The 144179-nt window shown below is 40.3% G+C and overlaps 2 protein-coding genes across 4 annotated transcripts in view; both read right to left on the reverse strand.

The window, feature by feature from the left end:
• aqr (aquarius intron-binding spliceosomal factor) overlaps nt 1-5601 on the reverse strand; it is a 50773-nt gene extending 45172 nt beyond the window's left edge. For all 3 annotated transcript variants that reach the window (XM_084914252.1, XM_084914250.1, XM_084914251.1), the window contains exons 1-10: nt 5487-5601; nt 5003-5099; nt 4672-4728; nt 4225-4265; nt 4085-4120; nt 3847-3967; nt 3557-3697; nt 1724-1792; nt 1465-1565; nt 1299-1375 (exon numbers count right to left, since the gene is read on the reverse strand). In XM_084914252.1, coding sequence (XP_084770378.1) covers nt 1299-1375; nt 1465-1565; nt 1724-1792; nt 3557-3697; nt 3847-3967; nt 4085-4120; nt 4225-4265; nt 4672-4728; nt 5003-5086 — 727 coding nt within the window. In that variant the 5' untranslated portion in view covers nt 5087-5099; nt 5487-5601. The remainder of the gene's footprint in view (nt 1-1298; nt 1376-1464; nt 1566-1723; nt 1793-3556; nt 3698-3846; nt 3968-4084; nt 4121-4224; nt 4266-4671; nt 4729-5002; nt 5100-5486) is intronic.
• A 7180-nt stretch (nt 5602-12781) lies between these two features.
• dph6 (diphthamine biosynthesis 6) lies at nt 12782-71599 on the reverse strand. The gene is made up of 15 exons (XM_084914741.1): nt 71465-71599; nt 71030-71121; nt 68913-69097; nt 56897-56970; nt 55859-55977; nt 48248-48309; nt 47668-47762; nt 47479-47572; nt 45506-45656; nt 45001-45126; nt 40707-40836; nt 40406-40580; nt 24558-24806; nt 18089-18476; nt 12782-14285 (listed from the first exon to the last, which is right to left on the reverse strand). Exons 1-15 carry the CDS (start codon nt 71485-71487, stop codon nt 14167-14169), a joined length of 2082 nt encoding a protein of 693 aa, XP_084770867.1. The 5' UTR covers nt 71488-71599; the 3' UTR covers nt 12782-14166.
• Between the last annotated feature and the right edge of the window lie 72580 nt (nt 71600-144179).

Consider the following 144179-nt stretch of genomic DNA (forward strand, 5'->3'; position numbering starts at 1 on the left):
AGCAGGTATGGAGGAGATCAAGACTCCAGACATCCAGAGGCCCCCAGAACACAAGAGACCAAGGAAGACCAACAGAGGGGCAGAATCGCATTTTCTTTGTGGCAACATTGTATTAACACCAAATTTTCAATATTTTATTAAATGAATTAAAACACTCTGGGAATGCTACAAACAAAAGGGCTCATCTCATGCACCACCATCTTGAGTTAGCTTAGCAAACTTAATTAAATCAGCTCAACTGAAAAACCATCCAACACTGGTCACGTCCTAGATTGTCAAAGGTTTTTAAATAATTGCTATTTAGTTGATAAATGTAGACAAATCAGCTTGATACTGCCAGTCTTAATGAGTTTTTGTCAGTGAGCACAACTCAAGGGAACTCAGCTCAACTGGCTGCAAGCTGGTTGTATTCTGGTTATGCTGCTAATAGAGCAAAAGGTTTCGTAAGCACAAAAGTAACAGTCAAATGGGAATTATGTCGATGCAAAAAGCAACAGATATGAGATTTGTGTTTTTCCAGTTACATGCAGTAACTGACAAGTTACTGCATGTAACTGACAAATTGACCCCCATTCAACTGCAGACCGACTCCAACTTTGGCAACATTTATGGAAGGTTTTAGTGACAGTGTCGGCATGCTTGACAATTTCATTTTGCAACAAAAATAACAAAAATATCATGAGTAATGAATTGTGACAATATCGTACCATGGGCTGTCTCGTATTTATAAAGAAATGTAATTTTTTCACGTTTTTCATATTTGTATAGCAAATCAAGTCCACTTTTTCATCTGGCTTGCATTTCTCAGTTCAGCAGTTTTACTTTAAACCATGATTCAATAAACAGAACACATTTCTTTTTCTCCAACATCTCCGTCTCTTAGTTACACTTACAGTGAAACAGCACTTCTGTTTGCTGTGGAATTCACTGCTGTGTCTAATACCTCGAGGTGCAAACAGCATTTAATTATGCAAATGATTAAGTAAAGGAGTGTATATTTATGGATAAATACCAGAGTGGAAATAAAGCTTGTGTATGTGAGTACAATCTTACTATGACTAAGATGTATAAAAGAGGGCCATGCACACAGATGTATCTGTTAATTTTACAAAGAGAATGCTTAAACACATTTATGTTTTTGAGATTTATGGATCTGACCAATTATTTATGGTGAAAGTCCAAGAGATAGTCACCTAGACTCTATAAAAACCTTTTAAAAACTATTAGGACGTAAAGAAAGTCCCTATTAAATTGTTGTGTAGAGCTATTTCCCAAGAGATATGCAAGCATTTTTTTACCTGTTGGTGGAATTGACGCAAGAACTCCGTGAAACTTTTTAATAAGAGCCGAGAGGAAGGTCCTCTCCTTCTTTGCCCTGAGGAAACACGAAGAAAGTAATTCAGAACAACCTAGAAACAGATTCTCTAAATCTGCATAGATTTCTTTGAACACAAATATCATTACTGCTCAGCTGTGTCAGCATCCATTTTATCAGATTTCTTTTTGATTAGATTCCAGAACTTCTGCAGCTTTGGAACTTTCTTCAGCTCGTGCTGGAGTCTGGACTGCAAAAATCACAGAAACAAATGAGTAACAAATAAGTGTAAAGAGGAATTAGTCTCATAGCAAGGAAGCAATTCATTCCTTTAGAATTATCAAACATTACTTGGTGTGCCAATAAACACCACAGCTTCTTAATTAAGATAATAGTTTGACATCTTACTGGTAAGAGGCACATCCACATTGGCAGAGAGATGAGCTGCTGCACCTGCTCTCTGATCAAATCTACCTCCTGGGAGGAAAGTGCAGAGAGAGAGAAAGAAAAAAAACGAGGGAAGATTAAGTGTGAGAGGTGGGGGTTGTCAAAATGCTTTGTACATTATACTTAAAAAAAATATATTATACTTCAATCCCTAATAGGAGTCTCCAACTAAAATATTTAGAGGCCTTTATGGGATACAATCAAAGGGCAGCAGGCTATCACAGCACATTTTAAGTGAAACATCTGCAGTGCTTGCCTGTGGTTTAATGCAACTGCAGAGGATACAGATGGAGATCACCCAAATTGACCTGTCCTGTCTATTATTGCCATCTAGTGGACAGTAAAGATAATTGCATTAATTCTTACTTCTCTTGCCAGTACCAGTACATCAGGCATAACATCATGACCACCTGCCTAATATTGTGTTGGTACCCCTTTTGCTGCCAAAACAGACCTGACCTGTCGAGGCATGGACTCCACTAGACCCCTGAAGGTGTGCTGTGGTATTTTGGACCAAGATGTTAGTAACAGACTCTTTAGGTCCTGTGGGTATGAGGTGGGGCCTCCATGGATTGGACATGATTCTCAACTGGACTGAGATCTAGGGAATATGGAGGCCAAGCCAACACCTCAAACCATTCTTAAACCATTTTTGCTTTGTGACAGAGCACATTATCCTGCTGAAAGAGGCCACACGCATCAGAGAAGATAGTTTTCATGAATGGACCTAAATGTCAAAGAAGCATCTACACAGATAGCAGAGCCCAAGGTTTCCCAACAGAGCATCGCCCAAAGTATCACACTTCCTTTGCTGGCATGCCTTCTTCCCATAGTGCATCCTGATACTCAGTGTTCCTCAGGTAAGCAACGCACCCACCCATGCATGTAATGTAAAAGAAAATGTGATTCGTGAGACCAGGCCACCTTATTCCATTGCTCCGTTGTCCAGTTGATGAGCCCAAACACAATAAACTGCGATGGACTGTGTATTCTCACACGTTTCTATCAGAACCAGCTACAGTAGCTCGACTGTTGGATCAGATCACACGATGCCTTCACTCCCCACATGCATCAGTGAACCCTGGCTGCTCATGACCCTGTCACTGGCTCACCATCGTTCCTTCCTCGGACCACTTTTAATAGATACTGACGACTGCAGACTGAGAACATCCCACAAGAGCTGCAGTTTTGGAGATGCGCTGCCAGAGTTGTCTAGCCAGCACAATTTGGCCCTTGTCAAACTTGCTCAAATCCTTATGCTTGCCCAATTTTCCTGCTTCTAACACATCAACTATAAGGACAAAATGTTCACTTGCTCACTAACATATCACTCTCACTAACAGGTGCCATGATGAAGAGATAATCAGTGATGTTTACCTGACCTGTCAGTCCGAGAGATAGTCACCTGGGCTCTATAAAAACCTTTTAAAAACTATTAGGACATGAAGAAAGTCCATATTAAAATGTTGTGTAGAGCTATTTCCCAAGAGATATACAAACATTTTTTTTTCCTTGTACCTCTTCAGTGTATGCTGACATTGCTTCCATTATGGTGTAAGAAAGTGTCTTAATTTGTATTATTTAAATCGTCATGTAATTGGCTTTACATTTTAAGACACTAACCTGGCTTAAATAGACAAGTCATGTCATTTTATAATATATAAATACTGTCTTTAAAATATAAACCGACGACTCACAATAACACAGACACAAAAACAGACATCACTGTGGTAGTAGAATAACTCTAACTTCTCTGAATGTTTACTTATAAGATATCAGTGTAGTGGTACACACCAGACTGTTGAAACAGTGGTCCATAAAGACCAGAAGCACAGTTTGTTCCTTCAGAGTAAGACCAGCCTGCTCATCTGCCAGAACGGCTTCCATCACACATTTGAAGAAAAATGGAAAATGACTTGGTTCCTTCTTGAACACCTGAAACACAGCAAACAATAGAAAATGTAAAAAGCTGAGCTCCTGCATTAGCTGTGGCAAACACAATCAAATATAGACAACATTTAATGATAATTAAGCTAAACTTCAACAAATTACTGCTTTTTTTAATTTAATTTAATTTTTTTTACCTCCCAGGCTGGAACATTTTCTCTGAACTTCTCATTGACAATGCAACAAATGGACATAATGTAGGCATTGCTGGAAACCTCTGGAGTGTAGTTCACCCACAGGTAGTTTTCAAGGTATTGGCTGAAATATTAGAAATAATAAATTAATATCCATGCAGCAAGTAGTGTTGTCAAATCACTGTTTTTCCAGTGATTGTTTAAATGATAACATAAAGAAAATCCAGTAAAAATAACTTACCTGAATTCAAGCAGCATAATTTTCCTAATGGCAAATCTGAAAATATAATGGGCATAACTCAAAAACAATGAATGCTGAAATATGTCCTTTATATTTTTTTAAAGTGTTTCATAGGGGAAGAAAGTTCAAAATTCACTTACTTGGAGTTGAGAATCTCCTTCTCGTAAACATCTTCCATCACCTAACCCCCCCACAAAGAACATTCAAAGCATTATAAAAGCACAGAAATTTAGTGTTAACAAACATGTGCTTGGTAGTTTGCTGACTTGACTTACTATCTGAAACTATATGATAAATGATAAATCAATCTCTATTAGATACATGAACAAATCTTTACAGTGCTCCCACTCTGGGCTGATACCAAGGATTAAAATAACAATTAGGCCAATAAGCAGTTCCAATATCAACCTTTACTTTATTTTTGTTTGAACTTGATCCAAATTATAAGCACTGCATTATAACGGAGCACAAACTGTGGCAATTTTCATCACTGAATATTACACTGTTTGCCAAAAGCCCTGGTGACTGGTTATCACTAATAAAAGTTATACCAACACCTCTAAATTGCAAAAGTGCAAATAACTCACCTTAGGGTCAAAAGGTAGTTTATTCTTTGCATGAGGCGCCCAATATTTGTTAGACAACTGAAAAGGGGAAATGTGAAAATCACACATAGTATTAAATATAAACATGGAAGATCCAACAAATTGTTAATTGAACATATACCATAGTTACAGCCATTTGTCCTATCCTATCTCCTTAGCCCATGCAAAGCTGTCTTTATGTTTTTAGCATGACAAAGAATGCAACAAAAGAAAATCAGGACACTTTTTTTTTATCTTCAGCATACCAGCATCATGGAAAAACTTCACAACACAGTACAGAACCACATATGCAGAAAATAAATGCTGTGATTACCTGCGTGACATATTCCGCATTTATCTGGGATACAGACGGAGTAGCAGCCTTTTTAGCAGGGGTTTCTTTCTCCATGGTGGCCATAATAAAATGACGACTGTGAGAAGAAGAAGAAAAAGCGCAGAAATCATTTGTTTTAAAGTATCGACTGATACAAGTATCTGTTTTCAACTTGAGGCTTTGTAAATATACGATAGCTGGACGAATACAAGGTAATTTATTGTTGAGAAAGTTCACAACCTCGGTTAAAAAGTAAACTAGGATGTGCAGTTATAACCACGAACTAACTGACTTTCCTGTACTTTAATTAACATCAAATTAAGAGTTACGAGTTCAGAAAGTAGTAACATGACATTAGTAACTGTTAGCATTCTCAATGAGGTGATATAGCTAATTAGTAGCATTTAGACACAACTGACTCGTTAATCGTTCAGTATTAACTCCAGTTCAGTGGTATAACGTTACCAGAATTTAGCTCACTAACCTTTTTTATTATTATTATTATTTCAGCATGAATGTAACTGCCGTCGGACTGCTGGTTATGTACCTCCACAATCAAACGCGCTGCGTGCGACTAACTTCCTGAAAAGGTACGTCCCTCAAACCGTCCCCTAATTACGAAAGCTTGCAATCCGTTCCGTTCCCCCCGGTTTCGTATTTGTTGCGTGTGGAAACTGCTGGGAAAATTAAATCAGCTTTTTATTTTGGCGACAACGCAAGAAAAAATAATTGGTTAAAAAAAGTGATGGAACACGTAACAAAACAGACTATTTTCAAGTGAATGTGCATGCGCAAAGAAGATATTTTGATCAAAGGATGTTGAATAAAGCAAGGGTGTAGATTTGGTTGTGGCATTGGTGGGGACGGATGATTCAACCATCAAACCCTGCCTTGTTTCTTATTTTTTCCCTTTTTGTCTTTGCTTCTTGATAAAAGGAGAAATATACTTGCCTACATATGCTATTCTACCTGCTTTTAAACCATTTAAAATTACAATTCATAGTTTTATATGTGAATTATATAATGTTAAATTACTATTAAACAAATGACTAAGTATTTTAGACTTTAGTTTACTTCAGCCATATTCCATATAAATCAGGTATCATACAAAAGTAAAAATAGCTTCAAATACAGTCATGACAATAAAAGAATATGACTTTAAGGACTTAACAACATTACTTCAGTTACACCAACATCTCTGACACATTAGCACTAAGGGAACACTGAATGACCTGGTGGGTTTTGTCCATAAAACTACTCATCTAAGATTACCACAAAGTAAAAGATCTCTCAGCAACATTATGCAACATTTTAGGCACTACTGCCCCGATCAGATCAGTGAGCTGGGATGTTTTATTCTACATACATTTATTCTACATACATGTACATATATATACAAAAAAATTGAATCTTACAGTGTTTATTTATCGGATAAAATAAGTTAAATGTCACCGTTATTATTGTCCGGCCGGAAACAGGCCGGGGGTGTCCAAATTCAGAGGCTGCGTCCACCTGAGGACCCGGCCTTTGTGGTCTAAGTGGGCCGGGTCCTCCGAAAGCCGGGTAGACCGGAAATGAGCGACTGTGAAATTGGACGGTCTAGCCTTCAGAATTACGTCACCTGCCGTCTGCTCCTTGCTGTCTAAAATATAACCGGACGCTGGCGTAGATGGTCGAATAAACTACTGTTTTCACACAGCAGTTTATTCAGCTGTGTGAGAACCCGGAGGAATCCTCCCGAGGGATTAATAAAGTTTTATTTAATCTAATTTAATCTAATAATTTTAATCTCAGCCATACTCACCAACAAATAAAACACAACTAAAGCACTGAAAAAGGCCAAACAATAACGTGTTTAAGTTATTTGACGTTTACACAGTTACATTCTCGCCTGAAAATGTGTTAAAAGTTTATTTTGCGACCCAGAAAGAGAAATAAGAGTAATATTAAAACTAAGTAGCTGCAGTAATAGTAGCCATTGTTGGAAATTGGAATTGGTTAGGCCAGTCTGGGATATGGTTTTCAGTTTTGTTGTCCGGGTGGAAAATTGGGAGAAATTGGGGAGAATGGTGGCCCCGGGAGATTTTCGGGAGGGGCACTGAAATTCGGGATTCCCCCGAAAAATCGGGAGTGTTGGCATGTATGGCCTAGCATAGCCTGTAACGTTATTGTGACGGACACATTATATGAGTGAACTTGACTTTAAGTGACTTACAGGTTTCTTTGAAAAACAATTTCTTATATCCAGGTTCTTCCTTTTTGCTGCCATCCTCCTCCTCGCAGCGCAGGCTTGCCGCTGCTGAAACTAAACAGAGCTCCCTGAAAGGCTCAGCCAATCACATTGGCCATATTTGTCACATGACGTAGGACTCCAGTAGAGAACGTAATTTAACTCTTTCTGCTCCGCTCGCTGAATGAGACGCTGACAGATCGTTTTTTTTCTTACTATCGGGTTTGTTTTTCTTTACTTGAAGAGATCAAATTATTGGTGGGGACAATTCAATAATCGCTGGATATTGGTGGGGACATGTCCCTTCCGTCCATGCCAAATCTACGCCCTTGGAATAAAGTGCTGCCAAGCAGGAGGGGGACAGGAAGACCACAAATGCCACACCTAAGTGGCCTCTGTCCTGTGTGGACAGCATAATGCTTTGCAAGTTTAGAAAGAGACGCAAACTTTTTGAAGCAAATGCCACAATAATGGTCTGTCATTTGAATATTATTTGAACAATTGTGCCGCTTAAGATCCTTTTCATTTAGAAAACTCGCAGTGCACCTGTCTCATTCAGAAACACAGTGGTGCACACCAATCATTTTCTTGTTGGATCTGATTCTCAGCCACTGAACTTACCAATTCATCACTAAGCAGCTTGTCGCTACCTGAAACAGTTCTAACTCCTTTAGTCATTATTCTCATGCTTAACACTTGAGTTGGAATTTTTGATTCTCTACTTCAACAACTAGTTCAGTGGGAAATAAATTGCTAAAATTGTATGTAGCCTCTCTTTGCTTTATTCCCGATTCGTTACCCTCCGTTCAAGGCTACCGCTGGATCTGCCAGCCAATCAGCATCCGCAGCCTCCAAGCCCTGAACTACCTCTTTATTAGCAAATGACTGGTAACAAGCACTAGCATACAGTGACTTTGGTTTGATTTGGCATCCAAATCTGTACAATGAATACATGTTTGAATACACTTATCTGGAGGCTGGCATTTTTCATTATACTTTGGATACCGTTTGGAAGTGCCTACATGTTTGCTCATGAGGTATCAGGTTACCCTTCTGTGGGAATATTTTGCTACATAAAACACATCTGTATGACCTAATCCCACAATGAGTGACCAAGTTTGTAGAGCATATTCTGCATAATTGAAGCTTCTCTTTTTTTACATGACACAACACCTTCTGAGTTAGTCTTAACAAGGCTACTTACTTTAATGATGGATTTTGCACGTGTGCTGCAGGGTACTTCATTCATTCCATTACGGACAACTTCAAAATCTGATAGTGTATCATGGGTGTTTGCAGACTTTTTCTGTGATGGCATATGATCAGTGATTCCTGAGAAAAAAATGTGTCACTTTCAGTTTTCTGATGTTCTCCTGCTGGTTGAGTGGCTTGGTTGAGTTCCCTTTCAGTGAGTTCTTTTGTGGGTATTCAGATGAGAAGCTTGTCTGAATGCTTTTCCACATATAGGACAATGAAATGGCTTCCTGCTTGCGTGCACTATCTCATGCCTTTGTAATTTAGAGGCACTCGGAAAACACTTAAAACAGTGGAAGCAGTTGTGCTGTACACCACCTGGGTTTTGTGTTGATTTAGGACTTTATTTCTTTTTCACAGTCACTCTGGAAACCTTTCTCACAGGTTCACCTTATTAATATTACACATCTGTGGTAACATTTGTGTCATTCTCTGTCTTTAGGCTTTAAACGTATCACAGCAGTGTTCTGTGAGCTGGGAAATCTGCCCCCACCTTTGTATTTAAACTCGCTAACTCGCCAGTGTGGTCAGTTGATATCACGCGATTGCCATGTGTGGTATTTAGACCACATATGAGTGCGGCAGTGGAACCTCAAGTGGCTTTTCTGATGAAATCTCTTTCCACATATCTCACAACCAAAGGGCCTTTGTCCTGTATGAATTATCTGAAGCTTGGATGTAGAAGGAAAACATTTTCTACAAATTCAGCACTGATGTAGAGCGTTAATTCGCTGCTTGCTGGTAGCACGGCAGGTTTCCCTCTGCTCCTTTCCCCTGATGTGATTAAGGCAACATCCTGAGGGAGAGAGCCATTGTAATCGCTGCAAAACTCACTGCACCCTTCTGGTTTCACAGTCATAATCTGGGAAATTGAGTCTGCATTACTGGGCTCAATTAAATGTTTTATTGTTTCTGAATTGGGTATTTTCACAGCATTGCTGTTTTGCACAGGGGGAAGACTTTCTAATTCTTTTTGACTCCTATGAATTTTGTGATGGCGTATCGAATTAACTTCCAACTGAAATGATCTTCTACAGATCCCACACCAGAATCGTTTCAAGCCTTCGTGTTTTATGTACTGCTGCTCTTGTTGATATAAATTATTAAGTTATAGTCTTAATAATTAGTTATAAAGGCTTTCCTGCAGACTGCACAGGAGAAGGGTTTCTTTCAAGTATAAATAAGAAAATGTCTGTAATTTGGATAGCGAGCAGAAGGTTTGAGACATTTATGACATTGGTGTTTCAAAGTTATTTTGCAGTCCCAAGTGCATTCTCATATTTGCCATTGCAGGAAAGATCTGAGTTGACTCACTGCCTCTTTCTAACTGTTTTGGTCTGTTATGAGTGTGTAAGTGAATCCAAAGGTTATTAAATAATAAGCAGTCATTATGGGTAGTGCTTGCAGATGTCCACATTTGGACAATCAGCTTGCTCCCACAGTACTCGACCCACAACATTAGAAATGTTTCCCTGAGTCACTGGGCAATCATTTGCATGAGGCATATTTTTCGGAGGAGGCCCCATATATGACTGCTAATGCCACAGTCGGGCCTGTGTAAAAGCCCTCTCCAGACTTTACAGATGAAGGGGTGTCTGATTGGATGAGATGATGTTGCTTCAGTGTGTATGGCAATGAAAAAGCTTTTGGCCATACAGGACACACCAATGCATTTTCAGTTCCCAACTTTTGGGATTTTCCGCCAGATATCACGTGGTCTCACTGTACCTAAAGATTAAAATAGAGAATGATGAATGAACTCAAACTAGATCAGTCAATCAATACATGTGGCAAAATCAAACTAAAAAGAATCAAAATTACAAATAACTGGGACACTGTTTTACATGTGACATGACTTATGCGTGGCACTTTCCTGTGTGTATGAAATTGAAAATATACCAACAACGTCAAATTTCGCAAAAGACGCCAACAGCAGGGACATGTACACAAACTAACAACTGAGCTGTGTAAAAGCGTAACTCAACAGTACTCCATATAGACGTCTGAAGCCCCAAAGACAAAAGCATTTACTTATTTATTTTTTAGCGTCTTAGCCTTCCTGCTAAAGATCTGAAAAGCGCAAGGACGCATGTTCACTCCTTAAAACATACCGTAGGAAACAAAGATTTTTCGTTCCTATCAGTCAGTCCGAAGATTGCGAGGACAACTCGTGGCTTGAGTGTTGTCAATAATAATAATAATAATAATAATAATAATAATAATAATTTATTCTTTCTGGTTGTTTGGTATGTCTCAGCTGCTTTATTTTATTTGGCCATGGCTAAAGTTTGTTTAGTTATTAATACTTTTTCAGCCTAATTATGGCCTCCCTTACTTGAACTGGAATCTCTCTGGGTCTCATATTTAAAATTACAGTGGTAATTATGAAATACAAAGTCAATATTTCTGCTTTATTTATATTATAACTGCTTGATTTACCATGGAATAACAAGGGAACAGGCCTTGCCTAGCCATGAAACTGCTTGTCAGTTAATTGTCCAATTATTTCTGAGCTACTAAAATCAATTTCTTAAATTCCTAAATAGTTAATATAATCTTTGCAAACAAACAAATATTGAATTAAAGCTGGAATCCTGTGCTTCAGTGACATATTCTTCAATTTAAAATCCACTGTGGTGGTGTACAACTATGAAAACAGTGTCTAACATTCATCTTCAGTCTTCTAGTATTTTGTTTATCTAACAAAGAACTGATAAATATGACATATTTAAGACACGAATGAATATAATCAACAGGCATAGCCTTACTGACAGGCGTAACTAGATTGTTATTAACTGCATCCTGTTCAGGGGTTCTAGTGTTACAGCTTTGGTATGTTGTTTGATATTTTCAGGCTGGCTCATTATTACAATGACCAGAATGAACCAGTTGTAAGCGCATTACTTTCACAAGTGCTTTTTCTGCTATTGTATATTGAAATACCTATCGACTGGGCATGAGCGTAAATAAATTTCTGCAGAAGCTGGTGCACAAACAAAGAAAATATAGGAAAATGTTCAATATTAACAAATTCACCTTCGTTTTTCAGAACATACAGTTAAATACTTTTAAAATAACATACAAACCCTTCATTGGTTTTAGTCAATGAAAACACAAAAGTATGGAAAGAGCGATACTCAATTCCGTACTGTTTAGATATGGATTCAGCATTTCAGTACCTTCATATGATGTGAATGTGGGGGGAAAGAAAGAAATATTTCAGTGATCTTGCAAATAAGATGTAAATGTAAACAAATTCTGTCTGTATTCCTGCTTGGCTAAATTCACACATGATTTCACTGAGGATATAATAGGAAAAGAGTGAAACTGGTTGCTCTTACTCGTTTAAATTGCAGTCTATACGCTGACCACATGAGGGCAGCAAACACCACTTAATAACAAGTCTCAGCTTCCCAGTTCAGGAGCATGAGGAAAGTTTCATGAAGTCCGAGCTGTGACCATAAAGACATCCTTTCACAATGCGTCAGGGGACGAAAACAATGCATTACGAAAGGAAAAGGATTCAAACATGAAAACAAACAAAACCACAGTCACTGAGGCAAGCAGACCACAATACGAGGAGGAGGCGTCTCACGCAGAGAGGCCGCTCCCGAGCTGGGCTCTGTAGCCCACTGCTATGGGGAAAGAGAGTCAAACACATCAGCGGGGTTTGCCTAGAGGAAGAAACACACAGTTAAAGTCCATGTGCAAGGCCACAATGACAAGGGCCTGAGGCTGGTACACTGCGCACAAAGGACAATATTAGCCACAACAGCCAGTTTGTTTGTAGAGTGGTTGCAGGTCAGCTTGGTAGAAAATGTACATTTGACAAAACACTCTTGAAAAATAAATGTCACCCTGTCTGTATTCATTTTGTGAGGCACCACAGTGGTAAGGACACAAAGAAGTGCGTCTGCCATAGGCCATCGCATCGGCTTGTGATGATATACTTGCCGCTTCGTCTGTGTCTCTGTGAGAACATTCCCACTGAAAGACGAAATGTAATGCTTGGCGCGTGATTGACAAGTTGTAGCCGTGCAAAGAATTTCAGTGGCTCTGCTCCTCTGTATTTACTGAGAAGCTGACTCTTGAATTTTAACAGTTTGTTTCATGGGAATTCCTTGTACTGTTGCTGTTTCACAATCAAAAAGAGGATTCAAAGTACAATAAAATTACATTTCTCAATATCCTTTGTAAAGCAATAAACAGAAAACTGCTGAGCATGCAAGTTTGTTTAGCACAGATTTGGTAGCATGTTGCTTGGAATTCACATATTTAAAAAAAGGAAAATGACATAGGAAAGACTCTGTTTTATTCAGATTTTTATATTTAAAGATTTATGGACAACATTAAAATACAGCCAAAAATTTGTGGATGACATTTACAGCTATTTACTTGACTCACAAAAATCAGCGTACAAAAAAAACAACACTGATACACATTTGACAGGTAAAAAAATTCCCTGACGTTGGGCCCTTTAAAAACCAGGTGAAAGTTAAATGCTCTGTATTTATGGGGGATTGGCTCGCTCGCTCTCATGAATAATTGCTTGTTTGTGTTTTTTCAACCTTCAATAAAATTCTTCAGGCTCTATTGGCCACCTCTGTTGTTCAATTTTTGATAACAACAATCAAAACAGCGCCGTGGTGGGTTGGGTGAAGATCGATAAGCCCACTCAACTCCACCGCCATCACATGTGCGATGAAGAGAATAGCTGGAGTGAAGATGTATTCCAACTCAAATTATCAATACAGTTCATGATCTTTGAGAAAAGAAAAGCTCCAGGAGCAATGGTTAATAGTGTTATTTTCTTTGCGCATTGTCACACTGTGTCCACTGACAACCCCCTGCACCCCAAATACACACACTTTTACGTTCACAGGACACACACATGCCCTGCAGCTGTGTGTGGTAGCGTCTTTCTCCTATTAACCAGGCAGCCTTAGAATCAATAGAAAACATAAAGAGGCCTAATCTTTTCAGGTGCTTGGTGCTGATTGCCTATTACACAATAATAACACACCTTGAATCTCACAGAGCACGAGAGACAGAGAAAAACTCTCACCTCATTCTAATGCACTTAAAACAGCCACAAGCCAGTCGCACAGTAAATCTATAGGTTTGCAGTGGAGCAGATGGTTTCAGCTGTGGCCTTTATGAGGGCTGTTAGCTAGCGTGCTTAAAGAAATTCTACCAGAAGCAATGACATATCAGAGGATACAGTTTATCGCTACATGGAATGAGACACTACCAGTGTCTCCTTTTGCAAACTCCAGTCTCTTGTTGTTTGGCACGCAGCTTTAGGTTGTGGAAGTTCCATACGCTTTGTCTCAGAGGTAGAATAACAGCTGTTGCAGTCTATGCCTCCAGTGGAGGACAAAGGGGATTACCGGCCTTCATTCTGGGGTCTGAAGTGGACTAAACACATCCTCAAAACCACACTGTTAAAACCACTTGCAGGCGCATACGGCTTTGCTTTTCAACAACGAGCTGTAAAACAAACAAAAAAAAAACAGTCAAACATTAATGAGCAGTTACGCCGTTTTTCTTTTTCCACATTCACTGATGTCCTGTTGTAAGTCATTAGGTGTTAGTCTGTCAGTGTCTTCCTCCAGAAAAGCTCCACTAAATTCCAGAGCTGTGTATGGCTTCAGTCTGGCTGTTGACTCTGGCTGAGATTCTATAAACTGAGCCAGCAGGACAGGTGGAAGATCTGGGAGTCAGGCAAGTCCAGGACTGGAACCAGTGCTATGGATGGACTGGACTCTGCTACTGAGCTTCTTAAAGTTTCCTCAAGTCCTGAAAAGTAGATTTGGGGAGGTGGGTAAAAGGGTGAGGACAAGAAAAGCATTAGTTTCATTAAAACTTTCGCAGGAGTTGAACATTATGTTCTCATGTAGATGTCCCACTGGGGGTGTCCCAGGACAGAGGCTACATTTACCCTTCGACCAGGGAACACGGCCCATTTACAAATTATTGGCATTCTTAAATACTTGGCAGATTGCAGCTGCCCACGCCCACTTCATTCATCTTCCTGCAGTGCAAACATATGGTCAAGCAAGGACTGATCTCTAGGCTACCCCTCCCACATTTTGAGACACATATGACCAAACACATACACAGACACATGCGGCCTACAGGGGGCTAAAGGGGTCTCAATTTGCCCTTTTGGACAATTGAGCAGCTTGTTGGGGGTATCTAGTGGACTGCATCCTTTACTCTTGTTGAGTGGGGATATTAGGAAACTGTGTTGGGGCTGTCACTCAGCTTCGCTGGAGCTGAGACATGTTGTTAGAGCATGTGTATGTGCACGCGAGTTTGTGTGTGGCTACAGATGAACAGTGGACATGTGAGAATTCTTTGAGTGTCTCAGAGGCTGTTCTTGATGACAGCCTGTCTATGTAGCAGTAGCCAGCTGGGATTTTGGGCCTTCCCTCATCTGCTCTGTGCACTAATTGATCACAAGTGTTCCTGTCTCATGGTTGACTGTCCTGCCTTATTTCTTCTGATTTAGCAGCACGTCGGATGAGTCTTGGGTGTGGTCACTACAATCCAGCAAGGTCGTAGAATTAAACATCTGGGAAACACGCTGTCGTAAGTGTAGCATCACAGACCTCACTTATGTTACATTAGCAATTATATTTGGCAAAAATAAATTCCTGATGATTTACCTTCAATCTGAGTGGTCAAAAACAAACTAGTGCTCTTTTAATAACATCTACTAGTACTATATAGTACTCTGTGACATCTGTATGAACTTCTAAAAAGAGAAATCAGGACACAGAGGTTACAAGAGTAGTTCTGCACTATTTAATAATTCCCATTCTCTTTCATTTGAAACACACACAGCATGTCAGACATCCTTACAAAGAGCCCACACACCCTAATTAGCTAATATGCACTACAGCTTAAAATGCCCCCACTGAACATAGGCCTTTTGTGTGTGGGGGCATTAAAAGCCTAAATATGTGTTATCAGAGCATGTGGCACACCCTGGGAAGCGGGATCCTCTAGAGATGGCAAGCTGACAACTGAATGAGCTATGGCGATCACAGACAGGGGATGGTTTTATTAAGAGAAGAAACATACCCTTCATCACACCTTGTGCGCTAAGCCTGTTTTATGTCAGGATGTTTTAATCTTTGTACCAATGGATAGGAAATAATTGTGCTCTCTCTTTGAGAGTCACTTTCAGTGTCTGTGTGCACAGACATGCATGGATGGAAGGCAGGAGGGGGGTGAAGGTGACATGAATGACCACGCAATTTTTGTGGGGATTTTTTTTTGGTCTTTTTAGATAAAAAGTGAGCAAAGAGAGAGTGCCTCTTTCCTCCTGTCCCTATAAATGCTTCTGTAAAATTCACACAAAGTCCGATGAGTACTTCCCATCATATACCCAATCCCCTTCCCCTGGTCTCTTAGCCCCCCGCCCCCCTTTTGGGGGCTACATGGGGAGCCTCATTGTGAGGCTCAGTGGACAGAAGCTGTAAGATTCAAAAAGCCATCAAATTAGCATAAGATGAGACTAAACCATCTACCCAAGAGGACCAGTCATTATTCTGCTTCACGGCAAACACACAGGGAGCTGAAAAGGCTGTTTTCAAAACCAAAACATTACAAATGCCCACAACACCCTTTTATGCTAAACATTAACAGCCATTTTGTTTGAAGCGATTAATACATAAATATTGTAAGCCTAAGTGAATAGAAGGAGGGGTGTCAGTGAAGGCTGTGGTGGGGAGGAAAGAAAAGGGGTCTTCCTGTGTGGAATGGATAATGCCTGCTGGGGTTGTGGGGCTTTTAAGCCGTGGCTAAGGCCCAGAGCCAGTGGTTTTTAGTTGTGCTACACTGACTTCCAAACTGGTCAAATTAACCGGTAAACGAGGTGGTAATTAGCAAGTGTTGGCTCATGAAAATTGTTTATTTAGTCCGAAGAGAATAAAGAGAGAAGCCGAGGAACCGGAGGAGCACAAGGCTTGCATACCTCTCTTTAGCAATCTTTCTATGCTAACGCCAAACCACATGACTTCTTGTAATGTGAAAGTTTTCTTGTAAAAATGAACCCACAGAGAATTACTGCGCCCAGCTGTAGCTCTTGTCAGTTCTGCTGAGGCTTATATTGTTAAATTACCTACATTTTATTTTATTCAATTTCTGTTACTCATTATGCAAAATAATGATTTTGTTTCTAATTATATATATTTTTCTTTTATTGTAAAATAAGACTATTTAGGTCCATCAAAAAAAAGATTTATTTTCTTGAGTTGTGAGGTTCTATCTTTGAAGGAACCTTTCTATCGTAAGTAACAAGTTGAGACAAGATGTTTAAAGGTTTCATTCGAACCATATGTCATGTCTATCAACTGTGAATCCTAACGCAACCAAAGAAAGGAGGGGGTGTGCAGTCACATTTTGCTCCAGTGGTGTCTGTCTGCCCGCTGTCAGCGGCAGTTGCAGCACTGTGACTGCTTGCGCCAGAGGTGTTACTTTTCCTCCTTTGACTTTTTGGATTCATCACCCAATGAGCACAGGCTGTGACCCATAAAAAAGCCCATGGGTAAGCTTCCAGGGCTTAGTTGTGCATGTGCTGTACGGGAGCAAATTCTACCTCAGTGATGAGTCAGTAAATGGTTTGAGGAAAGCAGTGTGTGCGGTCCATAATCAAAGAAACAAACATGTCAAGGGTAAATATCTAGGTTGAGCTTGCTCCAGTTCACAAATGACCCGGTAACACGGCTAACAGTTTCTATTAAAACAACAAAATCTGGAAAAACAAGCTTTTCCTTTTGTTGTGGATGACACAAGAAACAAATGGAAAGAGTTGTATATCATGAAACAATGTTCAGTAGCAATTATATAATTAGGTAAAAAAACAAATAGCTCTGTTTGGCTGGCACACATATATCAAGACGTATTCTCAACAGAGCAACCTTTTTCTCATTCATTTCTGGTAACTGTAATTTCACATCCTCAAAGTGATGAGTTATGTCAAAGCTAAAAGTGACAGTAAGATGGCTGGTTTGGCACAAACTCAAAAATGTTAATTAACTGCTTCAGAGATGACTTGACAACTGAGCCTATGTGATCGATGTGCTCATCGCCCTTTTTCCCTCCGAGAGAACATCTCTCAGGATTAAACAAATACCGCGCCGCGTTTGTCTTGACAAGAACCTAGAATCCTGGGACGACGATATGGCGGCGTATGAAAGTGTAATGATGACAAAAGACTGCCAGCTGCTTGGGTTACTGTACACAGTGCAGACACAACAAATGAGTTATAATAATTAAACACAGGAAGGAGTTGAGATCCTCAGGAGAGACTGTTTCCTTCAATACTTTATGTTGACTTAACCAGTGTCAGCTCAAACTTTCTTTGAAACAAGAGCGCAGAGAGAGAGAGAGAGAGAGAGACAGCGAGTCACTTTGTTTTCATTAATACAGTGATGTGCAGCTTAACTCAGAAGAGCAGTATATCTCACACGTGTTCCTTCTAACAAAGCAGCCTATTTAGGATAAATCCTCTTAATGGGCACAAATATTGGATCACTTTAAATGCACGTATGTGTGTGTGTGTAGTGTTACAAGTGAAGCCCGTGACATACCTTTAACAATCTGCTGTGCCAGTGAGTGGCTGCACTTGAAGAACACCCTAGCACACTGTGGCACCAGCTTAGCATCCATCTTCATTGTGGCTTTCCTGAATGCAGTGCCAACTTCTTCTGTTACATGCTTTACATCAGTGGCCTCCAAGTTATCACCATGGACAGCCAGGGAAAGTGAAAGTGAAGCACTATGGCTGTCAGCAGACAGTAGAGTGTAATACTCTATAGATCCACAGGCTATCTTTGTAGTCATGTGACAGGAAGTCCTTTGGGTGGGATCGTCACGAACTGCAGTTGCATGAAGCTCAACGGCTGCACCCTTGGGCAAGGCAGGTACCACAACGACCAATAACGGCACACGTCTGATCGCAGAGTCCCACAACAAGTCCTGCAATGTAGACAGATGGTACTGAAATGAATTGGGTGGCAAATTATATACTATGTTGTGTTACGCACTACAATCAAATGTATGGCCCTCCTGCTGAGTTTCACGCTGCGTCTTCGGAACAAAAACACTACTCCATCAGCATTATCCCAAATGCTACCACACGGCAGTAGGACAGGCTTTTTACTTGAAAGACTGACAGACTATCAATTAATGTGAGACTGGGAGGTGACCCTTGGTAATGACAGTGTACAAACAATTCAGAAAGAATCCATCGTGCTTGCAGCCACCATGAATAAAACACATAAATGCATTCATTTGAGCTTCATGCACTGACATGGCAGGTCCTATCAAAATGACTTCTCACCTTTCTAAGAAGATCATCCACAACATGTGACGGCAGTTTCACCGCACGCATTTAGAGAGAAATGGCCTCGAATTTAACTACAGGGCCAAAATTTCTCCTTTTTTTTCTCCTCTGGACTGAGGGCCATTAGCACTAACAAAATGTCTTGGAGCAGTGCTACAATGTGGCCCTCTAATAATACTTGGCTGTGGCTTCATCTGCTAATGGGAGAGAAATGAGTGTTTTATATAACCGTCATTTCAGTCAGAGTCGATAGGGCAAAAACACTTAACCCCCCCCCCTTTCAATTTGCTGGATCAATTTTCATCCACTTACACCCCACTTCGTAAGTGCAGAATAATAACAGGTTACTTACATTTTATTTTGATATTCACTCACAAAAAGAAGAAATCATTGACAAGCCACATGGCGGCCTCTTTGTCCCTTCAGCAGACAAACCTGTCATGACCCAAACCGCCAGATTCACTGAAGCAGCACTTACCTTCAGATTAAACTTCAGCAAATGCTTAATTGTGTATCAACAGCTAACCTCTTGACTTGGAGAGTTAGAAAAAGAAGAAAAAAAACATGAAAAATGCAGGTGTCCACAATGAGTGTGTGTAAAGAGGTTAGGTTAAGATTTCGTTACTCTTTACTGATTTTGAAGAGCGCTAGCTTGCAGTGATCAACAATAACAATCTCAGAAGGAGAAGCAGAACAATTCCCATGTGATCTCAAGCCTCTTAGCATGTCAGACAAAGTGACAGCACACATACGTGTCCTATGCTTTGATAAATGTTATATTAGCACTTCTGGCTCAGGCTAGGTATTCTCCTAGAGGGAACTGGTTCTCCACTTGTCAATAGTGATTGAACATAGGACTGAGAGCTGAAACTGAAGAGAAGAATGACAGGACAGAGGGGTCTTGCTCAGCCAGGCTTAAAGGCCACCCTGCGGGGCCTTGAATGCTAAGATGCTATACCCCACCGACTGTCTACAAGGAGATCGGAGGGACTTCAGCGCAGTGCTCTAGCCTCTGGCAGGACATTATTGTCGCAGCAGAGTTGCTGACTTTCTGTTAGAGCTGTCTGTTAATGTTACATCTACTTCATTTTGCCTTTTTGTAATCGATGTACCACAATGTTATAATTCATGGGATGTTTATTCAGCGGTTCTGTAAATGTGTTTAAATCGCAAAATTGTGTATGTTTCTGGATTTGTGTGTATGATCTGTGGATGCAGAGCATGCTTCTCTTGCAGTGGACTGAGAGGGGAAGAACTCACGTCTACCTGGGGAGAGGTTATTAATTACATTAAACTAATAAAAAATCTAATTTGATATATGGTGGAGCTGAGTGCTGGAGAGGCAAGTGGGGCAGGCTGACAGGTGGCTGCGTGTAGATGGTTCAATTCTGCTATACGCAAGCCACTTAGCACGCTCATTACTTCATGCCAATTCATTTCCAGGGCAGGCAAACACTCCCCCTGTGCTCTCTCTGTAGGCAGCAGGCAAAAGCATATAGTCTGAATCTGCTGCGCTCAGCTCTCCACGCTGATGGGGTGTGACCTGCTTCTCCTTATGTTTGTTTTCTTTCTCCCCACTTTCCTCCCTCTAACTCATGTCCATGTGCCTGGAGCGTGTGCAGGGTTGAAGGGCCAAGAGGCGTGAAAGCCGAACGGTAAACACGGTAATAAGGAAGTGGTGTAAAGGCGGGGAACAGCAGGGAGCTGATGGGACTTGCTCTGCTTAGCCAGTTCCCCTACATTTCCTGCCCAGCAGGATGCCTTCAGCATGTGGTTCTATGCCTCAGCACTTACTGTAGTGCTGTCAGTCTGCTATAATATCCCTTCCCATTCACTCCCTCATTCACTCTTCTTTTCTCAAGATTCCACTCTGAAGCTCATCAGACTGTTTTTGTAAATGAAACACACAGGGCCATGTCAGTGAGGTGAAAAGTGGAAGAATATGAGGGTATTTCAAAATCACAGCAGAGGCCACAGTTCCTTAAATCTCCCGTAGTAAGCATGTTTACTGTGGTGTACAAAAAAGAAACTTTGTACACTGCAAATTCAGCGTTTTATTTCCAAATTTCAAAACCAAACATTTCTTTAAGAACGTTTCGTCTTTTGCAAAATAACTCGACGTTTGTGCATGTGCAAATAAAGTTCCATTTAAACCTTAATAGACAAAAAAAGAGAAAAAAACAACAATTGAAAGCTGCCATGCTTTCAGAAGCTATTGCTGCTAAACAAAGGGATGTCTAACATTTATTGACTTATCACATCAACATCTCCCTGTTCATCAACCCTTCTGCACACACATGCACACAGACAAACAGGCTCTTTGTGGTTTAATGCACCGTAAATACAATTTCACACTTGTAGCGACTCCAGTATGCTCCCAATTAACCCTGCAAGCTTCTTCATCCACCTGATTAGAGAAATTATCAACGCACAACAACAACATGGCCCTTTAGCTTCACAAACACACTAGGCACTGGTGTTTCTTAATATTATAAAATTGCACTTCACAGGTCTGCTAGGCCTTTATATCTTTGCATATAAAAGAATAAGACCACATAATCCAACACGTTTTTCTGACTATTTTTTAAGTGTAATATCTTAACATTCAGTATACAGTTTTTAATCTCACACAGCATGTTGTTATTATTTTTTTGCTAATGAGATGCATATATTTACACATCATCTGTATCTTTTCCCCCTAAAACTATTTTGAGCTTTGTTTTGAAAAGGCTTTATAAATTTGGTTTAATAAGTCACTAACTTATAGCTACTCATAATTTAAGCACTTGTCTTTGTTCTTTCATGTGTGTTCCCTGTATTTCTTCTGCTGTGTGTTATAAATCTACAGCACAGAGAGCAAAGTGTGAGGGTCAAGGGAAGATGACATGTCAAAAGCTAGACCAAATACAAAAGGTAATAAAGCACAGAGTTAGGCTAGTAACCCAGCACCCTGCTTATAGGTGAGGCACCCTGATCTGTCAAGTAGTGCTGTTTAATTTGGAGTCAGTTGAAATTAAAATGTGGTCTCCTGGTAGCAATCCCAGGTCAGCTGAATGAATATTTTCATTGTTCTGACACATTGCTTGGAAGGAGACCAGATGGATGGAGTTGTACATCTTCAGTGACCTCTGATATGAACCTACAGGGAGTGCAGAATTATTAGGCAAATGAGTATTTTGTCCACATCATCCTCTTCATGCATGTTGTCTTACTCCAAGCTGTATAGGCTCGAAAGCCTACTACCAATTAAGCATATTAGGTGATGTGCATCTCTGTAATGAGAAGGGGTGTGGTCTAATGACATCAACACCCTATATCAGGTGTGCATAATTATTAGGCAACTTCCTTTCCTTTGGAAAAATGGGTCAAAAGAAGGACTTGACAGGCACAGAAAAGTCAAAAATAGTGAGATATCTTGCAGAGGGAGGCAGCAGTCTCAAAATTGCAAAGCTTCTGAAGCGTGATCATCGAACAATCAAGCGTTTCATTCAAAATAGTCAACAGGGTCGCAAGAAGCGTGTGGAAAAACCAAGGCGCAAAATAACTGCCCATGAACTGAGAAAAGTCAAGCGTGCAGCTGCCAAGATGCCACTTGCCACCAGTTTGGCCATATTTCAGAGCTGCAACATCACTGGAGTGCCCAAAAGCACAAAGTGTGCAATACTCAGACATGGCCAAGGTAAGAAAGGCTGAAAGACGACCACCACTGAACAAGACACACAAGCTGAAACGTCAAGACTGGGCCAAGAAATATCTCAAGACTGATTTCTCTAAGGTTTTATGGACTGATGAAATGAGAGTGAGTCTTGATGGGCCAGATGGATGGGCCCGTGGCTGGATTGGTAAAGGGCAGAGAGCTCCAGTCCGACTCAGACGCCAGCAAGGTGGAGGTGGAGTACTGGTTTGGGCTGGTATCATCAAAGATGAGCTTGTGGGGCCTTTTCGGGTTGAGGATGGAGTCAAGCTCAACTCCCAGTCCTACTGCCAGTTTCTGGAAGACACCTTCTTCAAGCAGTGGTACAGGAAGAAGTCTGCATCCTTCAAGAAAAACATGATTTTCATGCAGGACAATGCTCCATCACACGCGTCCAAGTACTCCACAGCGTGGCTGGCAAGAAAGGATATAAAAGAAGAAAAACTAATGACATGGCCTCCTTGTTCACCTGATCTGAACCCCATTGAGAACCTGTGGTCCATCATCAAATGTGAGATTTACAAGGAGGGAAAACAGTACACCTCTCTGAACAGTGTCTGGGAGGCTGTGGTTGCTGCTGCACGCAATGTTGATGGTGAACAGATCAAAACACTGACAGAATCCATGGATGGCAGGCTTTTGAGTGTCCTTGCAAAGAAAGGTGGCTATATTGGTCGCTGATTTGTTTTTGTTTTGTTTTTGAATGTCAGAAATGTATATTTGTGAATGTGGAGATGTTATATTGGTTTCACTGGTAAAAATAAATAATTGAAATGGGTACATATTTGTTTTTTGTTAAGTTGCCTAATAATTATGCACAGTAATAGTCACCTGCACACACAGATATCCCCCTAAAATAGCTAAAACTAAAAACAAACTAAAAACTACTTCCAAAAACATTCAGCTTTGATATTAATGAGTTTTTTGGGTTCATTGAGAACATGGTTGTTGTTCAATAATAACATTATTCCTCAAAAATACAACTTGCCTAATAATTCTGCACTCCCTGTAGTCCGGTTGCCCCCCAAAGCTTTGTCCTCAGTTAGCCCTGCTATCGGAATGACTCACTCAGTACGTCAAATTTCCACTACACTGTCAATGCTTTTAAAATTTCTATTCCAATGTGAGTTACAAGGACAAGCAGAACAACACTAACCTAATCACTACACTAGACTTATCTATATGACATGCTTATATTTTAGAATTCAGAAATTTCTAGTTTTATATATACGACTGCAGGATTTAAATAATATTTGGAATTTTATATTCTGGTATACTACTAAATACTGTTAACTGACATGATGTTGACATTCTCTATCCACTCTTTCACACTGTTCGCCACTCCACCAAGCCACATGTTGGAGGTGGGCTCCTGCATTTCTCCCTAAGGTCCTATTCCCATGGCTAGAGAGATTACTGTGGGAGGAGAAGGGCTGCCAAGGGAGACTGGAGCCCCTATTAGATGTATGGAGCGGCGTTGTAAGCCTTGGCGGTAGAATGAAGGTAAGGATGGAGGGAGGTGGCAGGAAAGAGGGGTAAGGAGGGAGATAAGCTGCTCTGAGAGTTGAACGGAGCTCCAAAATGGTGTGTGGGGGCAAAGGATTAGGGAGGCTCTGAGGAAGACATCTGCTTCTGTGCCAAGCTCCACATTATCAAAGACACCAGCGTTTCCCACATCATCAACTTTTCATGAGTGCACTCACTGGTAAATATCACTAGCAGCGGCTTGGGTCTCAAGGGGGCAAAGAGAGCGAGAAATCTTGCCTTATTTCACAACTATAAACCACAATTCTGAAAGGCCTCTCTGAAAAACTTGGATACCAAATCAAGTTTCTCTTCTTTTACTTATTCATTGATGCATGGATCCCACTGTCTTGTAATCCATTAAACATGTGTTCATCTTATGTGGGTGTAACATTTTATAAGTATGATCAATATTTCCTCTGCATCCATGATAAAACAGTCAGACATTGCTCTGCATAAATTTTACAAATAAAAATCTCACTCCAGAGTGACTGACCTTCTCTCCTTCTGTGGCTCTCAGCATGCTCTCCCAGACGGCACGGATGATCTGGATGTCTCGGTGCCTTGTAGTGTAGCAATGGGCCTGGACAACATGAGCCAGAGTCAAGCTGCCAATCACAGCTTCCAGAACCTTCTTCATATGGCTGAAGGACAAGTGAGCCTGGGTGTAGGTGGCAGCTTTTACCAACTCCATTTTACAGGGCACCAAAGCAATTTGGCCAGAACAGAACACCACGTCATTGATCTGGAGAAGAAATATAAGGAAAAATGTTACATGGTAGTATGGTAAAAACCCAGACTAAGCATTAACAACCCACTATGTTAGCTGGGCATATTGAAGGCTGTGTGTGGACAGATATTATCTATAGGTGGAGTGATGCAGATAAATTTAAGCATACTGAGAAATCAGCAGGGTGCATGCTAGAATCTGATGGAACATTAGCCACAAAATGTGATATCCATGGATTAAAAAGAAAATAAATCTTGGGATTGGTTCAATAGATACAGTTGCATTTTTAGAAGTTTTAATAACTGTAGCATATTATCTTTCTGTGGGTTTAGTATCTTGATCTCACATATAAAAACTAAGAAGGAGCAGAGCATTTCTAGCACCAGCCACCTGACAGGAGTCACTGCTGAGCACCAGAAACAGTGGGGATATATGGTGTCAGAGTTTGCTTCAAATTAACTGATAACAATATCTATTTTATTAGCAAAATTGTAATAAAAGACAAAAAAATGTAAAAAATTCTCCTGCTGCTTGGTAGGAGGAGCTAAAACTGCTCTTTTGAAGTTGAAGGTTGCCGATGCCTGCCATAGTCTAACCTAGCAATCCACTGGATCCATCTATCTTGTACAGTTAATCTGGGTCCAGGTAATGGAGGAGCAGACCAAGCAGAAATGCACTTTTCTCTGGTCCCTGCCTCTAGCTCCTCTGCTGAGATAATTTGGCATTCTTAAATCAGCCAAGAAACATAATCTCAGAATACCCAGCGTGTCCTTGATCCATCGTCTGAGTCTCCTCTTGATTGAACATGCCCAAAACACCTCACCTAAATGCTGTCCAGGTAGCATCCTAGATGCCAGAACCCCCTTCATATGGAAGAACAGTGATAGACACCCTTTTAAGGAAGCCTTTTTTTAACTATTAGCAGAGAGAATGAATGTAAAGTGACCAGTAAATTCCCTGCCTTAACATACAGACTCACTTGTCTTTTTCCAAAACGGTACAGCAATTGCAGAAATTGAGACAATTCATCCATCTCTCCATTCACTTTGTGTCCAAGACAATTGAACTCCACAACTTGAGGTTCATCCCAAAACTCAACAAGGCACTTTACTCTTTTCAGATGAGAACCATGTCCCTGTTAGTTCTCATTCAAACCACTTGGCAAACCCAGAGGTCACTGCTCGATGAAACCTAAGGCATTTAATGGGGTTAACTACATGCCCATAGGTGTGAATGAGAGTGTAAATGGTTGTCTGTCTCTCTGTATTAGCCCTGTGAGAGACTGGTAATCTGCACATGGTGTACCCTGCATGGATGGATGGACGGATGGATGGATGGATGAAATCATCATCAACATGTATGGAGGAGGTCAGTAAAGAGGTACAACATCTGGAAAGCATCTAATTGGCAATTAGATCCACGCAATGAACGTGGATAGAAAAACACAGAATGGAACAGCATCAGTCATGGATTGACCTCCCCAGACCCCGAATCTAAACATAATCGAAGCAGTATGGGTTCATCCTAACAAGAATTCATGACTAGCGGAGCCCCAACGACTATAGAGGCCCCTGGGATGGATTTGAACCCACGATTGCTGTGAGGTGCTAGTGCTACCCACAACACAACTATGATTCATGATCTCAAAATCAAAATCCCAGCAGAGACAATGGAAACATTGTTTAAGACGTGCAATCAGTCCAATTCAAAAAGTTGTTTTATTTCTCTAAAAAAGTACAATACTAAAAAAGGTGCTATAATCAGATTAACATTAATTATAAGCATGTTTGATTAGCAGTGAATTAATTAACAAGTTATGCCCCCATTTTCAGCATCTTATCACCAACCATTCTCATTTCACAGTTCTTAAACAAGCTGTTTTTTAGTGAGAGGTCTGCCAATATATCTCAGTGGCACCAGTGTTATTTATAAGCATAATTAACTTAATAAGCTCAATTTTCTTTTAATACCTCTGTTAGAAATAAGCTCCTTGCATAATGAAACCTGAAAAAAATCTATCTGTTTAATGCAGAGAGACGAATAGGGTTGAGGAGCGGCATTAAGGAGGTCAGGTCTTTAGAGACCTTGTAGCTCACCAGTGCTCGAGACTGGATGGCATTAGTGCTGGACACTGGCTGATGGTCAATGCAAATAAATGCCGATGATAAGATGAAAATAGCATTACTCTGAAGGATCCGGATCTCCAGGGAGTAGCAGCCCAAGACAAGGTATTCTACTAATTTGCAAAGACCTAGTTGGGGGTCATGTATTTAACTGCAAGATTATCAGGGTAAGCATGAACTAAAAGTCATATTTAAAGGCCTTCATTCACGCTTTCGGTGGCTGCTTTAGTGTGTTATGTTACTATCTTCCAAATGAAAACACTGTTGAACTGCTGGATTGGTGTTAGTTATCTACATCACATGTACAGATGGTTGCCAGCTCACATGCTTTTGGGTAGCGAGACATGTTTTTACGGTTGGTCTCATGCTCTCACACCACCCAAACACATCTCAAATGAAGTCTCACAGGTCAATTTGATCAAACTCACAGACAAAGAAGCTTTTAGTTTGGGGTTTTAAAGAATAATCTGTGTTACTATTATGTTGAGGAACTGTTGAAGAACGAGCAGTTGCATTGCAGCCATCCGCAGCATAGGAGAGAGGGTTTTTTTTACGATGAAGCATGTAAATCAGCTATAGTGTAGTACAGTAGACATCCCTAATGAAAAACGAACCTGTAATTTGTCTACTAAGGGCTCTTTGAGACTGGACAACCCCTAAGGTTCTTCTCCTCCACACTCACTGCAATTCAAACTAAACTTTTTCTTGTAGGATTCAATTCTAATTGGTCCGCACAGATGGCACTTTATTTAATCTTGAAAACCTGAATGCAGGCCGTGTACCATTTAGAAATTCCATTTAAAACACTAACAGGAAAACATGCTACATAGCCATTTAGAGGTCAGACGCAATCGTGGCTATTTCCATAATCAAATGTGCCTTCCATGAATCACAACTCCTGGCCTCACTTTTCAGCTCTGATGAATCTTTTGCTTCCATCTCTGCTGCTGCAAATTACTGGAACAGTGACAAGAGATGGAGAGAAGACAAATGCAAGCAATGTGAGCGAGTGAGGGGGCAAAGAGAGGGGAGATAAGGCCTCCAGTGCTTTCAAGCATTTGGATCAATCACCGGATCACTTACCTGCTACAATGATCTACCCAAGAGCCAGCGTTACTGTGACTGGCTAACATAAAAGCCAGATTCCCACACATCAACAACAAATTGTCATTGGCATTCCATTTATGAGCCATCAAATGCCATCATATCCACTCCAACAAAGAAGAGCTCCATCAGGTTGGATGGGTGGCCAGAATCTTTTAACAAGCTCATCCCCTATGAAAAGACCTCACTTCTTTCTAAATTCATAAAGGCCAGCTACAATTTGTCAATTTGAATATCAAAAGGGTCTAGCATGGGGTCCCTTGGCTGTTAAAGGCAGACTCCCATAGCTGCTACCAAGCAGGTGTGTGATGATCAATTATTAAGGATCCCACTCTGGTTACTCTTAGTGGGAGGTGAAACTGGGGATCTGGGGGGTTTGTGGTGGTGGGGGAACATATTTCTGTGTTGAACCTGGATGGGAGAGAGACAGCAGAGAAGGGAGAGCGAATACTATTTACATAAAATTAACAGTTCAAAAGAATGAGTTCACACACCAATCAAACCTGTTAATTGACTGTCAATGGTGTGTCCCTGAATATACAACACAACTACATTATTCATCTTAGGCCTTGACAGGAAGACAGTCCAATTTGCATGGGTGTTCTAAACGTGATCAACAACCACAATGCCACATGCATTTTTAATAGGCCAGAGATGGGATCCTTTAATATTCATAAGGGTCAAACAATTGCATATGACATTAAACTTTCTATAACAAGTTAAGTATTTTTCAAATGCTAGCCTTAGTGATCTAAATGGCCCGCAGAGAAAAGGGAGAAAGTGCTATCTTCCAGTCTTCACAGTGAATCAATGCTATATGTCCATGTTGGTTCATTTTATTTAAATATCAAATAATATTAGCTATGTATTGCCAAAATACGGTTGACTGAAAGTTGATTTAATATTAGTCAGTTGGTTCCGAGCTGGTTTTATTTATTTCTTCATTTACCAATGTTTGAGAATAACACGCATCATTAGTTTAAACAACCATGTTGAGACATTTTTCATTATGTAACAATAACTGAGATTTACACAGCTATAATAACAAAACATCAAACTTAAAAAAAAAACCCTTCTTGAACGATCTCTAAGCCGTGCTTCCAATTTACCGAACAACTGAGAAGATAAAACATTTTCCAACTAATTTGTGTTTTTGTGCTGTACTTTATTGACCTTTATTCCACGGTAAAAACAATGTGATTCTTCTAATGAACCCAATGACACATCCAAAGGTCACCAAATTCAAAGACATTTTTTCCCTCTCTGAGAGGCGCAGACAGTAGAACGTATGTAAATGTACTCAGGAAGCGCCTGGCTGTGTCCACTCTCAGTCCTTAGCAGTGTCTCGTTTCAGACTGGTGTGTCTGAGGTGTTTCTAATTGCAGTTTGTGTCAAAGGGTTTCCAGAGATGACCAGACAGTGCTAGACTATATTCACATCGGTGTCGAAGCCCTCTGGGCCCCCATCCCGTTGAAGACATCTCCAAGTGTCATTAGCAGAGCCTTGGAATGGTATAGATGAACTAGGCAGGCCTGGATAAAATGACCTGGTATTGATGAACAGTCAGGCTTTTCTGCCTGGTTCCAAGGACAGAGAGGTGGAAAACTGCTCCACCACTCCTATCAGATATGCTAATGGTCACATTTCTCCCCATTGAGACCTCATGCATAATTTAACTAGGAAAATGATAATACAAAATGTGTAAAATAGGTTAGATTAATATGGTGTAACTTTTCCTTTATCCAAGGACATATAACAAAGCGAATGGGGCAATGGCAGTACAATATCAGCTACACTGTCAGTAATTAAATGCAAAATGTAACTAATATTTGGGAAATTTAATTTGTTTAAATGCTGTTGCATGTTTTTTATATAGTGAAGACTAAGCACGGAGTAAGAGTCAGTAAAAGGCAACTTGTTCATTGTTGAAGCTTTACATTGCAAAGGACTGATGACGATTTTTGAAAGCTGGAAAATGGAACAGAATAAAATGGTAAAATTGTATGATGTGTAAGAAGCACTAGACTACATGTAAACCCACAATACTGCAATTAAATGTTATTTGAAACCGTAAATTGATGTATAAGTTATAAAAAACACTTTTATTGGAAAATTCTTTGGTTTACTTTTAATCCCATATGGAGCATTTTTAATGTGACAAATTTTTCTTTGGTAATTTTCTTCTTTTCTTGAATACTTTAGGGTTGGCAAATAGCTCAAAATAGTTCAAAATCTGGGGATCAAAAACTGAGGTTGAAGTTTTGTTGAATGTATTTAAGTGCATATATTATTCCTGCTTGTTGGAGCGGATTTGATATGCAACAACCGTTTAATCCTTGTGTGGTGGATGGCAGTTTGTCAGGGATGTGTGCTGTGATTTCATCTCAAACTGGCTTCAAGTCAGTGGGGTTCTTTCAGCATTAGTGAATTCAAAGCAGATCACGTCTGGGAGTGGGAAATGATAAGAAATGGGCTCGTGTTGTGCCGCGCCCTGAGGAAATCCTGCCTCTTCTGACACCTCATTTCGAAAATACAAACCTTTCAGGAGAACCACAACCTTTCTCCCTTCTCCCAAACCTTTCACCATGTTAGTCTTCTCATTTAAGGCTTCATGGGAAGGGGAAAAGATATTTGCCTTTTTTTTTATTCCCTCCTCTTTTTTCCACTCTCTTTATTTTTGTCATCCTGTTTGTGTTCCAGTTTGAGCCTAACCCCTGTATGCTCAACTGTCAGACGACATCAGTGTTACTTAAACTGCGACATAAATAGCCATATAAACTGCACAAAGAAGAGGCATTTCTGAATGCGTTCTCTCAGGTCTAAAATGGAACATTTATTTTGAAAGCAATCCATAAACATATGTTGAAGACACAGTGACAATTTTAGCAAAATATGCAATATTATGCAAGTATAATGACCCATTGTTGAAGCAATGTGTGGTCAGTCTGAGGGGCACTGGCTATTCCCCAGCCCCCCACCCTCACTAAGCTCATCTGTATTTTTATTTTCTGTCTGTTATGTCTGCCCTCGACATGCCTACTCCATACACAATGAACCTTGTGGAAGAGTAACACTGCCATGCCAGCTCTAGTCAACTTAATGCTGGTCAGGAGCTGCCAGTCAGTACTATAACCAAGGTCAGAGGAGCTTGACTGCTGGATGCCAAGGGACACACACTGGAACGTCAACAGACATAAACAAAAGACAAAACAAAAAAAGTAAATGCATCTTTCCCCATCATAAAAAATGTAAACTTAAAAAAATAAAATAAAATATGTGTTGTGTTGTGTTTTGCTGGACACATTTATTGCTGCTAAAATGATGTTAAACTTAAGAAATACGATCAAATAAACATAACAAATACCTCAAACTGATGTAATATAATTGTCTGCTGCTTCAGACTACTGTGCCACACCAGAGTTGGGTTGAAAATGAAGAGTGATGGAGGGGCATGGGTTTTCATTGCGTTAGGCAAAATGCCCTGCTGCCTTCAACTGTCCCGACCTCACATTTTTTGACAAATTGGTTGTGAGGCTTTTACGACTGATGCACATATCGCAAAAATCATTTCTGCCAAGCTTCCTCTATGACCTGCCCGTGGGACATGACAAGCCTCTCCATGCATCGCTCTATCAAGCCGAATCTTTCCAGGACAATGCAAATTATGACAAATTCCATCATCCTGCATTATGCGCTTTCCCGCTAATCTCCCTAATTCGAGAGAATCGGGGAGGGTCTCGCTGTTTCAGCTGAGGGGCATGTTGTCTGACTGAATGATGCTGAAACTACAACCCTCATCCCCCGTTCTTTTTCCCTCCCCAGCTGCGACCACCTCGTCTCTTCTGTCTTTTCATATTTTTCTTTTCCGTGAAGCAACATTTCTTAGTCTGGCTGGTAAGAGAAGCGTCAACTTAACCTGGCCACAGAAGAATTATGTCAAAATAAAATGCTATAGCCGTTAAAGTGTAACTGTCAGGAGTGGTGAAGTTAAACAAGTCTGTGTGTGAGTGTATATGAGGTATAACCAGAACAGGACCACGGTGTGAAATGTCTATTCTGCATGACACAGGCTGAATCAATCATTCTGTGTCGCAGCAACATGAAGCTGCTAATCGAGCGAGAAAAGTCCATACACATACACACATCCTGTCTTGTCTATCCTCTTGAAAATTATTTTTTTGCAGTGGACACAATGTGTAGCTTAGTGTGGAAAAATAAATAACAAATTAAACATTTAAAATAAGACAGACTAGCTGACAGAAATATGATGGAGAAACTGCAGCGCAGAGCAAACGAAATGTATTCCTTCTTCATCTCAACAGATGGCAGTATGACTGCATTAAAAAGGCAGCTGGCACATCAGCCATGGTGCAGATGCTGCATAAAGTCCAGTCAAAGCATGGACATTCTGACCAGACAGCATCAGAGTCTCCGTGGATTTTCGTTTCATTTCTTTCTTTCTTTTTTTTGACCAAGTTAAAATATTCACAGAAACAAGCCACAAATACAACTGGCGAATTGCAGGATCGTGGATTTAAAAAAAAAAACAATAGGAGGAAAATATATTTTTAACATTCACTTGATTCCACTTTGTATTTTTTCATTTTATCAATGAAACGCCAACATAGCTGCAACGTGACATTAATAATATAAAGAGGAACAAATCAAAATCACAAAGATGAAAAAATATTTTAGTAAAAAAGGGCACAAGGATGGATAACGTCAAATAATAAACTATCATGTATTATTCCTACAGTATGAGTATTGTATAATAATATAACACTATAGGAAATTATAAAAAAGCATGGTTCGTAAAATGCACCAAATCCTAGGTGAAAAACCTAGGAGAAAATTAACAGCTGTGTGAGTGCATCAAATTTAGCTCAATGCATTTTGGCATGCAGAAGACATTGTGCAGTCTATAGTATATTAAATGAACATCTCAAATTCATCATATTACCGATACACACAGTGCCTGACATTCTCTTTCATAAAAGTTCTATAGGAAAAATTAGAAGAAAAAAAAAACATAATAAAAGTAAACATGCTGACACATGCCAAAAAAAGAGGAGGCAGTATATTATTCATCTGCAGTACTTTTACCTCAGCAAAGCATACTTTGATGACAATGGCATTTTGAAAAAAGAATAACCCAGGTTTGAAGCTACTACTTACAAGAACTGCTCTATGTGAAATTTATGATAGAGTGAGGGTGTAAAATTAAAAAGATGCAATACTCATTTCTAAGCTAGTCACTTACAGCCATGTTTAATATGTTGAACTTGTGGAATAGCTGAAACACAAGCATAACAAATATAGAAATAGCGTATAATGGCAGCTGTATTAAACTCTTTCCAATATTGAATTCAATCATCAGTGAGAGTTAGATTCAATTAATGTTTCTGAGCTGACTGTTTGGCTTTAAAGACTTTGGGTAAGAATAAATTGTTGACAAGGCAGTGGGTTACAATTCCTAATGCTGTTACTTATTACTGCCTGCATGTCACCACACTAGCATGTATGCGTGTTGGTCACTGTATTGTTCTGTCTAGATTTGCCACACATGTAGATTTCACAAGAAAAGCGTCTTCCAGACCCTCCCTATCTGTGTGTTTGCATGTGCGAGTGTGTGTAGGCCCTGTCAGCTATGCCCTCTCGTCACTGCTGGGGGAAGAAACACACCCGGGCAGCTCTGAATATAGTGGCTAGTTACCATAGTAATGGGATGGTCATACGTCTCTCCTCTCTCAGACAGTGATGGAAGTGGACAGGACACGCTGCCATGCTTTTTATCTATGCATTTGGTATTCAGTTATTTCATTCCACAAATAAAAAGCTAAGCCATCCCACCTCTCCTTTTTCTGTATTCAAATAGATGGGTGAAATGCGAAGTAAATAGTTGGATATGGGGTAATAATTCACACATGGGACTACAAATAATTGATGTGTTTTGACTGAGTGTTTGTGATTGCAATTGTAATAGCGCGAGTGTCTTGGCAGATGTCTGCGGTGGTGGGATCTTTACATGACGCTTTTCAGATGCCTTCTTGATGTCTCTGAACCATTCACCCCTCCACTGCTCATCAGCAGTGACAAAGTGAGAAGCAAACAAGGATGCATTCACATACACACACAAACACATACAGAAATAGCAAAAAGACAAACACACACACACGTACCATGTGGTTCTCTCAAATTAAAAAGCAGAGACTACTATTTATCAAGTGTAATCATATTCATACACCACAACTGATTACATTAATCTACATATCATTAAATATTGTAGTGCATTCCCTACATACAAACCCCCAAATGTTATATATATATATATATATATATATATATATATATATATATATATATATATATATATATATATATATATATATATATATATATATATATATATATATATATATATATATATATATATACATACATATACACACACACACACACACACACACCTGTATATATATATATATATATTAATTTGTTTTTTAACAAATGGAAGTTTACTTATTTGTAAAACTGCAAAGATGACTGACTTTTGTAGATGCTATCCACTAAAGACATAACTCAATTTCTTGAGGGAATCAAGGTCTTTGTAGCTTTAATATTTAATTGTGTGTAAAGACAAACTTACACAATGTGTAAATACTTATATTAATATATTGGCATCCTTGTCTGTATACTATGTACATATATAAGGGGAAAAAAGAGAGACGATAACTGTGGCAATGCTGTCCCTGCTTCCCATGGCTTGTTGACATGGACCAAGGCAGTCAGGCACCAATAATACATGAAGAGCTGTTCAAAGGCAATTAGGATCAGTTGTCATGGCTGGGCCCATTAATGAGTGGGAGTGTGGCAGGGGCCGAAGCAGAGGCACAGCGCCGGCAAATGCGACCGCATGAGAGCCGATGTATTCTGACAGATCCAGTCCTTCCCCTGTCCTCGCCTGGTACAAGCTGATACCAGCCTGTACCCACATAGTGCTGCAGCAGCAGCAGCAGCATAGGATAATGTAGCAAAGAACGTCATGCCTTCTGGAAATGACTACTGCCGCGGTAGGTCAGCTTCCACACAATCACAGCAGGAGAGAAAGGGGGGACAAGGGCCAGGGAGGATAGGGCTGGAAAGAATATAATTACCCTTGCTGCTGTGTAGCGCTTCACATAAAACTGCCTCTTCATCAGATTAAAAAGGTAATCTCCTTTGACCTGTCACATATAAGTGTAGACATTTAGAGGCAAAAATGTACATTCCCCGTGCAGTAGCTCCAGCACGGTCCCTAGACGAAACTATGAACCATATTTCAAAGCGGATATATTTCTCAGGATTATATTTGGGGAGGCAAAGGAAGTCCTGTTTCTGTAATATAGGAGAGATTATGTGTATATGTTGTCTGTATGCAAGTAAATATTTGACAACATTTGTTAGGTGTACATTTACTGATGGTTTGAGATGATGCGTGTACGCTCGGGTGTTTATTTTGCTTGCCTTTGCATACATATATATATATATATATATCTATTTGCATCTTACTGAGTTTAGCATGACTGCTGTGTACCTATCCTGTCAATCATGAGTGCATTACATTGAGTCAGCTGTGAATTTTTTTAATGACCAAACCAGTTTACCTTGTCGCTCAGACAGAGCCTATCGCAAAGAGCACACAGGTGTGTGTGTGTCTGTGTGTGTCCTTGTAAGACTCGGCCTCAGGGCATACAGCCGACATGCCACTGTGGTAAGGTCTTACCGGGTTTGATCATTGTGTTTTGTGTGTGTCCAATTCAAGTGGAGACAGTTGACCCTGGTGTTAGGGTAGGATAACTAAAGCCTACATAGACAGACTTGGGTGATGCATAGAGACAGGGACTGAATCAATGATTGTTTGGGAAACGCTCTGAGGTGAAGCTTAACTGTCAGTTAAAACCTTTCAGACTAGAAAGACAAAGGTTCAATTCATTGCACATAATTCAGGAAAGGAAACAAGCAGCCTATTCTCCCTGTGCTTATTCTCAGTGAAATAAAAAGAAAAAATAAACAAACAAATCTGTGTTAACATCCTCTTCTGCAACTTAGGAGCAAGTAACTACATGCGCTAAAGAACACCGCAGCTTCAACTAGCCTTCAATCTCACAACTGCTGAAACCACTGAGCCTTCAAGACCTCATTTTTCATCGACTCAATTACTCGACAACTGTTCCCCTCCTGGCCCAACCCGTTTCCCCCCTCGCCGGTTCATCTTCCCTCCTCCTTAGTTGGAAGTGATCATTTGTTCTTTTATTAAAGTTGATAACATCCCTTGCATTGTCTGAGCATTCAAGCTGGAGAGCCGCCCCTACTGTTCTACCCTCCAGCGTTTTCATATTATTGGTGCATTATTTCACGCATGCCCTCCTCTTTTATCAAGCGCTTTTGAAGTAATGTTAATAGACTAGAAAATTGAGACATTTATGAAGTATGGGCCATGTTTATGAAAAAATCCAGAAAGTATGACAGGGGAGAGGTGAGATAAAACCAAGGTTTTAATAGATTATGGCAAACAGGGGAGAAGCGTCAGATGCTGACAGGCACCTCCTCAGAGATCCCTCATTTTTTATAGGATTAATTTTGTTGTATTAGAAATGAAGTTAAATGTCCTAATTAATCTGTTCGTGCTGCATGAATACCTCCCTGAACGCAGATGTGTGCACACACACTGGTTTTTGGCTAATTACTCTTCTGTGGTAATTGAGGTAGATGTAGTCTCTGGATGTAGGCTGAGGAAGTTTCGGTAGGTGGGGGCATATTTGATGTGGTAGGGGCCTGCTGAATTTTGCATGCCGGCTCCTTTACACGAGTGAAAAATTCAGAGTGAGACCCATAAAACGTACCCACATTTTTACCATTTGCCAGTCTTTATTTACTTATTTGTGTACATTTATCTACTGTTAAATTTCTGTTGAAGCTGCAAAGAACATATACACATATTTTTGTTTATTGTGTGTCAGCAGTTTCAGCTGCTTACCGTGAAACCACAAAGTCTATTTTCAGTTGTGTTTGGAAATATTTGTCACATTTCATTCAGAGTTCTTTCATATTGTGTTTCCTCTCCATCTACAATGTCAACTATGTTAAACAGACTTAAAGCAATGTTTGTTATTTAACTTGTACTCAATGCAATTAAACTGAAGCTTCAAACAAGCAGAGCAATTTTCTCTTTTGTCCAGCACGGGTGGCCCAGTCTGACTTTGACTCAGCCTGACCTCTTAGCTCTTCATCAAAAGGGCCAAACAAAGTTCAGCTCTTTGTTTTTAGACATTCATGCTCCTGTAAGAAGATTATTCAAATTCTACCGCCTGCCTCAACACACTCCTCCCTTTGATACTAATTGGCAGCGTCAGATTCACTTCCCTCCTGATGCCTCACGGTCCACTTTGACAATTTTCAAAATCCAATGCAAATCCTATCGTGGGCTTGTGCATGACAATCTTCTACAATATTGACTGTCACTCACAATTAGGGGAATGAGGCAAGGGGTTAGTGCTCACCAGCAACCTGAGGCTAGTGCAGTCAACTCCCCAAACGTACCTCGCCGAATCTGATCAGTGAGAATAATGTCCCAGCAAATATCCCAGGGGTGAGCCACTTACCTTAACTGGAAAGAGGAGATGTTTAACAACCATCCAGCTGATAGTTTGTCTGTTCAGACATGGTTTGGGTATCGTACGTGCTGCAGTAAATGTTGCTCAGAAGTGAATGTGACTGAACGGGCAGCATTAATTTAAACAGATCTTGCAAGTAAGAGACCCCTGTTGCTAACTCTGACTTTAGTGAATGATAGACCAATTTGATCCATCTGGCAACTAATAAGCGTAATCTATTATTATTAGTAATACATTTCTGTGTAAAACATGGAACATAGCCAACTAAAAACAGACTTGTGCTCCTTCCCCGGCCTCCTGCTTCTTTTATGTCACTCCAAAAGAATTGCCTAAAAGCTTTCATAAAAGCATTCCATTACTTGGCTTTGGTTGTAATGAGAAAATTTGTTTTGATATTTTCCAACTGAGAAACATCCTTTGTCTTAATGAATTGATTGCTGTAGTAAAAGACTGAAATTTCTTATATCTTAATTAGATGATGTAAATTGCGTCTAAAACAAATGACAGCTAAATTTTCATTAGATCCCTGACAAACAAGACAGCAAAACAAAACAATTAAAGAGAAGAACTTTGATACAGCTACACTCACTAATAACACGATAAGATTACTCTACAGTTCATATCACAGTGAATTCAACCTGTAAACACATGTCTGTCAGGCATGAAACAACATGAAACATTATAAAAAAAAAAGGGTATAAATTAAATTTGTGTTTTTTTTTTCTTTATGGCTTGCGGCTTTAACCTAAACTGATGCCATATTATATATCAACATACAATACACCAACAGGCCCTCAAGAGGCCCCCAGCTTTGACATTATAAAGGTTAACTAATTCTTTAAATCAAGTCACATCTAAATCTGTCAGCTTACCAGGCCAAGCCGGCGTTCAGTCAGCCTGCCATTTCAGAAAGCTGAAGCAGAGAGACATGACAAGCTGAGCAGACAGATGAATAGACGAATAGAATTTGAAGGTCCAGCATCCATCAAATGCCAATCCATAATGCCATTCCCTATACCTCCACCAGTACCAAGCCTCAATGTGGAGACCTACTGTAATTAAGTCCTGCAGGGGCAGAGCGTTCTGTCAGCAGCCATGTGCTGTCTTTCAAACCAGTGGACATTTGTCAAAAGAATAAACTGATCCCAGTACAGCTGGACATTGATTAGTTTAGAGCCCTGACTGACTACCCTAGATTCACATGGTTAGCATTACTATATATATATATTATATATACATATATATACTATATATATTTACTATAATTGTTAAAGAAAGGTAACAGAAACCTTTTTTATTTTTCCAATTGTTTCCATTTTTTCCCCCTAGGTTCAACTCATTAACATCATTATCTTAAAAATAGCTGAGCTTCACATAGCTGACTGGATTCTCTGGTCATGATTATGATCTAATATTCTGATATTCATTCCCCCCAACTTCCAATCCCTTTGTATTGTTAAATCCCTCTTTTATTCACTAATTCATTTCCGTGGAATGGAATGTATGAGAAGGTTTCTCACACAAGAGCTCTTTGGTCGCTGTTCTCGCCCTGTCCCTGTTGCCAACACTCACCAAGAAAAAAAGTGTCATTAAGATGGCATCACCATGGTGCTGGTGAGAGGAGGGGTGGGACTGCATGCTTGCTCACAGCAAGGGGGTAATTGTATCAATATGTAAAACTCCCTATCTGTACTGAAGAGATGTTAAAACATTTTTGATCAAATTAAGCCATTGTAGCGTGGAGGAGGAGTAGACACATTGAGAGACCACGCAGGGGTCGTACGAAGCTCTGCGCACAGCTCTGAACAAACTCTTCTCATTGTTTTCTCAAATTGCTTTGGATATGAACGATCATTAGAGGAATGAAAGATAGATTGCTTTCCAGAGGCAACATCGCATGCACACAGCTGACATCAATTTCATGTCTCGATGAGACTCCATTGAGGAAATCAAACACTGCTGGCATGTTAAAAGCAAACCTGACTCTGTAGGTTGCATCTCAGGACTCCAAACTGAACTTCGGTGACACACTGGAGAGATATGCCGTCAAGCTCTGAATGAATGGCTAATCCACACATGTTCTCACTCATAGATGGATTTGGCTGCAGCATCAAGGACGGTGTGGAGGAGATGGACACTATCCTTGTTGACAGTACCTTGACAAGTGTAATCCTATATAATACACACTGGGTAAACACAACACCAAGCCAACCGTGCAACCACAGCCCACACTTCCTTTTCTCTCCCTTTGAATTCTAGATTCTTTCTGGGTTTGAAACAATATGAAAGAAGTTTGAGTTTTAACTTTACAAACAAGTGCAAAAATGAATATGCACTCCCCACTATGAAAGAGATACATATTTACATGTATACACAACACAAGTCACACAGAACAATCACATGCATACGCACACGTGCATCTCTATATAAACAAAAGACAAAAGAGACGGACAAGCACAATTTTAATTGCCTTTCAAGAGCGCACAATTACAAAGCATACGAATCACCAGGAAGGTTTGTCAATCATCAGATTAATCCTTGATTATCCTTCTTTAATCTAATGCTTACTTTTATACAGTAATGTTTCCTATTTTTTGCTTGGTCCAAGCCAAAAACTTACTTTATCATTTGGAAACCAATAATTTCTGTGAATAACAGGGCTGAAATGTAAATACTTATTAATAAGTAAATAGAAGAAATAGTTTCCCTTTTGGGGATATTTTTCTAGACTTACTCTGAGGGCCTGGCTGTAGGGTCCGATGTTGGCTGGGGCCCAGTGGGACAGGCTCTGGACGTGCAGAGCTTCTCTCTGATTGAAGCAGCCCTCTGCCAGGGGCTCGGTCCAGTCATGGAGGAGACAGTCCATCTGCAGCAGCTGACCAGCAGGTAGAGGCACCTGGACACACACCCTACACAAAAACAAGAAGAAAACTGGATGATTGCTGTACTAAAAAGAAATAAAATAAACACAGAATAAGAATGAGCTGTAAATGCAAGTTTGAGCAGCGTAAATACTGAAGATGTTTTACACTTACCTGGCTGGAGGGTTGATGTCAAAGTGTTTCTTATAGACTGCATTGAGTTCAACAAAATCATCCATGTTTTTTACGTACAGGTGAACCAGAACAATGTCCTTCATCTTCCAGCCCCTGCTGTCCAACTCCCCTATAGACAGTAAATACATTGGAAGTGATAATAATATATTATAAATAAATTACACTAGCCTAACATTATTACTGCTTGGTTAAAATATGCATTTTTACAAAAGGCTTTTGTGGGCAACATACAATAAAACAACAGTACAGTACAGTCCAAATAAAATCCAAATGCAAAGGTCTGTGGCAAATGAAAGTGTCTCGCTAAGCACCATTACAGTGAGGTCATTAAGTTTCTGGACAGAATGAAAATGAGATTTTTTTTTTTTTTAATTTTATGGATATTTTTTAATGTTGTCTTATTACACCACCACAGTGAATTCTACAGTAAACGATAAATATGTTTCAGAGGTTTACCAAAACTTTTTCATTAACTGTTTGGGAATTTCAGCCAGTTTTACACATAATCCATTATACAAAGTATCTACACGATTGACTGACAAGCAGTTTCATGGTCATATGAGACCTGTTCTCTCCTTATTTCATGACAAATTAAGCTGATAAGAGATGTTGTGTTGATCAAATATTGAACATTTGGTATCTTTTTACTGGGATACTTAATATGAGGTCCAAAGAGATATCAACGCATGTGAAGCAGGTCATGATTAGGCTGAAAAACAAAAATAAACCTACAAGAAATACGATTTTTGTTTGCAAGAGCTCAGTCCCACTAGAGTAAAAATAGGACAATAGGAAACCACTTTTGGTCACCAGTTCACCTGGTGGGAGACAACCTGTCTCAGTCTAACTCAGACTGACTGCAATCATTCTCAAACAGACTGGCAAAGGTTAAAGTCAGTCTGCACTGATGAGTTCTGCTCCATCAAATGATGAAACACACAAACATGAGTTACTAAGGTTTGTGGCTGGTAGTTTACTGCAAATTGCACTAAATTTAACACATTATTTTGCCACTGATATGTATGCGATAATTGCTGATAGGAGTGCTCATTTATTTGTAATCAGTGGGAGAGATGTTATCAGAACAAGTGTATAATTGGCACTTGTGGATGGCTCAAAGCTCTGAGTGCAACTTTGGCACTGTCTGTCCAGCTGATGTTTACTCAGTCCTCACTCTGTTTCAAGTTGCCTCCCTGTATATTCCTACTCTAAGATAATAATAGGAGTTTACTGAAAGAGAGCAGAGCTGAACATAACTTAATGGTGCAACTTAACTTTAATATTTAATATGAAGTGTCAAAAGGCAACAGCCGAAAATCGCTTCAGTTTAAAGAATTAAAAAACTACAGTAGACTCCTAAGAAAACAGTGCACTTTGATGATGGCTTTTTTTTTCGCTCTCGCTCTGCAGGCCTACTTGTTGTTCCTAGAGTATTTAAAAGTAGAATGGGAGGCAGAGCCTTCAGTTTTCAGGCCCCTCTTCTGTGGAACCAGCTTCCAGTTTGGATTCGGGAGACAGACACTATCTCTACTTTTAAGATTAGGCTTAAAACTTTCCTTTTTGCTAAAGCATATAGTTAGGGCTGGACCAGGTGACCCTGAATCCTCCCTTAGTTATGCTGCAATAGACGTAGGCTGCCGGGGGATTCCCATGATGCATTGAGTTTTTCCTTTCCAGTCACCTTTCTCACTCACTATGTATTAATAGACCTCTCTGCATTGAATCATATCTGTTATTAACCTCTGTCTCTCTTCCACAGCATGTCTTTTATCCTGTCTTCCTTCTCTCACCCCAACCGGTCGCAGCAGATGGCCGCCCCTCCCTGAGCCTGGTTCTGCCGGAGGTTTCTTCCTGTTAAAAGGGAGTTTTTCCTTCCCACTGTCGCCAAAGTGCTTGCTCATAGGGGGTCATATGATTGTTGGGTTTTTCTCTGTATCTATGAAGCGCCTTGAGGCGACTTTTGTTGTGATTTGGCGCTATATAAATAAAATTGAATTGAATTGAATTGAATTGAATTGAATTGAATTTTTTTTGCTTTCCTGCAGCATGTCACTTTTTTATTTATTTCTTTTTCTAAACACATCACAGGGCTTACAGGGAGTGAAGCATATATTTACTGAAATAAACAGCAGACTTTCAGACTTTGAGAGTTAATAAATATGTGAAAATGACTGGACTCTGTAACATGTTTATGGCATCATGAACCACAAGTTCTAACTATCAACGAAGGAGTGAACGATGTTTAGGTTTGGGTTGATCTTATCACTCAGGAGTTTGGCTTCTCCTTTCTATTGGCCCATTTCTTCAGAGACACAATCATACCAAAGCTTTCTCACTGTAGGATCTGAGATAGCAGCCCCAGTGCACAGCTCCCACTCAGTTTCACACAGAGCGGAAAAACCTGGAGGGATCTGGGACAATAACAATATTTTCATTTACACGTGGAAACCTTGGTTTCTGACAGTATCTAATATCTCATATTTAAATGGAAAAATATGGAGAAAAACACGGAGAAAAAATCTTGCGCTCCACCTGACTGTCAGCCCTCAGGACGGCACACAGTCCACAGCAATTTATAACACAAGAATTAACCCTTACAAAACGTGTCTTGTTTGCTTGTTTATAAATGTATAAATTATAAATGTTACCCATCTGACCCAGTGAGTGACCAAGATTGGGTGGGTGGCATGCCGTGTGCCACATTATTGCAAAAAGATTGCATATAATTTCCATCTTGACCCTGTTGAAAACTGATAGGAGACTGCTTTATCACCATTTTATCCCAGTTTTGTTGTTGTCTTGACATAATAGAGCTGGTCTCCATTATTTCAAAGGCATTGACTGCACACGGTCGCCACCCGGTCTCCAACAACTGTTTTCCTAATTGTCACAAACTAGTCAGCAAGACTAGAAATTTCCTTTCAGACAATAAATAATAAACATGTCAGCCATATGAATAAGCCCCCTAAACCATGTTACATAAAAAACACAACAACCTTACTAATTTGAACCTAGTAATAAATGTGTCACTTTCAACACAGCACAACCCTGAACTGCATCCACTAGTGTTAATGGACAGGTTTGAACAAGATTTGCATTTTCAGCTATATTTACCAAAAGCCTGAGATTTTTTTGTTTTACTTTTCTGAATCTATTCAGCATAAAGCTACACCTACTGCATACTTACTCAATATTCATGTCATTTTAATTCTGTCACTTTAGTATTTAAAAGGTGGATAGATTAGAAATGTTTTCTGACATTGAAATCTATTGCTTTAAAGTGGTAATGGTGGACCTCTTCTGTAAAGTGCAGTCTAGCACAGTATGCACACACGATGTAGGCTTTGGATGCAAACGCAGGCACAAGGGCTCAAAGCAAAGCCTTTCTCGCTACAATCATTTGAAAGAGCTTCAAGTTTGTTTTTCCTTTGCCGACACTAGCGTCTCAGACTACTTCGCCCTCATACAAAGAGGTTGTTCATTAAATATTAACTTGTTTAATATTGTCTCTGCACTGTGAAGGCTGTTCAGCCAAGCACCACGATAAACATTAAATATGCTTTTCATCTTTCGCTCCTCTTTCCCCATCAAAAAAAGAGAAGGAGAAAAAAAGACTGTGATACACTGTAAAAGCCTACACTTTCAAACTTCTGCAGGGAAAAAAAAAAGATAACCCACCCAACACGCCTGCACAGTGCGTGTGTGTAAAAAGCTTTAGTTTTCGTTAATTTGCAATGCTTGTCCTTGCTTGGTGGCCAGCATGCTATCCTGTTCTTGTCATGGACAGAGTCTTTGACACATGCTTTGCCTGCTGCCTTGACGAGCACTTCTAAGTAAGAATGACTTGTCAAACTCTGCTACTTCTCCTGGTGTGTGTTTAGCTAACCCAGCGAGGAGAAAGAAAGACACTCAGGGGACAAAATTCTCTCCATGTGTTTCTTTTCATTGTTTTTTTTTCTTTCATTTTTTTGTTTTGGTGGGTGGGTGTGGAGGGTGGGTGTAAAGTGAGCAGTGCAGCACAGTAAGCCCACCATATTTTTTTTGTTTTTTACTGAACAGCTTACATTACCTCTGGACAAAAGAATTATATTCTACCCCCCTCGACCATATCAAAGATGTAATTTTTATTTGATTGAAGAACACATAACTCATTCAAGTATAGATTACTTTTGTGTGTTATGTGCTTTTGCGATTTCAGGGAGGCAAAAAAGAATTTTCTAGCAGACCCTTGTGGTTTTCCAGAGAGCTCAACACTTTTAATACTTTCCCTTACTTTGCAACTGGATGAAAGCTGCCGATGTCTGGCCCTGGATCCCAGAGTCTTGGCTCTGAAGGCCATTGATGCCACAGATCCACTGATAACCTCCGGAACTTCTTAAAGAGCAAGATGGAGAGACGTCTGCATGAAGAGATACAAGATGAAGAGAAAATGTTAGTTTACTTTTTAAAGTATTTTTTCTCTGTTCATAACTTTGAGAAACCCCAAAATGAGAGAACAAATTGTTTGTTTATTCATTTATAACTATTTTAAATATTGCTAAAGAGACAAACTGTGCATAAACAGTTTATGTCAGAGGAATTATTAATTCAGAGACTGCCACAAAATGACAGGTCTTGTCAAACAATCATTCAGAAATACTAGCATTAAGATGCTGGCCACATGACACAGATTCAGGCTGCATACACCACACAAAGATATCATGTGGCACACCAAGACATAAATATAGACTCATGCATGCATATCAGTGCATGCGATTCTCCCAATAAATGAATCTCACCGTGGCCCCACTGACAACTAAGGTCACAGTTTGATGAAAATTCGTGCTGGTTGTCTTCGGCTTGATCAGCATATTCCACCTCCTCAGTCATCTTGTCAATGGCATTTTGGCAAGGACAACTACCATGGGGCAAAGCTCTCGCCACCACATCCTGCAATAAAGCACCACAGGGAATAAATCAGGCCAAATGCCCAGCAAAGAGCACAGAGCCTTCTGCAAAGACAGACAAAACGCTGTATAATTAGCCAATCTTTTCAAATACCCCACCAAGTGGGCTGTGTGTGTCAGTCTTTCATGACAAGGACCCAGACACGCATAACTTCAAGGTGAATGAATATGAAACAACATGCTAACATATTCGTGGTTCGGGCGAATAGGGAGTGGTGTTTTCTGATACTGTAGATTCAATCACGCTGGCTGTCAGTCACAACTCATGACTGGATGGGTGAGACATGTTCTGGATTTCATCTGTTTACTTATACTTTCCCTCTGCACTCTGCTACTCCTTTAAATAACAAATCATTACCATTCTCTAAGGCATACATATTACCTGCCAAATCCTGCTGGGGCGTCACATATTTAAATACATATTTCATATCTTCACAACGCCCCCCTCACCATGCCCAACACTCATTCACCCCCCTCATCGGCTGTCAACCGCATTAGGCAATATGATAATCAAATTAATTATACTTCAGCCCCTCTCTCCTGGCCAGCATGAAAAATAGCTTGACTAGCATTAACGGAGGGCAAATGATGGTGGTCCATCCCCACCCCCTGAGCTTGGTGCGGTTTCCTCTAGTGCTGGTGTCACCGCAGATCTGTCACCCTGACGAGAAAAGCTTCAGAAGGCTGAACCAGGGCAGGTTCTCCCCTGGTTGCCCCCGCCCCCTCCGCTCCCACTCATGCAGGCCCTGGTTCTCCGTGCTCTTCCCCCAGCAACCTAGGGGGGGCTAGAGGGGCTCTGAGAGGCTGTGAATGTGTCTGTGTGTTGGGGGTTGGAGTGTGGGGAGTTAAAAATTATATAGCTGTAGGGAGTGAGGCTGCAGGGTCACAGAAGATGTGGGACAGGGGTATGTTTTCTGTCCATAACAGTCCCATCCCCCCATCCAGCATCAAGATATACTTACATACATATATAAATACAAACACAAACGCACTCTATTGCACATAAAAACCCACAATGAAACTCACGTGGAAATCACATGCTCCACCCTGGAGACATGTTAATCCCACAGTGCAACTTTGAGCTCACAGCACCGTTACACAAGGAGCATTTGCTTTCAGCAGGAACACAGATAAGCCAATAGGTTTCTTATTGAACTACACAACTTAAAATAGCATAATTAAAAGTAAACATAAATGAAGGCAATGTCTCGATCAGAACTTTCTGGGAATTATTTAAGGATTCTAAAGTTGTCCGCTCTTGCAGACAAAGTAAAATGTTTGCAAATCTTCAAGCCTGTGAGGCCCTCCGCAGCTTCTAATTGACCAAAAGCCAATTTCTACTCCCCCCCCCACCCCCATCCACAACCCTTGCTTATGTCCGCCTAGCCAGCTACCTGAATGCAAAGTGCGTTAATGTGAGCAGACATGTTTATTAAGCTGGGCCTAGTTTCAGGCTGCAGTGAATATTGCAGACGTCAAAGTAGGCCATGTGGGGCTAGAGGAGAGAGAGTGAGGGATGAAGGGAAAGACCGAGAGCAAGAGTGTGTAAGAGAGAGAGCGCCAGAGCAAGAGAGAGGCCCTCTGGAGGTCGATCTGAACCCTGCCCTGCAGTACTGTGTTTCTCCTCAACAAAGTTACCAGACACCAAAGGGTTTTGTTCTTGTATTTGTTTTGCCCTGAGAGCAGTTTTAAAGCAATCAATCCCGAAGCGACTCAAACTTTTGCTTGTAAAATTATCGATTCGGCATCGAATGCCATTGATCTCATTTGCGAAACAAGTTATAACTCATGGAAGTTTGACTCACAGTGTCTTTGCTCTCCGTGTGCATTTTAGTGAAGCGCAGGTAGCCAACCGGTGCAAAGGCATCTGCTGAGTGGATCACCGTCTCCGCCGCATCACTGCACAAACGCACAATGAACGTCCATATATATTTGAGGAAAGAACACACATGCAGCAAAAGTGTCAGACACACAGTTTATAATGCTTTACTCACATAACGATCTTCTTTTTGAAGAGAGGACAATCAAGGGTGACTGTTTCATATTCACCTCCTTCCCCACATATATGGACTCCATACTTCTGGGAGAGCTACTCAGGGAGAGAAAAACTTTCAGTTTATCATTTTTTAATCTCAATTCAATCCCAAATTTTCAATAGAACACTGGATTTTAAAATGTATAAATTGCTGAATGAAAAAATACATTTATATTAAATCATAAATAATTTTATTATTAATAATAATAATAATAAAGGGATATTTATAACAGCTGCTGCTGGTACCACAGCCATTGCATAGAATGGTTAAAACATTTTGCCAGCTTCAGAGAAAGATGAAACTAATTGCAACAGTGGTGAAAACAGTAATTGTACAAGAATGTAAAACAGGCTGACTATGACATTTTCTCGCAATAAATCACACAGCGCAAAGTGACAAGACTAAAAATCATCAAGACAATACATAATTTTAACTACATGATTTCAAATTGTTTCATAGCCAACTTTGAAATGAACATCAGGTACTGTCCTGGAGATAAGAGGCTGAAAGTGTGGTGGAGTATCTGCCATCCAATTACCTGTTTCAAGTAAGGCTCCATGTCAGCCAGAGGTTTTCCTAAGTGCTTCTCTGGATCCAGGCCTGGCACACATGTGGGAAGAGACACATATGAATGTACACAAAGCAATACACAAAGACAGAAATACAAAAACAAACACCATTGCAAACAGACAAACGTATGCACAGACAGAGAACGAGAGAGAGAGCGCGGTCGGATCAGGAACACAACACAGTGATTGAAGATGACAGGCAGGGAGGTTTACGGGCAGTCGCACAAACACACATGTAAACCTGCGCCCTGGATCTATTTGTTTGACTTTGCAAGTAGTGTACACAGATCTCTCCGGGTAAGGGCAACAGTTTTCAGTTGCTGGCCACAGACCCCCCCTCCCCCCCAATTCTTCGCCCACAACCCCCACCCCAACAAGTTCCCTTTGAGAACATAAACTCTGGAAAGAGATCTTGTTTATTTGGCTTTCCCCTCCCCTTCCCCTGAAATGGTGCATGGAAGTGACTCACAGGAATGGGAGCGAAAAGAAGAAAGGGAAGAGAAGGGTGGTGGAGAGTTTTGTATGCATATCCAGTGGTGCCATGCTTTTAAAATACAGGCTGACTGGCCCTCAGTCCCCAGACACAAAAATAAGTAAATCCAACCAGCAGCCCGCTTCCCCTTTTGATAACATATCCAAATCCAGACCTGAGCTTAAATGAAAGATTAGTGCGTTGATAGCTTTAATTTAGGAACAATCTACATAATAGTAGGAATAAAAGGCTGAAAACAGCGAGGAGTTTACTCAGCTTGTTGAGAATCTCAGGGTTTTACTACTTTGTGACACTGAGTCCTGATTTTGTGCTCTACAGGCTCTTTCCTGAGGGCACTAAGCAGAACTCCATCTCACCCTGTCACTCCTTTCACAAAGAAAGTGCAGCCAATGATTTCCTGCTGCACATTCTTTGCTGTTCTGACAAAACACAAAGCTTTGAGTACCAGGTGCTCTCTACAAAGAATAGAACAATAAAAACATAACAGGACACGAATGTAAAATGCTATATTTTAAGAAAGCCAAGTCATGCTGTTGCCTGCATGTTTAGAGTAAAACACCTGACTGTTTTACAGAAATACGATGACCGCTAGTGAAGTCTCTCCTTATTCTTCATCATTTTTCTTTGCCCTTTCTGTGGTTGCCTATTAACTGATCGACATAATCATTATCAAGTAACTGATGAGTAACATGACAACGATGTCATCGCCATAAAAAAAAGCTGCTGACCCAAATTATTTCTCTCAAAATCTAATATAGCTCCACTACTCCTAGACATCAGGTGATCCTGTTCATTGGCAGGTTCATGTGTTTAATTAAAGGAACTAAGTTAATCGTAATGTGAGAATCTCTCTTCTCTCATGGCCTGACAGCCTCAAAGGTTAACGTGTCATCAACGGGCCCCCATGGGGAGCAATGGATGGGAGACATGAGGGAAGGCAGAGGTGATGTGAAGGAAGGACGTCGCATCCCATCCCAGTTCATCTTAATCCCAGCTGTGTCTCTCCTCCGGGCCCCGGTGGTCCGGCACTACAGGGAGAGATGGAGGGCCATAACAGTGAGAAGGCGGGAGGGAAGGAGGGTGGAGAAAGTGTGGAGAGAGAATGAGCAGACCCTTATTCTCTTCCCAGGGGATCTGTGGTCTTAATTAGTGTGAGAATATCTAATCTCAACATCCTCTCATCTTAACCCTGCCACAAAGGTAATAAGGAGAGACGGAAAAAAAAGCATTAAAATTCAATCCAATTTAAATATCCTCTTTAATTAGTCATGCCTTTTAACAAATTTTAATAATTGGCTCCAAATTGCTGAGGGGATGCCGCATTTTTTTAATACGTTCATTAACCTCCTCACTCTTAAATAATATATCATACATGATTTGATATTTACAAGGAAAGAAGAGGATGACGGAAACCAGGAAGACAGGAGTGAGTGATAAAACGATACAAAGACGACACTAATGTGGAGGCATTTCTCACTTAGCACTTGTATGAGTGTTCTCTTAATTGACGTTTCTGACTGACTTAAGGTTACTCAAACCAACTGGAAATGAGAGTAGATGCAGTGAGCTTGTACTTGGAACATACATTCTTTGCAAAGTGTTTGAGTAGCCGCCAGTGTGAGCCTTTAGCAATCTAACATCACTCATTTACATGATCTTCACATCTCTGTCTCCTCTGAACCTGTTTTACAACTTGACCTAAACCCAATTACCTAACCTCATTATGCCACATTAAACCCAAATAAGCCCACCAGAAGCTGCCATTAGTCTGTCGCCAGAGACAGCAAGATCGCACTTTGTAGAGAGAGGAGCTTTCCTAAGAGAGACTGAGAGGAATAGCTCTCCTTTAAAAGGGCTTTTTACCTCGTATTATCCTATAAAACTCCAATTAAATTCAGTGAACTTTAAAACCAGGGAGTCCAGTAATGAGGGAGAGCATTTCTTTTCAAGAACAGTGCCGACATTTAGGGTTTGAAATTAAGGAGGAAGAAAAATTTTACCAGGAAACCGAGAGTCATTTACACAATTATGTTTTTATACCGAGGTTTAAAAAATAGTCTTTAAAAACAATCTAAAAATTTAAAAGCACATATAAAACACTAAAACTGCAAGCTATAGGAGAAGTTAACCGATAAATAATAATAAAAAATGTTTTAAAGTATAGACGGTGTTCTCGAAAAAAATAAATCCATCTGATCTCTACAGAAAATCTTAGAAGTCACTGAATGAAATTATTTCTTTTAATGTTGTACTATTTCCTTTAAACGATCGCGATTGGGTTTTCCCATCTCGAAAAGGTTGATTCATGTAAACCCACAGCAGTGAGTTACCTATTTAATTGAAAGTGACTGTGATTTTGCTTACTGAGCCTAATGCCAAATTAAAAACTGGGAGATTCTAGATACTGTCTGAGCTGAGCTGAGCTGAGCGCAGTATCGCAGGCATCCGCAGGTTGTCTTAAGATCTGGCAGCTGACAGCTCAGCTTTAATCCTTGCCTTCAGAGAGAAAAGGCAGAGAAAATTGGATTCATGATGTGTAACATTTTAGCCTTTAAATGGATGAAATAAGCATCTCCTCCCTAGTAGGTGAGCTGCACCAGCCTTTAAACAACGCACTCAAAGACCCCCGCCAAAACAATAGCTGTTCACTATCACCTAATCTTCGCAAGACAGACAGAGGAATACAAAACAGAGAGGAAGAAAGGAGAAGAGGGAAGTAGCACGGTACAAAGGATGATAAGATTAAGGTTATATGTGAAATTTGTCAAGCTCTTATCTGAAATTCAGTGTCTGTTAGCAGAATAATGGGCAGCATGAACCGCGTAGCAATCACATCAAGATGAAATCTTTCCAGTCCAACAAATGATAGAGAAGAAACTGGGGACCAAAATGAACCTGTGGAAAATATTTGTCAGGTTTAGAGTGAAACTGAACAATGTGTAATTTAAAAAACAAACAAAAAATGCAGCCCATCATTCTTAAACTATTTAAGGTAAACCTTGAGCCTCAACCCCAAAACAGCCCAAACCATCTGCAGTAGAGAACTTCTTTTTGTTTTTAACACGTGAATTTCATAATTTTCACTGAACAGAAGAACAACAGAATCTCCAGTGCATGTCATGTAATGGAAATTTAAAAAATAAATGGATTCTAATAACTGATAGCAAAGTAAAATTAGTACATTTATCTTGGAATATTATAATGGATGAAATTAAAAGAGCTGGAAAAGTTAGTCTATTAAAGAATTCACCAATGAACTTATTCCTCATTTAGTCATTTTTTCCAGCACATTCTCTGATTGGTTGCTTCTCTTTCTGATTTGTACTAGTACACTCAGGATATTTCAATTATTATAATTGAACAGTGGATCTGAATATGCGACTTGACTGGAAAATAAAGTACACATACAGTATTTCCTCGATTAGGTCGAAAGGTAAAAATCCACAAAGTACAAACCATATGTTTATTTTATTATTTTTCATAATTAATTAATTAGTGATTAATTTTGAGTCATAAAAACCCTCCCCACACTCTTATAAACCTTCCCACGGTCTTTGAAAACCCTGTTATAACTCTGTTATTAATTTTCTAGGTTAGGAAATGCTTATTTTACTGCAAAAATAATTGAAATGTAAAAAAGAATTAAATACTTATAGAAACATGCAATGAAATTCCTGCAATATAAATTTACAGATGATGTAGCGAGTCCATGAAAGGTGCACCGTGATGTGGCGTGGGAATACTGTGTATGTATTTTTAAATTTTTTTTAAATAATCTATTACCTATCTGTCTAACTAACTTGATCTTTGTTAGTTTCTAAACAGCCAAAGCAGAAAGCAGTTGAACCTGACATGTGAGCAGTAAGCTAAACTTGCAACCTGAAATCACATGTCTGTTATTGACTATCTGCGGAAGAGGATTAGGGCAACTGGAAAAAAAAAAAAAGAGGAAAAAGTCAGAATTCTGACTTTAAAGACATCCCCACTTGTTTTGTTTTTTTTCTGGGTTTTTTTTTTTCTGTCCCAGACAAAAGATGACAATGTGAAAAAAATCATGGCGACATCTTTAGTCAGAGGCCCTCCATCGCACCATGAGTGAAGTTTAAAGTTGTCCATTATAACCACTCTGCAATCCAAGGCAAAATCCTGACAATGGCAGAAATTTAGGATGATCATCTCACAATGTGACTTCTATAACAACCCACAACTACAAAACAAAAAATAGGAATGCAGCATTGAACACGCAACACCAGCACTGTGCCAAATGTAACAAAGCATGGAAAGCAATAGTGAAGGAATAACAACCATGGATCCTGGGCACTAATTCAGCAGGTAATGCCATCCTGCAATCTGCATCAAACCTGATCCTACAGTGTGGCTTTCTAAAGTCTCAATTTGTAATGGTGCCTTCATATATAGAAACAATACCAAGCAAAGACTCTTTTTATTTACACTATCAGATACCCTGTGGCGCCATGGTACTTCATTGTGGTACAGAAAATGTCTACAAATAACATAAGTTTGCTTAAAAAAACAAATGAAATTGGTCCGGGTTAGAGGACAGAACACTTCATTTCAGGAACAACCTGCATCTTGTCTTTTTACAGGTGTTGATAATCTCATATTGATCACTAATTGTCCTTTAAATATACATTAAACTATGATAAAGTGACGAGGTGATCAGTGACAGCAAACACGTGACATAAGTTCCCTAATTCCGAGCTTAAAGGATGTGTTCGTGTGAAGGGTAAAAGTTCATGCAGAGATAAAAGATTTTCCAACAGGCAGACCGTGATTTCACACATGCCAATTATCTCTGGAGCTGAGGACCAATTAACTGCTGAACCTGTGCCCTTATACGCACATGCACTAATCAATTGATTAACTAATTACATGAATATTTAATACTAGCTTTTAGGATTTCCAATTATCCACAGTTAGCTGCAGAGACACAGCACCAAAAACGGGAATGTGCCTCCACCTTTCAGACGAATGCTTTTTTGCTCATTAGAAGCTGTAGCTGACATTCGTAGGCTCAGATCCAGTTTAACTTATTTCCCTGCCTGCAATTTGGGATCTTCAATGACTGAATTTTTTTCCCCCACCGTCAGCACACAAAGGAACACTTCCAGAGAATTCACTAAGAGGATCATCCTGCATTTGGACACCTGTCTTTTCATTACAGGGATTTATTACTAAGAAACATAAACTTCTTTAAAGAAAGACAGAAAGAAAAGAGAAAGAAAGAAAGAAAAAAGGCCCCAAAAAACTCAATTTCTTCGATCTACATAATATTCTAAGTTGTAGCTATCTGTGCAACTGCAAACTTAACCCTTGCCCTGTGAAAGTATTTTTCCTCTCCTCCTGGGGTTTGCACACCTAAATCCCTCCAAATCTCTTTTTTCTTGCTTTCTCTCTCACACACACAAACACCAAAGGCCACCAGGTATGCCCCTCTGTCACCCAATCTCCCCCAAACAGCACACCTCACTGCACAGGCCTGCTTCCACCAAAGCTGCAATTATATGAGTGCTGCCTAAAATGCCTTGGGCTCTTGCACCCCTATTCAATTCTCTCCTTTCTAATTACCGCTGCCTTGGGACAGGTGAGAAGTCAGGGCTGATAAAATCTTTTCTTTTTACCTGTAGCCAACACACACATCCCTAAATACACACAAACACCTACAGTGGGAGGCCAAGATACACACTCATAGTCACCCGAGGTGATTTTCCTTTCTAATTATAATCTTCCAGAAAATGTTGAGAATTTGCTTTCAGAGTTAAGATGTGTTTAGAGTAAAAAGCTTGGCAGAAGCTGCAGGGTTAGAGGGTGATTGAGGTCTTTAAGGTAGGCTGCTTTGGTTACATGCTTGTCATTTCAGGAAGTTGATTGATAGCTAATATAAATGCAGACTTAGATTTTATCGAGTTACAAATGCAAATCAAGATAAGAAAAAAAATGTTGTCTGTAGTAAACACAATTATGATACTGTGAGAAAAAAATGGATTCTGACATCATCTCCACCCTGATGGGCATCTGACAAGTTAATATTATTTATTACCAATATGTCCTTTATAAAAGCCATTAAAAATGAGAAATGGCTCCAGGAAATAAAGCACCAATGATGAATGGCTTGACAAGTGCATTCCATAAGAGGTTATTTGAGCAGTGTTGAAAGATATGCAGAATATCATGAATGCCTCACACAGCTCTGTGGGTCATCAGTCAGCCGTGGACCCCTTTTCGACTGATTGCTACCAAAGGTGACAACAACCACTTAACAGCACGTAAACAGTGTCTACATGATGATCTATCGCCACGAGTAGTTTGAGAGTAAAAAGAACCATTTGTAGCCATAATTATCGTTTATCACCGGCACCGTCAAAGGGGATCCAGCTGCACTGTCAAGTAGATACAGGTAGGGATCTTAACATCATATACCAGGGAAAGAAAAACTTTTTTTCCCCCTTTGTCTCTCCTGTTATTCTGTAATCTGATCTTCCTGTCCTCGGGCTCCAAAACAGGCATGTAGAGAGCAGGTGACACCACATTAACCTCTTCCGTCAGTGCTGAAGCAGTTGAAAAACGTAAATGAGAGGTACCAGATTTTAATCTTCGCTTCACGGACCATGTATTCTGAGCTATGCATAAGCACAGACAGCAGAGTTTCTCACATACAATGGGGACATGTGTCGCTTATTGACAGGTTGTATTCATGTACAGGGCAATCAACTGTGATTATTTCTCGACTGCCAACCTTTCCTCCACACACCCTCCTAATACAGCCGCACACTTTTTCCTCAACCCTCCTCCTTCTGTGCGTCTTATCTTTTCATATTGTTCTCTGCTTCGATACTTTTGCCGCTGGCACAAGTTTCAACACCGCGGCTAAGCTGCAGATTAATGATTAGGGCATTACTCTGCTTGTCTCTCTTTTTCCCCTCTGGTTACACCTTATTTTTACTTTCCTAAAGCTCACTTATGCAAATTCTTCCTTCGGTGCCCATTCCAAACACAGCTTAACCAATATAGCACCTTGAGAGAACATAAAGAGAGCGTTCACCAGTGGGCTGAAACACAAACTCACCAAAAGCAGCAACTTTGATGAGGATCGCATGAAGGTCTGATGATATCATCTCAGAGAGCAAGGACTCTTGGTCTCGCCGCCACAGGTAGGCAAAGGGCTGCAAACCAAGCCGCAAACATCTGGGAAACAGGTGAAGGGATGCAAACTGGTTAATACTGAATATTAGCCAATGTTAGAACAACTTCAAAGCCCACTTGGCTGGGCAACTCTTCATTTACGGGAAAGCTGCCACCCTGATGGGCCCACAGCACATGCTGCCACCTGCCACCGCAGCCAGCGGTTTTATTCAAGGAGAAAACACACACACACACATATACACACACACAAAAATCCCCCCCAAAAACTTCATCTTAAGCTGTGGCTTGTCTTTCACATAAACTCAGGTGAACCACACATATCCACAGCAGGTAACTGGAGCCAAACTGTCTGCAGACAAACGTCTACTGCTCAAGAAATGCCTGAGCTGCTTACCTATATATATTTGTGTGGGAAAACAATAGCTGACTGACAGCAGGATTTGTTAATGTGAAGAGAGCCTTTGTGTTCTGCTATGTCCAGTTTATGAAAATAAAAAAAACAAGACAAGTAGGATAAAAGATAAGATAAGATAAGATAAGATAAGATAAGATAAGATAAGAGTAAAAGTAATACTTGTAGGTGTCTCTCACACGAGGGAACTATTTTTTCTTTCTCGAGTAAGAGCTGTGCGTCTACCCCAAAAGGAAAATGCACTTTTAAAATGATCAAAGTCACTTGGCAATTAGGTAACCATCAGTTTCAACCATCATTTCATTTAATTTTGCTCCATAAAAACAGAACCACTTCAAAGCTAGTCTAAATAACTTGACATAAATATAATGCAGTGCATGTATGTGTGTGTGTTTAAGCAAAACTCGCCCCCAAATTTGGAGCGACTGCAGACGATGTGCTCTTTTCTTCAGTGGACATAACAGTGTGTCTCATATAAGTTCAGAGGTGCACGTGCACGTTGAACTAACAGTGTATTCTGGATCGTGAGTGTGCACATGGTCAACTTACACATTCTCCACCCGGACCCTCTGGTAATCAGAGAGAATGGCCCCTACTGACACCGCTTCGACGCCCTCCTTTTCCTGTGTGGAGCAAAAGATGGAGGAAACTTAACAACAAACATTTCTTGACTTTTCCATTATAAAGCATGTGCGATGTGCATAATGTAACAGCAATTTGATGTCACCAGTCTCTCGAGGCCAAATACCCCTTTCTCAAACTATAACGGTATCCCAAAGTGTTATCTGAACAAAACCACACACACACACAGATGTAAACACAGACACACAGAGACTGAAAGACACAAAGAAAGCAGATTCCTGACAGCTCACTCCTTTCATGGGACCACAATCCTGTGGGGATGTTTACACTCTGGTCGTATCAAGGCCTTTACGGTCCAGCCCATATCCCCTGGAGGTTTGCGCACATGGCTCTGTGAGTGAACTTGCATGTTTATGCTTACGTTTGTGTGTGTGTGTGTGTGTGTACGTATGTGTGACTGGAGGCACCAGCACCACCAAAGGCAATTGCTGGACCTTATCAGTAGTCTAGTATAAGCAGGAGATGAGAGTGTCTGGCTGCAGCCTGCATCCTGTACACCCACAGCTGGAAGATGGAACCACAGTGACAACTTGAAGTATCAGCGGAACTTTGTGTCTGTGAGTGGCATGTATCTTTAATACTGCTAAGGGCTAATCTAATTGCTTTTCATATCATATTCATATTTCAGAAACAGTGAGACAACTATGCACTCGAGAGATACTGACACAGCCTTGAGATGCATTCAATCTTCTTACAGAAAAACAAGCTTGATCTGGAGTGACAAATACAAACACACACACACACACTTACACACGCACGCAAGCAAGGGCTACATGCTGACGTGCATACATACAACGAAATAAAGGCACAACCTCCGTCTCCACCTAAATGCCCCTCCCCTACTCAAACCCACCTGCAGATTCATTAGAACATTACATGGGCTGTAATTAGAATAAGAGGCAGGGGTAGAAGCAGTGGAGGGATGCACAAGTCTCCACTAAATTACCTTGTAGCCGTTATCAATTTCCCTGGCTACTGGTCCTTAAGATAAACCCCCCACCACCACCACCACACACACACAGACACAAAAACACACACCCCTCCTTCTCCCTGTGGTCCCTTCCTGCAATTTTTCTCTGCCTGATAAACATGCTGATTAAAGCGAACAGCGTGTAAACCTTTGATACTTTCCTAAATGAAATCCATGCCCTGCCTGGGGCCTGATGCTGAGCTGAAACGCACTGTACCTCACACACGCAAACACACACACAGCTCCACAAAGGCGTGCCAGCTAATCAGATAAAGGATGTGCTCCGTGTGTGTGTGGCTTTGCGAATGTGTTTAGCAGAGAATGTGAGGAATAAAAGTGATGCTAAACACATACCACAAATAATCCTTTGACCTAAAGTTAAACACAAAGCGATCTTAAGAAGGCATTCGGCACTCCAGTATTGTTTTCTTTTTTTATCTCGCCAATCTGTTCCGCACTGTAATGTACATTTATAGTCAATCCCATTGCCCGGTGACAGTAATTAAGTCAGACTGATAACATTTCAGCCCAGCACAGAACGAAGGGGGCTGCAGGCAGTGCCATGTAATTCTAGGTAAGCCTCAAGGCCAGCACTCTATTCTAATGCAATGATAACCTTTTCCCTAAATGCAACTGTCACTCCCTAAAGAGGCAAATTAGGAGGTACAGAGTGGGATAAGAAGAGACACAAAGAAAGACGAAAAGATATCCAAATGAGAGTGTTGAAGAAGTGTGCTACATCAACACCAATTTGGTCCCTTGACTTTAAACTTGCCAGGAACTGACAGACTATCAGAGCATCAGAGCAACAACAAACAGCTTCGTCTCACATTTCTGTCTCTCTGTCTCCCTCTATCTTGTTTCTCTCAGGAGCAAACTGTTGTAGGTACTTGGACCTCTGAGGGTCAACCTGACTAATTAAATGGCTTCACTTTTCTTTTCCATTCAGCCTTACAACCAGGCACACTCGCCACTAATGACAACACACAAAAAAAATTCTCACACATCCCCTTGTTTTCAGTGGAGATTCTAACTACTAGACCATTTGGCAACGGCTTTGGGAAATGATTATTTTTGGAAGTGGTAATGTTTTTGTCGCTATTATAGCCATCGCCAGGAGACAGGCAGGAATGAGGGGGCAGCTAATGCTGCTCTGGATGTGATTTTATAAATTCTAGACATATTTTCTCATCCTCTGTGGGAGGAGGTAGGATAAATTATTGTGAAGAGGGGGTATATGTACATATAAATCTAAACTGATGGATATTATGGGAATTGTTCTATGTCTATTCATGACGCCATAAAAAAATCCAAACTTTGATTTTATAGTAGCTGAAAAATTTATCAAAATGGTTTATAGTGGAAATATTTGACAAAGCGACTAGGTAGCTCATGAAGCACAGTATAATAATAAATAATAATAAAATCTTTATGAGAGCTATCTGGCTAAATGATGTTTTGACTATATTAGAGGTGGGATCTGGGTAACATAATGATAAATCAAGGCAAAGGTCATGAAGAGGCCTGTGACCTACAAACCACTTCTCTTCCTCAGTGATTGTTGGCACAAGATCTAAAGAAAGAACTCCCTCGCTGCCCTGATTCAATGTCACTTTTCTTTTTTCAGCATTTAATGACCCTTGTTCGTAAAAGGAAGCCTCACCTGATCCAGGACCTGAGGCCCTATGTTATCTCATGCCCAGAGCAGGACTAATTCTCACATGGTGCTGTGCAACAGTGCAACCCCTCAGCAGCTCCGTCAGAGGCAGACTAAACAAAAGCCTGGCCTGGCTTCCCCTGTCCTCTCCGGCAGACAGAAAAGCTATTAATGAGGATCTATGGCCCAAAGCAGTGGAAGTCCTTAGTCCCCCCAGCCATGTCCATCAGGGTACTTAGCCCCATGCAGTCATTAACTTCTGTTACTAATTGTCAAATTCATTAAACTAATCCTTCCCCCACATCCGGATGTCTCCCATGGAAATGGATGGAGAGGGCTGAGTTATTAAGATGTCAGCTGTGGAGAAGATTAAGGCCAGCAGACATGCTCCACAAAGAAACGATACGGCCATTAAACTCTATATCAAGGTAGTGTGCGTGATATACTTTGTAATTATATATACATTCATCTTAGTAAGGGAGTGAAAGACTGCTTCAAATGTATTCACAGTCACAGACATGCCTTCGGTAAAGATATGTATCTGCCTCAAAGACAAAAAAAATCAACTACAGAATTCAGCTATGATCTCAGCTCTCAGCGTTAACTGTACTAACCCATTCCACGTTTTCATTCAGGGTAATATTCAACATTCAAAGCCATTAACAGCAACTAAAGCAATTAGAAAGCCATAAAATATTAAAAATTCAATAATCATATTCATATGGAATACATCAGAACCCTCATTAACTCTCAATGGATGTCACAATGAGGTCTTAATTATACACCCTAACAATACAAAGCTCCATTTTGCAAAATGGTAGGTTTCCAAAATGCCCGATTGAGTCTGTTCTGACAGCCAGGAGTCCAGAGCTGGCAGATCTCAACTATTATTGACACCAGGCCACACGTTTCCTTAAAATATCCGCTTTTTATCAAGTCTAAACCTGTTGACACGCGCACTGTATAATATTACTGCCTGGTGTATGCAGCATTCCTGTCTGTGATAGCAGGAAGGTGGGGAAGTCGACAAAGTGGGGAAATTAATTAAAGTGGTTCGAATGACAGTTTGCTCAAGGGCACCAAGGTGCCATTACATGCTCTCCATTGCTGCAATCACACTGTCACATCGTCACTGTGCCTGACCCCAAGACCTCCAATCCCACCCCTCCTTCTCTTCAACATTCCTCTGTGTCTTCTCTTCACCCCTCTCTTCCTGGATCCATCAAGTAAGTGACTGGATGCGACATGGTTTTAATGTTCTCTGCATTAGCTCTGGGCCTGTTCCAACGTAATGGGATTGTTCTCCCTTGTTCACCTGCATGGAAGGAACATGGGGAGGGGTTGGACCCTGTTGTAGTAGCTCAAGTAGATGTCATACAGGAGATGGGGCTCGCTAGGGTCAAGCGGTTGTGTTTAATGTAATGTAGACACAGTCTTGGGGCGTGTTGGGCTGTCCTGACAGCGTAGACATGCCAAACTGACAGGAAGCTTAGTGTGAGCTTAGTAGGAGGAGACACTGCTTATTTGTTGTAAATCAGCTTCCTCATTGTCATTCCAACGAGACTGTTAAACTCCAAGGTGACTCCAAGAGTTGGTAAAGGAGAAATGGGATGCTGAATGGTGCACACAAGGCACAGGATATTCTTAACGATCGTTTAAATTAAGGTACACCCAACGTTCACAAAATCATATTCTGCTTATACAGTACATACTGAGTCTCAAACAACAGGTATGGTGTCTGATCCATCAAAACAAACAAAACAGACACGCAGGCTTAGCGAATGTTTTTGTAAAACAAACATCGGCAAAATCTTGTTCTGAAAGGCTTTCAGAGACATTCCCTTCGGTAAACTGGCGGAGCTCTGCATCTAAAACAGCTGTTGAAAGACAGGCTCTTCCTTTGTGCTTGAGGACGGTCTGGCAAGATGACTCAACACGTGTCAGTCTTCAACTATATAGAGTGGTGGAATAAGAAAAACAAAGTTCTCACAAAGCCAGCTGTTCGCAAAGCCAAATGCCCTGAACAGTTCCTGAGATGATGCAGGTCATAGTTACGAGAAGTGTGGAGAGGAAGCAGACGAGGGGTGAGTATTATCCTCTGCTGAGGCCACTGTGCAGGTGTGACCAGGCAACAGAGGATATGACATGAGGCATTGTCTATTTAGCACGATGAGTGAAGGACGCTTATCAGTCGAAAGCCAAAGAAATGTGATGAGTGACAGCGCAGTGTACACTGATTAGGGTATGGGGAAGAATGAAAAAGAAGCTGTTTTTATCCACGAAGGTACTAATGCTGCTTTTTATGGCTGAGCATGAATTTTTTCAGTTTCCCAGCCTGAAGTTTACACATACCCACACGCACACACACACACACACACACACATGCAAAGTCTTTAGTCTTGGATAGTGATTCATTTACAATGACAGAGCTGTTTTCAGCAATAGAGCCTGAGCATAAATATGCCATGCCGCACAGCTGGAAAATGTAGAAATTCATCAGGGTTAAAAAGTAGAGAGATTAACGTTTCACGAGTTTCCTCTAAGATATATACGGTTACGTAAACACAGGCCCCGCCAGTCATCAGGCAGGGAAGGAGAGGGCCTTCGCCAAAGCAAGCACAAAGCCCTGGTTTCAGCAGGCCAAGGACAAGGAGGCTTTCCATATCAACACACATGGAAAACTAAATGTCGGGAAGCACCAGTGAGACAGGTTGTTTATCGATGTACGGTATAACCATGAATACTTGCAATTCAAGAAAACAAGTTTAGTTGTTAGTACTTAAAATGCAATACTTTATTTTTTGTAGACCACATTAAATAAACTGTCAGCCTTTAACTTTAAGTTGATTCATGATTTTTTAGGATTTTTAAATAAAACCACTGTGATTTCCAGCAAAAATTTAATTGAACTAAACTAAATATTAAACAGATAAGATATTCTCACTTATATCATGAGTGAAGTCCATAAGGTGTATCCATATATATGTTGATGTATCCACACAGAAGACACTGGCCCACGAAGACAAGAAGACACACACACACACACAGCCTAAAATGTAAATGTTTTTCTGGTGAGGTCTGAATCCAGGCTCTTGGCATTTTGGCTCTTCTGCCCTCCGTCCTACATAGTTCCAACAGACGTCATGCTCCCCCAACACACGCGCGCACACACAAACACACGCGCGCACACACACTCCCCAGAGAGAGACCAGAGAAAAATATTGCTGTGATGCTGGTTTAACCCACTCTCCAGACTCCAGACAGTGTTTTTCTACGGCTGGTTATGACTTTAGCTGCGGGAGGTGATGGGGCCTGCCACAAATATTTCTTGAGGGGAATGGTTCACAAAACAAAACATAAAAGCCCTCTTAATTTCTGAGTAGATGAATGGCAGGGAGTTGAAAGACTTGACACAATTCCTCAGCTGTCAGTTCTGAGGCAGACAGAGTTGGGCCTGACTAACTGTTGATACTGGTGCATTTAAAAGGTTTTATTGAAAGTCCAATCTCCTCCACAACTTGCGTTTTTCTTACAAGGTTGGATCCTTCATATTTTATGATATCTGGAGAGTAAAAACAACTCGACTGAGTCTGAGGAAGGCATGTATAGCTTAGATTAGATTTTCAGACAAAGCTAAAAATTTGAGGTTTTTAAAGCAGAGAAGAAAGTGTTGAAGATGTAACAATAGATCTCTGATGATGAAGCAGAAATTGATTTGCAAAAGTCATTCAAAGGCATTTTGAAGAAGGCATGCCAAACAATCACAGTGACAAAAAAGAGATAAAAAATATTGTTTGCCAGGACTAGAAAATTATCACAACTTTTTTCTTAATAAAAAACTGAAACAAGGAATCATATGAACACACTTTGTATAATCCTTTACTTCAGCGCATAACATTGAAGCAATAGCTCAAATGCAATAACCTTCTGATACATCTACAATTCATCCAGTATCAAAATAAAACCAAACAAAAAAACAAAAAAAACACGCACGTTTCTCATTGAACAATGTTCAACAATGTAGTGGTTTGTGCCCTCGGCAAGTCGAGATAAGGCTATCAGCTTCCATCATCGCTAAACAAGATTGAGCAAAGTACATTAAGCAGAAAAATACAAACAAATTACAAAGGCTTGAGGCTTGACTCTTTATCTAATGTTTGTGGGGACTGCTAGCGTCAGTTGGTGGGAAATGGGCCTGCATCTAATAGATCCTGTCCCACCACTTCCACACGGCCCGCGAACAATACACAGTGCCATTATCTCAGAGCTAATGCTATCCTTCCTTATGTGCAAAACAAGTCTGCAATCTCAACCTCACTGCCACTGAGCCGACCAACACAAATACAAGCATCTCAGGACCAAAGGAAAAGATAACAATGGCTATCGCAAAAAGAGGCAACACCGAGAGACAGCTGCTTGAAATCTGTCTGAAATCTACACTTTAACATGCTGTGCTGCATCTTAAAGTTAGGAACTGAAAACTTTGCTGAAACGTAAGAAAACAAAACGGTCACCAAAGTGATTATCCTTTGGTTTGAGGCTGCTTGCGAGCTACTTCCAGTAACACCATTTAGAGGTCTCTCAGCACCACAAACAAGCTTCAACAAGCTTGCATTAGCTTTGTTATTGATCTGATCTCCTAAACCCTCGCTGTGACCCCAGAGGTCATGATTTATGTATTAAGCAGCTTTTTAAAGAAATCCATTTTCCTGTTGAGCCCCCAATGTACGTCTAATGCGGCACCATGCCGGTAATCAGAGAAGGGCTGTGTGTTTGATTTTGGGCCCCCCCCCTTTCATAGTTCACACTCCTCCTGAACATCTTGTCTCACAACACCTCAGCTGCCTAATCAATACTACAAAGATACAGAGATTCCTCCGCCTGCCTACCAGCCAGTCTGCCCTCCTCTTCCTTTCTGCTCCATTCTTTCTATTATGTCTCAGTCCTTTTCCCTTCTTTCCTCACAGCAGGATGCACCTCCATCAGGGAACTTGCAACAAGGCAGTGCCAGGCTTCTGAAGGGTCCGGATGAAAGTGCGACGACAGCACAATGGAGACAGAGATGTAGAAGAGAGAAGGAAGGAGTGAGGGAGCGGGAAAGAGGAATGAGACAGATTGTTTGGACTTGTGGACGGGCTGCTTCTGCGATCCCAGAGGGCCCCACTCTTGTCTGCTGATGTCGATAATGGCGCGGCAGTAGTTACTGAGGACGAGGGGGGAATGTCTATGTAACAATGGTCAGGAGAAACGGGGAATAGGGGGAGAGTGTGTCCAAGTTTAGGAGAAAGATTAGCTCACTAAAAACAAGGTGTTCTAACACACACCAATGGAACAGAATGTTTCATCTACAAAGGCCAAAGGTCTCAGTGCGCCTTCCCAGGACTTTTCTCAGACATCTAAAAAAAAACAACAACAACAACAACAAAAAAAAATACACACACACACATATATATTCTGGCTTGTTAAAAAAAAAGAAAAGGGGGAAAGCTGGATCTTAACTGAACTGTCTTATAAAAATAATTAATTAATTAAAAACATGTTTCTGAAAAGTCGAATGCATTAGAGGACAGGAAATTGGATTTGAAAGTAACATTTCCATCGTTCTCAAAGCAGGGTCTCAGTATGACAGAGATGTCACAGCGCTGCTAATTAGAGCTGGCAGAATAGAACATGTGCATAGATATCATCTATTGTTCCTCATCACTCTAATGAGCTTAAATGTCTTTGTCTTTATTCATCAGCTCAAAGGTTGCAGAGTTGCTGCAATAGAGTCATTTTCTTTTTATAAAGTATCTATTACCATATCAAGTGACTGAAGCTACAATTACGCCTTTCCAAAACTCAGTGCCATATAGGTTGTCCTATTTCTGAAGGATCTTTGTGTTGTAAAATGGAATTAACTACTCATAATTCAAAACATCTACTTGTGCACAATAGTTCGTGGCTGAGGGTGACAAATAGAGTGCATATGGATTGTAGTGAAAGGACTACAGTGCTGAAAGAGAGGCAGAGGTGTGCACGGATGACAGCGTTAGACCTGTTATCATGTAACACAGGCCTGTTTTGACCTGACCTTGAACACACAAGCACGCACGCACACACACACACACAAGCTGGGTCACAGGGAATAAAGAGCCACTGTGTCAGGTCACAGAGCACAGAGAGAAGGATAAAGGAATTGAGGGATGTGATATGACTAATATGAGGGGTTTTGCAGGCCTTTGGGGGAACTGGCTTTACAGCCAGGGGTGACTGACACTGTTGATCTGTATCACACATGAGAGCGGATCACAGCAGAGGGGAGCAGAGCAGCCACACAATGAAGTATGGACACACTACCTATGAAATCCACAAAAAAGCACACTTATACAGGAGTTGGATTTTAATTCTTAGCAATAAATACAAATGTTGCGCTTACAGAAAAACATTTTTATGTAAACTTTATATTCTAGTGTCGTTTGAAAGCATCGTTGAGAATGAAAAGATGTCATTTCTGTGAAAATGCATTCTTAGCTGTATATACGTAAAAGTGCTCCACCAAAACTTATTTCTCCCCCTCAAAGAGCAGGTTCAAAGATCAGCACCTAGCAGGATGGGCTTGCATGCATGTTGATCGGGTTACACACTTCAAAGAAGCACAGCTATACACAGCCAGCGATGAGAGCAAAGGGGGCCAAGGATAGGGCCACATTGTCATTCTGCTATTATCAGTACTGCCAGGGAATGGATAGCTCATTTTTTCTATTACAATCGGGCTTTTTTCCCCCTCTGTCAACAAAGGTTCTGAAGAATATGATCTCTTCCTTTGAATCTTTCGAATGGCTTCAAACATTCTTAGAGGCCAGTCTGTATAGATTATGTTTGGTTTGTCAGCAAATGGGAACGATCCATAGATGGCACTGTTGGCTCATGCTACGAGTCAGACACTAGCACTGCAAAACGGGGAGGAGGAGGAAGTGAAGAGAATCCACTTAAAACTCATCAACTTTGGATCTGAGGAAAAAAAATCTTTCATCTATGCTCAAGTGTCATTTGCCAAATATAATCTTGTAACTTCTAATTAATTCAAACTGTGAGAAAGAATCTTTCAAAATATCACACTTTCCAAAACAGAACACATTTTTTCATGCTAAAACTGTTCTTTTCCAGCAATAGTGATTTAACAGCTCATTATCAAAAGCTGTGTTTTTTCCCCTTCCTTTTACTCCCCCCTCCATCAATTCCTTCACTAATCAACAACACTAAAACGTTTATGGTCAAAGAAATATGTTTTTTTGTCTATTTTTTTAGAAATAAAGCAAAAAGAAACAAACTGAAGAATATCTACTCAACTTGATGAAACGTAACAGAATTTCTAAGACGATATTTGAGATGACACGAGAGAGTTTGGGAAGTTTAAAAATACACTTCAAGTTAAATAACTTACTATTTCAATACAGTACATAATGTGGAACTGTGGTACAGGTTAGTCACTCATTGAAAAATTAACTTTCGAGAGCAGTAACTTGAAATTTGAGATTAAAAGATTATATTCTTATGGTTGCCATAACTTTACGGATGAGAGGAAACCTGTTGTTTATGGTCCAGGTCTGCTGATGACAGAGGAGTGTGAGGGGTGCGCTGGATGACCAGTGGAGGTCTCCCAGCCTGCGAGGGCCTCATTGGAGTCAAACTGCCCTGATCTATGGCCTGTCTGACTGGCGAGGTCAGACCAAAAAACCCTGGAAATGGGAAATTAGCAGCCCTATGCAATTAGAGCCCTGACCACAGGCAGAGTGGGCATACTGCATCACATTCCACAAAGCTGTCCACTACTTGACTCACTAAAGTGGTAAATACTGAGCTGTGTGGATGTGGGTGTACTAATAAGATCAAAAACTCCAAAAATCAAGAACTTGCCCATGTAGCTGCATGTGAAAAGATTTCTACTGAACACGGCAAAGGAAGTAAGGAAGTAAGGTGAAAATGCCTTCAGGCGGAGTGGCCCCTGCCACTAAGGCAGTGTAGGGCCTTAAAGGAGTCAGATGAACATGTCTCCACACATACCTGCACAACGATTCACGCATACCTCTGTCATATACACCACATAAAGCAGAATCCCATTTCAACAACAAAGTCCCATCCAGCATCCCATAAGAAGTGCTTAAATGTTGATGCTGCCAGCTAAAATAAGAGGTTGTGTGGGGATAAAGTGTTACACAGGATCAATCCCACACGGTGTTTGTGCTGACAGCAGGGAGAGCCTTTGCTCCTGTTGAAGCGTGTGTCCATGTAGCCTCCTCATGGCTGCAGGTGGTCAGGTAGGCAAGCAGTGCCAGCAGTGTGCTAAACACACATGCAGTTATCTCAAACCTGTCAGTCAGCCACCTCGTACCTGGTTGGACCACCAAGGCCTCATACATAATTTGCCATCAAATGAATATTTTCTCAGAGTCCTGTCAAAAGTGGTATTTGATGAAATATTAATTTGGTGATTAATTTTTGCATCTGATCTTCTGTCAAGTGAGATAAAAAAAGAATGGAATTTTTCCTGTGAAGCCATTGTTCAAGGGCACCTCTCTCCAACTTTGCCCATAAAACATTGATTAAGTGATCCAACAGCCACACTATTATTCCAGAGTAAAATAAAAGGAAAACATACCTTATTTTCAAAGGAAAAATTAAAATATGCTAAATCAGGCAGGCTAAAAGCACTATATGGGCTTTTTAGTCTCCCTGGCAATTTGCAATAGGAACTAAGAACTGACTAGACAGTTCAACTTCAATTTCTCTTTGGGAATTAAGAAAGCGCAAAAGCAACACTATGTGGATTTTTATCAGAATGCAGCTGAAAAGTCAGCACTCATTACAGTATAGAGTGCTTTAGTACACCCGGCATGAAAAGGAAACATTAAAAAAGCCTTTTTTAGGAAAAGGACTTTCATATTGTAGCAAGACAATAACAAACCACATAATCATCATGTATTACAACAATATGACTCCACTGTAAAAGAGTTTGGGTGCCTGCAGTGTAGACCTGTCATCCACTGAAAACACTCAGCAGATTATAAAACACTAAACTACAACCAAAACTGTCAAGCAGTAGAAATCTTACTTCAAGCAAGTAAGCATTTTACACAGTTACCTTAATGTCTTTGGAAGTTGCACTCTACAGATAAATCAAGAAAATGAAACAATATTTTTGTGTGTGGAAATAAAATGTCATGGGCTCCTAAAGTATTAAGGCCTCTTGGCCGGAGGACATGGATTGAAAATGCACATCCGGGGTAATAAACTCTTCTGGCACAGATGCCTACCTTCACAAGGTGCAGCAGCTGATAAAGGTCCTCTACCTCATCTCCCTCTGTCTCTCTGTAGTTTCTGCTAGTGTCCAGGCTGGATCCCTGGATGGTGCGTCTATATAGAGGTAAGTCCATGGCATCAGCATACAGTTCTATAGCCTGGTGGCCCACCGTCTGGTACATGTAGCTGTCCAATTCATCTAATGCACGAAGGAAAATGAGTTACAACCTGTGCCTGATGAGAGCTTAATCGTGTCTGACAAAAGGGATTTCACTGGATTATGCACAAGAAGTGATGGTGCAATTCCCTGAGAAATAACTGACATTAAATATCTACCTCTACAGCTCTACAATTAATGAATACTATATTAAAAATGATCTGACTATATGTTTTTATTAATACAATGCATTGCATATTCAAGATACCACACGTTATAAGAAATTATTTTTTAAATGAAAGTAATTTAAAACAAAAGTCTGAACAAACTTAACTGAAAGTTTCAAGTTTCATCATTTTTGCAGCAGTGACCTAAAAACTTGTCCCGGTGCCTCAGAGGTCACAGGTGCAATTTCCAGATGGACACAGTAAATTTGGATTGGTGAAGTGAAAGAGCAGCACTTGCACCTTCCTCATTAACACCACTTATATGCACTTCAAAAAGGCCCTTAAACCCTAACTGCTCCAGAGGAGCTGCTCAGCAGCCAATATAATCCTGTGCCACTCGGTCAGGCTTGTACTGGGCCGCTTCCAGGTGTTAATAAGAAACTATGAAAACATGCACTAGGGATGCATGAGACTGGAGGGTGAAAAGCAAAAACTAGAAATGCGCAAAATTCAGTAACTAAGCAACTGATTTTTAGCTCTGTGTTGCTACATATATACAAGTGTGGCTCCTCACACATGCACATAGGCAAGAGAGTGACACGTACTATAGTTTATAATCAAAGTTCAAGTTAGTTACAGTTATAACAAACTCTTCCATTTTAGCTTAAAAGGTGAAGCAGACTTGGATAGTTGGGAAATGGCACTATAGCTTAGTGTATGAATACAACTGAACTGAACTAAACTGGAAAAAAATCCCAACAACTCAGGCCACTTATCATAGTTAGGCCAACATCTTAAATTATACCAGACAGACAGAAACCAAAGATTTCCTTTGGGAAAGCACTCAGTGTGAGTGTGGAGGAAAAACTCCTTTTTAACCTCAAGAGACCTCCGGCAGACTTAGGGAGGGCAGGCATCCATGCGAACCAACTGCAAGATCTGGGCAACTCCAAACCATACAGAGCACCCGCTCCAGTATTTCAATCACTAAAAATAGAGAATACTTTCCCAGAGCCCCATTTAGTGATATTTGAAAATATCAATAAAAGTAAAGTTCATGAAGTTGTTCTTCCTCATGAAGAGTTCTTCCTCAGTAAATTTTAATTCCTCAGGATTAACGTGTTCAAAAATACAGGAAGTATCAATTTTAGACAATAATGCTGTAGTGTAGGCTATACTGGACAAGGAAGAATAACTGTAAAACACAGGGGAGAAGTTTAATTAGAGATACATAATTTTAAGTAAGTTTACAACAAAGAAAATTAAGTGCCATTATTGAGAAGAATTTTAGTTAAGTACTAGAGAGAGCTTTGCCGTTGCATTAGATAAATAGAACCTGTTAATCTGCAATTGGACATGTTGTTTCTCTTCACATTTCTTTCAGTTATACAGATTAATGTGTTGGCATTAGACACAAAATACATATTATATGGGCATACAGTATAGTGTGAATAGGGAATTCTTGTAAACTTCTTCTAGTATATTGTGAGTAAATGTTTTAAATGTATTTAATCATTATCTTACTTTTGAAACTATTCAAATATTTTTGGCCTACTTAGCATTCCATAAATGACTCTGGTTATTTTAAACACTAATATTTGAATATTTCATTTGTTAAAACATCAAATCAGATCAAATATATGTAAGGACACAGCACACAAACATGCAGTTCAAAAGTGAAATGATCAAATATTTAATTTATGTACAGTTATTGGGAACGGAAGTGCAGCTGGTTGGCCCATATAGCAAAGCCAGCTCCAGCCAGCTCCTGGGGCTTAGGTAAACCCCAGGAGCACGTTTTACTCACCTGTGTGAGCAGGGCGCAGGTTGGCCAGAGCTACGATCCGGTGCCCAGCAGCAACACACTGCATCATGTTGTAGCAGCTGTCTTTGCCCCCACTGGAACACAACATAATAAACAGACACAGAGGCTAAGCTGACACACACATTATCATGGGTGCAAAGTTTAGCAATGTGGGAATGTGGTGCACCAGATTTAATATCCAGGGTTGGAACACAAGTTTGTGTTCTACTCTACTCTCACAGCATGTTACAGCCACTCTATGCCACTCTTTCATTCGTCTTCAAACCCGTAGGCAATAATTCTACACCTACATGGGTGTCATATTCTTGGTTTGAATTAACTCATATAGATACATCAGCATCTGTAGCTTACTGCTCTGCAAGCACAAATCATCAGTGACAGACCTGTGTGATGGTTAAAGCGGCAAGCTGCGATTACCTTATTAACGCAACCACTTTCATCCTGTTAGATTTCGTTTTTAAGCCTAAAAGCACCACAAGTATTGACTACAATGTGATAACACCGCTTAGCAACCGGCGAGCGTACACAAAAACATGTGGAAGCCAGACTTCCGGGTTGTTGAAGGACCCTCGTCATTCGACTGAGGTGCCCTCTAATGTGCCTGACAGAAAATCCGTAACACCGCTCTCTTTCTTACTTACATTATTGAAATCTAAGGTTTGTTAACAGTTGCTCCTTGATAATTCAAATCTTTTAAAAGAAAAAGAAAGTATAACGGTAATTGTTCAACCAATAGTGGATAAAAGATATTGCACTGAAAGACACCAAGAAAAGAAAAAAAGAAAAATAAATAGATGCTATTTATTTTAAAGTGCTTAAAAGAGGGTAGTGCTGAGGGATATTACCAAGCCTGTTGGTCAAAGGTTTATACTCTGTATGTTCAGTTAGTGCTGCATATTCCCATCACAGTGCAAAGACATGCAGCAAAGACTTACTGTTTCACTGTGTTAGGTGCTTCCAGGGTGTACATAAGTTACAAAAAAAAGAGTGTGTGTGTTTTTTAAACATATGTGAAATGGCATATTTCATATATAAAAAATGAGTTTGACATGTCTACTTTTTTAAAGATATAGCTGAAAAAACATTTAAAAAAATGGTTTATTTACACTGTTGCCACTGCTTGCTGTATTATAACGTAATCAAAGTGGATAGGCACTGCAACTCTATTGACACGCATCCTTTGCCTCTTGTGTCTCAAGAGAGGACCTAAAGTCCATGCACTGGTATTCACACACAGGTTGCGCTTTTCCTCTGAGGGAGCCCTATTTTGCTCAGAGGAAAGCCTTTGATGCTCCTTTTGCTCTCTGTTGTTGTGCCAGAGCAGAATAATTGCACTGCTTTTGTGTGCTTCCCTCACCTTCTACCCTTAAGCAGGCCAAAGGCAACTGATTCTGTCTGAGTGTACAAAATTGAGAGAGACGTCTCTTCATCCCCTTGCTTTTTTTTTTTTTTTTTTTACTAGGTTCCCTCTTTTGTTTTTGTTTTGGTTTGGCTGTATTCATCCTGAATATATAGCAAAATCTACAACCTGCAGATGAGCTTCGTTTATGTTGGGGTGCAGACACTATAGGCTGAATAGAAGGATTTGTTTTTTAATGGAGTAATATTTTCTTATGATATGATATGTTCATTCGATTGTTTTGGATTTTTTTTTCCCTCTTTATTACATAAGATGATAAAAGATGTAATATTTGGTCACTTAATTTTTTGTAATTTCTTTCCTTATCCTTTATTTATTTATAACAATAAAAAGAATTGAGTTCTATTATATTTCAACTATTGTATTCAAGATATAATATAGTTGAGCAAGTTACTCAGTCCACAGTCTAGTGTACCAAAAATATGCACAACAAACAAGTGCCTGTATATCTGTAGAATTAATATTTCAATATTTTGATCTTATAGGAAATTTCAGTTGAAAGGATGAGTGATATGGTTTTAAAAAATGTTCCTTTGACATGTTTGTTTGAAAAATGGCCTCCTCCTGGCCTCCTGGAGAGCCAGTCACATCCCTCTGAGTCTGGTTGTCCTTCAGTTTTGTAAACTCATTAATACATCACCTGTGTTTTCCAATTGTGCGGGTTATATTTAATATTAAAAGTTCTCAGCCTGTGGTAATTTCCATTAAAGCCCATAACATAGGACTAATGCAAATTTTGTCACTTATCACTTTATATATATATAATTTATGTCGTTTATTACCTAGACAAATAAAGAGGTGTGTTGTTCATGTTTTATTTGTGGCAGCATTTTGCTGACGTAAAAGAGCGTTTTATGTCCATATTGTTGGTGTGATGGGGATAAAAAGTGTTGATGGATGGCCCAACTGAGACACAACCAATGGACGTGAATATGAGACGCATAAATATGAAAGCAAGGCAGCAGGAATCAAATGACACCCTTGGCCTTTTCTTAAAGGAGCATGTGCATATGACAGGTGATTTACACAGACACACAAACTAATTTTTGTCGCACAAGGACACAAAAACTTTGGGTGTAATGAGAAACTAAGGCCTCAAATCACAGGACAATAAATTGAGTGTCAGAACAGGCCAGCCAAGGTTGCAGGCTGAGTGGCCAGAATACAAACACACAAACACACTTGTGCACCACATCATGTATGGAAGCAGAGAATGCTTTTTTTTTTTGAATAACAGTTGCTTGTAATGCTTACAGGATATTTATGCATTACATTAAAAATAAAGAAAATAAATAAATAACAGTGTAGTACATTTTATTTATCGATAAAATATTAAGTTGAAAGGTAAAAATGTAAGTAAATGTAATGTAAGATTAGATCTTACCAGTAAATGTTAACTCTAAAGAGAAAATTAGTTTTACTGCTGACAAAAAACACAAGGTTGTACAACTTGTGAATAAATGTGCAAGTAAGTGCCATCATAGCCAATAAAAGGAAACAATAAGATGCAATAAAATACCTAAAAAATAATAATAATTTATCACACAATATAACAGTTATTGTAATCATTTATACTCTGTATTTTTCAGATGTAGCGCAAAAATACTGGATTCACATGCTGTTGACTTCTAAAATTAATTTTAAAATGACATTCTGTTATGTGAACAAGTATTTACAACACATCCAAAGTACGTTCATCTGCGGGCCATGTTTTGTTTTGTTTTGTTCAGTTGGTTTTATATCAGGGTTGACTCTTTTTAAAGAGAAATGAAATATTGGGACAATTAACAAAACATGTACTAATGACCTTAAAACAGCCTTAATTTTAGGTTCATTTTTTTAGAGGCCTCTAATAAAATAAAACTGTGTGAGCCATATTTGGCATCGTTCTTCTCAAAAAGAACTTTCGGTTTCAGCTATAGGAAAATCGACTTCTCTGTTGTGACTCTACACCAAACATAAATTGGATGTGACTGTTACTGTAATTTGGAATTAAGTTTCAACTAAGCCACAAACAAAGTAGGGCACAAATGAAGCTATTTTGCTTGAAACATCCAGTTTCCTCACGTTATTCTAAACTTTTGTGAATCAACAACTACCCAAATGTCAGAGATTTATTTAAGTCATTCTTCTCTATAGAAAACTCCTGTTAATTATAGGTGAAGTTTAACAAGCACTGGTGGCCGCCAAACGTTTTAAAGTACTGGTAAATTTGCTCTCAAGTGAGCAATGGTTGAAAGCAGTCCTGTGTATTCTTAACTCTACACCACTCTGGTGTTGTCTCCATCAGGGGCTCATTTTCCAAAGAACTATCAACATAATGATACCTCTTTAGGGCCTAACCACATCCAAATCAGTTAGTAAACAACCCAAACGGGGATCTGTACACATTTTTACAGACAATTAACTGTTATCACGAGGGGCCCAAATGGATTAGTAGGCTCATTAATGTCTGAGGCTAATTGGTCCTTGATTGGAAATGCGAGAGAATGTGAAAAAAAAAAAGTCACGGTTTGATCCAAATCGTGTTTGATCATGACATTGTCCTGGACAACCCCCCTCCTCCAGTCTGCAAACGCTAATTGAGTTTTTCCCCCAAGTCTCCCAATGAAAATTTAGCTGTTACCCCTGTTCCATTTGGCTTCTACATGACATAAAGCATTAAAATGGTTGAAAAATGTTTTGCCCAATAAGATGCTGCACTTTTGTGAGCGATCCAAGATCATTTTGCTTAGAGCTGTTATTCGGTCTTCAAAATAATAAACATCTTTGCGCAGAAAAGTGGCTTTCACAGGCATTTAAAGTGGTGCTTTTATCTCATATCTCAACTCAACCTGAATGCAGTAATATGTATATAATGCTTCACAGAACAAAAATAAATAAATAAAAAATAATGACAGTTATGCTCCTAAGAACTTTTACTGCGTTTTTAAGGATCATTTAACAGCAACAGAACTGCAAGTTCAGAAATTTGCTGTTATATCTTCACAGTTTATATTTTTATTATTATTATTAAACAAGACAACATGGCTAATGTGGCCTTTATTTGGGCCATAATGATGCTTTCAGTTAGATGGTAATGTTTTGTAATGGCATGGTGATTTTTAGTAATGTTTACCTTGTTCAGCATGTTAGTCTAGCTTCTTGAAACATGAATTCCTAATTAGCACTGAATACATACCAAAGGAGCATTGTTAAAGACTAATAAATAGTGAACCCTGAAATCGCAGCTCTCTTGTTAGGCCTCTACATTTATCATCATTATTGATCTGGGTAGGCTATTTAAAAGTAGACATTATACTTATGAATGAGTCTGGATGTATTTTTGTATTAATCAAGGGTTAAAAGTAGATGAAGAAAAAAAAATCAGCCCTGTAGAAATGGAAACTTTCCAATAGCCAAACCAGCCAACCATCCCTAAGTACAAATGTAATTTCCTGAATATTTCTCCTTGATTTGAAATCGTCTTGCCCTACTTATAGCATCCTAGAGTCAAATTATGGCTTCAGTGGTTGAAACTTGTGAAGCTTCAGCCAAAAAGGATGTGGCCCATTTAAGTATACCACCATTCAACTAATTTTGAAGCAGCCAAAGCAAACTGCACATGCTGCTATCACCTGACTCTAATGCTGCCAGGCAATGGTCTACATATGGGATCTTCAGCCTAATGGTTCACAGAAACTATCTCCTCCTAGAAATCAAAACCAGGGGACATCAAGCCTTAAAGCTGTGCCATACAAATCCAATATGGATATCCTGAAACAACAAACAAACAGATAAATATACTGTTTTTCTGTCCTTATGTTATATATTGAGGTGAGCAAAACATATAAATTCTGGTTTTGTTGCTGGCCGGTGTGTTACTTAAATACTAAACTGTGGATGGGATGCTATAATTAGCTAGTCTGCTCTCTGATATACAATCCTCAGACAGTTTCCATCTCAGTCGACAAACATAATCCTAATCCAGGAAATATCCTGCAATCAGAGTATTGGAGTTGACATCAGAGGTAGCCACAGAGACGATTCCCACACACTCCTCCCATAGCTTCAAAGGTCTTCCTGGGCCTGTTATGGGTTTCCCTCGTGATGAAGTGTGACACTCCACAAACACAAAAGCCCCAGCCCTCTCGTGGGTCTGCTTTGCTTTTCTTGGATCACACCAGTCAGACCAATGCCAAGTCAACTTGGCGGTTGTCAAAACTGGCCTCATATCTCTGTGGAGTGTGCGTGGTGCCTTGTGCTGTCTGCATGTATGCGTGTGGTTATGTGTTGAGTGTGAGTAGATAGCTTGTCACAGTGGCAGGGCCTAGTTTGCATGTCTGTGTGCGGTTATGCGTGTTTGCTTCCACCTTGAAATAATGTAATGCGCAATCAAAACCACCTCTAGGTTTGCAGTGGGAGTTGCTGGTTTTCCAAATAACTCCACAAGACTAGTCCTTGAAGGCAAATTTTCTTTTGGCTTTTCTTACATTAGAAAAATCAAATATAACTACAAAAAATACACAGACAAAATATTAAGCTGTTCATTTTTATCTCAAAATAATATTCTATTGTTTAATGTTGGAAGAAAATGTTTGGCATAGAATAAGAATGGTGTTAGTGGAAGGCATCATGGAGAAAACATCTTTAAAAAAATTGGGAAAAATTATAGAAATTAACAGGATACTCCAAATTATCTCTGAAAACTGTGGAATACTATCTAAGAATAAAAGGCACTGTACATCAACACCAAAACATCCCCACCTTGAAGCACGTGTAGGGAGCATCATAGTTTAGCTTGAGCTGCTTTGCTACCTCAGGGCCTTAGGAATGATAGCTCTTATTTAATATGTGCTCAGGAATGATCTTACCTTTTACAAAAATGAGTGTACACTCAAAATCACCATCAAAGTTTTGACACCTGTACACTGGCCAAGTTTGTTCTTACTGCCACACATTTGTCTAAAATCTGCATAAAATCTGCGTACAGCCACACTGCAATTTCTTTATATGGAAATACCCTTTCCTGGATTTGAGGTGCATAGAGTGGTGACGATAAAAAAAAAAACCTACATTGTTGAAGGCAGAAAGAAAGAAAGTCAGACTGGAGAAACTTTAATAATGTTGTCTGAGGAAGAAGCCAGAAAAAATACAAAAAGTTTCCATCGGAGTGGCAGGCGTTTAAAATAAATAAAAGATAAAGTAAAAATGACTTGGGCTTAAATTACAGGGGTACTAAATGTTGTTTCCCCCTGATATATTCACTGTGGCTCAAATACTTACCTGACGCTTTGGAGATGATGGGTGATGTAACATGACAATGACCTAAGCCACACAACTAAATCAACAACAAAGGGATTTAAAAAGGACAAAACTAATATTTTGAAAAGGCCACGTCAGAGTCCCGACCTCACCTAAACTCAAATGTTGTGGTGGGACCTCATGAGGGCTGTTCAGTCAATACATCCCAGAAATACAGATGAACCAAAGCAGTTTCATTGGAATAGATGGTTTAATATTTCTGCACATTGTTGCTCAAGCTCTCATAAAAAGCTACAAATGATGGAGGCTTTTACCTGTAAAGGAGTGTCTATATGTTATTAAATTCAAGTGTTCACTTAGCTTTTCTGCACTATGAAGAGTAGCTAAATGTATTCAATAAAGACATAAAAATATGAAAAATGTGTGTGTTTATAAATAAATGTGTCTAAAAACACCCCTCATGCTTGCTGGTTGCCTTTCCTTTACATTTTGTTTTCTTACCTTTCAGCAAATTTCTCTCTGCTCTCCTTCCATTTCCCTCTGTCCCGCTCCCATTCTTTAAACTGTTCCCACATTTTCATTCATCCACCACCCACCTTTCTTCCTTGCAGTAAGATGTCATTCGTGCTGAATGGCTGGCCTCAGCTAAGTCAGACCGGGAAACTCGCTGCCAGAACACAGCGAGCTCTGATCTGCCATTTGTCTTGTGGTTTTGAGTCTAGGATATTTGTCTAACCTGCTGTCCAATGTCAACACTCACTCTAAATACCCTCACTGCTGCATGAAGTGGACTTCCTTAGGGAGGATAAGGATTAATGTTTGGTTGGAGATGAAATTGAGAGGGAAGAAGAAGAGGAAAGAAGACAGAGAGGACTACTACTGAGAAAAGAGGCTAAACAAAGCAAGGACTGACATGTATGGCAGATGACAAGAAGAGCCATACCACTCAATCAATCTGTGGATAAAAAAGTTTCTGAATAAAAACAAAACCTGTTTTATAGTAGTAGCTTGAATTTTCTTTGTTTTTTCTCCATTTCTCAGACACCCGGTGTACACAGGGGGTTAACCAATTTAAAGCCATGACAGACTGAGTGTAAAAAATAGCATCCGATCATTCAGAACCATTTCTAAACCTGTGACTAACCATAAATAACAAACAAAATCCAAGGCCTCCCTCCAGCATTAACGCCAGCATCACCAGATGAGAAACTGTCGGCTAGATAGGAGATGACCTCAAGTTTACAGCCTAAAACCTGTTGATCCTGAGCGATTGATTGTCACCCATAAGCAAGAGCCAGCGCCTCCATCAACCACCATCTCAGCAGGAACAAGATGAATTCTAGCAGCGATTCTGCCATGAGAGGCACATCAGTGGCCTGTGCCTTTTCTTTTACGAGGAGAATTCCATACACTGGGCCCAATATTCCTGGTTACTGGAGTCTGGTGATTAAAGTGTATAAAAAAGGGGGCAGGCCCACTAAAAGGCAGTGATTTAGTGAGCTGTCACCCCAGTTCAGATGGGGCAACAAGTTCAAATCCTCGCAGGAGGGTTGTAATGAAAATGAAACAAGGAATGAGACAGTGTTAGAGGGGAGAGGTTGAATGGCTCGAGGGTTGAAGGGTTAAGGAGTCTGAGGTGTTGGTAGGAGACATGCGGCCATCTGGAGGCTACTCCTGAGCAACAATGAATACTTGCGTATGCAGGTTAACTTCAGTAACATAGTTAAAGTTTACAATAGGATCAAATATATATATATATTTGCAACATTTTCACTGATTTACCAGCTCTATCTATTTTACTGTGGTATAAACATCAACAAACTAGTGTCATCATCCTATGAAACTACGGCAGCTGTTTTAAAGAAAATAATGTTGACCAGTATTGTTGACATATGACCACATTAGTTTCTTTTCTTAGTTGGCTTACGTTTGTACTCAGTGTTGGATTTTTGGCACAATTTTGTATTAATGTAATTAGTGTATAGCTGAATACAAGTCTTTATTGAAGCCAATACATGTCTACAAAAATGTATTTTAAACCTTATGCTGTGATTTGGCATGCAATGCAGAATTGAATCTAAGGACCTTTAAAGGAAAAGCTCTGGGCACTGTATGATACAGTATTCATACAGCTGCAGCCAGCAGCCTTAGTGAGATAGTGAATAATAATAATAAAAAAAGGCCTACTTCCATCTTTGTGTCATTTAGGCCTCAACCAGTGTTAATACACAATGTGGTATCTCACCCGTACAATGGTGTTAACACAATTCCAATATCGTAGACTGAAAAGAAGAGATTACTGAGTTTCTGACCCTTCGCTAACCTCATCCTGACCTTGTAAAAACCCTGACCCCGTCATTTCCACCCTTACAGGATTCATCTGCTAGCTGGACTGCCTGCCTCTGGGAGTGACGTTTGATTCCTTCAAGTACCAGCCAGCTATAAAAGACACATCCTGATGGGCCTTCCTCTGTTGTGTTTAATAGCTGGCTCTCTCCCCCCCCTCCTCCATCCTGACCTCCGCCACCACACCCACCCTCAGCCTCTGCTCTGGCCCTTGGCTAACCTCTTATATTCAGGGTTCAGGGTCAGGGCAGCAGACTCCCAGCCAACTGGGCGGTTGCCCAGAGGAGCTGATGTAGCCATGAGCAGCAAGAGAGAGACGTAAGAGACCCAGGGACCCCTCTGATGTTCCTGAGAGTTTCCAAGAGGGAGCGGCTGCAGTGTGTTTACGACATCTTAAAGTTAGGGAGGGAAGGAACGCTGCACAGGCTTAGACAGAGAATGACGAAAGCGCAGCGCAGTGTATAAATAAATGTCATGTAAAAAGAAGAATGTGACTCTTGTTGCAGTCAGACATCTGAATGAAGGCAGACAGAAGAATGACACACAGTAATGGTTTCCTTGATGTAGTTCAGCAAAGGTTCTTTTGTGCGTGCATTGTCTTGCTCTTCATTGCTGTCACATCTTTATTTGGAGCTAAACGTCTAGAAATGGACACCAAAGATAAACAAAGAGGTGACTGTTCTTCAAAATTCCTGGCAAGGTGGGCAGATTATTTTCAGGAAGCAACTAAATCAGGGCATAGTTATTCTTATGAATCTAAGTGTTGTGCTAACTCCATAGCAGACTATGAACACTCTGCTTTTACTCATTTCCACTTAAGGAAGTCTCTTCTGGCTTTGAGAGCACTAGCTTAGAAGTCTGGTTTCTGTTGCTTTCTAATGCAGGACAAAGGGAACACAAATACGCACACTTAGTCATCTAACACTTTTAGCATTACGTGCGCGTGAATCTTTGACATTTTCAATTCATGTTTACATTTCTTTTGGTTCCTCTGGATATGAAATATAGCCCTGCTGTTGTTTGTACTTGTAACCGACTTATTTCCTAAGCAACTATTGCACAATGGACTACCGTAATAGATGTAAATCAGTTAAGGAATGTCTTCAAAAGTAAAGATGATGACAGTACAAACAATAACATCCACAAAGCCTTCTTGCTGAAATGAAATCTTTGGAATAACAAATGTTGGCTGCTTATGGCTCTCTGATGGCTTCATTTTTCACTCAGGATAACGTGCTAATTTTTACTGCTCAATGTCCTCCACTCAGCTTGTGTCACTAAGTCATAAGCCTGCTGCTCCTGGCTGATATATGGGTCCACAAGATGATGTCAGCGAAAAACACTTTCAATAATTGCTATGATTAATATTCTCAACCTTCCAACACCTTCCCTTTTCCATCCAGCCACATATCTCCACTAAGGTTCATCTATCAGTCTGCTCTCAATCTGTTTAAGTCCTCTGAGTGATGCATAGCATAGTGTAAATTCTATGTTCCAGTGCACCTCTGTTTACATTTATTCAAATTATGAATTGATGATGCTCTTGTGTGCAAAATTGTCAATGGTTAAAGGTAGCAAAGTAAAATATTTACCATTTAATTGTTTTTAAAAACATTTGTAAAAGGAAAATTTCCCTTCTTCTCTTCAGGTTTCACGTCCCCTATTATTCTTTTGCTTAAAAACGTGTAAATTGCATAGATAGGTGAACGTTTACCAACACTTATTTTGTCTGTATACTGGATACAGTTGCATAACATCATGCAGCTGGTTGCACTAGCAAGAATAAGTGTGGAAAACAAACAGGACGGGTTTCCTTTTGGCCGGCTCACTAATTGTTTAGGAGGAAAAAGGTGAAAGAGATATGTATAAACAGTGTAGGGCTTCCAGGGAGTTGGGAGAGGCCTAGAGGGCCTGGGACAGTAGCTGACCTGTAATATTCACTATATACACTGAGGAGTCAGGTCTGCCCTATTCTGTCTGGTGGCGTCAGAAAAAAATGAACTTTTGCTTCCTCATTGGTGACGGACAAATTTGTACTCAACTGGGAAACACTTCCTGTAGATACTGGCTTTGAACATCTCTGGTCGTCCAGAGAATACACTGTCAACTGCCAAATTAAAGGAAAGCCCGACTTAAAGTGTCTCAGTAAGATATACTAGCTGCCAGAAAACTGCTTCTATATACTTTGGCTTAGAGTCTATGAGCCTCGGAAATGATCATTACTACTTTTTGTTTGTTGTTTTGTGTTGACATGCTTTGTAGTACATTTATTCTTGTGCAAAACATCTTGGCCTGAACACCTCCATAAGTGTCAAATTGGTGATTTCCAGGGCCACATATGACACCCAACCAATGATTCACTGACCTCTCATTCCCCATAGATGGGAGGCATTGTCATTTTGGAAAAGACCACTTACATCAAGATATGTTTTATCGGGATAAAAGGCGATCCCTCAGGGCAACTTTGTATTGATTTGCAGTGAGCATCTCCTCTAAGGAGATAAGTGAACCCAAACCACGCCAGTAAATTAGTCCCCACAGCACAACAAAGCCACCAGATCCGCTCACTGAGGATTTTTAATTTTAAAACTACAGGGTATGTGTGTATGTGCGTTCACTGTTTTATCCTTAAATCGTCTTGCATACTACTTGTTCATACGCTACTTCATTGTCTTTGTGAATCCCAAAAGTGATGATCATAAAAAAGTAATATGGTCATTGCTGGAAATGTGTCTGCTCCCAGTATGAATAGGATCTTTAGACAATGATGTTCATTGTAACAAATTGATATGAGTCAATTAAACATCTATTATTAACCTCCTATGGTTCACTGTCAATTATCTGTCCCATTAACTCTGTAATACTGTAAGCAGTATGTGTTTAATACTAAGGAGATCCAGTATGGCTCATCTCTAATCACTTATGAAAAAATAGCCTTAAATGATGAGTTTTAATGTCAATTCAATTTAATTAGATTTAATGAAATAGTTAAGGTCTTTATAGCTCTGTTCCTGGCTCTTAGATCATTTATTTGAATAATAAGGTACACTTATATCGATTAGTCATAAATTTCCAACTTTTACTCTAGTGTGTTAAGAGTCTTTTTAAAGATAATATTATTGCCTACTTCAAAGATGACGGGGAATTTCTTTTAAAGGTATTTTTTAAATCGATGAAGTTAATACAAAGGGAACTTGCTGAAAAGCACCACAATCACCGCCACGTGGGAATAAAGCATTTTTATTGCAAGCGGCATGTGCAAAAATGCCTTGCAATTTCTTCCATGCTGCTTGCGTGTCTGTTGCATGATGCCAGTTCCTGTCATGTTCTTCTTGATGTTCATCAACAAACCACTGTGCTTGTAACAGGAAATCATTTTACAGCTCCACTCACAGAGTCCTATTTACACAAACTCCCCCGAAACACTTAAGGCAGGATATTTGATTGTGAGTAGACTTTTCCGTGCTGTTTCCCAGACCTGCCCGTCACCAGGGGTTAAGACCTAAACATTTAAAAAACACAACTTACAGAACTGCTTGCATAGTTCAATAAAAAATAATAAATTTAAATGTTAATCATAAAAACCTGCTAGTCATGAGAAACAGCTCTGATGTAGCATAATGCCATTGTTTTTTTGGGGTTTTTTTTTTCAACAGTGTACTGAATCATGTGCTATACCTAGTGCATTAAGGCACATTGCATCGAGGTTCAGGAAACAGGCCACACCGTAAAATATTCACAACACAATGATATTCAAGGATATTATGTTAAGATTCAATTCTTTTGCTATTTGGAAATGAAACCATGCTAACTACAGAAATCCCAAATACTAGCTAGTTTGTTGCTGGCATAAAAGCCCTGGGCTGCCAGGGACATGCTGTCATCTGACTCTGGTGAATGGACTGCAACTTGTAACACTTGTGTCTATAGTCAGTGCCTGGACATCCTCTGTGTGGGAATAGACTGGCAATGTCCCTGTGGCAAAGTCCCTGCCAGCCATTTTCTTCCTAATGGCCCTTCCCTGAGAGATTTATGATCCACAGATAAAGAACAATTAGAGAAAAGGAAATACAAACATTTGTAGCTCTCCAAAGAAAGGTTTACACTTACAGAAATACTATTTTTGAAACTGAAAGTCTGATTTGAAACTGCTGATGGTCTTATTCATTAGATGACTCGGTTGCACGTATAATGCCAGGTTCATTCAGGTGTCATTTAACAGGTTGCCTTATTACATCTTTTCCTAGTCTGTGGTTGTATGCTGTGACTGACATGTCCTTTTTGTTTGCTCACCTTTGTTTATCTGCCATTAACGCTGACATATCTAATAATTGTGTCACTTTGAGATATATGGCATTATGGCAGAACATGTTTGTTACAGAGGTTACCACCCCACGAACAGTTCAACTGGAGCCTCCGCATGTCTGTCCACTCAGGAAGTGAAACAGGATATACTTGTAGTCATCCTCCAAGACACCAGGAACCTGAAGTCCTGAAACACAGAGAAGGGACATAAGACCACATAACAGGGAGGGTCTGAAGTGAAGGGGAAAAAAGAGGAAATGAAAGAAGTTTTTGTGAATAAAATTATAGATTCAAGATTAAATCCACAGTATGTTGTCCTTTTTGGTAGACAACATCAAAGAGCATGTATTAGTCATTGCTTATGCTCCTAGACTGTAGACATGCCACTAGAACATTGGGAATAGCATTTATGTAGCATTGTTGGCTACAAGCCACATTTAACAGTATTCATACAATGCTTTATTCTATATACCTTATCTATCACATACCAAAAGGCAATTTACCAATGGTTGAACTGATGCCAACTAGTGAAAGCCTGCTAAAGTCGATGAGCTTCCTGTTGTGCAAAATAGAAAAAGGCCACATAAAATTCAGCAAGTCGTCCAGTCAAGAACTTATGGACAGTAGCAGCCTTTGGCCTTGTGATTTTAGTTGAGACTGGTTAGATTTCAGTCATATTTTTTTAGTGACCTCTTACAATGTATTTGTAAAGACACGTTTTTCGTGCACAAGTTCCATGTGTTGGATCTTATGCACAGCATTCACCGTAATCAGGAATTATGCAGATTCCCATAATGATACTAAATTTGTACTAAGCCCTTGCATCTTTTACTCCCTTTCCTCTCGGTGTCTGACATATTGCTCAGCGATTGTGTTCTTTGATTGTCCATGTTTAATGGCAGCCTCCATCTGCCAGCCCCGTGTGTCTGCAGGGTAGCGGTCCGCGGTGCCCCACATTAGAGTCTGTTGGCGTGGGCCCCAGGCACATTCCGCTTCTGGAAGTGTGATTATTGAGGCCTGATTACAATGTCTGCGACCACGATAACAAACCAACACTCACTGAGTTCTTGGCAATCTCATTGCCAAACAAAACGGCTGGAGAATTAATGATGCTTCAAACTCGGACAGGTTTTTTAGTGCTGATAATCTGGATCCAGGGTAATTTGAAACAATTGGTGGCATATGGTTTGGTTTTACAATTGTCCAGCAACAGATATGAAATCTGTTGGACTGAGAATGTTACAGCACCCAATAATCAGATCCATTCAAGTTAATTTAGGGTAACTGGATAAACAAACACAGCAGTTGCACCAATGAATAAAAAGTTAAGAAGAAGAAAATAAAATGAATGAAAGGAAGATAAATTAAAAGAAAAGGATTATAGGAATTTCTAGGATTAGGCATTCATCAAAAAAACAGTAGATCTGTCTGGTTTGGATTTTGTGGAGGCTGTCTGTAGGGTGGTTAAAACACACTGCTGTGGAGAGGAACTGGAGAACAGAGAGCATGCTGCTTAGTGTTTGACACACACCTGAAAGCCCCTCATGTTCTCCTTCTGTAGAAATGCCTGTGGTGGTCTCCAACTGCCTGCTAGGTTTTGAGGGGTACTGATTGCCTCATCCCTGCCTCCAGGCAAAACTTCGTCCTTATCACTACCTCCTCTCTTTTCTGTTTTTCTATTCTCCTTCTCCCCTCACTCATCAGCTTCCTCTTTTGCTCAGTCTACTCTCACTCTCTCTTTTCTTCTCTGTTTCTCACTCTCTTCATCCCCTCAGGGCAGCAGGTTCGGGTAGAAGTCTATTGCGGCGATCACAGCTGATAACCTGTATTCTGGACAGGCGGGCCACATGGGGCCACACCTTGCCCGAGGATAGGTCCATCCATGCTGGGGGCAACATAGGCACGGGGGCCGGGGGGCTAAGGCCGGGGGCTAGGTCTAAAGTTGGGGTTGAGAACTTGAAGTGAAGCAGGAGCAGGGGGGAAGTGGGCTGGATGCTGGGATGGCAGCTGCAGGAGCCTGAAGGCCAGGGCAGGCGAAAGAGAATGCAAAGTGGGGTGAGGGGTAGAGCTATAGAGCCTGGACAAGAGGAAAGGATCAGCGTTAGTGACAGGAGTTTGCGTGGTCTATCTGAAGCACTACTGAGGCATGGTCGAGCGGAGCTGACAGGTGAGAGAACAGCACCACCCCTAATGATGCCAGTCAAGGTGCCGGTTGGTGTGCACTCCACTGTGAGGTGAACTTGATGGGCTGGTAGAGGCAAGAGGTGAAAGAAGGTGAAGTGAGAGCTGGATACTGTGGAGAATGACGCTTTATAGCTTATAGCCTGCTGTGTGTAAAGCTTTTGTTTATATTGATGTTGCTTCAAATCAGATCAATTGGACACTTCAGCCTAGCTGTTTTTGCAGTCAAGCTACTGCGCTGTAAAAGCACCATATAATTATTACTAACTGCTGGCATTACAATCCCTTTATGAGCCTATGTGCGAATGTGCACACATTCACATTTTTTTATTTGAAAAAACTGCAAAATCTAGTCCTGGAGTTACAAAAATCTAATCTAATCACTAGACGGTCTCTAGTGATTGGATTCTCCATCCACAGAGTAATAATGCGTTTTTATTCACTTAGCTGGCTCCACAGGATAAGACAGAAGGCCATGAGTCTGCTTCCACTATGGTCTTGAAAATAGTACTATGTCACTTTAGTTAGAGACCACAAGCTGAAGTAGCTGGTCAGAAGGTTTTGTGTGCAATCCTATTTGTGCCTTTGTGTACATCTTTAGGAGCGCATACGCGCGCCTTTGTTTTATAATCATGTGTATTGCAGATGCAGGACTGTGTTGCAACGCTCCATCTGCTTGGCTGCCTGGATTGCCCTGTCTGTGCTGCTCTGATTCCATCATCTTCAGTGGGTTTGTGGGTTGGAGAGAGTGGGGAGTCGATTGGAGGGGGGGAAGGAATGGCGACGGTGGAGAGTGTACACAAAAAGTCACCCTGAATCTGCCAGCTGATTAATCAAGGGTGATTCGGCAGCAAGTACAGCCTACCCGCTCCTTCCTGGCTAGTCCGTGTGTATTTATTTAGAGTAACCCGTGGCCAGTCACGCCTGACCTCAAACCATCAGGAACAGCCACGGTTGCGCCCAAGCATAAACAAAAAATGCGTAATGAAAGTAAGAGGACAGGGGACGGGGTGGTGTGGTGTGGGGCAGAGATGAAGGGGAGGGGGAAAGAACGGCGGGCAGGCTCTTTTTCTATTCTCAGAGATAGGGATCTTAGGCTTCACAGCAGAGCTCATGGGTCCAGACACAGAGCTGAAATAGCTGCCTGTGTCCCGGTGTTTACTTCTCAGCTGACATGGGAAGGGAAATCATTGACCTCTGTCAGATCAACCAAAGTCCATCCATCTTCCAGGCTAAAGGTATTTTTTTGTTGGGTATCAAATAGCTGATGGTGAATGGGAAACCTTCCCTCTTGCATAAAGACTTAGTCAGAGCTCCACAACTGGCTGCATTTGCGACAAAAATACACAAGTTTGCTGTGCTTTTCTGCTCCCGTTTCTGAATTTGCTCAAGTTCATATTGGGTTAAAAGCATCAAGTTTGATAAATTTCATCATCTTAGCTGTGATGTAAGTAGCAAGGCAAGCAGGAGAACAGAATCAAACAAACTCCAAAGATGGAGCCTCTATGGAGAATTATTGATCGAACATGAAGGTTAGCCAGAAGTCTGAGAAGGTTGGCTCTCAGTGGTCCCAAGTGGTGCAAGAGGCCCAAATCTCTCTGTCTTTAGTGCACAAAACATATAAAAGAACAAATACAGCGGATGGGTGAGAGGAAGGGGAGAACAATATAACACACTCTCAAGTCTGAGAATGTGTGTTTTGATGAAGCACATAAAGAATAGTTATTGTTTTAAAAAGTATTTCAGAAAGTATCCCAAAATTCATTAGTGCATATGGTTTAAAATCATTCACCGCATCTGTGTTTACATTTGAAGTTTTCAAAGTTATTTTAAAGGCACACTGGAAGCACAAGTCAGCTGTGACAAGGTCAGCATGTTTACCAACCTCCTTGTCCTCTTTGTCTGCCTCTTTGCCTTAGTAAGTAATCTGCATGGCACATGTTGATCGTCCAGGGGAGGCAGAGTGGCATTTCAGCTGAGCAGGTGGAAGCGGGCAATGCACCACCTGGTGCTAGGAAAAATGGAGAGGTGAGAAAGAGCACGGCCTTCCAGCACAGCTTGTTGGGTTTTGACCCACTACAACTCTCAATCTCCTCGCCAGAACATTTTTTTTTTTTGCTGCCATCACATTCAGATCAGCCACACAGCACCTGCGTTACTGAAGCACGAGGGGGCCTGTCTCCCGTAGAGATAAACAGAGAATGGGAGGATGGAGGATGAAGGGAGGGCAGGAGAGAAGGAACACAGCGGTAAACAACAGCACCTTTGGTCCTGCATCTGTCTGAGCCTGGCATCCTACAGTGTGTGACAGTTAGAGATGCACGTGTTACATTCAACAATCCCTGGCATAGATGTTGAGTCATCCCAGATGGCCATCACTTTTTTCCTCCACTCTACTTGTTTCTCTTTCTCTTCCTCTACCTCATCATTGCTTTTACCACCTACTGTCAACAAGGGACAGCCACTGAGGTGTGATTTTGAGTTTTGCTTTGGGTATCGTAACTGGTTATTGCAGAAATTCCAAATAATGTTTTTTGGCATTTTATGACTGGAGGAAGATAAAAACCTGTGCTTCAACAGAGGGGACAAAGAAGGATGATTAACCCTCTTTAATAAAACGTCTGACATAATCATGCGCATGCCAGAGGTAAAGAAGAATGCACTGTCAAAGTTAATACCCCTGACAGCTTCTCAGCTCTCAATGACAAAATAGAAGAAAAAAAAAATGGATAACCCTTTGACTTTCGACAGTTGGATTTAGAATTCGACTTGACAGATGCTATGCTATTCCCCACATATTGAGATGGGGAAAAAATATGAAAATGCATTATTAATTCCACAATGTGAATAGCCAGTATACACAGAGTGCAAAGGAAGAGTAGGCAGGCAGGCTGGCTGCCGAATGTGCCAGCCAACGAGTGAACGAGCAACTCTAACCTTGAGCTTTCACCATCACTGTTTGACATCTCTGAAAACATGTTCTCTTTTTTTCCAAGTGTGGGTTGTCAGTAGCACTGTCACTGGCAGGGAGAGGCGACGTTAAGTAAAGAAGGACACATGTGGCTCCGTCAGGAGGAGGGGTCTCTGTAAAGTCACTCACACAGCTCCTGTCACGGTTAAGTAGACAGGTGCTTACTGTTAACACCCCACTAATATCTTTATGCATATTTATGAATCCCCCTCCCTTATAATACTTGCTCGTTAATGTCACAGCTGCCAAATATTGACTATGACTTTCTTTTAAAAAGCGCATAAATAAAACAGCTTTTAAAGATTCTGACCTGCTTAAATACATCACTTTTCCTCTCCCTTTGATCAGTAAGCTTTTCATTATTTAAACCTCCGTGCTGCTTTATAGTTTTGCCACCTCATCTGCTGCAAATATGCAATATATCTTCATTTAGAGTGGGTATCTATCCCTTCATCTAACGTACCCACATTTAATCCTCCCTCTTTTCCCTGCGTATAAGTGTGGTCAGAGACGTCTAAGTGCTCTCATTATGGGAAAAGTTTGCGAGAGGGGCAAAACTTGCTGCTGGGTCTCATCACTGAGAAAGAGGGAAATGGCTTTTTGGTCTCTGAGGATTTGTATGCTGATTGCTCTTGCTCCATAAGCAGGCCTTTCTATTCCCATGAAAACTTGGCCAAGAAATGCAACGTGCTGCGTATGGCAGGAAGCGCTTTGACGAGATGTCTACAAAACTGGACAAGTTACTGCTTTGCTGTGAAATCCTAATCCAACCCAAAAAAAGGATCTGAATTTCAGCTTCCTATTACAACTTCTTTGGGGTTCAAACAAAAGTCTTGACTAGAAACTCTGTATGGAGAAATTCACCTTCTGCAGCAGAAAGGTGTGTTCTTTTAAAGGCATCAAAAATGTAAATTTAATATTTTAATTCTGGATTAATGTATGACATAAAAATCCTGTTCGGATGTCGTTAAAGACCATTATTTTACAATTTCAGTCAATGGCTTGTTAGAAGTTTTTAATGGTGCTTTTAAGACTGCTATGTGGGGACATGCTCGCAATGTCAAGTATGGGATGTTACTATGTGCATTCTGGCAATAAAATGGATACATTTGATGTCTATTACCTTTCCAGGTGATTGGCTGTTTGCCGAGTTCCAAGCATTTGCTTGAATTGTGAACAGAGTGGGTGTTCAAGAACAGTCTTTCAAGTTTTGTCAAGATTACTAAACACACAAAGGATAGATGAAGCAGCCATACCAACAGCCTGGTACTTCTTATTTGCATCACATAACCAATGAAGAAATATGAAAGATCACCCCACAACCACTGGCCCTCATGAGGACCTCCTGTCAGCAGTTAACCAGTGACAATACAGTAGCATAATAACATCACCAGCTCTGACACCCAGACAACATGGACAGAACTCGGCTCTGTAAATCCTATGGCACATTTTTAATCTAGCTGGGGTGGATTCAAATTGCCCAATTAAAATCTGCGGTCCTCTTTTAACCAGAACACTTAATAAGCAATAGTAAGCATTTGTAAACAACAACATATCAATTGTTTGAAAATGTGCAAATTTAAGACTTCCTTTGGGATTTATGGCAAATGTGTCATGCACCATGAAGCTTGGTTGATTCAAGTAATGATCAACCAAACATGAAGCCTAAAAGAACAGATTATTGATCAGGGATGGATAACCTACCGTGCGATATATTATCATGCACAGAGTGCCCATATTCAAGCTCGCACTAATTTAAATTCTAAAGGGATTTTAGTTTGCCTCTTCCTGTCTCTAAAAGTAAACAAATTAGCCCTGTGGAGCCATGGGTGGGTCAGAGGTCAGGCCTGACACGAAGGCAGGGTGTGACAGGCTTAGGCCACTTGGACTTCTCGCCCGAGGAACAGATGTTAGTGGCGGCAGTGTGATTATCACCACGGCGACCGAGGAACAGGAGCAGCGGCCCTTGGATGGATGCTGGTAATTACCCAGGCTCCCCTGGGAAGGAGATGACACGTGCCCGCCACTCTTGGAGATCACAGGGGCGTAATTAAAGCTGCAGTACCAGTTGTTAATAGGGCAGCCAGTAAAGGTAGCAGAGGATGAGGGGAAAGAGAAAGCAAGAGGAAGGGAAACGAGGGGGGGTCTACTAGAGGATTGTCTCTCTTTTGTCCTTTATCTTGCTTGTTTTGCACACTGTGACCTTCCTGTATGGCATTGGATTCCACAAAAAACTGTTTATTACAATAAGGTTAAAGAAAACCTCACCAAAAATATATGCTGAGCTTAATAAAAAAATTGCAATTTCGAGGTGAACAAAATATTATTTTGTCTCCTGTTGACCAAAAGGAAAAATGGAATACATTCCAACACTTTGCAAGAATATTCAGCAAATTCACTTCTTTTTCAGAGTCACAAAAACAAACTTTGTGGCACAGAAAGAGCTATAGCTTCAGTCATGTTCAGCCAAAGAGAACAAAAAAAGGTTTACTGTACAACAAAATTGTCACAAAGTCACCCCAAGACCTCTGCTGGCATGCAGGAATCGCTTTAAGTGCAGCCGTAGTGTTTGCTAGTGACAGGTATGTTTTTGTCTTGCTTGGCAGCGTGTGATGCAGAGATTGCCCACGCAGAGCTCTTAAAAGCACCATACAAGACCCCAAGTGTCAGAGAACATCACCACAGCCTTTTAGAGCCACAAAACCCACTGACAGCACCAAAATGGCCTCTCTTGCTTTTTTTGTGCTCCAGTCGGCTTCTTATAAATGACCACATTCAACCCCTGTATGGCTCTTGACAGCCCTATGAATTCTTCTTCCAGAAAGGACTGGTGCAAAAAAAATACACATTGCTTTGAGGGCGTGGGTTGGGGCATTCTCTAAGTGCGTTTAGACTTTGTATGAACAACTTAAAGGGTTTTCATCTTGATAGTAAGTTCTTCTTTGGATGTCAAAGAGTTGAAAAATTGTTAAATTGTAAATTGTTAGGGCGGGGGGGCAAGCACAAAGTTGCCAAAACATTATGGCACACTCCTGAAACATCCAGTGGATGAAAACTGGAATAATTTCAGTGCTCATAAATGACCTGATACAAATGAAATGTGTGATTCTAGGCAGCTTCTTTAATTAATTACTATCTTTGTGAAGTTATACTTGCAGTTAACGTGAAGACCTAATCATCTTTGCCTAACGTACCATTTCTGACCATTCAGAGAGCTCTCCATTAGCAGAACAAGGGGACTGTGGCGATAATATGTAAGTTTGCCAGTCAAGTCTGTCTTCCATAGCAGAGGGGAGTCCCAGAGAGAATTAGCCATGCTGAGCTTGACACAGAGTACCCCCCCAGATAAATGGCAAGGTTCTGGCAGGACATATTTTTGGGATTAACTCACTGACCCAAAAAAGTGATGTCCGCAAAATGGGCTCACCAGGGACAGGGGAAAAGAAGTAGCCATTTCTACACCTGTTAGAGCCAATGTCAGCCAATGAACCATGATCTTTCAATTACTGTCGTTTAGCTCTCAAAGAGAAGAGATCCGCCAGGGATTGTTTGTCTAGCAAGAAGCTGCCAAATCATACATATAGCTTGCCAAGGCAAAGGTATGGATAAACCATCTTTATTCAAGCAAAATGAACAAAGGAACAAAGTGGAGTCTGTGCTCCTCAAATCCCTAAATATAATGTTCCAATCTTTATCCTAAATAGTTTTCATTTTCATTTTATTTTTCATTTTTTATTTAGACCACCACTGATGTTACAATGGAAACCCATTCTCTTTTTCTCTTGCTGTATCTCTCTCTCCTCTCTTTTCTCTGCGGTAACATTCACACATCACACATTGCGAATGTCCACATGCTTTTTGTTTCGTTGAGTGTGGTGTTGTCAGTGTTTCATGACTTATTCACTCATTTTGTCCCACGCAGAACATCAATATTTAATAGGGGATGGAAGCAAGTATTCCCTTGGCTTGCTAAAAGATTCGGTGTGCATGCACAACAAAAGCACGCACAGTATGTGAATGCATATGTGAGTATGTTGTCTGCTGGGGCAAAACTGCTTATGTTCTCTGCTTTCTTCCTGTGGTGAAGAACAAATATTGTCTATGTTGTCTTCAGGATACAATATTTCAGTCTGTGGGAAGACAACACAAAAAGCATAAAAAGTAATAATCCAAATTTATATAAATTGGTAACTTTATTTGCTATTAGATGTGGATTTTGACACATTACATATCAACCAATTGGACCTCTTATTCAATTCAGGGTTGCATGGGGGATGAAGTCTATTCCAGCTGTCATAGAGGTGAAAATGCAAGTTACATCTGGACCGGTTACCAGCCTATCACAGTAAACTAAGGGCAAAATCTAACCTCAATTATTAGACACTTATGTCACATTTCACATCTTGTGTTTTTTATTTCTTCATTTATCCAGAGGATTTGACACAGCTGCCCATTTCATTTTGGTGGCCAGACCACACAATACTGATTTGGGCATTTTTCAAATGACCTGTTAACTAGAACAGTGTATCCACTTTGCTCTGTTTTCTTTCCCCTTTGATCATGTATATGAAGGTGTGCCTCAGGGTTCCGTATTAGGGCCACTGCTCTATATGCAGGTTTTTGGTTAATTTTGGGGGGTATTTTGAAGGCATATTTATATATTGTTCATCCCATTTTGTAGCATAACCCCTTGAGTTTGCTTTGATAGCTTTTCATCTATTTTAAGTTGACTTAAGTATTGTTAAATGAAGACTAATCCACACTAATTATATGGTTATTTTGAATCTTTCTGAGAAAAAAACTGCTCAGCATATATAAGTATTTGGGTATTATTACTGTGATAGACCCAGGGAATGCCTATTGCAAAATGGAAAAAGAGGTTTTGTTTCCTGTTACTTGAATATCAAAATAACTATTATTACTATTTTTATTTTTTAGCAATTCAATTCAATTCAATTCAGTTTTATTTATATAGCGCCAAATCACAACAAAAGTCGCCTCAAGGCGCTTCATAGATACAGAGAAAAACCCAACAATCATATGACCCCCTATGAGCAAGCACTTTGGCGACAGTGGGAAGGAAAAACTCCCTTTTAACAGGAAGAAACCTCCGGCAGAACCAGGCTCAGGGAGGGGCGGCCATCTGCTGCGACCGGTTGGGGTGAGAGAAGGAAGACAGGATAAAAGACATGCTGTGGAAGAGAGACAGAGGTTAATAACAGATATGATTCAATGCAGAGAGGTCTATTAATACATAGTGAGTGAGAAAGGTGACTGGAAAGGAAAAACTCAATGCATCATGGGAATCCCCCGGCAGCCTACGTCTATTGCAGCATAACTAAGGGAGGATTCAGGGTCACCTGGTCCAGCCCTAACTATATGCTTTAGCAAAAAGGAAAGTTTTAAGCCTAATCTTAAAAGTAGAGATAGTGTCTGTCTCCCGAATCCAAACTGGAAGCTGGTTCCACAGAAGAGGGGCCTGAAAACTGAAGGCTCTGCCTCCCATTCTACTTTTAAATACTCTAGGAACAACAAGTAGGCCTGCAGAGCGAGAGCGAAGTGCTCTAATAGGGTGATATGGTACTACAAGGTCATTAAGATAAGATGGGGCCTGATTATTTAAGACCTTGTATGTGAGGAGCAGGATTTTGAATTCAATTCTGGACTTAACAGGAAGCCAATGAAGGGAAGCCAAAACAGGAGAAATATGCTCTCTCTTTCTAGTCCCTGTCAGTACTCTTGCTGCAGCATTTTGGATTAGCTGAAGGCTTTTCAGTGAGTTTTTTGGACATCCTGATAATAATGAATTACAGTAGTCCAGCCTGGAAGTAATAAATGCATGAACTAGTTTTTCAGCGTCACTCTGAGACAGGATATTTCTAATTTTAGAGATGTTGCGCAAATGGAAGAAAGCAGTCTTACATATTTGTTTAATATGTGCGTTGAAGGACATGTCCTGGTCAAAAATGACTCCAAGGTTTCTCACAGCGTTACTGGAGGCCAAGGTAATGCCATCCAGAGTATGAATCTGGTTAGATACCATATTTCTAAGATTTTCAGGGCCGAGTACAATAACCTCAGTTTTATCTGAATTAAGAAACAGAAAGTTAGCGGCCATCCAGGTCTTTATGTCTTTAAGACATTCCTGCAGTTTAACTAATTGGTGTGTGTTATCTGGCTTCATGGACAGATAGAGCTGGGTGTCATCGGCATAGCAGTGAAAATGTATGCTATGTCTTCTAATGATGCTGCCTAAGGGAAGCATGTATAATGTAAACAGAATTGGTCCTAGCACTGAACCCTGTGGAACTCCATAATTAACCTCAGTGTGTGAAGAGGACTCTCCATTTACATGCACAAATTGGAGTCTATTAGATAGATATGATACAAACCACGGCAGTGCAGTACCTGTAATACCTACAGCATGTTCTAATCGCTCTAATAGGATATTATGGTCAACAGTATCGAACGCTGCACTGAGGTCTAGCAGGACAAGCACAGAGATGAGTCCACTGTCAGAGGCCATAAGAAGATCATTTGTAACCTTCACTAAAGCTGTTTCTGTGCTGTGATGAGCTCTGAAACCTGACTGAAACTCTTCAAATAAACCATTCCTCTGCAGATGATCTGTTAGCTGTTTGACAACTACTCTTTCAAGGATTTTTGATATGAAAGGAAGGTTGGAGATTGGCCTATAATTAGCTAAGACTGCTGGGTCTAGAGATGGCTTTTTGAGTAAAGGTTTAACTACAGCCAGCTTGAAGGCAATTTAAGCAATGCCCTTAAATAGTGGTTATTTCAAGGAACACAAACAGAAAGTAATATTTTAAATCCAAAATGATTGCTAACTAAAGAAATTGTGAAACTATAATTACTAACCTGTCCTGTAACTGTGTATGTGAACACTTTTCAACATGCGGACTCTTTTAAAATTCATATTATGCATATGAAACAACTTTAAATAAATATTTACCTCCACTGGTTATCTTCCTTTATTTAAACAATGTCAAAACCCAGTACAAACTTTAAAAAATGAAAAGCATAATTTTTTAAAATTTGATCCATCACTGGGTTTAGTGAGTCAAATCAGTGTGTAAAACCTCATCTATTCAAAGGCCAAGCGTGACAGCATTAACATACTATGTTACTTGATTAGCTACCGATCGGTAGAGCCTACAGCTATATCAATTCCACAGTTAACACTCATCAAATCTAATCCAGGCTGGAAATCCCTGTGCAACTTGCTGTCATATACCATTGACAGGTTCCATCTAAACTGATTTGGCAACCTTTTGTCTTCCCTAATCTGGTCAAATCAATGGAAACATCCACCCTTGATCAGCATAGGGGGCTGGGATCAATATGAATATTGATCAATAAGTGGTACTGGATGCACTGGGAGGTCAGCCATTCCAAGTAGGGTCGAGGCTAATCAGTTTAAGTTACCCACAGGCAGAAAACGAGGGCTAAGCGAAGTTTAAGTAGTGACCTGGCCTGCAGAGAGGGTCCCTGGCTCCTTCTTTGTCATGAAAGCAGGAGAATGAGGGAGGGTATATGGATCAAATGAAAAGACTTTAATGTAATATGTCAGATTATTTATGCATGGTGCCGCTTTTACTCTCACCTGTGCTTAAATAGCTGTTGTCTCTGTCTGTATAAACCACCTAGATTACTTCTTTTAAAAAACAAAACATCAGCTTGTCAAATTCTAAAAACAGACAGCACTTTCATTAGTGTTTAGGTAACGCAGTTGTCACCCTGACAAAATCTGAGGAACTTTTTATCTATTGGTGAAGCACATATTAATTAGCTACCAAAACACTGTAGCTTTTATTTTCTAACCCATTCATCCATTTTCTATGACAACATAAGCTGGCTCCTTTGTTTGCTTTAGTTGACTACTTTGGCCTCTAGAGGGCTTTGGCCCTCACATTCTTCCTGCCTGATTATATTAGTAAAAGATTCATACTTAAAAGCACAACACTCGCATTTGGAGGAATCTGACACACATTTAAAATCTGATGTGTATAACAGAACACAGTGGCTATAGTCAGGCTAACAGATTAGATGTGGCACTGATGAATGAGACATGGCCATGGTGTCGACACACACAGAGACACACACAAGCCTTCGGGGGGGTAATTAACACAGGGTTAGTGACTCTAACTCCAAAACCTGTTCCTACACAACATGCTTTAGCAAATTCGATGAGCTTCATATTTCTCTTGAAGTGATTGTTTTACATCTTACTTTCCCTGCCTCAGCTCTTTCCTTTTTTGTGTTTCTCACTCCAAGATGTACGTCCTGTCCAGACCAAGGTCAAGGATATACAGAATCATTCAAAGAGATGAGGGGAATGAAGGAGCTCGCCAAGGGTCACATGACATGAATAATAAAGTGCCATATTCTTTAGAGTTAAAACACAAAGACAAAGAAAAAAAAAGATGCAGGGACCACGAGACAGACACAGAGGTATTAGTGAGGAGGAAAACAAGAGCATGGTGAGTTGTGCCAGAGCCAGGGCAATAAATGACCTTTTCAGAGAAAGCCCCTTACGCAGTCTTGGGCCAAGGTACACTTTTATTTATAGAAGGTATTTATAGAAGCGATTTTCCCGAGGTTATCCTGAGCAAAATGCCAGTTCTCATTACCAGCCAGGTCCTGCCTGTGCCTCATTTTACGGCTGGATGAGCCCAGGCAGCGGGGGACCCAGCATGGAGCCCAGGGTCACCTATTAAATCCTCATGTCCAAGAGAGCACCGTCATGCACTTCTTGTTCTACACTGGGTGGGGCTTTGGAGCAGCAAGAATAGAGTGAGTAAACGGGTGGCCAGGTGTGTGTACGCAGGTGTGTGTGCTTGCTATTGTGCAGAGAGTGATTTATTAAGGGAGTATGCCATTAGTACTTGAGTTTGCTGCTATGTACCTATTGCATTTTTTTTTTCAGGTTCTGATGATTGCATTTGAAATCTGCCACATGTTTTTTATGTTCAAAATGTGTCACGCTAACAAAACTAGTTAAATATATTTTAATTTAGTTCAACTGGTTCACAAAAGGTATCATATCTGTCTAAAAAAATTAATGAATTGCCAACAAGAAAACATTTATGCACGCATCTGTATCCATGAGCCTGATTCACTTCCTCTGCATTGTTTCTGAGTCTCCATGAGAGTGTATGTGAGTGTCAGTGTAAATGAATGTGTCTCTCATCAGAGCAGCTATAAGTCACCCTGGCGAAGCACTTCAGGCCCTTCTGGTGGGGCCTGGGAGCCTCAGCATGGGGTCATCACAGCTCTGGGGCATAGAGAGCATTGAATGTCAACTCAAAGACATGTACAGGTTCCAGAAAAAAGAAAAAAAAGGAAAAAAAGAAAAACTACACTGATGACAGTAAAGAACGAATGCCAAATTATATACTGTCAAAACAAAAAGTTGGAACCTAACAATTAAGACTTATTGACCAATATACGGAAGGATGACACTGCCAACAAAACTACTTTCATATTTCTCAGTGTGCTTCTTTTTCATGTAAAATAACACTACAAAATAGACGACACAGCAAAAAAAAAGAAAAAGAAAAAAAAGAAAGAAAATAGTTTAACACACCTGCACATTTTTCTTCTCATCTGTCTCTGAACGAGAGCAGAAGAGTGGGGAAGGTAGAGCCTGGACAGATACGGTATGGTACATGGACAATAGAAACCCTGGGGAATTGTGCAATATTCACAAAGAGCAGCATCAAAAGAATCTTCTGCCCCCACATTTTAGTCTTGAGGGATTTCAGTGCTGCAAGAGAATCAGATGTATAAATCAAATTACTTTAAAATTCAGATAGAAAAACGACCAGCTTACCTTAATGCGTATTTCCTAAGACATTCTGTACTTGGTGAAAATGTATTAATAATCTACACAATCTACTGAAGACAGTCCCCTCTTTACTTAGCAATAAAATAAAGAAATCTGATACTTTATTGGTAGAATTATAAACAGTGTAGGTTTTCTATCAGCTGTATTTTCTCCTAGAAAATAAAAGTTACTCCCATTTTTCCAGATATTACAGTCCTCAGCCTCCTACACGTGTGCTGCTTATTTGGTGCAGAGTTGTGAGGCTTTCAGGTGACACACCATTTCACTGGATCATGACAAGTTAAAACAATGATGGCAAGGTAGAGGACACACACAAAAACACTTTTTTTTTTTTACCATTATGATACCCAGAATTTTCGGTGGTCCCACTTTGTTAAAAAAAAGCCCCAAAAATACAAAAACTAAAATACCATACAGGTAAGATCAAAGAAATTAGAATTACAAACATCTTTTAATTTTATAAACAGTATTTTTATTTTTATTATTTATTTGTTAGCTTATCCAACAATGTTGGAGTAGAAAAAAGGAAGTCAAGTAAAAAGATTATTTTTACATACGCTTCGTGTGGGACCATACAATGAAATGTCTCACTCTGTAGACATTGCCTCTTGTATTAAAGCCTTGTGGAGGTTTGTGTGTAGGAGTGATCAAGTCACACAGATTCAGTCTGACAATGGGACCAACCTAGTCGGTGCAGAGAATGAGCTGCAAAAAGCTGAATCTCTGAATGGAACCAAAATAAGATTCAGAAAGCGATGCTTAAATGAGGAGTTTGAAATTGCGTTTGAATCCTGCAGCTCTTGGCAAAGTTTGGGAAAGACTTTTGCTTTTATTGGATAGTGGAGCAGTGAAGATAGACAGGAAAGTGTGGAGAGAGAGAACGAGTGAGAGAGAGAGAGCGGTTGATGACATGCAGCAAAGGGCTTTGGGTCAGGCTCAAACACAGCCTGCTGCACTCTGGCCAAGTGGCCTGTGGTCGCCTGGTCACCCACTGATGTAAAGTGCCAGCCAACTAAACAAACAGCTTTTGGTATGTTAATCTGCCAATAAGCTAAAAACAAACAAAAACAAAAAAACAAAAACAAATAAAAGCTCTAAAGAGTCATACTGTAATGCATAATACACTTTCTGTAGTCATGGCAAGCTACCACTTACTTCTTACATAAAAATTCAATGTTTGATTCACTGTAATGTAAATGGTTGGTGATAGAAAATACTCCGCTTTAGTGCCATAGGCTAACTCCCTGTTTATTCTTCAATAAAATTATCATATACCCCCTAGCCAGAATTATAGATGACCCTATTATTTACTTTCGTCTGCATTGGCAAGACCATCACCATTTTCAAAGTCACAGCTAATGAAAAAGATAGTTATCAATCTATAGACTAAGTAATAAAGTTGTAGGAATTTCCATTATTGTACTGAAAGATGTGTATTACTGAACGCTTATTTTTGGTACATAGTGTTAATTTTATTTGGAAAAAGGTTTTAAATTTATTCATTGGTGTTACCATGTTTGGAAGAGTGTACTGGTACTTATTTTGAGGCTATGGGAAAGAGTTGCTGAAGCTAAGTTAAGAACTGACGTGATGATCAGCAGGCAGCAGTATGGCTTCATGTCGAGAAAGAGCATTATGGATGTGATGCATGCTTTGGGAGATAGAGAAGTATAGAGAAGGTCAAGAGTTGCACTCTGTTTTTGTGGATCAAGAGAAAGCATCTGATAGAGCGCCAAGAGAGGAACTGGTACTGCATAAAGAAGTCAGGCGTAGGGTGGTGCAGGACATGTATGAGGATAGCAAGATACTGGCAGGAGTGAGAGATAGGTTCAAGATAGGGGTGGAATTACATCAGGGATTGACTGTGAGCCCCGTCTTTTTTGCAGTGGTGATGTACAGGTTGTCAGATGAGGTCAAACAGGATTCTTCATGGACTGTGTTGTTTGCAGATGACATTGTAATCTGCAGTGAGAGTAGGAAGCCGGTGGAAGAGAGTCTGGAGAGGTGGAGGCATGCACTGGAGAAAAGAGGAATCAAAGTCAGTAGAAACAAGACAGATCACATATATGTGTATATGAGATTGAGAAAGGTATAACAGTGAAGATGTTAAAGATTTCAGTTAGGAGTGACGAGGATGAATGAGATTAGAAACGAATACATCAGAGGGCCATCAATTTGTAGAGCAAGTTCGAGAGACAAATCTGAAATTGTTTAAACATGTGCAGAGGAGGGACAGTGTATTCGCTGGGCAAAGGATGTTGCATATGAAGCTACACTATCATACAGAAAGAAAACAGGAAGACCACAAAATGACATGCAAAGTCTGCTAGGGTAAGACGGAGGCAGATGATCTGCTGCGGTGAGCCTAGTGGGACCATCTGAAAGAAAAAGAAGAAGCAACAATACCCTTGTTTCTTCTGTCCTAGCAAAGACATTGCCAAATGGTAATTACACACTTTCAGAAGTGTGGCATTGCACAGGGGGCACTGAAGAGCAAACATTAACACACACTTCACTCACACATTTACAATTCTTGCTATCTTGTGTACCAAGTGAAAACAGCAGGAGGCACAAGCACACTTTTGAGTTCAGGAGACTCTTGAACTTGTTTAAAAAGGAAATGTATTGTGGAGGGACCTTGAATTTGGACTTCACAGAGGAGTTGCCCCATATTGTTGGTTTTCTCCCTGGACCCTTCAACATTAGAAATATAAGTACACACACACACTCACCTTTGTAACTGTTACAGATGCTTGATGGGCAAGAATCAGTTGGTTTCAGGCCTCTCTTAGCCATGTTAATTCTTCTGGTCATTTTGCTTGTGTGATTGTGATTGGATGACTTGCACAGAAGGACAGAAGGAGAGAAAGAGTCTGGCCCTAAGCCAACCTATATTTCAAAGCTTTATACAGATTACAGTAGAAGATGTCTAATCTGTCAGTTGTCATTTCCTCCCACTGAGGAAGAAATCTGCCCGGATCAGATCTTATTTATTTCACATGGGGGGTGGAATTCAACCACACATTTGACATAATCTTTATCTTACTTCTTGGCCTCATCATCTCACTGGTAGGACTAGATTGGTGCTTGTCAGAGCTTGGCTGTTTTCCCATAGTCCTATAACCCCCCCAATGTCTGACTGGCTTTTAGGCTTTACTGTAGGGTTGTAATTCTTTCCATCCCACAAGGCTATACAACACTTAGCATGAATGGAACAGTTCCAGAGGAAAGATAGTTCATGTGAACTTGCCTTTGCCAGTTCTAATACTTGGAAGAAAGATTTTGCCATCCAACGTTTAAGCAAATAAAATGAGAGCGAGGACATACTAGATTAAAGACTTGGTTGATACAAAATGTACTTTTATCTTACAAAATGGGAACTAGTTTCAATAGGTTTGCACCACAATTCAATAATATGTTTGTTAACCCATTCACACACATGTCCATACAGTGTATCATCTACCACATTCACACACTCACATACCAAATGACATATCGGGGAAGGTCTGGGGTTCAGCCTCTTGCTTAAGGATGTGAAAAGGAGAAGCTACGAAGTACTCACAAGCCTTTAATGCCCTATAACTCCAAAACTACAGCTATCCATTTTCTTGGCAAGGGCATTGTTTTTATTGGTGCTCAATCTAGTTCATCACTATCTTTATTTTATGTTAAAAACTTGACATAGATCCTTCACTGATTCATGAATAGTAGGTGTGATATAGCGATGAGTTATTGACCATATCTACATACAACAGAACTAGAATTTAGTCTCAAGAGATGGAGCTTTTTTTCTCTGGCGTTTAGAATGAAGAAAAAGATAGCTATGCAAATTGAATCCCAGACACATGGTCTGCGAGTATGGCTGCTGTGCTCTGACAATACATTATATTGACAAAGCATGACATCTTCATTCGTATGATCCTTCCTGTGAGTCTCACAGAATTAGTTAAAATCTCATCAACCACCTCCATCATTTGGGTTTTTGACCATCAAGGACAGTCCCTGAAGGTGAGACCCACCTACCAGGATGTGCACCCAAATACCTTTCCATAGCCACATAATTCCAGGCATTCCCAGTGTTTGGAAGTGAGGGAGCAAGGTCTGTCCCCCAAGGCTGTTTGCCTGCCTGTCTGACATCATAGACTGTGGCATCTTCTGATCCGCCGGCGCAGAGAGACGATCTGACAGGCTTAATTTACAATGTCAGGCCTTTCAAAACCATTTCCCCCTCATGCTGACAGCAATCCTGCATTTATAAATTAGCAGAAACATTAACCTTTAGACTGATTATAACGTGTTCTGAGGGAGGCAAATTAACTTCCATTTGTTAATGTCAGATTTGGGGTTCAAATGGTACCGAAGAAAATGAAGTAAGGAGATTGAGAAGATAATGTGATGCACTGCGTGTCCTAGAATGAAATGTTTTGTCAGCTTTTGATGATGAATATGATATTGTTTTTGAGGTAATGTGAAGCGTGTTGCAGATAGGTGAGGCTGGATAATTGCAGTCACGCTCCCATCCCATGCGGCACAAAGGTCTTATTGTTTTTAGAAAACACGCAAATCTTTTTTCATTTGACAAGATTTGACCTTATGCAACCTTAGACTGAAAATGCAGAAATTAAAAATAGAAAATGTGCAAGTTAAAGAAAGACTATAATTCTGCAGATGTGATCCACTGCACGGGAACAATGCCAAATTAGATAAATATGGAATCTTCCGTTCGTTATTAAAATGGTGCATTGCTGTTCAGTTACATCAGTGTAATTGCTAACTTGTGCCTATCAAACCCAGAAAAGTCTTCACACATTGGCATGTAACAGCTTGTCATGAGAAACTGTTGCAGTAATATTTGCGGCTATTACCCTAATTAGAGGAAAGCACACAGATGGTGTTGTTTCACAAACTCACAGACTGAGAATCAAAATGTCATCACTGCCAAAATTAGTGATGGTCTGAGAAAAAAAACGACATCGCTCTTTCTCACAGCCCAGTTTGTGTTTTCAAAACTTCTTTCTTCTCTCCAAGTGAAGCTGACATTAAATGGCCTTTCTTCCATGATGAAAAAACAGGGTCTTTAGTGGTGAAACAATGGTACTTTGGTACCATATGCTGCATTTAAACGCTGTAAGACAGCTGTGAAGTCTGAGTGTTCCTGGATGTGGGCCAGCTCCCAGAAGAAGCCCTTACTGGTTGGAAAATGTTTCCAGTGAGAGCAGGAAGAAGCCACTTTTCATGGAGCAACTTCCAGATGCAGGACACAGAAGATGAGTGTCTCTGTGTGTCTGAAAATTTGCGCGCGTGTGTATATTTTTCCATGTGTGCTCCAGTAGTGTACCACATTGTAGAGCACTTCTACGTTGATATCTTTAATGAAGCAAGCAAAAGAGGTCCATTTTTTGCAGGTGGATAATATAATTGATTTGATTTTACTCATTTACTTCACATATTTTTTTTTTCTTTTGGCTGAAGCTTGTGAAATCTGATCTCTTTAAAAGTTACTCGGCTTTGCCTATGCTTAAGTATCAATCACTTTTTAAAAACTTTTTTTTTTTTATCAAGAAAGTGCATTTTTCACCTTTCAGAGAAAACTGAAAAAGAATATCTTGTATTTCTGTTCAGCCACACAGGAGGGGGTAGGCAGTTATGCTGCTGTACTGTTTCTGACTCTGACTTTATTACTTACCCCCACAGAAACTGTCTGTCAATCAAATCATGCTCCTTCACAGACTAGCCCAAGGGTAGAGTGCTAGTGCACCTTCACAACAATGTTACATTGTTCACTACATATAGCATATCTACCACAGAGAGGCACAGAATTCAATAAGGAGACCATAAGGTAAGATGATCCCCTTTGTTAAAAAAAAAATGCTGAGGATTTTATATTGGTGAGGTGAGCTTTTATGTGATGCTTGAAAATGGTTATGATGAGGTGAGAAGTTTCCAATAACTGTATTTTGCCTTCAGCAGGGATTAAACTGAATCTATGCCCAATGCTGGAATCTCAGATTACAAATCTCGCCAAAGGGCTTTTCAACTCATCTCTGTCATTCCAGAATAATCTCCTCACATAATACATGTTTTTCAGCGATTTTATGTCTTAAACATAAATACAAGGCCTTTTTTTTTGCTAGACATTTTGCAGTGGCTTGTTCAATAGTTTGGGATTTGTGAGAGGACTTTGTGTGAGATATTATCAAGTTCTGACAATTCTCTTTATCCTGTTTGGAAGACATTTGTGTTTGTTTGTTAGACAACAAAAGGGAGGAATTGAGGCATTTCTACCACCTATGAGCAGAAGGTCTAATAAGTAATGCTGCAGGTAGACGGAGAATTAGAAGAACTGAAAGAGAAAAAAAATGTGTGAAAGAAAGAGAATGAGATATTTTCCCTGGGAAACAGGTTGACATCAGATTCACTCCTCAGAGCTTTAATAAAATGTGCTCAGTTAGCCCCTTCTCATTACTATACTATGAGTATTGACTTTGGCCTAGAGTCATGACCAGATAAAATGGTGTAAGGCCTTGTCCTAAGTGATTACTCTGAATTACAAATCTGTCTGCATGTAACCCAATACGACCTGTCTGCTGAGCAGTTTAACTGGCAAAGAACACTTCTTCTACACGTACATAAACACTTACAACTTGAACCCACTTACAAGGGGTGGCTATTTAAGAGCATGCATGGACACGAGGGCGTCATGTACACCTTAGGACACTGAAATACACACATTCTGTATACAAACAAAAACACACAAGTGGCTTGAGGAGAAAAGGGTTTATTCATCAGCTAATGATTGCATGAGCACATGAACACACACACACTTTCTCTCTGCTATCTCACAGTCACACTCAGTCACCCAGTGTTGGTATAGTGTCTGGTCCTGACAGCTGAGTTTTAATTGGCCAGGGTGGTGCAGCATGGGCCGCTGTCATGCAGCTGGCAGTTTGAGGGGTTGTGGGACAGGCCCCACTGTGGGGGCTGTCAAACGGCCCACGGTCTCCACGGGAACCCCCACCGTGGGTGTCCCGCCTCATTTAGGAGCGTGCAGACAAAGCGCCAATTAAGAAGGGCTTTAAACAATCAAACAGAGTTCCTCAGGGCCCACAGACACTCCACAGGGCACTAAGAAAGACAGACAGACACACATTTCCACGGCTGATAGTGCACATACACACCAACACACACATAGACAAAGAATTTTTAAAAAAAAAAGGTAAAAATAGACTGATCATGACTTGATCTGAAGACATATTTAATGCTTGTTCACAGGACTGCGCGAGAGAACTTGTGTGCTGGCATTCCTCTGAGTTAAGCTGGAAATGAAATGGGGCTGACAACAAATTAATCGAATTAAACTGAGTATTAAAATAAAACGTAATAGTAGATGTGTTCTGCAGAAGGCCTCATAATAGTCCTTTTTCCTGCTTGTAGAATATTTTTTACATTTTCAAACCCAGTTCATAACTCCAAACAATTATTTTGGCAAGAGAAAACTTGCTCGAATCACAAAAGGACAAACTCTTGCATCTGGTTGTGTTTGTTTGCCTCCACGGAAGGAAGCATCACTGACTGATATTCCCTGCTAAACTGATGAACCCTGCATTTTTAAGAGCAAAACAGTGTCTTTAATGTATATCTCTGTCACTCCCCTCCTTTTGCCCCATCCTCTACTATGAGCTTCCATATGCCACTTCCATATGGCCCTGCACCCTCTCCTGACAAGCCTATGGCTAAAGCCCATCCATCATTCTAGGGAGTGCACTCACTTGTTATCAGCTCAGGCTGGCGCTGGGGAGTAGGTAACACAGATGAGAATGGGGTTGGGAAAAACAGAATTCAGGCAAAATGCCCGAGTCCCTCCTAAAACTATTTTGTCTCTGAACAGAGGATCTATTGGCTGCTGATATTTCATTTAGGATTTTTTTTTCCTGCCCCCTCTGGTGATTTGAAAGACAGATTTCAGAATTTGAGGATGAAGATGGAGAAGGAGATGTTGTGCTCCAACTGCTGCTTTCTCAAGCCTCAGTGTTGAGGGAGAATGGGACCATAATGCAAGTTGTCCTGGAGGGGGAGATACAGGCATGCAATCGAGCTGGAGTGCTACAGAACACTACACCATACTATGGTGGAGAAAAGAGCAGAGACATGGTCTGCACCTCAGTAAAATGAAGCGTATGCTTGCATATTCTTTAAAAAAAAAAAGAGTTGATATTAAAAATAGATTACAGCTATATTATCGACAATAATAATAACAGCAGGAAGACGAAGAAAAAAAAGAACTAAAGGAATCTGAAAAAAATAGATCATCCTTCCTAAACTGTAGAAAAATAAACACTGTCCTTAAGACCAGATGCTGCCTGAATTCATGATGTTTATCAATGCTAGTATAAACATGGACCACAGACAGTTTACATTTCTATTAGAGAGAGCATGTTCTGTGCTCTCTCAGTATTAGAAGAAAAATATATTTTCAAGTGCAAGTGGGTAGAAATTGAAGCCTGTGTCTGCATTATATTTTAATTATAAAAACATTTCTGGAAAAATACATCACAGCAAGAGTGGGATGTTTATGAAAAGCAGAATATCCAACACACAAAACATTTCTGTATTTTTTACATGCGTGAGCAGTATTTTTAATTTTTTTTTTACAACGTGAGTCAAGTGGGGCTATAAGTGTGCCTGATGCATATGTTCCAAATGAGAAAAAAAACATCTGGAAAGAAGATAAAGAAAAAGACATCTCAAGAATATGAGCACTGGTGGCCACAGGTGTAATGACATTCAAACGCTGATAGAAATCAGCAAACACTCTGCAACATAAAAATGAAAAGCAGCTCTATATACAGGCAAACAGTGGAGGAAAAAAAATCTATTGTTCTATCCTCTGGTGAGAAACAAGCACCTTGAAACTACAGAAAAGGTGTGGAAAACAAGGGAAAGGGTGAGGAAGACGATGCAGAGATAACAAAGATGACAAGGACGAGGTGGAAGTGGAGGCATAGTGGCCATTATGTGGTATCAGTGGTGCCAGACATTCTATCTGGAGGACCACGTAGCCTCCATGTGCTTGTATGCCATGTATGTGGTCACACTAGCAGTCTGCAGGGTAGCAGGATGAGTAATTTTAAACCCCATTAACAATCACCATATTTATTTATGAGGCTGGGGTTGGCTTGGTATATATTGTTGCCCACACTTTCTTACTTACAATGAGTCCAGAGGACAGATGATCCTTGTCTGAGGCTTTCTCAAAGGAAGAGAAGCCTCACTTCCTTGTAGACACTGTGATAGCATGAATTATTGAGTGGGTGCAAGGAAAAGAAGGAACTTAAGTGTAATATGTGGCCTTGTTATTGGCTTCCACCTTTTGTAACCTTTCAGCTTTAATTAACATTGTGGGGATAACGTGGGGGCCGGTGTGGAGAGTGCAGGTTGGCAAGTAAGCAGATGCCTGACAATAGCAGTGTTAGCAATGCAAAAAGCATGTTTGTCTATGTGGGTGTCCACGAGGAGTAACGATGTTCTTTTGCTTTTATGTTTATAGGAAAATTGCTGTCAATAAACACACATCTGGGGATATTCTCTCCATATTTTCTGCACGTTCCTGTCACTACTTCATATCAATTATAGGGTCAAAAGGATCATGGATTAGCTCATGTTTTTATGACAAAGGATGGTTCTTATCCCAAACATGTTGTTGAAATACGCCTGTGCCAAATACCTCTGCATCAACCCGATCATAAAACAACAGCCTCATGCTCATCCTCTTCTGCTGTTAAGGTCAAAAACTTTCCCAGTCAAACACTCTGTGCCTTATTCTGCCCATGTGTCTCCAACAACAAGTGCTCTCAATATGGTCACCTCTCTTCACGCTCCCTGGGTGGGACATTGTACCATCGCCCCCCGATAACTTCAAAAGAACCCATAGCATTGCGCATAACTAACAGTCGGGCAAAGAGGCGGCCTGATGTAAATAAACACGAAGGCATTTTACCATCAAAGAGGCTTAACTATTGTTGTGGTCAGTGTCATCTCACGTGTCATGTCGGATGATGTGAATGGAGTGTGTTGGTTGTTTTGATGTACAGTGGTGCTTTTTATGACCTCTTAAAGGATTGCGGAGAAGGGGGTGTGCGCTCAACCACACTGCTGAAACTCAGTCGATCAAAGTCAAGTGTCAAAACAGTTGGGTGATATGGTATCAGTGAGTGTTTCTCTCCTTAAAACCATAGAGAAAAGCTTTCGATATATTTTAGTGGGTTTTTTTTCCTGAGAACCACAGATAAACAACATACTTATATTTTTTAGCTGGTCCACTGAAGATGTTCAACTGTAAAACAAAGTGTGGTAATATAAAGTACTGAAAATACATGATAAAAGAAGCAAGAATAAAAACGCACTCACTTGGATCTCGAGTCAAAGTAGAGAAACTATGAGATATACACAAAACACATTCTACGGCATTCAAGTTCTGAAAGCACGGTCCGGGCTTCCTGCTTTAGGCTGTCATTCAAAGAGTTTGTATTGTAAGCAATTTTTCTTTTGCCCTCTTCCAGTTTTCTTTGTGTGCCACTGGCGACCATCATAAGAAAAAACCTTTGTTTATGTTTTCTCTCGCGCAACCGCCTCTTCTCCCTTTTGCCCCGTTTCTTCAAAAGATGTGTCATCCTTTTTACGTGATAGATCTGGACCTGCAGGAAAGCCCTCCCTGTCCAGCTGTTTTGTTCTGTGGGCAAAGTCTGGGGAGAGTGATGGGGGGTCAACATGGGGGAGAGGGAAAGAGACAGAGGGGAAGTCTTAGAGCTGTGTTTGAAGGGCTTCTCCTTCTTAGCTCCTATCATGTTAGCCATAAAGATGTGTGTGTGTATGGGAGGGAGAAGGAGAAAGAGAGAACTGGGGTCTGAATATTTCCACACGGCCCTCACAGCAAAGGCATTTCCATAGCAGGTGGTCTGGCTCAGCCGCCATCTGGAAGCCTCGATGGCCAGATAACCTTCGCTATTTACAAACCCCAAACTTTGTTTAGACAAACCCTCTAAAAGCCATGTGATGGCCAAAAGAAACTTCAGGCTCACTTTTGTTTTTAACCATTGAGACCTGGGAAAAGAGAAAGTCATGCTGAATTTCCCCAAGACACAAAGAACTGGGAATATGTAAATAAATAGTGAATTAGAATAAGATTCTGTAGATACCTCTCAGATGTCTTGCATACCAGAAATCAAAGCCCATAAAGTGGAAATTCATGGGGCTGCACATGAAGTAGTTTCTTATTATATCCCTGACAAAGAGTAAAAATAATCATTTAATTTACATGCTATTACATACCAGTCTTTCTCTTCCGTGATATGGGAAATGATCCGGCAGGGAAGTTAAACAAAGAAAGATCTGTCATTTTTAAGACGGTTTTCCTAAATCTGAATTTCCTTCTGTTCTATTTGCATGTCTTTCTTATTCTGAGACAACCTGGCAAGAATGCAAAGGATCATTCCAAATTATGGTTAAAAAAATCTCCACCTCTAATTTCACTGCCAGATCTCCCTACGCAACAAATTATTTTCATAGACTACAGCAGGTGCAGAGCTGGTTCAGGAGTTTTGTTGAAAACTAGGTCATTTGCATTGTAGATAAACCTGAGTTCAACACTCTTTGAATTTAGTTTGCACATTTTTCCCCCCGTGCAGCACTCCTCCTTCCCAGTGATTGGGAGTGTAATACAGGCCGACTGCATTAAAGCCATTTCCGCTAAGTGAAATATGTGTCCCATCAGTGCGGCTCATTCATTATTTATCCGTTTGCTCACATCTGAAACAAACCTGGAAAAAAACAAAGCTGTTTATGGCCCTGTGGGTTGGAGGAACACTCACTGATGTCATCCAGGGGATGTGCTGCATGCTGATTTATTCGGAATGTTATTAACCTTTCCCTCCCTGGAAGGTTTGCATCACCTCGAAGTAAGCAAGAAAGGTAGAGTACTGAAAGAGGAAAAGTGTATCGAGGATTGGGTTGCTTCACATTGCTTGGGTCAATCTGGGCAAACCCTGTTTTGTGAAGTTCAAAGCAGATAGCATGTGGTTTTTCACTGTCCTGTGAGTAATTATGGATGGTAAAATAAAGTCACTATGATATTGTCATAACTGAGCAAGCAGCTGTGGATGATTTCCAGATGTCCTTTACGCACAAATGCATTTGCTACAGCAATAAAAATACTTTCGATTATATTTTCATTTTAAGAATAGCTGGAGCTATCATTGCAACTGGAACAAAGGCACATGAAAAGCCAGAGGAAGATCAGAGGGACATGATCAGAGGTCGGGATTCCAGGAAAATGGCATTATTGATAGAATTTTACTACGGGTAAGAGAAAGGGAAAGCTTGAGAGGGAGAGAAGGACTTTGGCTCTCAGTGTGCTCAGAATTTATCGCCTGATTGCAGGAGCAAGCAAGGAAATTAAGCGATAAGAAAATCAATTGAATACTCCTGGATCCATATAAATGTTCCTAATGTTCAAACTTCCCAGTAAAAAGCACAGAATGCAGCAGGAGAGGAGGGGTGGGGGTGTGTGTGAGGGGGGGACTTGGGAGAAGTAAAGGGTTGCAAGAGAGGATGTGGGTGGGTGGGTGGGTGAGTGGGGAGGGGTCGAGGGGCGTGGAAGAGAAGGTCATCAATCACATCTGGGTGACACACAATGAAATCTGACCGCAGCCCAAGATGTTTTAATACGGCATCCATTAGAGCCCTCAAATAAATTGCAATTTGGAAAACAGAACATAATACCAGCCAAGTTTTCCTCATCCATCTTGCAGTGTGTCATGTAATGTAATTGCGTTGTTAATTTATCCAAGAATTTCCTTGGTACACCATTTCATCCGCATTGGTTAATTTCCCTGTAGAGTATATTTTCTCCCTTTCCCTCAGTCAGCCCTCCCCTCCTCTAGCTGTATAGCTAGCGGGGCAGAGTAATGTTTCTGCTTAGCATGGCATTAGTCGAAGGGCTAATCAAAGCACTGAAGTCTGTGACACTTTATCAATGCCTGGCTGTGCGCCGGCCAACCTTGCTGTAGTGCAGATCCAATCAGGCCTCCACTGCCTGTCATTATGTCTCTGTGACAGCAGGATCACTCAAAAATGCCCGTGGATTACATCAATATTATTGACAGAGTCTGGGGCATTTAAAGCTGGGCAGCAGCACCAAATGCATAGCAGGGGGCTGACACTTCCTGTGTTTGGGCCGAGGCATTACAGCAAGCTTGGGGGACCGCGAGAGTGGGAGAGATGTATGAGCAGAGCCAGAGTAAATACAAAAATCAATGCAATGCCTAAAATGAATCAGAGGAATAAGACAAACAGATGGTATAATGACCCATTGTTAACTTTGATATGTAAAATTGCAACTTCCCAAGCAGATCTGCCATGCTTAAATGTGCCCTTCCCTTTATATTTTGAATAATTCCCAATAACAATGACAAGACAAGCACCTGGGTGGTTTAGCTGTCAGTGGTAATGGGCTAAAGACTTGTTAATGCAACAATAAAACCCTAGAAATTTTCTTCATTCCTAAAATGGTTCAATCTTGATAGGGGATTGGCAAGTTTTGACTTCACTTGACAGATGCGTGTCATAATATCCACAGGTGTGGACCCATGTCTTAGAAGGATGCCGTGGATGGTGCACGGAGGGAGACTAATATAGGCCTTCTTGTATCTGAGATAAAACTTGAGTGTTTTCATACCTCCTGTCACCTGAGTGAGGGTCTTGAGGGGAAGGGGCTGGGAGGTGACAGCAGAAATTGCCCTGTGGGGGGAAAAGGACTGGTGTGAGTGGGATACCTTTGTCTCTCTCCTGGCAGAGTCCTGTATGTATATATCTCTCACATCAGACCTATAAGGGTAGACAGAGAGTAAGGAAGAGAGCACAAAGTCTGATATGATCAAAGGATGACAGGAGAGCTAGAGGAGGAGAGTCGACCAAAACAAAGGCTCATTCTAAAGTTCCCTGGTGCTGGGTTCCTTACTATCTGACAGAGAGAGAGAGACATGGACTCCACCCCTCAGGCAGAACTCATTTCTACTTGGACACATCACAGGCAACCCTTATTTGATTCATATGCATATTTTACAGACAAGGAGCATTCACTCAGGTCCAAAGTATGCACATATGTTCTGAAGAATTGCAAAGTTCCTTGAGTTCAGGAATTTAGACCGTACTTAGAACAAGTAGAAGTTCAGCCATTCAAATGCTGTAAAGTGACCCATTTGAGTGTAGAGTCCCATTTTGAAGTGTCAGTTTGGCTCATCACCATCTGTTTTAGGTTTTCATTCATATTTTTAGAGTCAGAAATGCCTTAACCATAGGTGGCCGAGTGCCACATTGCTAGCTTACTTAGCAAGGTGCTTTGTATGAGTGCATCACAAAGACCCAGATACCTACTAAGTAGTGATAAGTTACATCAAAATAAAATGTTCATTAATTTCTTGGATGGTCTGTCAGTACATGTAACCACACTGCAAGCCATAAAAATTGCATGAAAACTTGCATGAAGTGTTTGTAAGTTACTGGAAATAATAGAGGGTCTGGCACTTTCAAGATCCAGAGGTTGCTGCTTGTACAGTATATAAAAAATCTTTAGCAGCTATAGATGCATATAATTCTGTCAGGAGCATATTAAGAACAAAACAGGAGGTCAAGGAGGAAGGATTATTGGACTTGCATTAATCGGGTGGATATAAATAAATGCCAACTGCTCACTAGTTTAACACATTATTTAAATAATACAAATATTTCAGTGAAACTGCATTTACTAACTAACTATGTGGAGGAGTATTGGGTACAAATTGTACCACTTCCTTCTAAAATGTTAAATAGAAATATCAAATAAACAGAATAAAACACTGAAGAAAGTATTACTTTACCACCAGTGGCTGTACAATCAGAAACATGCAAAGAGTGAGTGTGCAGCTGATCTGCTGATGTCTATTTAGCTTGAAATTTAAATTCTGTTTCATAACTCACTTCATGGTTTAGCTGAGCTGTCTTCCCCATGTTCTACAAATATATCATTTATACTTCAGTGGTTTACACAGAGAAAGTCACTATTTTCAGATAAATCAGTGAAATAATGACAAAACCTTGCATGCATGTTGAAAAATTGCAGCCCTCCAACCTTACAAACCTCAAAGCCAAGGCTGCAGAAAGACATATTTATTTTCATGGTTTTGAGACATATAATCTGATGTCATTGTGTGGATTTGGCTTAGCTGAACATATACATTAGAGAAATGGTTAGACTTTTGAAATCAGCACTGAAACACATGGAAGTTTTCCTTCAGAGGCCTACATCTCGGCAAGGAACTGCAATGTTTAGGCAGTAATCATTTGATTCAGTTTTGATTTTGCATTGAACTAATTTCTTCCAGAATTAGATTTTACACATTACTAGAGATCAAATACACATTATACTTTTAAACTGTCACATCCGGAAGATTTAAAGGAAAACCAGAACACCAAACATCTGGTTTCACTGATTTAGAAGGTCGGATGGTTTTCTTTAGGTTTTTTTCCCCCCGTTTGCCAGCCCAGTATTGAACAACATCTTTCCTGAGGTGGAGAACTGTGAGAACTGAGACTTTTATATCCAGCTACAGCTCCGATCACTTTTTCTTCCACATTTTTCTTTATAAGAGTAAATGATGTCTCAGGAGGAAGAAGACAAGGAAGAGTTATTTGGCCCTCCAAATCCCACACTCTCATACGAAGCATACCATTAAGAGGTGTGGGGTCCTTAAAATCTGCTCTCTGTCTATTTCCTCTCACAGCCTATGTGGCTAAAGACGTCAGAGGGGCAAACAAACCCTTGTATGTCCGTTTCCATTCTGACAGGTAAAATAAAAAGTTGACAGCACTGAAATCCAGCTTGGCCCTGAGACAAGGTATCCTCCGCTGTTAGTCCAGTCTAGAGAAAGATGAGACATAAATTAGTAATAGTTCTTTTTGTGTCAACTAGACAATCACTCCTGGTTGTCGACCCATTGGTGTGTTTACAGAAAGCAAGTGAAACACATTCACCGTCAGTCTAAAACTTAACAATATGCTCAAGGTGGTTGGATGAGGAATGAATCAATAAAATAAATAAAAATTAATAATCAATAAGCAATAAAAATTTGCTCACTTATAAGGCACCAAGGTCAGTGGCAAACTTCACGTGTCTGTCCACTGTTACACTGCTACATCTACTTTCATTTGTCATCTTCCTTAGTCTGTTAGGTAAAATAAATGGGTCTATGTTCTTCTTAAAAGAATACTTTATAGTTGGACTCGTATAAACTCAACAGCACGTTTTGTTTCTCAGCTATCGACTGCTTCATAGATGGAGCTATTTGTAATGCAGCATCCGTGGTACATTTTGTTGGCCTTTTGCAGGCTTCATTTTTAACCATCAGGCTTTCATGACCCCTTAAATCTTTCTGTGGAATTCTACAGGCTGGTAAAATTGTTATGACCTCTTTATCTGTTTTATGGACTCCCCGGTCATTTCAGATGGGTAAAAATCAATGCCATTTTTGACCGAAATCAATCGAATTTACTGGTGGTAATTTGAACATGTAGCCGTGTGATACAACAGAATTGTGGACTAGAAGACCATTGATGGGGCGATTTCAGCCCAATCAATAAATACTATAGTTGAACTTTAGACTTTAGACCTTCTTTACCCTGAAGGTCCCTGTACTGAGAACAGAAACACAACTGCGACTAGCTTTTAAATGTTACCAAGTATGGACAATCAGTGCAAAGGCCATTTGATACTAACTTTGAACTGATTGTGGTGATTTGAAATCTTCAGAAATTTGAGAAAGAAGAACAAGGGCTTAAAACATTTTAAAGGAAAAGATGCTAAAAATAGCTACAACCTTAAAAATCTTCATTAAAAGAATACAATTATAAATATGTCTGAGCTTATATTTAATGATAGTTTGCTGAAAAAGTCATTTAATTTGGATGTACTGCTTCATAGAAGAAGGAATACAGCATCTTTTCTTTGACAAGACATCACTGATTGTTTTGTTGTGAACGCCACATCCTGGTAATCCCGTTCTACCTCTTGCCGTCACTGCACTGTCTAATGATGCACAGATTGACACAATAGCCCCTCCTCCTTTCCTTCCCCCCTCTCTGCCATCTGCATGAGAGATCCTAGCACACAGAACTGCTTCTGCATGTTCTCTTAAATGTGTCTCCCAGGCTGGGAGAATAAGGGATTAATGAGATAGATTTATCTTTTCTGGTAATACACTCGCCATTGTTTTCTCCATGCATGTCCTAAATGCATCCCAGAGTGGCTTGGAAGAGAGCTGCATCATTGAGTCCCATAGATCAGCAGTGAGGCTTTCTTTTCCACATTCCCATATCCATTTTTGAGAAATGAATGTATCTATGTATACATATAAAATTCACTTAACATTTAACCTGTTAAAATATACTGCCTTTTACACAGGAAAGCTAATAATCTACACTTTTATAGTGCATTGAAGTTGATCCAATATGCATAATTACAAGAGACAAATTACATAGTTGTATATAGTCAAAGGAGCTTGCAAAGAAAAGCGTCTGGACTTCTTTAAGTTACTTGAAGACGTTTCACCTCTCATCCGAGAAGCTTCATGAACTGAAGAAGCTTCTCGGATGAGAGGTGAAACGTCTTCAAGTAACTTAAAGAAGTCCAGACGCTTTTCTTTGCAAGCTCCTTTGACTACGATGACCTGGATGACTGAGAACCTTCACAGACATAGTTGTATATATCTATTTGCCAATGTGTTAGTATTAATAATGGAACGTATCCTCTCCTGTTCATTTTGTCAGTCACTGCACTTATTAGAAAGAGCATAAATAATTGGATACAATTATAGAGAAATTAGTTTTGAAATGCTGTTCTGATTACCCTTCAATCCATGATTGTACAGTTTACTGAGACTACATACATGAACTCATCAAACCGCAATCTGATACAACCTAGAGCTATATACATATAGACAATTATATTGTCCTTTGGAGAGTAGTTAAAAAAGGCTAAGAGTCAATAATGACGTACATGTTCTTATTTGGTTTCATCAGAGCTTTTGCCCTCACTTGTAAATTGTTTTGCTGCACTGCCTCAAGGATGATGTAAATTAGGTAAAATTTTACATTACTGCCGCACAGATGAATATGCGAAAGCTTTATCTTGGGGGACAATTACAGCATTTATGTAGATTGTCAGTGCAGTGCCCATTTACACTTAGAGGTATTTGTTTTAGAAAAATGGTAAAATTGTATTTATATTTATCTTTTGGGAATCAAGATTAGCATTATAAGTATTGCATCAAAATGCAATTAAAATATAAACTCATGTCCACATGTCACAGTCCATCTACAGAAAAGCACAAATCCTTCTTAGGGCACATAGCATCTGTTTGAATGCCGGTAGTCAGCTGCTAATAATAAGAGGACATGCACTGTAATTATCAAGGCATGAATCACACACACTGTCCTCCCACTGAAATGCAATGCTGCCTGGGTGGCAAACCAGAGCAAAATACACAGTGACCCCAGAAACTAGTGGTTGATCTGCTAACAGGTGAAGACCCAGCTTTCAGCACACCACAGATCAAGTTTCTGAAGAAACCTGGGGTGGGTGTGAGAACACTGATGGGTGTTCAGGCTCCACATTCAAAGTGTGAGTATTTTTTTTCCCAAACTGCAGTGACCCAGGCCAGATCAGGCACACATTTAGTCCATGACCTCACAGAATGAATGGCAAATGTTTTGGAAATCCACAGTGGATGATTGGGTCATATTTAAATGCAGCTTTACAGTTAACTTTCTGAACATTTAAAGCAGTGAAGTATGTAGTTGTTGGTATTTTGGTGTCCTACTGGAAGCTTCCTAAGTGAGTAGCTAAGGGTTTTCATAATTATTGAGTTGGAACTTGGCATTTGTTCTTGCCTTTTTTGTCAGATTTTAGAGTAAAATGAATGAAACTGTATAGACTGTATATCATTACAGCCCCCTAGACTTGCAGTCATCTGAAAATCATATTTACAATGTACGTTTTGTTTATTTTGTCTCCTCTTTATGTCCTATAAGCTTGGTGTGGAAAGATAGCCATGTTCCTGTTTAATCCCTTGTCTTATGTTTTGAAGGTGAAGAGAAAAGACAAGGCTAAACCTGCAGAACAAGCAGCTACCACAGAAACAAATGAGCGATCACTCGACTTGATGACTTTAGGCCCAGTGTCACAGTAATGTGCGCGGCTGTCTTAACTTGAAATGGCAAGGCAACTGAAGAGGGCTTCCTCCCATGAATCCCTTGCTCCACTCCACACATGCACAGCCATCAGCAGGTTAATTAACTGTGAAAGCTGCTCACTTGAAACCTTAAATCACTCATTCAGCGTTCTGTCATGAGCCACCAGCTTAGCCACGCTGACAAGGGTTCCGCCTTGTTTACCCAACACTGGAGACAGAAGTGTGGAGATGGGGAGGGTTGAGATTTAGGTGGTGTGGCGAGGTACTGCACGACGGGCATCAAATCTGGATTGTAATGATGGAAGTAAAATGTCAGTGAGTGATCTAAAACCACATGCAGAAATATACCCCTGGGTGTGACAATAAATGTGTTGCTGCTGTTTCTCATACTCTCCCGGGAAACCAGGAATATGTCTTCTAGTTTATTTTTCTTTTTTGTGAGTTCTTGCCTATTGTGGGTAATAAACATGATTATTATTTAGACATTTGTAAATCTGATTTTATTACAGATTTCAGTGCTTGGTTAAGTACTTTGCTGTCAGAATGAATCTAGGAGTTTGTAATTTGCAACATCAAAGAAGTGAGTAATCACACAAAACATCAAATTCTTGCTCCTGTTTGACACCCTTCTTGCTGTTTGACTTTCTCGTCATTGCTGATTTTTGTACATGGATCTTTTATTTTTGTTTTTTTGTACCAAACATGCCCCATGCAAGGCAGAGGTCATCAGCACTTGACTATTGTTGTAGCATTTAGCAATCTTCCAAGGACTGAAAAGAGTGATGAGTGATGAAATGTTTCTGCCAGTGAAAATGCTTTGTCCTGATGACTAGAATCAACTTTCTGGGATTTCCTTACCTGGATTTCTTAACATGCAAAAAATTATTATTGAGCCTCCTTCTTCTTTTTCTTCACATATCACAGGTTGAGATTAGTCTCATCTCTCCAAAGGATAGGATGTTTTTATGTACAGTGCAAGTCATAAATAGGGGTACTGCTTTAAAATGCTATAACACTAAGAATTAAATACATAAATACAGTAATGGTAAAAAGAAATTACACCCCCTGTTAGTTCTATTATGTTCTGATTTGCTTATCAGAACATAATAAATAATCTGGTGTTTGATTGGCAGTTATCTTGAAAAAAATGAAGAGGGCTGCCAGTCTTCCCAGGAGTGGACATCCCAGCAGATTTTCCCAAGATCAATCTCCCGAGAAACTGCAAAAAACCCCAAAAGCTACATCTCAGACTCTACAGGCCTCATTTAGCATGCTAAATGTTAAAGTTCGTGACAGCACAATAAGAAAAAAAAGACTGAACAAGTATGGCCTGTTTGGATGGACTGACAAATAATCTCTCTAAAAAGAAGACGGCAACTTGACTTAGGTTTGCAAAGTTGAATCTAAACCAAATCACAAGACTTCTGGAATAATTTCCTTTGGACAGATGAGACCAAAGTGGAAATGTCTGGCCATAGCGCACAGCACCATGTATTGTGAGAACCAAACATGGTAAATCAGTACAAACACCTCATACCAACTGTCAGCACAGCAGTGGAGGGGTGATGATTTAGGCTTGTTTTGCAGCCACATGACCAGGGTACCTAGCAGTCACTGAGTTGACCATGAACTCCTCTGCATTAAGTATTTTAAGCCCATGTCTCACACAGTTGAAGCTTGCACAGAGTTGCTTCTAACTTTAAGACATTAAAGGGCCAGATTGTCTTTTGTCTTTGGACAGTCTTACAAATAGTTTAACACAACCTGTATGTATAACTTTTCCAAATCATTCTCTTTGTTGCAAAGAATGGTCTGGAAACACAATGTCAAGAACTTCAGAAATACCAAAGTAACTGTAATTTCTTGGGTGGTGTTGGTCTTCTAGGTATCAATCCCCAAGCTGAGCCCTTTCACACCCTTCAGGGTCCGTATTATTCCTGCCTCTATAGGTCATCCATAATATTCAAATGTGTTTGCTTAGGGAAAACTGTGACATACGCCTATTTTCCCCCATTAGTCAAATAGCTGTGGCCGTATAGGACGCTCTTTCAGAGCAGACCCAACAGAGAGGTTGTGTTCTTGTCTGCTCATTTCTCCTTTTAACAGGTTGGACATCTCAGAGGCACGGGTTCATTTTGTTCTCACTGCAGGGGTATTGAACTGTAATGGCACCCTGGGGAGGACTGGACTAATATGTAAGAGCTTTCAACAAGAGCAAATATCTGGGACACAGATTTGGATTCACGTGTGTCATGAACAAATTCGTTCATTAATAAAGCATAAGATGAGCACAGAATTACATTTTGAAACGCAGCTTACTGCTGAAGTGATGATAGCACTGACAGGATGAGCGGCCCCAGTGTGAGAATTCTTTCCCTCTGTGCATTAGCCTGCCTTTACAATCCTCTGTCCTTTCTTTGAAGCATTACCGTTGAATATGACATCCATAAATCAACTCCCATCCAAATAATCTCATAAACTAGTTTACAGCGTAATTCATGCTCATCAGCATTCTTTGTTTAACATTTATGTTTATTGATAAATGAAGATAGGTTTAAATAATTCAAACCAAACATTAGCTATGAGCAGAGAGATTAATAATTGATGGGGTGTGTGAAGGGCTTGGCCACTCTGGGAATAGATAATATTAGCTTAATGCAGAGCTGTGTGAACAGGGGAAGTGTAATGGACCCGCCGCCTTTAACTGATGATGGTTATTGTGGCCTGAAAGTTGTTACAAAAGGGGAAAAGGGGTCTGCGTCGTGCTGAGGGGGGGAGGGTTGCAGTTTGGCCATAGATTTGGCTCATAGGAGCTGACAGTGCAAATTGTGGTTTTAATAGCAGGAGGTTTACACATTCTACCGAGAGGCCCTAATGGCCAGGCCTGTGCTTTGCGTAAAGGGAGAAAAATGGCCCTGCGCTATTAAAATGAAACTTGAGAAGGTCCTTGCTCTTAGTTTGGTGTTTTCCTTTTTTCCCAGTCAAACTCTGTCTCTCCATCACTCATTCTGATCCCCTCCTGTCCATTTCCTGCTCGGGCTCTCTCTTAAGTTTGCCCACACACCCTCAACATGGTGGCTTGCAAAGTGATCTAATGCACTGACCCTGTGTGCGGCAGACAGGCTCATTTTACACAGAAAACTAAGGAGCAGACCAGGTTATGTATAAGACAGCCTGAGCCTGTGTGGCAGACGATGCTCAGAGAATGATATCTCATAGATATTGCATTAAATAATAATATATGAATGACTGAACCACGAATTGGAAACATTCTCTGTCTAAATAAAGCCATACAGTACAGCAGTAAAAGGACCCGTTACTGCACATACAATAAAACCATATCATTAAGACACTCTTATCTCTTGTACACAAAAGAAGAATGCAGCAATGTTTGATATTACCCATATGCTTATGTTAATGGCTGCTCAGTGCCTGCAGGTCAGCCTGCAACAAAAGGGCCTTACTCTCCAAGGGATACTATGCTTGTTATGCCAGGCTAGTAAAAAAAGATGCCGAGAGATAATGTGTATCAAAGGCAGAGGAGGACCCCTTCATTCCATATTGCTATCACAGCAGCATATTAGCATCTAAACAAAGGAAGCAGAATCCCCTGCAGCGCAGCGGTGTTTCATGTGGTCACTCACTGCTTTTATTTATTTCTCAATCCAACACATTTTATGCTGAGTAGCAGAATTCAGCGCACTCCCCTCCCACCCCCCACCCCTAAAAAAAAAAATCCTCTTGTGTTTTCAGCACAAAAGTGTTGAAGTTGCTGCTTCTTCTCTTTTTCCTCTCTCCTTCTCTCTGCTCTCCCACTCTCTCTCTCTCTCTCTCTCTCTCTCGCTCTCGTTTGACTTTATTGCACAGCTATGACAGCTGTCATCACTCCTCAGCAGGCTTCAGATCTGCATTTCAAGGTTTGCAAGTTCACAGGTTCACCAGGTTCTGCTTAGGCAGACAACACAGGCAGCCAGTCTCCCGATGAGTCCCTCCCATAAACAATAGGTCATGCATACACTCACAGCAACAGTACAGGAAATGCATATAACATTTGCCCAACTATTTTTGGCTCCGTATTTGCAGTACGCTTTCTATTAGATAAAACGGTTTCTGCAAAAGAAGCTAACGTGCATTCATATGGCAGTGATAGGTTTCATTATGTCTGTTAATCAGGAAGATACATCAAACTACAGTATGAGAGAAGCAGTATATTAATAGAAAAACATCTCATATTGGTAGGAAAAAAATATATCTTAAAGGATCTGGATTTGAAAGAGGACAGTGAGAGTGCAACTATTAACAGACAAGATTATGAGAGCTGTATTACCTAAAAGATTATTTAATAACATTTTCTAATCATCAATACTAATTAAAAATAAACTTCATGTCAAATTAAGAAACGGTTAAAGGAATTCCATGCATATTTGCATTTTTTGCATAATGCTGCTGTCTAACAAGAGAAAAATTGGTGATTATAAATAAAAGATTACTGTAATAACATTAAATGCATCTGTAATTATCACATTACTAAAAGCATATCCTTTGCATTGCACATCAGTTCTTCAAGTTCTTTAATTTTCTTGTCCCATTTTGTCTTTTTCACAGCCAAAATAGGACAAACACATGATGGTAAACTGCTAAGCTCAGGTTAATTAGATCAATTATGTAACAATGCATCTCTGGTGTTGCTGCAGAAGTAATGTAGCAAGTAGTGTGACAAGTTATTTTTTGTAAAGGTAACAAGTAATACTTTAAATTTCGGGGGAAATGTTCCAAAAACTGGTAACAAAATGTAACGATAAATATAAGAACAAGGCTTTATGCAGCCATAATCACACAACACTGCTATATTATTGTTTGTTTTTTTTTTATTCTATATAAGAAAGACATGTTCATAGTTATATTTTACCAAGCACAATGGTTTCCTGCAGGCTCTTTTGTTTAAGATCCTAACAGCAAATTGTAGGTTATTGTCATTTCCTTTTCAACATTAATCAGCATCTCTAGCTTACAACAAAAGCTAAAGTGTCTCAAAACTATTTCTAAAAGAAAATGTTGCATGTAGCATACAAACATGACAACCACATTTCCAGTTGTTTTAAATTGTTAGACTATTACTTTAACATACTTATTGATATATCTGTGACTTTAATGCTCACAGTCCATCCTAACCAAACTAAACCACATATCTGTTCAAACTTGTACGAGGAAGTGCTTTAAAAATTGATTCCTCTGGGTTATGGAATGAGCAATCTGAAGCAGACAAGACTCTGGCCTCTTGTTACAGCCTTGACAGACAGACCTGTTTGTTTTTGACCCTGGCTGCTCTCCTCTAATGCTGTCACTGTCAAAACTGAAATGCCCTTCAAGACAGATATTTGACTGGTCAGCTGGTGACCTGCCTTGCAGCTGCTGGATGGATGGACAACATGCTAAGACCAACTCTGCAATTTGCCAGATCTAGCTTTGACAGCAAATTGAAAACGATCAATAATAACCTGTCAGGAAGAGGCAGCGTTTCCCTCTCATTTAGTGATAAAGGTGAGTTTGTGTTTGATGAGTTGCAAGTGGATAGACAGGAGAAGAGCGAAACAAGAGATTGGACACAGATGTAGTTGGACAATTTTCCACTAAATTGGTATAAAAAACACATAAAAGTAGGCCATTTTGGTTATATTTCTGTGGTAATTCGGTTGTCCAAGCAAAAGCTGTCTGAGTGATGCCATCATTGTCCTAAGGTTGGTGTATGACCTCTGGGCACGAGGATGACTGTGCATATGTAACCAGGCTAATTTAGACAATGCTCTGAGCAAGCTTTACTCCATAATTCACAGGCTTGGTTTTTTTTAACCCTTTTTTCCCCCATCAGACAAACCCTAGGTCTGCAACCATGCACAACTTCTGCTCCCCAGCTCATCTGGATAGCTGGAGGCCTAGTCAGAGACAGATAATGGACCAAAGGTACAAAGGCGCACATATCTCAATACATGCATGAGAGGAAAGTGCTGGGTCGTTATGGTAGTCTGAGATAGCCCCAGTCTCATCACTTTCTCTGATGTGTGTGTACATGAGTGACATGTCATTGTCCTTACATCGGCCTAAAGCAAAGCTCCTTTGTTATCATCTCTGAATGCATAAACCTTTCTAGTCTGGACCTCAAAACAGAGGACAGGGCAATTAAACACCATGGTGTCGCTTGAAAGAATTTTCTGTGCATTTTTTTCCAGTCCCTTTTAAAAATGATGTCCCTTAAAGGAGAACGAATTGCTCCATGGAACTGATGCATTTATTTATGTTTTGTTTTGGGGTTGTTGGGTTTTTTTTTTTTTAGCTTTTTTTTAAAAAAAACCCAAAACAAAACATTGATTGTTATAGAAATAACTTCTGAAACACATTCATTACAAATAAAAATGATAAATTAGACTTCAAGGTAACTATTAATAAAAACCTCTGTACAAAACATGCAAAAGACATCAAAGTATTTATTTGGTCTCTCAGCTACAAATGGGAGACTAAAAAAAAAAAAAGTCTTGACATGGTATTCCAGACTAAAAGCAAAACTAAAATTTCAGATCACTTCAGCGAGCCTTCAAAACAAACTTCACTGCCAAATCGGAGAAATGCTACCACGGTTCCTCTGTTCCTCTGTGATTGTGATGACGAGTCATTCTCCCAGTTCAGAGCCCTAATGGTGTCTGTGGAAGGAATGTAGAACTGAGTTCCAGGCTGGCAGGGACGTGCTTAGAGCTGCACACTTGTCACAGTATATGATATGAGCACTCCTCTGAACTACAGCCGTTAATAATTTCTTCAAGATCCAAAAGTCTTTTTCCTTTTTTTCTCTCCACACTGTCTTTACAGAACTAGCCACCAAGTCCCTGTAACTATTTCAACACTTGCAGTAGAGAAAGCAAAGAGATGGAACACTTTCTTTGTTTAACTGAAGAAAGTTTGCAGAACCGGTCTCAGAACTTGACATAAAAAGAAGAGCAGTGTGAGCAGTCAGGCAGACAGATAGTCAGGGTGGCAGGCTCTGAAAGGAATACTGGGTACCAGTTAGCTTATCTAATTGCAAACGAGCACAGAAGTGCGTGGACACTCATCACACGCTTGTCAAAACATAGCTGCCCAAGATTTTGCTCTGCTGTTTGCTAAAGATTTTGTTTACATCCAGACAGGCGTTATCTAATTCCACTTTGAGAGGACAATTGTAGCACTTACTCTCTGATAGGTTTGGTACAGCTGGAGAAACAAAAGAATGAAAAGATTTATCAAAAGCATCTCTTAGAATTATTGCGTCATCCCTGGGCTTTATCTGGAGTCTATGTGCATCAGCTTTGAACAAAGACTTGAAGATATGTGTTTTTTTCCTGATAGTTTAACATCTATGGTAAAGATTAACAGGCTATTAAAAGTTGTGTGTTATTGATGGAATATGATAAAAGAAAGTTTTTAAAGGTTCAATTACAAAAACGAGCCTATAAAGACTGAGTAAAATCAAATGGTTTCATATGGAGAGAAGTTAATGTGTCTTTGTAGTTGTAGAAAACAAATTTTATAAAACAACAACTGCTATACCAACCGGTCTGTAAGGCTTCAATCACAGAGACCTAGAAACAAATTGGTGGCTTCAGGGGAAAAATTTGTATTCCTTTGAAATGTGTCGGTGAGTGTTTGTTGGCTGACTCGTCAATCAGAGTGAGTGTGCGTGACATCAGTTAGGACTGGGACTTTAGGACCTGCCGCCAAACTTCAGCAAATACTTGCAACCAGTGAGGGAACACACATTATTTCCTAGCGTCCCGTGGTTGCCAGGTGCTCGCTAACCATATCTGATGACGGATTCAGTCGTCTGCAGTGAATCTTGGTAGAACCTATGATGTAATTTACGTAAGCGCTCTACACTGTTGCCAGTAGGAGGTGATAATATAAGGTAACATACATGCTAATTATGCATCAGGTTACGCTGAAGTTTAGAGTGCTCTGTGGTTACAATGCAGCTATGGCATAAGTCTCCAGTAAACCTGTGTAACATCAGTCTCCTAGCCTGCTCACAAGGTCAATACTGACATGCTTTTCGAGCCACTTCAATATTAATACTTTTTTTTTTTTTAAATTGTTTTAGTTTAGCATACTAGCAGGGTAACATTTTCTAATTATCAACACTAATTAAAATAATTTTAATGTCACTAGTTTGGAAGTTAGCCTGGTAGTGCTGAGGAAAATATTGCAGAATGGAAATCTGTGGGACCGTTTGAAGAGATTTTTTTTTATTGAAAACTACAAGTGCCACACTCATGGCTGAACTAGAAGAAAAGACAAGGAAAAACTGAAAAATTCCCTGTTATCCTCTGGGTGCTGTGGATATCTGTACCAAAATTCATGGCAAGCCAATCTAACAGCTGTCAAGACATTTCAGTAAAAGCAGAACATGTCAACCTGCTGGTTAAAAGTTGCTGAAGTATTTCAGTCTGGAGTCTGAAGTGGCCTTCCCTAGAGCAATCCCCTAGCATGGGTAAAAAAAATGGTGACAGGTGTCTTACTTAAAGGAACACTGCTGGCAGTGAGAACTAGAAGAATTTCTGAAAGAACAGGAAGATTAACACAAACACTGAACTTAAGTTGATCTTATTTTCACAATGCTGAGGGAAAGAGAGAAAAGTCTCCTTACACAAATATTCAGGATCCCCTTCTAACACTGCAACTGAATCACAGCACACGTCTTGTGGTTTTTCCAAACATAGAGTGCATTAAGGAGACATGTTCTTTTGAATTCAGTGGAACATCCTCACTCACCAGGTGTCACTAGCTGAACGGGGGTCAAAGTTTAAGGAAGGAAGAGGCCATTTTGTTTTTCACCATAGACCTGAAACTGCTGATGGATGCACTTCCTATGTCTTTGCATCCACACACACATACTGGAACAAATGGTGTGACTGTATGCTAATGTTCTTGCTTGTGGCCATGCATTATCTGCTCAACAGAGCAAAAGATTAAAAACAACCACAGATCACTTGTGTTTTGAAGAAAAAAAAAAAATTTGTTCAACAGCATTTTGCACTTCTCTCTTAATGCCACAAGGCATTCGTGTTGAGTAATGAGTCAGACTAATCCCTCATTGGTTTCTGTGGCTTTGAGCATTAAAACATGATGCGTCTCCTCACTTCACTGTAAATGCCTGTGGACCTCTTAATGTAGCCAAATGCCCTGCTGGGTTGGATTGACCGTAATGGATTTGGTCCAATGACAGATATCCCGCTCTCATAAATTGATTTGATCTCAGAGGACATAAAATTAGAGAATTTTTACAATTGAAACATCAATGGGAGATAAACCACAATGGCATGGAGAAAGTCAATGCCTGCTAAACTGGCACTGGAAGAATCAAACATGTTACTCAAGTGACTGGTTATTAATACTTCTGATCTGCTTTTATCTTAATTTTGTGAGGTCGCTGATTTGTTTAATAGATGAAATACATCTTTCTAATTTAAATCCAAAAGCAGCTGCAACTAGTAAATAAAATTTCTTCCTAACTTCCATTTAAATTATTGTCACTGGAATGTTTTACCTATGATATGTGGACTAAAAATAACATGATGCTAATTCCAACTCCCTTTTTTATTGTTAATGCCGGTATCAACATATTTTAGCATTAAAGATGTGTAATCTATCACAGGGTCTATTTTTAAAGTCAGTCACTCAGCCAGAGTCCGATTGCTCATAAATTCAGCATCGAATGAAGTGATCAGATTACATTTAATGCATTTTTTTTGTTTCCGCGGGCCTCGGCTATAAATTAAAACCATCTGAAAGCGTCTAGAGTGCATTTCATTTTGCCTTGATTCATGCGCTGTAATATAACCCCTCTCCGATTCCCTGTGTGGCACAGGACAGCGGGGCGAGTGAGCTGAGTGCGTCAGGAGATTAAAACCTAACCGCGAGATTGGACTCAGGATGTAGGCATCAGATAATATACTAGAGATATAATGAAAGTGCAAACAAAAACCTGGCACAAGAGAAACGCCTGCTCATAAAATCTCTTCTCTCACCATTGTCTTTCTAACAAAAGAGATTCCACAAGCCTGGCGCCCTGCGAGTTATTAACAGTTGACTGAATTACATACTTCAGAAACTTAAGTGATTTGAGTTTTGCCCTAGCTTTTCCATTGCCAGACAGTGTGTGTAGCTGTCCTTATGAGGGCTAAGTACACAAGGAGCACATTGTATGAATGTGCATGTAATTGAAAAACTGACCCATCAATGGAATAAAGGTTTCAGAATATTGTGTTTCCTACACAGACAGGGAGGTCAATGACGCAACTTTAGCAAATGCAGTTCTGCGAGGGGAGATCATGACGTGTAAAGCTCTTGCACTCTGTCAGTGCAGTGCTGAGCCCCTCTTCTCGACAGGCTTGGTTTACACCTTTGTGTCCTTGTGTGCCCGGCTGCTGTAGTGATAGATTGGTCGTCGCTTCCACGTTGGGAGCAGCACTGAATGAGACGCCTGCCGGACAGCTGTGCTGGCACACACTGCCATCCTTGCTGCCAAGTCGCAGAGCCTTTTTACCCCCTCTGCTCCCTGAACACTGCTCAGTGCTTACCGTCAGCCTCTTCCCTGTCGTGCTTCAATGACAAAACACACGTCAGGCTTTAACAGCTCACTTTGCACTAGCTTGGCGGATCCAGGCCAGCTTTTGTGTTATTGGCAGGGTCGCTGTCTGAGGTGTGTGCTGGGCCAGTGGAGCATACAAGGTCATATTTGGTCTCTGCTGTTCATGCTAATATATTAGATGACTGAAATGATTAGTGCAGACATACGCAGGCTGCAATTTCCCGGCCTTGTGGGAGCTGTTATCATTTTATTTAAAGTCTAAAACAACTTACATTAAACACCTTCCTGGGAGAGGCATTACAGGAGAATCCTGAAGTACCCATCGCTGTCAGGTTCTGAAGGCCTTGAATTGAGATGTACTTTTAGTTACAGTAATTGAAGAAGTTAACATGGAAGATGTAGAGGGGTGTAATATGTGATTAGCATTTTGCTGTGGCACCAGACTGCATTAATAAGAGATGATGAAAAATCAATAGCAGTCATTACACCACTATGCAGGATAAAATATTAACTAGTTTGGAAACTGACCTGAGGAGATTTCTTTTCCTCCAGCAGAGAAGGCTTGATGTGGTTATTGGTAATAAACACCTACAGGAGTGCAAAAGCTAGCCAAGGAAACATCATATCTACCAAAGAAAGGGAAGATGAGCAGTTAACCTTCAGCATAATTAGATCAACCTGGCCTCGTATGTGTTTTTTGCATCAGTCAAGTAAAGGAAGGTGAATGTATTTGAGCAGAGAGAATGATAAGTAATACAAATGCACACTGGCAAATTCAGTTCCTGCATTTGTAGGCATGTATTGACTCCAGACTTCAAAATGTATATCATGGCTTTGTGGAAACATCTGTCAGTGTCATTGTATGGCTTCACAAATGGCTTTGATCTCTCCAAGCTACTTCAAGTGCGAATGAAGAATCTGTTTCTAAGGCATGTTATGATTGTCTGTATTAAAAGCATAAATTTTAAATGGGAAGCAGATGATGTTATTAACCAGATCCTCCATATTGTTGTTACCATTCTCACTGAGGACTGTAGTCTTCCTCTTTCTATCTTTTCTGAATAGATTCCCAGTGGAGGGATCGACATGGATTTCACAAACAATTTATTCCAAATTGCAGGAAAATTGACTGCAGATCTTACAGAGAGGACAAGAAAAAAAAAGAGGAACGAGCTTACGATGATCCACAGGGTATTTATTCACCAAGGCCCTCATGGTCGTTCCACAGGGTTCTCTCCTTTCAAAATAACCCACGGCCCCCTTTTCAAACCACCCTCCAACAATCACCACCCCCACCCATTCGTTCGCCGTTTCAAATGTATTAATGGGCCGGAACCTTCCTGGATGATCTTGGCCCTCTCCCTAATGAAAACACTCTGTGGCTGGATCCCAGTGCAGTAATCAGGATCTGGCCTCCAGAGCACTGGAGCATGCAACATGCAGAGCAGGAAGAGCCCCCCAGTGACCCCACACTGTGTCCTTCAGTCACCCCATGTTGCCCTACGCCCTTTCTGGCCTGGGCCTCTTCTCTTCTAAAGCCCTCAATGCCTGAAGCCACAAGCCAGGACCTCTACAGTTTGAGGAGTTTGATAGGCTAGAAACAGCGCCCATTACCGAATTTACTGTTTATGTAATGTCAATGAGGTGTAACGCTATGCAGTATCACAGTTTTGTAGGCAATTAGAGTTTATGGATATTCAAAAGATTTTGAGTATGTGTTGATATATTATTATCCCGTGGTAAGCAGTTTTTTTCGAGCTCATTTCTAGACAAAATGTTAGACAATATTTACTCTGACATGTATTCAAATAATCTCAGTATGTACCTCAGTGAAGAAAAGTTGTTGTTACATGTTTCAAAATATTACATCATCTTTAACTGTGAAAGCTGTGTATACTGTGCACTCTGCTTTGGGCATCTCTGATTCATCATCAAATCAGAGCCCTCAGCTACCATAAACAGAAGCTAGCCACATATTGTAAACGGTGAAATAAAAGCCTTCCACTTCCAGGGGAGGTGTCATTTTTAAAGGCTGATCGGGACAAAACAGAAGCAGAAACCATGTCTTGGGCTCTCTCTGTGTTTAGCCTGTCGGTAGCCAGAAAGACTTTGTTTGGTCTGCTTTGACAGGCCTCCTTTAGTCTCCACTGTCTGTCCCCCCAGGCCCCAGCCTTCAGCCTCGAGGTAAGCCCAGCCAGATGTGGCGACCCAGGGTTCTTTACAGCTGCACGTGTAGAGGGGCACTAGAGTGATGGTGCAGTCGCTGGGACGTGCATCATCTGTTTTAACTTGTCTGTCTTCCCTGACAGACCCGCCGAGTGCTGTTTTCATTCCCCTTGGATAATATCTTTTACAGTTTTGCGAAACTGTCAGCAACCTAAAGCGGTGATCTCCACCTACCTGTACTGTTGCCCATCACCCCTAATGACAACCAGACACCCTCAAAGACAGGGCACTAAGGTGCTAACTACCCCACAGAGCTACAGTACATCTAACACACTTCCCAGCTCACATTTTCCAGATAGAATGTAAGGTTCAGTTTATTTAGCTGAAACATCTGTTACGTGATTTTACTGTTGTCTTTTACTTTTTGGGGGTGGAGCATCTTTTAGTTTTTCTTTTTTCTACTAGTAAACATGCACCATTTCTAATATTGACTTTAAAAAGAACTTTGCACATCGTAGGGGTGTAATAATGTAATAGAGGGTTGATGTCACTCAAACTCAACGACACTAGATAAATTCTGGGGACCATTTTTGCAAATTGTGAAAAATGCCCCTCTTACTTTGGTTTATGCGAGAGACATTTATGTGTGAGCACTTCTTCAGGGCAATTTATTTGAGAATAAAAGAGGAGCCAGCCTTCACATGTGTTAGTGGAGCGTGTGACAACTACACTATGGTCTGCATTTGTTTTTCTTGGGCTCTTTCATTCTCTCCCTCTGACCTTGGGGGAACAAGGACCAGTGGGCAATTGTCTGGTGTCTCGAATAGTTAAGTCAGACATTTTGCTGCTCTACAAAGAACTGCAGGCCCGCTAACTACTGAAGAAATTATAGAGGAAAAAATAATGAAAGAAAATCTGTCAGATATGAAGAAGTCTCAGCTTTTTAGTGTCAATGCTCAGCCAGGCATAAAATGCTCCATTTAGACCCCTGTTCCAGAAACAAAGCTTTCTGGCACAGCCTCACAGGTAGTGATTGTCTGAGAATGTACAGAAAGATTTCCATGTCTCCCTAGCCCCCCTCCTTTCTCCTCCGCTTCCTCCAGCCCTCCCTCTCTCCTCATATGAGGCTGTAGCGTTCAGCAGCTCAGCTACGAGTTGTGAAGCAAACTTGGTGAAAAGCAGCAGGAGATGAATCTCTTTAAGTCCCCTTGAACAACATAAAACAGTCTGGGCTTCCATTATTCAGGGGCCTATGCTGCTTGTTTACAGTAGACTGGGCCCCGCTGCACCTGCACTCCGGATGGCCTGACAGCTTGATGGGCCCTTTAATGGTGATTCACTGGCCAGATATATGTGGATAAAAATGGAATTCTGGGAGAGCAATCTAATAAGAAAATAAAGCGCTGAATAGTTGCCATGGCTGTTGGATGAGCTTGTTGGGCCCTGTTCACCAGACCATGCTGGCTGGAAATCAAATCCAAACTTTGATCTTGGGGCTTTATTACATGCTATCACCTCAGCTATGGGTCCCTTCAAATAGAGTGTCACAGGGTCAAGTAGATGGTACTTTAGTTTTACCTTTTAAAACTCAGGCTTTAACCTTGATGCTCTGTAAACAGGAATTCAATCCCAGCGTTGAACATTATTTGGGTGTCTGTGGCAGTGTGCCCATAGTAAACTGTACAGTAAATTCTACACAGAAAAGAAATAAAATATCAGGCTGGCATGGAGCTATGCCAGAAATCTGACTCTAAACATAGCACTCAGAAGAAAAGAACAACAAGCCTCACAGAAATCAAAGTTTACTAACTTGATCTCTGGAGGAATATTACTTTCTAAACAAGCAACTTAAAACAGCCAATTTTATTGTAATTATATTATTATATAATGTATATGATTACATTATAATCTAATTAGTGGATATGATCTTTTGAAGCCATCTGACCCTGCTATTCCCAGCCTTTCGTCAGTGAGATATAAGGTATCCAGAGGCAGTCCAGTCTCTATGATGTTCAACAGCATGTACCCATTAAATACAGAGTGCATGACATGGTGCACGCACACACACATGAAAGGACACACATGAACGCATACAAACGCTCGCACTCACACGCAAACACATATCCAGGATTCTAACGTGAGGTGCATTGATCTCCCTTGTCATATATCATTAATGAGGGTATTAAATCCATGTTTAGGAAGCAGAAGGCTGGCTTTAAGCCGGTTTTGCTGGAGTAATGCAAAAGACCCTTACAGAAATCTCCCCCAAGGAAGTGCCGAGCTCTGGCTCTCTGGCTGAGGAGCACATTAATGGAGTGATGTCATGGTAGCTCATATAACTTGCTCTGTCCAGGGACAGGGAGAAATTTCAAGTCTCTGACCCATAAAGTGACCCTAAATCAGGAAATGATAACGTGCAATTATTGAAAGCATATGTTCATATAAATACCAAGACCAAAAGCTGGAAACGTTTCTTTTTTGTGAGAAAGAATATTCAGATTGATGATAATGTAGGAAGCAAATAGCATATGATGCATCCTTATAAAAACCTTGTCATACTGTATACCAGCTCTATTGATCAGGCTAAAATTCTCCCCTGCGTGCCTCACCCCTGGGTTATCATTGCATCATTACCATCCGGAGTTTGGAGAGATGCTACAGTATGATATGGCAAATGGACTCACTATTGATTTTGTCAGAGAAAGACAGAATGGCAGATGGAGAGGAAATCAAGAAAGAACATCTGGAAGGGGACAGGGAGAAATGGGTGTGCAAAGGGCCTCAGATGAGAGATGATACAGGAGGATGGGGATTCGCATAATCCTGTTGAAATTTGCAACTGTGCAACGCAGAACAATCTCTGTGGCACAAATATTTAAAGTCAGTGGACCTAAAATAGGCAGGATATGTTTGTTTCACACTCTTTGTACTTTCATTACACGTGATTTAAAAAAAAGAAAGTCCATTTTTTATCTTGTATTAAAGGAAAATCGAAGGCTGTAGCACATTAGAAAATAGCAACTTTTCTCTGACTAATCCCATTATGAGAGGGAGTCTTCGCTTTGGAGCAAAGCTGAGGTGTTAATGTGATGAGCAGCATGAATGCTGAAAAAAATGGGACAATCCTTCCTTTCGGGAAAGGGATATCCTGAGGCACAGCTATATAGACCTTAAGTGCTGACAAAGAAGATATTGTATTTTTCCAGTAATCCTTTTAAACACCACAAGGCAGAAGCATACAGTTCATTTCAGAGTAATGCTTTTAAATTTCATTGAGGAAAGACTTCTTTTGTGATTTTATCAATCATTTATTACAAGCCTGGCAGAAAAAGGTGAATATTCATATGCATAAAAGTCACAGTGTGCTTCTACAAAGAGAAATACTAAGAAAATAAAATAATCGCAGCAGTTCCTCCTGAATCAGGTCATCCACACACACACACACACACACACACACACACACCAAAAGACCAGTATTTTTTTTCTCTTTCTTCCCACTGGCTTGGTTTGTTTTGTTCTGCTTGATTAACCGAGAATGCTTGAAACTGTATGTATTGTTTCCGCACCATGAGCAGTGTCTAAAATATTTGCTGTGCATTAAATACTTTAGCAGACAATCAAAATCCTTTCAGCACTCCCCATTACTGTGAATAGGCTTAAGGGAAAATAATGTGCTGGGCATGCTGGTTTCGGAAAACATGTCAACAATTTATCGTCAGTAGAGTTTCTTGCTGTCAGGTGGAGCTTACTAGGGGCTACGATTAGTGCGGATTTGTGTGATGCACCATAACCTTGACACTGAACTGTAAAACAGCTTCACGCAACATTCCAAAGCACCTGTCAATCACCTCACACCTATAAGGATAAATATCCATCTGCTAGGGCAGCGCTTTGAAAGATGTGTTAAAGTGAGTTCTGTGTAGCTGTTTTAGTTACATCGGGAATATGTTTTAAGATATATTCTTGGCTGAACTTTCTGTTTTTGCACCACAGCTGACATTGTGATGCAAAAGATCAACTAAATACTCAGGAAGACTGTGTGGTGTCTTTAAAACATATAGTTATACCTTGAGATGGTACAGCCAGTTGCATCGGATGTTGCCAGGTCTGTCTCCCCAAAGCGAGACTTTCTGACCAGACAGTCTTCTCATTATGACCAGAACAGGTGGATCCTTGCTCTAGTCTGCTCTATTGTTCAGGCTTTGGACACTATGAGAGTACCATTAACAGTAGAGGTTATGTGAAATGTGAAGGTGGGAGGAAACACATTTTTCAATACATTAATTTTTAGGAAGCATCTTTCACAAATGTCTCCGCTATTAGCTGACCTGTGGGAAGCTGCTGAATGAGTTTCACCCAGTGTTCAAGGTAGGATGGCAGCTTTTAGGAAGGGCAAAGGTCAGAGAGCATTTGCTTTCATAAAACTGGTTTTAATCACTCCTTTGCCACTTACTGCTTAGACTGAACTTTTGGAGAGTGCATGCATGTGTGTGTATCCATTTTCTTCTCTACCTGTTCAAATCTGCTAGCTTCATTTGCCCTTCGAAGATATAAAGAGAACTTAGTTTATTTATTGTAAAGTCACTATCTACAGTAGCCAAGGGGACAGCAAAAAGAGCATAAACCACTTAGCAGCTAGAAGTCTTTTTGAATTTATTGCAGGATTTTTAACTGGTCATTTTCCTTGCCAACAACTGCACATACTTTATGCAACATCTCATGGCTGACAAATACAGGAAGTCTGGCGGCTTTACCGGGGGAAGCTGGAAGTGTTGCAGGGTATCCCACTGAGAGGAAAGATGGACAGAGGTGTGGTGGAGTGGCCAGGGCACCTCACAGGAGACCAAAAAGGATTTCACACCAGTTGTGGCCAATTGTTTTGGCTTATTTCAGAATTTATCCCAACTCCACCTCAGAGGCAGAAATATGGATATAAGAAACCAATAGTTCTACATAACACATCAGGAAGTAAAAATATGTTAATTATTCAAGCTCGCAGCAAAATAATAATAAACGAATTCTCTGGAATGCTTTTATTATTACACTGAATACCATTTGTGTTGTTAACAATAACGAGATTAATACACCGGCCTCACCCCCTGCCATTCCTCCTGGATTATGGTATTGGCTGGGTGGTGAAGCTGTCAGTCACCAACATGTCTGGATGCATCAGCCCCTAATCATCAGAGTTTTAACAAAGTCCCTCACTTCTAACAGCTTAGGATGACTGATACATCACAGGAGCGGGCACCACTGCCTCAACATGCACCTTAATGCAGTATAAGTCTTTCAAAACCGAAACAGGATGACATGGCCACACTCCTAAAGCATGTTTTGGAGACCAATCCCCCTTTGGGCAGATTAAAGAATATATTTTCCTGGTTTGTACCTTGGATTCACAATGTAGAGTTTGACAAAGGCTGGCATTCCCTTTGACATCCCTTCATTTGGTCTGTGGCTCTGTGCCATCAGGCCTCTTGAGGGTGGGAGATGAGTGGCATGGTGAGGTTCAGTACACGTTTGCCTGCTGGTGTGATGCAAGGGCAGTGTTTATGCGACATCATAAATATGCATGTTGCTTTGTGAAGTGCAGGGGCATTTATGACAGTAGAGTGACAGTATTTGCACTTTCAGAGGTCATTTACCTGTCATCTACTGTGACAGTGGGGATGAACAAGGCAGAGGACAACTACACATCACAACTGATAGGACAGTTTGAAAGGGTTTAAGTGACTAAGGGGACTTAGTTTTAATTAATTATTATGATGTAATGTAACATTTCCCCTAAATTATAATTGCTACCTTACATGTAGCTGAGCAATGATCTGCATGAGATGAGAAGAAGTGTATTTTAAGTATTTATAAAAGAAATCGCAGAAGACATGTTAAGACATAGTGTTTTTCTTCTTTGGTCTTTGATTGTTCTTTCTAGCTTGAGGATACTTTTCATAAGCTGATTGGGGTTAATACACTAGCCAATAGCACAATGCTGCACTTCTGTTCCACTCTGCTATTTTTGGGGGGTGTTGCTACTTTGGAGTGTCTACATCAGCCCTAGCCTCAAAATAATGTTTCCCAGACCTGAACACTGGCCCCAGCATGTGGTATCACTTTGATGGAAGATTAGCAAGGCTGATATCATCAGGCCTTGTGACCTGATGCTTGTCCTGTGGCTGTATAAAAACATTATGAAGATGTCTTGGCTGTGAGGTTGTCCCAGAATTTCTTAAATAATAATAATTTCTTAAAATAAGTAAAATTACAAAATAAATTAGGTGAGGCACTCTGAGGTAATTTGGCATTTTGGGAAATTAAAAAAAAACACTTGGGCATAGAGACATTTCCACTTACAAAATCCTAATTTCAGACTAGAAGTTGATAAAAAACATCAACTGTGTGATGTCATCTTATAAGTAAGATTAGGCAGCAATGGTTGAGTCTTTTCCTGGAATGACACGGGGTCGGTCAGAGGAGGTGCTCATCAGCCAGGATAAGCTCTGGATATCTACGCGCCCCCACCTCAGACAGATCACGCGATGTGGAGAGCTATGTCCAAATGAACACAGGTGCTCTGATTCGTCCTGCGTGTTCAAACACAAATCCAGGCCTCTAGGGAACCATGCTATCCTTCCCCAAAGAGCATCTGCCTCGGGGGATCTAATGTCAACAATGAGGGGATGTTTTGGAGCTACGGTGCATTTTAAAGTTCTGAGTCAGATGTGTATGGGGTATGTGTATGAGAAAAAAGAGCGCAGGAAAGGGGCATACTGGACACTGGATAAGCATTCCTTTTAAATCACTAAAAAGGTATTTCACAATATTTTTCATGAAGTAAACAAGTAAAAAATAAACAATGTTGACCAAGGGATATTGAAAGTTTTACAAACTGAGTCCTCTAATTTAGACATTGCCTGCATAGATAAATGTAATGTGTGAAGTTATAACAAGAAAACAGCAAAAAGATTTGCACAAACCACAAATCATATGTGTCAGTAAGTTGAGAACCTGATAAACCCCATCAAAACCAAACCCTGCTGTGCCGGGACTCACAATAGCTCACTATTTCCCGTCTTGGATACAAGTCTCAACAACCGCCTCTCACTGGGTCAAAGTGCTATATGGCACAAGTCCAAACACAGGCCTACAGTAAATAGAGAGTGTTTCAGAGTGCATAGAGTCTTGCTTCAGAGGGACAGTGTTTGGATAGGCCCTCCCCTGTCTCATGCACATGGACTTATGTTGAAATAATGTGCTCACATGCTGCATGCTAGATTTATGTACCTCAAAGTGCTGCTCCATCTCAGCAGCTTAGTGCTCTCGGGTCTTTCACCAACATGTAACCTCACATTGATAACTCTGAAGCAACAGCAAACAACTGCTGGGGCACTTGTAACTTGAGTCCATGACAAGTATAAACATACATGATGTTGTTGCCTTTTTTGTCAGTTTTCCTTCCTTCCGTGTTTACCGAGCTATAAGATGAAAAGTGTTAGCCCCTGGCTTTTCCTTGGAGTTTGTCCATTGTCAGTGTGTTATGAGCTCACATGATTAGTTATGTGTGCTTAAATTACTAAAATTCAAGTAATGACAATGCCTATGACAGAATGAAGTAATATTTATGTGTAGTGTTTACTGTACAAAAATATGCAGGGTGGAGGTGGATGCCAAAAAAATCAAAACAAACCTATTTCCTACTTTCCTCTGACTGCTTGGATCTGGGCTGATCTGTCCCTGGCATGAGCCCCAGGCACAGAGAGTGAAGATATACACCCTAAAATGATCGTCCTGTGCAAGTCTTACACAGCTCAGCTAAAAGACTCATTAGGGCTGGAAGGACAGAAGAAAGGCGGAGGAGTCTGGGATGTTGCAAGTTTGTTTGCGTATGAGTATGTGTTCGGGCAGAAAGGGAGTAAGTATGATCAAAAGCAACAGGGAGGCAGGAAATGATGCAAGGCTGTAAAAAAGACAAACTGCTGGTGGTGCTTATTTTCACTACACTCACCACTAAAAATGGACCGAGGTCTGAGGGCCTGAAAGGTTAGGGCTGATGCCTTGGAAGTGACCAAGCACTACAAATAGCCCCCCTGCCCCTGTCTAAATGTCATTGTTTGAATTCCATCTGGAATATGGATAGTTCCTACAGGGTCAGGATCCCAGGAGATGGATATTTCCCTCTTGTCCAAATCTACAGAGGAAAGGAAATATTAAACAACTCCACTGCACCTTGATGTTTCTGCAGACCAATTTTTTTTTCTGACAGAAATCCTTCATATTAAGGAAACAGACAAGATGCAGTGCATGCTCTTACCATCTCTAAATTCTGCACTGCAACATCAAAATGACACGGAGAAATACAAACTAAGAAAAATAGAGGATAGTGTAGCTGCACTCTCAAACAGGAAGGTAAGGGGCAGTAGACATCAAACTGTCACTGTCAGTCTATATGCGGCATCTCCATAAACTGCTGGATACAGACTGGCTCAGCATGAGGCCAGGGCCCCCATTCAGCAGAGCGTTCCACTAGAGTGAGCTCAGGGGAGCCCTGGGCCAGGTAAAGTACTATCCCAGTGCCTGTCTTCTGCATCTAGAATCACAGCCCATCTAATGAATGAGACAGAGCACTTCCACCACTGACTCTCGGAGTCATTAACAACCTTCACTCACAAAGATTTATAACTTCATGATAAATGCATGTGTGACTAACTACAATAAAGACACTTCCAAGGATAACAGTTTATTTTTGGTCAAGCATGTGTGTGTGTGTGTGTGTGTGTGTGTGCGCCTTGTGTTTGGCAACAGCGAAAAAAAATCGCACCATTTAACAAAATTTGAGACAAAAACAAATTTTGAAGATCATTTCCATTTTATAATGATGTCCTTTATGGTGTGCACTTTCAAGATAACTTTCCACAATTTTCCAAAACTGATATTTCTAAATACATATATTTATATTTATAATATGTCAATCTAATATGCATATATTAAATTTAATCTGTGCTAACATATGAGCTACACCTTGAAATAGAAATAATAGAAATAGCCCTCTACTGACCGTAATGGAAACCCATAAAGTGGATTATATGCAGAATGCATGTGAGGTTTAAGTAATCTGATAAAACCATCAGTTGGAGCAAATCGCCAACAAACTTAAACTGTGCGCAGAAACACACACAGCTGCACACGGGAACAGACGCACGGCACTATCTGGCAAAGAATACAGCAGGTAATCTGAAGCAGTTCCAGGACTGTGCTGCTTAGATGGCTCCATGCCTTGAGGGCCTGCTAAACACTACTCCCTTGGCTAAAGCCCCATAGAGGAAGAATCAAGGAGAAATCAGTGTCTGAGCTCATCCAGGCCTACAGCACAGAGAGCTAATAGTAAAGCTAACCCTCACCTGTCCATGAAGACTCCCACATCCATGTGTGCCGTGAGTGTGTAGTGTGTGTATTTTGCATGATGGAATCGGGAGAATATCTGTGCTTGTGTGTGCGTGTGTGCCAAGAAAGTCCTTGCCAAAAGCGCAGCTGCCTTCATTGTGACGCATGGTTCCATCCCATCTGATCTATCTATCCAGAAAATGAAAAACCCACTTTTTTTTACTCTGATACCACTCCGCTGCTACCTCTCTCTTTCATTCAATTTTCTCCTCCTTTTTTTAACTCCATAATTTCTTCCAGTCATGCCGTCTGAATGTTCTCTCCAGACTCACATGGCAGGACAGAACCTGGAGCCCCAGCTTTCCTTCTGGAATGCCATTAATTCCAACATTCCCATCTCTGTCTAAAGTTAGATGATTAGACCGCTCACTTGCTATGGAGTTAAGATATTGTTCTGATGAAAACATTCTGCTGCCTTGTCCTCCTTTCTTTGGCTGCTAGTGTGAGCCAGAGGTTGAGAATGGATCCAATAGAAAGAAGGTAAAACCTGTTTAAAAGCACTCTTTTTTATACCCCCAAACATATGCAGACAAATACATTTTTCTGCACATTATTTTTCTAATGATACGTATGCTGGACGTTAGCAGAGAATGTTATGATGATACTACTTGAAAAAAAACTATTAATGTATAAAATATGATCTTTGGTGCAAGAGATTTGATTGATCATATGCATTTAAGTCTGCAAAGTTGGAAAGAGTGCATACTCAGGATCAAGTGAAGAACAAGTCAGTCACTTTTAAACTCTCACATAGAAACCAAGGTCAATACAGCATACAAGTCCGATGAATTCGACTCATTGAATATTGATCAGAATGGGGGAAAAGTAAATGATCGATGGGAGAGGTAGAAGACTGCTGAAAATCTGGAGGTCCTCATCTACTGTGAAAAAGATTCCCAGATTATAGAGAACAGGTGAGAACGTGGTCGGAGGGCTCAGGCTACAGATGTTCGCTAATGTATTTCTCAAGCAGCCTGTCATTTTTACTTCTTTTTTAAACCTACATAAATTATAATATGGTTTCAAAAAACTTTATTAAGTGCATTCACACAAACTAAACAGTGTCCTTCTGAACAAAGGTTGTTGTGCAATCTGACTCAGGCCAAATGAACAAATAAAAGCCTTTAAAAGAACACCTCGACTCAATTAGGCCTTTTAACCAAACCACGGCAAACAAATCACTTTGTTGATCAATCTCTTCAATAATTAAATGCCGGGCAATAGCTTTTGTGTTTGGCTGCTGTCAATACAACTGAAATTTATTTCTCACTGCCTGTACAGGAAGTCAATTTTTACAACCTTTCGATTTTTGACTGTGAAAGCAAATAATCTGAATGCAGCAGTGAGTGGGGTATTAAACAGTCAGTGGTGTAACTGCAGACGATGATGTCTTTTAAGGGTTTTTTTGGTTTTGTTTTTTCCTGCTGCAACATTAATCAATAGATGAATTTAGATATGCCCTGCAGTGCTAAATCCCATGCACTATGCTCGAGGAATTTTGGTGCACAATGCCAAGATATACAGAATATGAATATGATATAACCATCCAGTAGTGGTACTATCCACTGCAGTAATCTAACATGATGAAATACATCCTCTGAAAGCATTTCACAAAGTTTTCTGCAAGGGTTTGATTGTGTCTCATGCTGTAGTCTCCCTCTGGATGAGACTGTATATCATTATTTTTTCCTAACCTCGGGCTATTTACTACTCTTTACACTGACGAAATAACTTACTTTCAATCGGCAACCCTTGCCCTCTTTGTAAGGTAATTTCCCTGGCTGAGAATGGAGCAACCAGAGGAGGAAGCAAAGGGACAAATTACCCTCTGTGTCTAGACAGGTACATGGGCAACAACAAAGGCTAACCTCTACAGAGAACAGATCTGAAGAAAAGACAGGCACACGGTCAAATCTCTAGGCTGCAACCCAAGGTTTTCAGAATGGCGAAGCAATGTACAGTATTTTTAAGTGCACAAAAGTAAATAATTATAACAAACAGAAATAAATAATAAAGTTGTCAGCCAATGGAAGGAAGAGTACGTGGGGAACATAAATCACACAAGTATCACAATGCAGCACCTCCTTTAGCACAGTCCCTAGAGAGAAGGTCTGGGCAGACTTAGATCCTGGACTCTCTCACAGCTATGTAAATCATACCTGCTGTATTAGACCCTTCAATAGACCCCAACAGCTCCCTCCAGACACTAGCCACAGGTCCCCTGCTCAACTGTTAATTCAACCCAGAAATCACTACAGCCACTGAGCCCGTTGCTCCAACAGAAGTCTCAGAGGAAGTGCTCTAACCCCAACCACAAAGCTCCAGACCTCTAACCTTAGATCCTCCAGGTACATGAGCTCTTAGCTTGAGTCACAGTTGTGATGCTATAGTGGTAAGGTCCATTTTAAAGTTATTCTCAAAACTAAAAATAGCATGACGACAATTCTCAGTGCTCAAAAAAAATGAGAATAAAGAAACTTGCTGGATTAAAAAAAAGGAATCATAATGATAATGGAAGACATCCATGTGAAGAAAGCCAAAAAAGCTGTTAAAAGTTTCACTTAAGAGGCCATATTTGATCCTTCCAGACACTTCATTGGGAGCCCAGCAGGAGGAAAAAAAAGAGCAGTTGATGGAATGCAGCCATTTGTTTGACCCCGTGGCCGTCTCGGGGAGGAAGGCCGGAGACAGGTAGATATATGGCTAGTTTGTTATTGTGAATTCCAGATCCTGTGATTATCTCTGACTCTCAACCTTCTGGAGTTTTTTAATCTGGGGATTCTTGAGACAGTTCACTTGCAGCCGCTGACGTCGCTTCACGCTCACCTTTTTCTGACCCCCTCTTCACTACTTTAACACTGCACACACAGCACACATATGCAAAAGCTACAGGATTCCCCGTTTAAGAGAGAAGAAAAAAAAAGAAGTGGGGAAAAAAAGCAGTACCTTACAGAGTCCAGGGCCAGGGTCAGGTTTCGTTTTAATGTCCATTGCATGAGGATGGGGGCCTGTGGAAGTGGGTTGCTGGGCAAAAAATGGGGTTACCATGGAAGAGTGTGGGGTTAACAGGAGTTCCCATTCTGCACATACAAGCCTGCTGATGTCACATCACACACAGCTACTTGGAAGCTGGATGACGAGACGCAGCTTTTTTGCTGCCACTTAAATCGCTTCTCTTACTGCTGATGGAGAATTGGAAATAATGTTAGCTGTAAAAGATGGTGATAGACAAGACAAACAGGAGACCCCCGATAGCAGAGACTTCTAGACAAAAGGAATCAAGTTTCTGCGCCTTTCT

This window comes from Perissodus microlepis, chromosome 19 (assembly GCF_051167445.1).
Source record: "Perissodus microlepis isolate ML-2025 ecotype Zambia chromosome 19, ASM5116744v1, whole genome shotgun sequence".
NCBI lineage: Eukaryota > Metazoa > Chordata > Actinopteri > Cichliformes > Cichlidae > Perissodus > Perissodus microlepis.

Coding starts and splice junctions, on each gene's coding strand:
- dph6 (XM_084914741.1), bottom strand. CDS start 71,487: ATGAAAGTGGTTGCGTTAATAAG. Junction 45,657..47,478: donor ACACGGAGAGCAAAGACACT/GTGAGTCAAACT, acceptor GCTTTATTGCAG/GATGTGGTGGCGAGAGCTTT. Junction 14,286..18,088: donor GGCACAGCAGATTGTTAAAG/GTATGTCACGGG, acceptor TCTACTTTTCAG/GACTTGAGGAAACTTTAAGA.